The 144,179-nt window shown below is 35.0% G+C and overlaps 1 protein-coding gene across 1 annotated transcript; it reads left to right on the forward strand.

Annotated features, from left to right (window-relative positions):
• Window positions 1-28,695: 28,695 nt before the first annotated feature.
• Window positions 28,696-95,900, forward strand: LOC109097935 (GDNF family receptor alpha-2-like). The gene is made up of 9 exons (XM_042762559.1): window positions 28,696-28,738; window positions 30,480-30,785; window positions 49,337-49,423; window positions 59,615-60,020; window positions 83,082-83,191; window positions 84,729-84,869; window positions 86,847-87,010; window positions 93,933-93,977; window positions 94,475-95,900. Exons 1-9 carry the CDS (start codon window positions 28,702-28,704, stop codon window positions 94,595-94,597), a joined length of 1,419 nt encoding a protein of 472 aa, XP_042618493.1. The 5' UTR covers window positions 28,696-28,701; the 3' UTR covers window positions 94,598-95,900.
• The last annotated feature ends 48,279 nt before the right edge of the window (window positions 95,901-144,179 follow it).

Here is a 144,179-nt window from a genome sequence, read left to right on the forward strand (position 1 = left end):
ATAAATAGTAATGTAACTTTAATTTGTCAAGTCGATTTTTTCAGATGAAATGGAAGTTTTAGCTTTAAATGTAAAAATGTAAAAATAAATAAATAAATAAAAATAAAAACAAACAAACCAAAAAAAATAAAATAATCCTTTATGTTGCCATATTAAGCAAATATTTTAAGTTAAGGAACTTTTTTACAGTCTAGATGCACTTAAGTGCATTTTATTCAAATCAAACATATTATTTAACATTACTGAATAAATCTTAATACATTAGCTTACACCAACAAAACAAATTTAAGGTTGGAAAAAACTAACAAACATGTTTTACAGTACAGATGCATGAAAGAATTTTGCCAGACAACATTTAATATTTAAGATCAGGGCTGTTGTTGATCTTGGTTTATCATCTAGATACGTGCTGCAATGCAAGAAATTATGTTCCAGTTGTCAGAAATGATGGTGCAAGTGTTATGGTTTAGGTTTGCTTTTTTGCCTCAGGGTCTAGCCTGCCATCATGGAGGTAATCATGAATTTCACATCATACCACTTGAGGAGAATGTGAAGATAGCAGTCAGAAAGCTGAAGCTGAATTATAAGTGGATCCTCCAAAAACACAATCACTCAAAACACTGAAGGACATTATGCGTAATCAAAACATGTAATGAATCAATGCTGCAGGTTAATAAACATTTAGAAGAAATAGTATACAATGTCATTTCTCTCAGTAGGATGAACACCAACTGAAGCTTTAGGTTTGGAGTTATTTATTTATTTATTTGACATTGTAGACCTTTATTGTATTATTATTATTACTAATTATATTTAATTCTAAATGTAAAATAATCATAATATGTTTATCCATCAAAATCCTTCTACTATTAAAGGAATAGTTTACAATAAATAAATAAATAAAATTTGCTGAAAATTGCTGATAAATCTCACTCTCAGGTCATCCTCAGTCCATGAGTACATTACATTACATTTGCATTAAATCACCAATTTATTTCAATTCACTTTATATTGCTGTTTGTGTTGCTTAGTTGTTCACCAATGGATCATCTGGCCGGACAGAATCAGTAAACAGCTGGTGCCGTCCACAAGAAATACAGAGTCCAAACAGCGTGATGAAAAAATCCATCATTAAGACGGTTTTTAATTAAACACAGCCATAATACACAAAAGTAAAAAAGTCCACATGAACATCCAGTCCTATGCATATTTATTCCTGATCAATTAACATTTATAAAGAACTCTGCAGTTATGACGTTTAAAACTGCATGCTTATAAGAAACAAATCCATCATTAAGAGGTTTTTAACTTAAAACTGTTGCTTACAGCCAAAATACCAGTCAATAATCCGTAATAAAACCGAATTTAAAAACAAAAGAGATTCATATTGTGCAGCTTCCTCAAGTGAAAAAAAATCGGACAAGGCAACTATAGAAAAAATTTATGATATTGATTCCGAACTACTAATCATTTTAGCACAGGGACAACACTTGGAGCTGTGTGATTGTTGTGATCAAAATCCTATACAAAAAAAAACCCACATTCAAAAATATAACTCAACCAAAAAAACAATACTATAAACTGATTCAAACATATGACTTTTCCACAAAAGCAATATTATAAAGAACTCACATTGTGTACTTTATTTCAATTCACTTTATATTGCTGTTTGTGTTGCTTAGAGACAAATACAACTTTTAAAGCACTAGCTAACCGGGACAGTATTCTCACATTAAAAGAGAAATGAGAAAATCATCAGAAAAGGAGTGTTTAGGGGCCTTGAACATAAAAAGGCTTCTGTTTCTTATTGTCCTTCTTGGGGCTCAGAGTAACTATCTTGTTTCTCACTTTCATGTTTCCCCCAGACAGCTTCAGGATTTTCTGTCTCCAATTAAAAACATTCAGAATAAATAATGGTGTGGACTTACTCAGCCTGATGTTCAAACATTAAAGCAGGACTGATGGAAACATCTGTCAGCGGTAGTACAATGGCAATGTAATTATGATTGAATTTCTTGAGACTTTTGATGTTTTAATGAATTTGGGTATGGAAATGTTGTGGGAAATTCATATTGAATTTGATAAACAGGAGGATTTGAGGAGACTTCATTGTTAAAGCTGTGTGTGCTTGTATGTATCTGTGTGCTACAACTGCAGGAAACACTTTTAGACAAGACCTGGCAGCTGCATTGCATCTATCTATCTATCTATCTATCTATCTATCTATCTATCTATCTATCTATCTATCTATCTATCTATCTATCTATCTATCTATCTATCTATCTATCTATCTATCTATCTATCTATCTATCTATCTATCTATCTATCTATCTGTCTGTCTGTCTGTCTGCCTGTCCGTCCGTCCGTCCGTCCGTCGGTCTGTTTTCACTGCTAAAGGCTCCCAACAAAGTTCATGTTCAATTGGCTTTTCCACTATTCTTTTGTCTTCCTGCTCGTATGCTACTATTAATCGTTTAGAGAATTTTCCACTTTAGTGAGGTTTAATGCTTGATGGGTGCTGTGTCTTTTCTAAACATTTTCACCTGTGACTTTACCTTGTTTGGTGTCAGTGCAATGAAATGATCGCTGTGAAATGTCCCTTTATCTTGGTCAGAGTGTTTCTTTCCTCTGCGTTCATATGTTTAATTGCCAGCATTGAGAAGCGTGAGCTCTTGAGATTCTCTTGGTGATTTAATATGATCAATAGCGTCAAAGAGGATAAAGGGAAATCCAATGAAACAGTCATTACCTTTATTATTCATCCCTGCTCGGCCCATCGTTAGTCATTTAAGCTCATGCACAGAGGCGTCCTGACTTAATGAAAGCTGTGAATCTCTTCTTTTCCAGAAGCTGAAAAAGAAAACAGAAAATTACCCGGAGTGTGGGGGTTTATTTTCCCATCTGTGCACGTACTTCATGTTAAAAAAACTATGCAAGTGTATCCTTTAGGGTTTTACTGTCTTGAGGACATTATGTTTTTAAAACAAAATCAGTAACAGATGGACAAATATACAATCTTGACTTATCTTTGGAAGGCTAATAATCTTTTCTTTTTTTTTTTTTGGCGGGGGTGGGGGCTGTGTCACTTTTATATCTCAGAGGGGTTGATTTTTATTTTAATAATAATAATAATAATAATTATATATACAGTATATAACTTTTTGCTACCTTTAAATGACTTTTACATTTATAATTTAATGTTTACTCCTCTCTCAGAACTAGACATCCAATATTTGAATATCCAACATACAAATATAAATAATTTATGTTTCACAGTTATAACATTTTATATTTATATTTTAGATTTTAACTGTTATAATTTAAACAAGGAGTGAAACAAGTTTTGATTACATTAGAATAAATTCGATTTTAAAGTATATTCCTATAGAAAAGAGTTATTTTTAACCATTAAAATATTAAAATATTTTACTATATTTGATCAAATAAATTCAGCCTTGAACATATATGATTCTTATAACAAAAAAATCAAAAACCAACTGATCCCAAACTTTTGAATGCTAGTCTATATCCATTATTATTGTTCTAAATACACCTGTGAGAGACAGTGTGAAACAATGTGTTTTATGAGAAATCATTCTCATAAATCCTGGACAAAAGTGCCTACAGTCAGAGAAACACTTGTGTCCACCTTTAGATAATGGTAATATATAAAAAACACAAATGGCTGCTGAATAAATAAAGTGTGGATGATTTACAAGAAGGTCCTGGCTTCACTTGAAATCCATTACAATGGATCTGTACGTGATCTTATCATTGAACAGAAAGCACATATTCAGTAGAAACTGTTCAATATACCCTTTGCAGAGGGCCATGTCGTGGAGCTATTCGATTCCTGTCCTCTGATGCTCCGCTGATACTGCTGCTCGTCACAGTGCACTCGATACCTGCCAATCATCTGGTCGAATGGGTGCTGATTTGTGACATCAGACAATCAGATGAGCGGTACAGTATCTGGAGCATTACATGATGAAATATTCTTTCTGAAGTGACAGATGTAAAATGTATCTCATACCACCCTGTCTAAGAAACATTTAGAATTTTTCCAAAAGTCCAAATTGTTAAGAGTAAAGGTGACTTTTAGATAAACAAAAATGTTTAGCAAGCTACTGCTTTAAGTTTGACAGAAATGCAGAGCAGTGCTTTTTTGTTTTGATAATGTATCTTCATGTCATTTATGATGCTCTTATCCTACTTAGAAAAGCATAAAACACATATTATCATTTTTAATGCATGCCCTCATCAAGTTATGAGTCCAGTTTTGAACGAGCTTCAAAATATCATATATCATTTATAAGCTAAAAATGCAGCCCTTGTAAAAACTCTTCAAACAGCTTGTCCTTGTCTCCATCCAAGCAATCATTCATGGCCTGGATTCATAGCGTCAGATGTTCACACATTGTCTTTCTGTTGCCCAGCACTGTCCTTCAAATCAATGCCTCGCTGACAGTTTAATGGCCCTCTAGCCTGTATAGTCTCAATGGTGTTCTAGTGTTTCAGAATAAGATTTGATTATGCTGACCACAAGTGTGAGCATTAATGCCCTCACCTTCTCATAAGTGCTGCTCACAAGCTGCCCATCCTTTCACCATCCATTACTGTAGAGCTTTTTCTGAGAAGACCAGCAGATGCCACAGTGGCCGTGTTATTGCACACTATTGGATAAAAGTCATTTGAATGGAGCAAGGAATGATTTTGGGAAATGCAGTACACTTTGTGCACTAATGTGAGTAATTCAGAAGCAGGAATCGATCTGTAATGACAATGCAAATCATCATGCCTTTTTGTTTATCCCCCTTAGCAGCATCTCAGATTTAGCGTTTTGAAAGTCAGAAGGTAGGGATGTAGGGATGGTGATAAAGGAATAGTTCACCCAAAAATGAAAATTTGCTAAAAATTTACCCTCAGGCTATCCAAGATGTAGATGGGTTTTTCTTCATCAGAAGAGATTCTGAGGGATTTAGCATTACACACAGCATTCTGACGGCACCCATTCATTGCAGATCCTTTGATGAACAAGTCATGTAATGCTAAATTTCTCCAAATCCGTTCTGGTGGATGAGGAAAAAACATTTATTTCACAAGCTCTGAACTTTTCAGCATCTGCGGTCCATTTTAAATGAAAGCTTACATGTGAAAGCCATTTGAAGTGCATGTGAGGTAAACAGAATCTTAATATCCAAATTGAAAGCAAACGCCTGTAAGAAGAATTCAGCTTCATGGCAAACTACACTCTAACTAACTTACTCAGAGGAAAGAAAAACAGACTGTGATACACACACAGTGCTTGGGGGATACTATGCCCCATGGCTCTGTTTCTATTTCCCAGAATCATTTCTGTGTCTAGAAAGATCTCATGCTCTGTTTTTCACAACAGAATCAAAACCAGAGATGACTTATGATAGAATCATTCGGAACACTGACAGAATATAAATAGCATTCTGAGATGCTTCATTTCACCACCCGAAAAGGAAATTAGTACCGTAAAAAAGACCTGCAGTTAATTTTTCAGGTTTATCCCTGCTGAAAAATCCGGTTTAAGCTTCATATGGTTTCATCTGAGTAAATAATGATAGCAGGGTGTTATTCAACTCTGGGTACCTTTGGCCCTGTGGACTTTCAGAAATTAAGCTCTCTTAAAACACACTTTTCAAACTCTCATTGGCTTATTTAATTTGTGCACTAGAAATGTGTATAAATGATTTATTGTGTTTGATAGTATTCTGTGCTGGAAATTACATTTGTAACATTTTTGGACTAAAATGTCTAACTCCTGTATCTTGCGTATGCTAATTCAATAGCTAGCCATTTATGTATTCCTTTATGTAAACCTAATAAATAACATTTTCTCACTGTTTGCATAGTTTGATAATTAGTTTGATTAGAAATGACACATTATAAAAAATATTCTGTGTGCAAGTTTTTCCCTTCACACATCAGATATTTCACATCTCATTTTTCATCTCAAGCTCTTAATGGTTGTCTACTTTGTTAACAAGCACATTAACTTAAAAATGTGCTTAAAAATAAATAAATAAGGGCAGAATTGTTTGTTGTGGAGGACTTGATGTTACAGCTGTTGGACAGATGTGATTTTTGAAAAACAATATTGATATAATTTTACACTGAATGTTTATTTCACTCTTTGTCAAGATTGTCATAGGTTTTTAAATGTAATAATTCATATTTTTATGTTAGATTTTCATACAGTAGTTTAAGATTGAAAGTCTCAGGCAAGGAACAATGAAAACAATACATAAAAAGATCCATCCATTGCATGTGAAAGAAGGCCAAAATAAATAATAAAAGCATCATAGAATGTTTCCAATATTGTTTTATGTGACCTTAATAGAGAAAAAACAATAATGTTAGTAAATCTAAAGAATAGAATAAAACATACAGATTTAAAAACTAACCCCAAGGAAATGAAAGTGCCTAAAGTTAAAGAAACACCTATGTGATAATTAATTCAATTTAATTAAACATGTTAATCAGTTGACAGCCACAAAATAAACATGTGAACAACTGGAAACATTACATGACTCTTGCTGGAGATTGCAGATTCAACAGAAGAGGGATAATAATGGTTATTGTTGAAATGTCTCTTGTTGTTCAGCTAAAGTATCAATTACCACAGTATTGAAACCAGACTTTCGGTTGGCTAAAATGTTTTAAATTTGATTTATCCATTTGGACAAAACGATTTGTTTTGTTGACATCCAAAACCCATTAGCCTTCCTTCAAACAAAAACAAGCAATAACATGGCAAACTTTTCCATTTTTCTGCCTTTCCAAGGCCAGCAGTAAGTGGTGGGTGGATGAGTATGGAGTTTGTTGTGGCACATTTACTGTGTATTCATTCCCCTCAGACTTCAGAGTGTAGCAAAAACGCCCTATTTCAGCTGAGGGTGAATGTCTGTTCTTTCCATGTAGATTAGCAGTTCACAAGTTGCGGGTCGCTACTCAGAAATGTGACACAGATAAGGTCACACACACACACACACACACACACACACACACACACACACACACACACACACACACACACACACACACACATAAGACTGCTTTTAATGTTTAAATGTAGTAAACACTAACAACCTTCACACATTAAGTTACTAATGGAATAGCATGTCCGTAGTTATAAGCTGTAAGTGTGTGTGTGTGTGTGTGTGTGTGTGTGTGTGTGTGTGTGTATGTATATATGGTATATATATATATATATATATATATATATATATATATATATATATATATATATATATATATATATATATATATATAAAATTATTTTTCTGTTATATTTTGCAACTATTTTATGAAGTTACTAAATAGTTGCAAAATATAATATTGTCCCCTGATCGCACACGTACATCACGGAGATGTCTATTTGACATCTGCAAGACATATTTTTTAGAGTGTTTGCTCATCAGCAATACGTCTAGGACGTTTACTATCAGATGTCTTTAGTATGTTTATGATTTAGAATGAATGTTAAACTGACATCTAAAAGATGTCTATCAGATGTTTGTTCACAGCAGATACTTTCCAGATTAAGTGTTCTTTAACAGATATCTTGCAGACGTATGTGTGCTATCTGGGACGATGGCAAAACTTATACGAAACCCGAATTATGATGCAGATAAAAAGTACAAAGCATTAAAGTGACCTGTTGCTGATAGGGGCGCAATTGTAGTATACACTCTGATGTATTCAGGAATTTGAACAAACAACCTATATGGGCATATATATTGGTTGGAGGACATGTTGCATTGACCATATCCTAAATATCAAAACTCATATATGTCATTTCCATACCTAAAATAGATATTTTACAGTCACTGTTATGCACAGTGGCCTTCACAAAACTTAAAATCCAGCACAGTTTTATCATAGGTAGAATGCTAAATATTTCAATACAAGTATTTCAGTGAAATAATTTATGCAAAATTTTAAACTTTTAACCCATGAGGGAAAACTCAACCAAGGGCAACAGTTTAAAAGTAGCCCAATTCAGTGGAAAAAACAAACAAAACAAAAACAAAAACCAAACAAATGTGGACTTGACAATAGCACATTCAACACGAGATGCAGTCAGATTTGACTGATCACTGAGTATGGAGAGATGACAGACAAGTCTATGCTGGAGGATTTGCTGCTCAACAGATCCTGAACTCATGGACAAATCTGTAAAATGTGCTCCCTTTACACAGAGTAAGCGTGATCACAAACAATACAACAATATTAGCACATTTGCGGGTGCGGGTGGGTGTATAACATACACGTACATGGACCTTAATTGAATATTGCACTAATTATTTTGATTGGCTGTTATGTAATGTTTTATGTAGTGATATTGGCCCTACACATAACATAATATTTTCATTAAATACAGGTTCACCTGAAACAAGCATACATTTGTGCACACTAAAATTTGTTTTGTGTCGTGAAGTAGTGGCTACCAAGAGCATGAAACAATGAAATTAAAAAGTGAAAGAAATTCAAGAGACCCTTAAAAACCAAATAGGCCTAGTCAATTTTCCTATTTAGCCAACAGTGTAAAATATAGCTGTTAACTCATCTAACCTTTTCAAAAATAAAAATAAAAAATAACTTATGTTCATGTACTAATGCACTTTAGCTGATTTGGTGACATTAAATAATATTTGTTAAGGGTAATATTTTGAAAGTGCAATGTTTTGATGCCCAGTCTAAAATCTGGGTCCTGAAACAAAACTAGTTGAGAAACCATGTTATTTTTTCTCCTTTCAGTTGTCCTTGTTCTCTTTCCTACTTACTCTGCTTTTGTGCATCTCTCTCTTTTTACTTCTCTGATGAGTGGAAAATTACCTCACAGATACTTTACGTTCCTCTGTCCCCTCGGTTTGGAGGCTGGGGGGATGAAAGCGGAAGAGGGAAAAGAAGGTGTGAGATGAGAATTCATACTTTAGATCACAAGATCTGGCTGATAAACGGCAGCAGACATGTCATTTATCACCGGGCTCACTAGGGAATGGAGACTCTCTAACTATATGGGAAGAAACAGATACTTTTTCCACAAGGGCAGATAAAGAAAAAGAGAAGAGGAAAAAAATGCCAATCAGTTGAGCAAATTAGCTGCTGAAAATGTCTGGTGGAAAAGAAACATAAGTAATGTGATGTTGGTGTTACTATGTCACAGTGATTCATTGCCTGGACCTGTAGTCATGCATATGAAGTATGTGGTGTTTCACACTTCCTGATGCCTGACGACACCTGCAGCCTTTTGGCTTGTGGCCTGGTTGGATTGGGAAATCTTTTGTTATGGATAGGATCATAAGGAAGGTATCTGGACAGAAATGTCTATAGTGCTTAATCTGTCAGTTGAGACTGGGACTAGTTGTCATAAATTGTGCTAGTCAGTATTTTTTAGATTGTATTTCAGGGGATTAAACACCCTTTTATATGCTTTTCAGCAAAATTTGAACAATTAAAAAACACAAAATCAATTTCTAAAACAGCAAAAAAATTAAAAAATTTAAAAAAAAATATTATAAATAAAAAAATAATAATAATAAATAAATAAATACATTTTTGACCAACAAATATTGTATTGTAATTAATATGTTATACTGTATGTATAACTTACCCTGACTTGATTTAAGAAAATAAATAAATAAATAGACTTTTATTTTTTATTTTTTTGTCAGACAAAAAGTCTTACCGAAAGTTGCAATTATCTATTTTATTATTATTATTTTTATTATTATTATTTTTATTCCGTGGCGGAAACAAGGTAAATTTTTTATTGCATTGTGAGATATAATGATATAAACTCAGAATTGTGAGATGCTAACTAACTGTAAAACAAAGTCTGAATTGTGAGATATACAGTAAACTCCAAATTGTGAGAAAGCCAAATTACCTTTTTAATTGCTTTTTTCCTTTTTTAAATTCCAAGCTAGAAATAAGCTTCTACTGAAACTGAGACACAAAACCACTGCTAGAAAAACTTATGATAAGTAATTGAGTTCTGTCTCAATACCTCATACTGTATAATGCTTGTGACAACTAGCCCCTGTGTCCTCTGCATATTATAAATGTGAACCAGCTGTCTTTTGTGTAACATGGTTTACAAATTATTATTATTTTTTTAATTCTTAAATCAAGTGATGAAAGTAAAGGTAAGAGGGTTCAAATATAAAAACAAATGGCAGATTGTTCTTACTGATGAGTTTCTCATTATATAACCATTAGATGTTACTCTCGGAATCTGTTCAGCTGTCAGTTGTGGACAAGAAATGATGAAGCTTTTATTCTATTGAGTTTAGCTTGTACTGTGAACATTCAGATCAATCACTGGGTCGATGAGAGGCCTCTCTTGAGCAGAACAGATGCAATGATGTGTAATCATGAAGCTTTTGATATTTCAGTAGTTAAAATCAATACTGCTGTGTTATGGGCTATTTGGGGGGAAAAGCAAGATGACTAGAAGACAGCCATCAAAGATTCAGAAGAAAGTAAGCTTTGCATTTAGCTTGTGTGAGAGGTCCCTTGGTGCAATTTTTACTTCTTTGACTGTTAAATAAATAAGTTTTGTAAACAAACTAAAAGACTCTTAAGAGAAACATGGATTAAATGCATATATTGTCTGCATGCACTGTGTGCATCAAAAGGTAGATCTTTTCAATAATCAATGTAAAAAGATTTTTTTTGTCCAAATAATGCAGCTCTATACTGATAATAATCTTGGAATATTTTCTTTGTGTAAAGCTCAAAAGCTTTCTCTATATTGCTTTTAATATGTGAATTACTTGCCCTGTGGCTAGTACACTGCTGTGAAAATAAATAAATAAATAATAATAATATAATGAAGGAGAAAAAAAAATAGCCTGAAAATGTTGCAACAAGCCAAAATCAATTTTAAAGAATATATCCCATATTGTCAGTCTAACGCATATAAAAAGCATATCTACAAAAAAAAAAAAATTTGAAATCACTTGTCACAAGAGATGAAGGACAACATTTGCTGTCACTCTAAATGTGCTCAATGAAAAACAGACACAATGAAAAAAGAAACTATTAGCTTTCATATCCCATCATCTTGGATTCAGCTCATTTTCTCTTAGAATATTTCACCTGAGGCTTTTGGATTCATAATGTTCTTTCACTGTGTGTGTAAGGTTTTTTTTAATTAAATTTTTCTTGTGTATTTATGTGTTAAGAGCACTTATCTGATCACTGAATGTAAAGATGAACTGAACCCATGAATGTTGTGCAATGGATCTGATTACAGAAAGATATCTACAGTATTCATTACACTTCTTCCCATGCTTTAGGAGAGGTTTTAAGAAAGATTCTCTGTTGACTCTATCTATCAGTCTAATTGAAAATAAACACAATGATCATTTTAGCAGTTGCAAAACTGTCTTTGGAAAGGCAGAATATAAGTGAACATAGAGTGACAGAGATCTTTTCCTTCATGTGCTTATCTACTGATCCTTCATCTAAACACACCCGAATGATGACTGGTGCTCCAGTGCATGACAATAAAATGTAAAAATTATGATCATTCACCGAGAGCTACAAAAATTCTCCTAATAGCACTGCTTTTTCTGAATTTGTCAGGCTGTATAGTCTATCCATAGCCAGGTCATATGCCTCTCACATAATGGGGCCTAATTGCAAGCAATTACAGGCTCCATTATAGAAAATAATGGTCAGAATTTATCATCTTCGCAGAAAAAGAGGAGTAAAGGGAGTTTCATATGGTTAAAATGTTAGATCAGCAAGGCTTTTTTTTTTTTTTTTTTTTTTTTTTTTTTGAGTTGCGATGAAAGAGAAGAGATATTTACAAGAGCCAGCAATTAATGTGTTCATTTTGACATGAATGGATTTATGTGGAATTCATAGTTACATTGAAGTAACAATGCTCTGCTTTGTTGAACTGCTGACACTAATGGCACAGATAAATGTGAAAAATTACAAGGGTATGTGTAACAATAACTGTTTAGATTTTTAAAGCCTGTATCATAAGGTATTTATTAATTCTTGATGAGAATATAATGAATAAAATGAGCAATGATGATGTTCGTAACTACCCCGAAATTAATGTTATCACAGCATAATTGATTTATCGTTCACAATAAAACTATGAGTGCGCATTATCATAAACAGCATTCAAAAAAATCAAATATATTGAATAACTTTTTTTTGTCCATATACCATTCAAAAATTTAGCATCAGTAAGATTTTTTGATGTTTTTTGAAATATCCTGCGCTGCATTTATTTGATCAAAAATACAGTAAAACATCAATAATGTGAAATCATTTAAAATAGCTGTTTTCTTTTAAAATGTAATTTATTCCTGTTATGCAAAGCTGGATTTCCATCATCATCAATCAAGTCTTCAGTGTCACATGATCCTTCAGAAATCATTCTAAAATGCTGATTTGTTCCTTTTTTTATTAGAATTGTTAAAAACTGTTAAGCTGCTTCATATTTTTATGAAAAATGAAATTAAAAGAACTTAAGTAATTTGAAATAGAAATCTTCCACAGAACAAAGCAAGTAATTCAGGTTTGTGTGGTTTATTTATTTATCACTTTATCTATAGCATTCTGTATTTTTCCTGGTTGGGTACTATTGGTTGATTTCAGATTATGCTTGCGGGGACATTTCGTCCACACAATGTAAGCAAACCATGAAACACACATATTGAGATACACACACACACACACACAAACACACACACACACACACACACACACACACACACACACACACACACACACGCATTCCATCATTGGAAAAATTTCAGTAGAGCACATAATTAGCCAGAGCCCTGCAAAGTCCATTGATTTGTCTTTTGTTGTGATAAATTATCTCTCACACTTCTCTCCACGTGACGTACGGCGAACTGAAAGTCAATAGGACCCCGGAGGCAAACGTTCCCCCTCAGCTGCCATCATACTGTCATGTTTGTGTAAGCTGCATATGTGAGGAGTGGTGTGGAGTGAAATTCTCCGCTCCTAAACCCACTATAATCACAGTACTTTTGTTGATTTTCTGTTAACTGCTATCATGTCTTCATGTCCTGACATGATGAGTCTTGCTGCTCAGATCTGGCTGAGATCAGAGATGTGGGAACGAGTTGAAAAGTATTTTTATTTAAAAGTAATTGGCATGAGTATTGATTATCTCCTAAGAAAGATGTGGGTGTGTATGAGGAAAGCGGATCGTGTTTGGGTTAGTATGAGGTTACTACTGCCATTCAGTATGAGTTATTGGCTATTTAGTAGCAACTATTTGTCTTGTGTGACTCGAGCAATGAAAATTGCATACAGTATAATGCAACAATTCGATGATCATAAGGTAAGATTATATTTGTTTCTGTCTCATAGTAAAACAAAATAAAAATGTAAATGCGATATTTCACAGGGTCTCTTTTCAGTTTTGCAATTGTAACTGTTTCTAGTACCTGCGACTTTATATCTGACAATGTGATTTTATATCTTGCAATGTGACTTTAAATCTTGTATTTGCTACTTTTTTCTAGTAATTATGACTTTATATCTGACAATGTGACTGTATATCTCATGGTGTGTTTTTATATCTCATAATGTGACATCATTTATCATACACTTATCCTACACTTTTTGTCATACACTTAATCATCATACACTTTTTGAAAAAAATCTCTCATGCTTGCCAATGCTGTATTTATTTGATTAAAATTACAGTAAAAATAGTAATGTAGAGAAATATTATTACATTTTAAAATAACCATTGTAAATGTAATATATTTTAAAATGTAAATGGAACTTACTTTGATGGGGAAAGCTGAATTTTCAGCATCATTACTCCAGTCTTTAGTGCACAATCTTTCAGAAATCATTCTAATATTCTGATTTGCTGTTCAAGAAACATTTATTGCTATTTTTAATGTTGAAAACAGTTGTGCTGCTTAGTATTTTTGTTGGAAACTGCGATACGTTTTATCAGGATTCATTGATGAAAATACAGTTTAAATTAAAAGAATTATTGAAATATTCTTTTATTTGAAATAGAAATCTTTTGTAGGATTATAAACATCTCTACTTTCACTTCACTATTGATCAAATGAATACATAACTGCTGAATAAAGTGTTAATTAAACTATAACAAAATTCTTAATGACCCCAAACTTTTTAACAGTACTATAACATTCTAAAAAAGCAACTTTTTGAGTTAAAAGCAACTTACGCTGTCTCTCGCAACTTTTTATTTAAAAATGTTATTTTATATCATATTTACTATCAATCATAATTTTTAACTTTATATCATACAATTGCTACTTTAATGTGGCTTTCTTATTTTAAACTTTAGCACACTTATCTTTTTTATGTTTTACCATTTTTATGTTTTTACCCTGATTAATTTGTATCGTTGTTAGTTAAAGGTTATATAACATGCTATGTTAAAAAAAGGCTATTTAAAGGCTGATTATGTTTGAGCTTGAAAAGTGTGAATCTCATTCACACTGTGAGCAAAATGATATGCTATGCTTAGCACACATGTGCCCTAAACCATAAAGAATTTGACAGGTGCTTTTCTTTATCATCTTAAACATATGCTTGATGTGTAAAGAAAGAATCTTTATGAGATGAAAAGCCCCCTCCTGTGATCTAAAATACGTGTAACTCAAAAGAAATTGCACAGTCTACATTGTTTGGCCTTAAAGGAATAGTATATTCATAGTATCATATTTACACGCCCTCACATTGTTCCAAACTCATGTGCTATTACTTTTTTTTTTTTTTTTTTGAGGAACACAACATTAGAAAAGAAATTAAATATAAGTGATGGAATTAAAATATTGTGCTGAACTGTCCTTTAAAAAAGGTAAATGTTCTGTCTACTGTATGTCACAGAGGTCAAACAGCTGCCTTGCACAGCGGGTGGGAGGACTTTGGATTGAACATTCACTATCAAATCACGCAGCACCAACCTTTAGATCATTAATCAAATGGCTGTTGATTCTGATTCAGTGTTTTATTAATGGCTTATCTGAGTAATATAGATCCATGGGAGGTGGAGGGGGTGCTGGTTGCCTCTGCAGTGAGAGGTGCTTTGATCAGCTGTCTGATACAAGGCACTCAAATGCAACCTGGGACCGGGTCATTGTGTGGCATGACAGGCATGGGTGGGGGAGAGAGAGACCACCTGCTGCTGACCTCGCCATCACACTGATTCTGTACAACACCGGTTATATTAAAGAAACCATTATTACATTGACATGCAAATAAACACCCTGATTGTCCAATGGGAGAAGAGTGTTAAAATGCATATGCTGCGGAATTATGGATTTGACATGATACCGAAATGTTGGATTACACTTTCTGGAGATTCTATGTACCATGTATTGCTTATTTGTTCTTGGTCAACAGCTAGTAAGGCAAAAAACTGCCTTAACATTCTGATAAAAATGTCTTTGTTCAATGTAAGAAAAAGGGTGATTTCAGATATGAGGCCAAGTAGATTTCCTCTTCCAGTTGTTATTTATTCCTCTGCCTGGCTAGAGGTGTCCTCGAAAATGATCCTGTTTTTCACTTTGAATTCAAAACAACCTGCAAATGAAATAATATCTGTGACACAGAAGGTTGAACAGCAGTTTGATTTGATGAACAGTGGTGGTGGTTGCTCACTACTGAAAACTGGGCCAGTAGGGCATATACTTGCTAATAGTGTTATATTGTTATTTATTAGGTCTATTAGTTGCATTACAACTGTAAGTGCTCACAAATTGTACATACAGTCTTTAGAGTTCTTAAGTGTCTTCTAATGACTGTAAATTACAGTAGTATGACACAGTATAAAATGTCATTACAACACTACATTTTATAATGGTCCAAGTGGTTGACATCTGGTATTTGAGGTTTTTTTTTTTTTTTTTTATTCACACACTGTTAAGGGTTGATTTTGACAAAATAGAATTGTAAAATTTCTATTAAACCTGTTATTAGGTTAACGGTGAAGCATGCTGTTTCTACACTATAAGTGTCACTTAGCAGAATTACAAAAATAAAGCATCTTTTCAAACTACCTTTGCAAAATGCCCACTCGACACGTCCTTTCAATATCTAACTGTATAATATCTTGCTGTACAATATCTTACTAATTTATCTTGGGCTTGACAATGAAGAGCTAACGTGTGGCAAAAACTTAAGCTTAGTAAATATTTGTTGCATTATTTTAGTGTTGTGGGTTTCCCTAATGATGTTGCATAATATGTAGTAGAATAAAATTATTATGTGGAAAGTGAAGTATGTCTAAATTCATTTTATTCAGGAAAAAAAGCAAGTGAAAAGTACTTGGATGACCTTTTACTTCCTCAGAGATTCTGAAGTGCACATACGATTTCCATGCGGCCATGGGAATGGATAACTGCACAGGCCACTTGTGATTAACCTGAATTATCACATAGCTTTCTGTTGTGCCATCTATGTCATTATGGTGGTTATACTTACATTATAAAAGCAGGTTTTTGTATATTTTTTGGATGCTATATTGCTGGTTGACAAAATACCATCCTGTAATACCTGAAACATTGTCACCATTTTTTTTTCAGCTGCCAGTTTATATAATTATTTTATTTTTATTTTTTCACCGTAAATTGAGCAGGACATTTTTACAATACATGAAGAAATTTTAATGAGATATTGACCATTTAACTAGAAATGTCTGAAGTTCTCATTCCAGAAATACAGTCATATTACTCTACGTGACTGTGTTTCCTCATTACAAGACATTTCAGAGCTCATAAACAATAGAAGATGAACCGAGGCTTTGAAAATGCAGAATATCTACACTGACCATGTAAATTAATGCATTTAATATACATGTAGATAAAAAAGGCTGATATTAACACTTCAGACCAACAAATGATAAAACATGAATACATAAATAACCACAAATGTGTTTGACGGTTTTGCGCAGAGGAAAGAAGGTTACCCACTGCATTGTTCATGCATCTCATGATCTATAATAACACTCTATTCCCACTGCGCACATGCAAACACACATACCCACACAGCAAATGTCAGTTTATCTGGGAGTATAGCATCAGCTCAGACCTTCTGCTTGTGCCAGTAATATATGACATTATACACAGTCCCAGCCATCTGCTGGCGCTGCCTATTTCCCCCTAAACTTTCTCTTTCTCTCTCTCTCTCTGTCTTGCTCTCTTTCACCTGAGCCAACATCTCATCATCTCAGCCAAACAACCTATTTAAAGTGACATGTAATTCAGAGCAAGGATGCCTTGGAAAAAATGAAAGCGTTCTCTCCCACATGAGGGACATCATTGCTGTGGAGATGCACTCTCTGACTCATTTGGGAAGATAGATGACTTTTGTTTACTGTTGAGACTTTTCAGGTGAAAGTCCTCATGCCCGCAGAGCTGAATTTGCTGCAGTGCATTTTTTGGTCATAGATAATGGCAAACGTAACCCCTTTTAACACTCTCTTATACAGTTAGAAAGTGATCAATGTACTGCAATGGAGAACATGAAAGGCAAATTTCCAGCTTGAACTGAGCACTGCATTTCATGTCCTCACTCTTTAGTATTATGTGAATCATAGTGATGCTCTTGTAACAAACATATCAGGCTTTCTAACGGAGGCAAATCATCTGGCATAGAAAGGTAGGGTGCTTTTAGCACAAACATGCTGAAACATTTAAAAACAGTCACCACTCTGAATGATCAATAACACAGTGGGTCATTTGAGGTTCATCTGAACAAACACATAAATCTAAAGAGAAAATGAATGCAGCTGTCTGAGACGTTGCAAATGGAGTCAACAAAAGCCATGCAAACATTTTTAGAACTGAATTCATCCAGATAAAACTAGGAATGTCTACATCACCAAAACCTTTTTTTAATGAATAAAGTAGTGTTTGCAGTATGTATAAGTACTAATTTAGTTAGATTTATTTGGTGACATTGCAACCATTTAATAAAGTATCTGTAGTAGCCATTACAGGAATACTCATTTACAGTAAGGTCAAATGTAACTGACATTGGTTCTCTGTGGTTTGATATGATCTGGACAATCCTGAAGGAGACTCTTCTGGAGCAGCAGCTCTACATATTTTGACAAAAGTAAAAGGTTACACTTTATATTTATGGTCCCCTTTAGACATTGTGTTGACTATTACTAATTTTGCAACTTCATCTCATTACAGTATTAGTAGACTGCTAGGTTAGGGTAAGGGTTAGTAGAATAAGTTGATATATACTTGCAAAGTTTCTTTCCATCTGTAAAATGTGTCTTCAAGGTTTTTAAAGCAAGGTTTTTAAAGTCTTTCAAACAAATTTGCCTTGTAAATCTATACATTGCATTTAGTTAAAACATCCATTTATGTGACTTTCTTTGAATTTTACTTCTGGTTCCATCAAAGGCATTTCAATTCACTTCTGAATGATACACAACCCTGACATTCAAAACTATTACTAAAAGGATTTGAGACTCTTGACAAAAGACTTGACTTAGACTTGGCCCTTAAAGAGCTGAAACATTAACATGTCTGCTTTCTGCAGCGCAATAGGCTGTATTTGCTATTGGTTGTAAGTTCATAGACATTCACTACCTTATCATAACCTCCAAGTTAGAGATGCACCGACTGCAATTTTCTTGGCCGATTCCGATTTCCAATTTTTCGTAAGTGTGATCTGCCAATACCGAATTTTGCAGATTCCGATTTTCTTTCTAAGAACTGTAATTGACAGCATATACAAACAAAAATGTACTTTTCTTCAAAGCTAAATTTTATTTTCAAAATAAAATAAATGATTAAACATTACAGTTTCCCAAGTTACAGGATCTTCTCTCACTTAAACAACTCTCAAAAAATAAAAGTGCTCTGTGACTGGAAAGAAGTAGAAATAAGAATTAACTGAAAATGAGTTGCTTTATAAAACAAAACAACTTTAGAAATTGACCTTTTTCTCTTTTTTACTTGTCTTACAAAGGTCAAAAGATCTTATGAATGAACAAAACTGAAGTGTACAATACTCTTCCAGATAATAATAGTGCAGTAAGTGGGTAATAATTGTTGCCAGCATATGTACAGGCAAAATGCTACTTAGGCATTAATGGCAAATGGTTCCCCCGTGGTTTATATTGGCCTTACAAGTTTCACAAATAGCAAACTTAGTGTCTTCTTCACTCACAGTAAAAAACTTTCACGCCAACAACGTGTTTGCATTAGGGCTGGGTTTTGACACAAATTTTACAATTTGATTCTCATTCACAAGCTTTTGATTCAATTAGATTACCAATTTGATTCGATTCAATTCAATATCGATTATTTTGGATATATATCGAGTACAGTACTTGCCAAATTTTCTCAAGGAAAGAAATTGTCTCAATTAATGTTGTAAAATATACATAAATCATTTGGTACTACATTATTATAATATTAAAAAATTAAACAATGAAGTCTTTAAAATAATAAAGTTACACTTGCATAATAATATTTCTATTTCAATTCGTATTTTTTAAATATCAAAATTTAAATGGTGGCTGTCATAAAAAAATCATGGATTTATTCAAACATAAATTAAACATAAGAAGAGTAAAAATTGTAACGAATATGTTATATGGTGCATATATTTATCAAAATACCCCTCTCTACAGTTTATTTTTCAATATCGTTCCATAAAAAAGACAATCGATTAATATCTATATTTTGTACCCAGCCCTAGTTTGCGTCAACGTCGCGGCAGCTCAGGGCTGATCATGCAGAAAATCGGCCAATTCCGATCCCTGGCTGATCGATAGGTGCATCTTTACTCCAAGTGTATGTTGAAATGTGCTGTGACCCTGGTTAAAGTAATATCACTGTCATTATTCTTCCTGTACATGATACACCAATTGCACTTGTTTTATTTGTAAATTGGAGCTCTTACTCACCTTACTGTGGCTAGTTATTGTGTGTGTGTGTGTGTGTGTGTGTGTGTGTGTGTGTGTGTGTGTGTGTGTGTGTGTGTGTGTGTGTTGTGTGTGTGTGTGTGTAATGTGACCTGGGGTAGTGGACAGAATTAGACCCTGGCTGCTTTTTAACTTTAGATTTGGGGGCATTGGCACAGCGGCAGCTGGTCAGAGAACAAAGGCCGTGAGCTTAAGCATCCATCATACAAGCAAAGGAATTGTGTGGTTTTCTTCATGACACTGTATTTTCTCACAGTACAGTATTTATTTATGTTTTGCCCTATTTAACACATTATTAGGGAACGTACCATGACTATTTAAGAGGGTGGGTGCCTGCTCAGATTTTTGATCCAAATATGCAACTTTTATTTATTTATTTATTATTTTAATTTATGGTTGAAATATGTCCTATTTACCAAATTTATTTGCATCTCTGTGGTATGTGTGTTTAACTCAAATAACAGCAATGCTTTTTATTCTTTTAGTGTTCAGTGTTTAGATTACAGTATATATCAAATTTACAGACGTTGATTTAATTATTATAAATTAAGTGTAATATTGAAAAAAAGTGAAAGTCGTGACATTTGTCAAGTATGGTAACCCATACTCGAAATTTGGTGCTCTGCATTTAACCCATCCAAGTGCACACACACAGCAGTGAGAAGTGAAACATGTGAAACACACCCAATACAACAATAGACGTTGATTTAATTATTATAAATTAAGTGTAATATTAAATGGTATAAAATAAAGCAATACAAGTTTTTGACTGTGTAACATTTTCATTCAGCACCTGTGACGACTTCCCTGTTTTGATTTCCCTGTGATGCTTCTTGCAAGTTTCGCAACACTTTCAAAGTGAAATGTCCAATAGAGGCGTTAAAAGCACATTTTGTTTTATCTGAAAGAGATGAATGTGAATCTGATGTTTTATGACTGTATATGGTGGTAGTTCAGATATTAAATATCCGGCAAGTGGCACTAAAATATTAATGCTTTATCATATTTGATAACGCATCAACTACACTGAACTCTAAATATGCATACAACAAACATGCATGGTGATCACAAATTTTGGCATATTTTGGTTTAAGATTTGCATTGCAGCTAATTAAAAACTGTACCAGTAGACCAACATATATTACATGTATATAATTAATTACTTTGTTTACTGTCTTTGTTTGTCTGTTCTTGCCAAAGGCTGCTTTCAGTGGCCCCTCAAATAAGAAGTAGGTGCATGACGCACACATGTATGAGTCTGATTCAGTAACCTGTCATGCATGTTCTTCTGCTTGAGTGACGAACATCAAACCAACAAAAACACAGGTGCTGCTGAACAAATGAGAGCAACAACCACACTGGAATAGAGTCATATAATCAGGCAAAAACAGTTAGGTTTTCCCAAGGTGTCTACTTGAGGCTGTGTGGGTTTCTGCAGAGATTAAGCAAACTGACAGGGTCTGGATTGGGTGGTATGTGATGGGTCTTTGTGCAGGGGGACTCATGCTTGTCACAAACTATTTGGAACACTTGAACTGTGCTGATGTGGACTGAACTAAAGGCACAGTAGAAGATATCATTATCTGTGTAGGGAGCCGCTCAGAGTGCCTCAGATGGTCTATTCGGTTTATGCCATGATGTGGATTCAACCAGGGAAGAGGCTGTGAGTCACAGACAGACTGTGTAAACTGCAGCAGACAGAATATAGACAGCGAACACCTGTGAAGGTGTGATATGTGTAAAAATGTGTACTTAAAAATAATTAAATAAATAAGAGGCAAGACAGCAATTCTGCTCTTCTACATCCTGTCAGATGGTTTGACTACAGCTTGCATAGGTTTGACATTTTATTAACAAACATCTGAATGTGTTTATCCCTGTAGCTTCTGATCAGGAGGTTGTGTTTAGCCGAACACACCTGCTTCAATTTAGAGACATTGTTATACATGTGGTTGTTTTCCTCTTTCTTTTTTTATTTTTCGCTTCTCTTTGTTCTTCATTCAACATTTCACATGTTTTGTTTGTTAATCTCTGTATATTTAATATTTTTACTCTTCTTGACACATGTATAAAGGATTATTTAGATTCAAGGTCAGGGCGGTTGAGTGGATCAAAGTAACACAAGCTGCAAAACATCTTGTACCCTGTATTTGTGATCACTGATTTCTGTTGTACTGCTTTAGAGATCAAACCTTCTCTGCAGGTAAAACACAAACAACAACACCTGCCTTCCAGCCCAGTTTGAGTGTGATTTGTCAACGTGGAGATGGAATCATGGTTGTAGAACTGTACACAATTACACAGTAAAAGTGGTAACAGCTAACTATTTATACCAGATCTCTATGTTAAAAAATATTTTAATTCAGTGAATTTATATGAGATATAATTTAGATTTTTATGTTTTGAATAAAGTTCCTATAGAAACACATTCTCCCCCATAAATAAAAATTAAATTAAATTAATATAAACAACATTAACTACCTTCCTACAAATAATTAATATAAAAATAAGTTATTAAATCATTGCATGATTTGATTAAATAATAAAAACAAAAAAAATTAAAAATAAAAATACACCATTAAATTACTTAAAATAGACATTTTCATTTTTAACTTTTCATTTATTGAGTGGAACGATGGGAGATGTTGTTTTAACCATCCAGAAATGTCAGAATCATGTTCACGGATGTAATGAATTTATTTTTATTTATTACATGTACCTTCCAAAGGTATTCAGAAAAAAAATTCATGGTGCAACATTGAACAGATCTAAATTTAATGTTGCAACACTTTTCATTTCATTTTAATTTTATTCGCGGCTGCAGTAATAGATTTAGTTTAACTGCAGCAGCATTTTTGTCCACGTGTGTTGCCATAGATTCTAAAAGCTGTTGCTTGCCATTTCTTTGTGAAATAAGCAATTAATGAGAACCGGATTAGCTATCATTTAAAATTGGAACTTCTTTGGATTTACAAATCCTTGGGGACTTTTGGGATAACATAAGTGCACAGCTGCATGAAATATATAACAATGCGCAAGTTGTTTTTGGATATTTTATTATGAAAATCTTACATATTGTGCCTTTAACATTAAAATAGTAAATGTTTCAATTAATTAAATTACAGTTGTTTTCAATGCATAGAGGACAATCAATCAATCAATGAATCAATCACAATCACTTTGATTACTGGAGTACATTTTTTCAAGAAAATACTTAAATATTGTACTTCAAACTTTCAGTTCTTTTAAATTCAATGTGTTGCTTGCCATTTCTTTGTGAAATAAGCAATTAATGAGTGAAAATTGTTGCAATTCAGATCATATATAGTCAGTTACTACCCACTGATCTGCATAGCCTTTTAAACAGTGTGCTTTTTTTCAACAACAGAAACTATTTGGCTCGAGAAAATCTAAGATCAAACATCAATGTTTGTGACTCCATTTTCTCTATGGCTGTCAGATGAACTGTGCATTCATTTTACTCCCAGAGATAACAAGAAGGTCAGAGACTGTAAATTGGAATTCATCAGAGTCCTTTCACATACACAAAGAGAGATAGGCAGGCTCACAGAGGTCCTCCATGTAGGAACACAAGCAGCAGCAACTGTGTACCTGACATGACCTTGTCTGTATCGGCTCTGGCCATGTGCAGTCCTGCAGAGGAGGACAGTTCAAGAGAGGATTACAGTTCTTTATCCGTTGAGGAGAGAGGGTGGGTGTTACAGTAGTTTACATGGATATAACTCTAACAAGGAGTGTTAAGGTTTAAACCTCTGGAAAAACAAAAAGTGAGAGCAGCACTTCTAAATTAGGAAGAAGAGTGCAAGGTTATTACAGTTCAGAAAGAGTTGTAGAAGGAGAGTTTTCTCAGTTTCTCGTTTTGATATTGACTAATTCTATCCTTTGCTCGAGTAGAGCCGTGAGCATTAAACCCGGATCTTTCTCTGAACAAGCTAAGCACAGTTTGACGACATATGCTCTCTCTTCTCTAGTTACAATGCTGCCTGATGTTCACGTTAGATCATTTACAGTAGCAGAACCTGGTTTAAACCACCATCATGGTCTCCTGCCAAATCGAATTCCTCTTATTTAAGAGAACCTGATTGCATTTTGCCTTTATGAAATTACAAAATGATTATATTGTTCTGGTGCAGGACTGGTGAAGAGGGCTTCATTTTGGAGTCTGAAAGTTCTAGTTATGCATTGAAATAAAAGATTAACTTAAAATTTTATTTATTAGCTTAAAATGATATTTTTGAATTAATAATTCAGGACACAAGGATTTAAGGACACAATTTTAAAACATTTGGAAATAATGGTTAAGATGTGTATATTTACTTATATGTGTATATATAGCTCATCAAGTCTATATATATATCAAAACTATTAAAAACAGTAATATTGTGAATATATATTATATTTAAAATAGCTGTTTTCTATTTTCATATATTTTAAAATGCAACTTGTTTCTGTGATGCAAAGCTGAATTTTCAGCATCATTACTCCAGTCTTCAGTGTCACATGACCCTTCACAAATCAGTCTAATAGGCTTTTTTTTATTTTACTTTTTACTTGGCTATGTCACATGCTATATTTAGTCATTCAATTTAATATCTTCTTGAAAATAGTTTAAAAGTTTTTAAAAACCATGTGATACCAACATGTCTACTAATAGTAAATTTATAATAACTTGGAACTTGTTTTAAACTAGACTTACTCTCTCTCTCTCTCTCTCTCTCTCTCTCTCTCTCTCTCTCTCTCTCTCTACTGTATATGTCATTGACCCATATATGGATAGTCAACAAGGCCTCTATAAATGTCTTTGGGATGATGGCAAGCCTACAGCTTAGACATGATTATATTTCTAAGAAATATAATACACATAGGAATACGGGTGTCTGTTTACACACTCCCTATTTTTGTCTTCTTTCAAAAGCTTGTGTAACTCACAGATTTGATATCCAAACCAAAGGCATTTTGAAAACATTCCTACTTATATGCAGATTAAACTAACCCACTGACTGCGATGCCGATAGCCTCCCTAATGTTTCTGGCCTGCTAGCAGCTGTTCCAACATTAATATACAACAGATTATTCCCAGTGCACTGACTACATTTTGGGAAATTCTCACTGAGCCCGTAAACAAGCTTTGCCATTAAGCTGAAAGTCCATTCGCACCCAAAAACACACCATAGAAATATAATAAAACTAATTCCCCACAAATATTGCAATACAGCCAGAAGGTGTTTTCTACGTCATCAAAGAACATCTACTTTCCCTCTTGGTGGTGTGTTATCCCCTTGTGAGTCTGCTGGTGTGGTCTAAATTTGGGTCGGTGGCTCACTAGACCCAACAGAGGCTTAATGGAACCAAATCGGTGTGATTCTTACAATGCTGAAATTAAAGACACTGGCCTAACCAAGGACACTGCTAAACTGCCAGATTAGACAGCAGACGGATTAAAAGAGACATTAATTAACATAAAAAAACAACAACGGTTGAACGACGATGCAGCAGGTCCAAACCCAGAACCGGCCATGCAAGCTTTAGCTTCTCATTGCTAGAATCTGTGAAAAGAACTAAATCCCTGAGTGACAGCCGGCCCATTCTTCAGACTGAACCCATGGCACTTTTGCGACTGAATTCAGAAGACAACTCGAGCATTAGAAAAAAGGGCTTGACAGCAACATGTACATGTCTTCATCATCAACTTATAGTCGGGTCATTTTTCTCCAGTCCGTTGTCTTGTCTTTCAGTAGAGCTGCTCTGTGATTAATGAGCGGTCTGGAATGTGTTCAGGCAGTGACAGACAGTGAGACTATTATGCCAAGTGATCTATACAGCCTTTGATGAGTAGCCCTTCCTGCCACAACACTGGGAAATTCCATTTTATGAAATTTTAGTACATTAGGAGGGCATTTTAGCATTATTATCTAATCATCCAGCCAATGTTTGTTCTTGTAAACTATTCTCTTCTGTGATGGGTGCAACTGAGCAGGCCATGGGAGATAACTTTAACAGTATACTGCATATGAGGTTAATCTGAGTGACACACTTTCTTAAAGAAGCAGCACACTAGTGATTTTTACCCAGCACCACTAAAACATAACTCTAGCTCCCATTTCAAACTTATACAATTACTTTACAGTTGAATGTTCGAACTACGGCTCTAAAAATGACAAAAACACATCAAAAGTATCCTAAAACTTCTATATGTGCACTGTATTTTTAAGTTTATTTCTATTCCAAGGTTTATATGAGGATTAGACCCACATATTTATTCAATGATATCTCAAGAAGTGTTACAGCAGGTTTGATATTGTGTAAGAATGCTATCATGATGGAGTCAAACATTTTAAGTAACAAAAAAAAAAAAAAAAAAAAAACCTTTAATTGTATTAGTTTTAGTACAATATAACATATGATGAAGCTAAACACACTTTAGTCTCAGTCTCAGTCTCATTCAAACTTGTAATAGTATCTGAAGATTTGTGAGAGTTTAAGAGGAATCCTCTGAAGGGGAAAATGTCACAACATCGACATTTTGGAAGCTCAGGATAAAAGTTGCCAGTGACACTTGCCTTAGGAGAATGCACTGATCTGAGAGACAAAACATGGGCTTTTCACTTAAAATACTTAGAAGCCTGTATTTGTTATATCTAAACAAACATAAAATGCATTATAATATAACATTTAAAGACCTGAAATGATCTCCCAATGAAACCAAACTTCAGGAACTCACACAAAATAGATGCCTTGCAACAAAACAATAAAACTAATCTGGAGAAGAGATCTCCAGAAAGAACAAATGACACCACCTTGCCCAAACTTCTCTCTTTGCTCATTTATACTATCAACCCCCACCCCCCACTAGGCTTCACTGAAAACTCACTAAGAATATCTATATCCCACATATGATGTGTCTTGTTAATCTGATGTTTTTCCATTCATGTTTAGTATCATTGTAAAGGTCTCTGCCAGTACGCTGCAGGAGGAAAATACTACTTAGCATTACTTTTACTGGGAAAGTGAGCGAGTAACATTAAAATAATTCATACAAGACGAAGAAAAGTGTATACATGTGTTTTAATGTGTACCTGCCAATTTAACATCTGGCACTTCACCTGAACCTTAAGGAATGCTTGACAAATTCATCTAGAGATACTGAATAGTGCCGGCATGACAAATCTGATTGGTTGATGGCACCAAGAATGTTCCAAATAAAAGTCCATTTTAGATTATAAGTAAAATAAATAAAGAAAAGAGTTAAATGTCTTTATGTATTAGTTTTCTGTATAATTATGTTTTAGTTTTATATATTTTTGCATAAAGTTTCCAAAAAGGGAGTTTTGGAAGGACGAAGAAACAATTTTTCTTAGTTTGAAGAACATTTTCCGACAGTTTAAAGACCCTATTGTGCAATGAAAAGGAATGGATGTTAAAAGTTCTTCATGGAACCACAGATTCCAATAAAGAACCTTTATTTATTAAGAGTGTATGCAGTAGTAGAGCATCTACCAACAGGGCCATGTTGACCAGCAAAACTCCTTTGTACAACCAAACACTCCCGAGTCATCCAAAGAACAACAAATTATACACTTGTCTTTGGCCAGGGTTCATTGTTTTGTGAAAGCCATATAAGCATTACTCCAGCAAATTACCAGATCCAGTAAACACCATTATTTCAGCCACCTGTTTCTAGAAATGCAGACACATTTTACATGACGTCAGGTTCATGTCTCCCTGCAATATTTACATCAGACTTACAAATAGCCTAATTACAGTATGATGTTTTCACAAACTGTGTAGCTAATTATCAGAAGATAACATGAATTAAATCTGAATATTACAACTAAAACCATGATGAGGAGTTGAAAAATGCCCAAGACCCCTTTAAAACCAATAATTTAGCTGAATGAGCAATCCATTGAATGCTCACAGATAGCTGTCCTTCCATTTGTTTAGTAAATAAACAGCCTCAAGACAAAAAATTCACCTATAATTTTAGTAGTTAGATAGTTGCAAGAGCAATAAGTGGCCTCATGTCAAAAGTTGCATTTATCCTTTGTCCTAAAACTTATTAATTAGCCATAATGTGTTGAGTCAGCTTGACCCCCTGTTTGTTCGCACTTTGATTAACTCACCCGTCGCAGGATACTTTAACATGTGGACTGGGGCGCGTAACCGGGGCACGTGCGCTCGCTTATGCCTCGCTTCTCCAATAATCCCCAGCTGGAGCGCACTGCCTCCGCCAGAGCCAGAAGTCTGTCCGCAGAGCTCCGCCATCCGAAGTTTCTCACTTGCTTTGCTTGGGAATTTCATATTGGAGATAAACAGGAGTGGGAGTATCCTATAGAGAAGCGTTGCTTTAGTAAGACAGACGTTTAAATTTTGGGTCCTTTTTGCAATAGTAGAACATCAGCATTGGGAAATATGCGCCTGTCCACACGAAACCGCCACGAGTAAACGGTTCCTACGGAAACCTGGGGTTTAGTTACCCTGCTGAGCGGAATAGAGAACTTTTACCTCTTTATATGAGGCTTTGGAATATTTAGAAGGAAAAAAGAAGCATGGTCCGACAAACGCTGGATACAATTTGGGATTTTTAAGGTCACAGAGCGTTTAGAGCAGCATCGGTATTTTAGGAGGACTAAGCAGAAGACAGTCATTTGGAGGGAGCACGAACGGCACCCTTTAACGCACGCTGACTCTCTATTAGAAACAGAAACATGCATATCTATATCTACGGCTTTCTGCTCTTTTTAGGTAAGTTTATGTTTAGATTTACAGCTTTTTTCGAGATTTAGCCTTTTTTTTCTTTAGTCGAAGTGAAAGCAAAATCTCCTCTTTCTTTAGGTTTATTTTATTTAAATTTACTTTACTGAGTACGATAATGAAATGAGGGAATTATATTATATTTTTATACCATGATAGTTTATGAAGTTATGTGAAATTAAGGTGAGGTCAGGTTCGACAAGGAGCAGAAAAAAACGATATTTATTCATCACATGTCTGTGGGATTTAAAGCCATATGAATTTGTCACTTCATAGTACTTGCATATTTAAATTAATGTAATGTATGTAAAGTTACATGAGCTGCGTTTCAGTCCTTCTGAATACATGTAACTGATCACGTTATCTTACAGTTTTACATGACATCTAATTGCTGTCTAATTAATTATTACCCTATACTTCAAATCCCACTCATTAAGACTCGGTGTATAGAAAATGAATTACAGTGTAAAATGTGTTGCAATAAAGGTGAGATTTATCAAGGTCACTTTGTAGATTTATCACTATCCATTGAACACTGACATGACTTGATCCTTTCTGCGCACCATATGATGAAACTTAAGCTGAATATTTAAACAGTCTGCAGAACATTTCAACCATTCAGACATTTTGATATAGATATTCAGTAGTCAGTTACGCTTTAAATTAATGTTGCAGTGTAATTATATAGGTAGCCTACTGATGTGGAACAGCCTTATAATATTAATATCTATTATAAACTGTAATGCAAAATGATATCCAACTACTTTACAGATTTCCTCTTTTTACACATTTGCTTTCGTATAGCATCTTGATATATATATATATATATATATATATATATATATATATATATATATATATATATATATATATATATATATATATATGTATATATATATAAAAAAAAAAAAAAAAACTTCATCAGTGATTCTGTGTTTCTGCATATTTCATTCAGGTTATTCTCACTGATGTGTTCTGAACAGTTTTAAGAATAAATAAATAAATATAAATAAATAAAAATGAGATTATTAAGTATGCTGGTGTGTTTACACCTGTAGGTGTCACTGGTGGGTTGCACCTCCGTTATAATGACCCTATGACCAAAAAATAATGATAATTTGCATACACGTAAAAAATAAATAAATAAATAAAAATCTCTGTTGCTGTCAAACATACAGAAAATAAGTGTAAAGGCTAATGATTGTGAAAAATCAATACTGAAGCATTAATATGAGGAAAGTATAAAGAGAATTTGCCAGCAGCTAATTAAATCCATTTTTAACAAATACTAAAGACTGTTATTTACTGGTGAATCATGTCATGCTAATTATAATTATTTTGTGCGATGTATACATTTTACTCTTGGAGGCATGTTTTTCATACTTTGACACCATTCTGAGCTGTCAAGTGATCCTTATGAGTCATTAAAATGGTTTCACAATCATCTGGTCATTGCCACTGGCTTGATGGACTTTAAATTGCACTCTTTGGCTGGATTAGTCATTGACTAAAATAATATTTTATAACGACAAAATGAGCGGATGCAGTCACTGATGTCTTTATAGATTCATTTGTCATAGATAAAGACTTGTTAAACTTTTATACTGTTATCCTATTAAAGAGTAGTTTTATGGGCATTTCTCAGCCCATATGTAGTATGAATGAATGAATGAATGAATGAATGAATGAATTTATAACCTGAACCTCCATTCCTCTCCACCCTCATTCATAGATGAGCTTGTGTTCTCCATGTCGGGCTCTTCCTCTCTCTCTGAGTCTGGGAACCAAGACTTAATGGACTGTTTAAGAGCCACTGAGAATTGTAACCAGGACCAAAAGTGCAGCCATCGCTTCAGGATCATGAGGCAGTGTCTGGCAGGCAAGGACAGGAACACCATGTTGACCAATAAGGATTGCCATGTAGCCCAGGAGGTGTTGAAGGAGATGGCTCTGTTCGACTGCCGCTGCAAGAGGGGAATGAAGAAAGAAATGCAGTGTCTGCAGAGTTACTGGAGCATCAACAAAGGCCAGACTGAAGGTAAGGGCTCTGTGGGATTACAGATCCATGGATAAATAGTCAGGCAGATATACATGATTGATCCCAGGAAGGCATTAGGGGAGATTGAGGCTAGTAGTCATACATTTAACTTTAGTTAATATTTCTCAGATCATATTTTACCAAATCAGCATATTAGAATAATTTCTGAAGGATCATGTGACACTGGAGACTGGAGTAATGACTGCTGGCCTCACAGAAATTAAATTTTAAAACATATTTAAAAAGAAAAGTTATTTAAAACTACAATAATTTATCACACTTTTGTTGTTGTTACAAGCCTTGGTGAACATAAAAAGCATACCAACACAATTGTTTTAATGGCAGTGTATATACACACACAAATATAATGGTAACACTTTACAATAAGGTTCATTAGTTAAGCTTTGTTAACTACTTTAACATGAACTAAGCATGAACAATACTTCTACAGCATTTATTTATCTTAGTTACATTTACATTACATTTACATTTCTTCATTTAGCAGATGCGTTTATCCAAAGAGGGATAAAGAGGGTTCTAGAGGACACATAACTCTAAAGTAATGAATTTAGGTAAAGAGGTGCAGTGCCAGTGGTGGTTTTGTAGGCAAACATTAATGCCTTGAATTTTATGCAAGCAGCTACTGGTAGGCAGTGCAAATTGATGAACAGAGGTGTGACGTGCGTTCTTTCGGCTCATTAAAGATGAATCTTGCAGCGGCATTTTGGATTAATTGTAGAGGTTTGATAGAAGTGGCTGGAAGAGACCTGCCAAGAGAGCATTGCAATAGTTCAGCCTGGATAGAACGAGAACTTGAGTTGTGTTGTATGCTCTGAAAGAAAGGGACTCATCTTCCTAATGTTGTATAAAGCAAATCTGCAGGACTGGGCAGTTTTAGCAACATGATCTGAGAAATTCAGCTTATCATCAATCAGAACTCCAAGGTTTCTAGCTGTTTTTGAAGGAGTTATGGTTGGTGAGCCTAACTGGATGGTGAAATTTTGATAAAGTGGTGGGTTTGTTGAAACCACAAGCAGTTCTGTCTTGGCCAGCTTGAGCTGAAGGTGATGGTCTGTCATCCAACAAGAAATGTCTGTTAGACATGCTGAGATGCAAGCAGCTATTGTCAGATCATCAGGATGGAATGAGAGGTAGAGTTGAGTGTCATCGGCATAGGAGTGATATGAAAAGCTATGTTTCTGAATGACAGAACCTAGTGATGCCATGTAGACAGAGAAGAGAAGTGGTCCAAGAGCTGAGCCCTGAGGCACCCCAGTAGCTAAATGTTGGACACCGCACCTCTCCAAGATACCGTAAAGGACCTATCTGAGAGGTTAGATAAGTAGTTAATGTTAATTTCAACATTTATTAATTCATTATTAAAATCAAAAGTTGTGCTTGTTAACATTAGTTAATGCATTGTTAACATGAACTAACAATGAATGACTGTATTTTCATTAACTAACATTAAAAAAGATGAATAGATACTGTAATGAATCTACTGTTCATTGTTTGTTCATGTTAGTTAATACATTAACTAATGGAACAGTATTGTAAAGTGTTACCAATATAGTTGTATACTATTTAGAAACTATTTGAAAACATGTAAATATGATGATACTGCGATTGTTCAATTATTCTAATATACTCGTAAGAAGGTTTTAATATCCACTGCTAGAGAAAACACATTTGTGGAGTAACCAGTTAAGTTACCATAACATCCACACTTGACAACTAGCCCCAGTCTTTCCTCTGTCACAGAGTGTGCAAAGTACATCACTATTCATATATACAGTGCAATTTGGGAAAAGTAGAGTCCAGTAGCAGTGGATGGGATGCACATTAGCTGGTAGTGCTGTCAGGCCCATGAATGAGAGAAAACTATCCTTCTGTACTGACATTACTCCTCACTGGGGTAACAGCCAGAAGTAATGCAGTGCAGGCAGACACTGGAGGAGGGTGAGGTTGCAGCATTATGGTGTCATGTTGGCATGAGCTGAATATATATGACTTGATCAGCTTTGGCTAAACACCTCAATGTGATGCAGCTCGTTTTTCTGCTCTTAAGCAAACAAATCCAGTTTGCATCTTTTTTTTTTTTTTTAGTTTTGATATTCACTAAACATTATTTTTTCGTCTGGAATGTAATTTCTGATTTGTAGTCAAGCTAGATTTTGATGCTTGAGAGTGTTTCCAATATTCTCACTGATACGTTTTTTCATGAATATATTATGATTTCATATAATGGGGTTTTTTTTTTTTTCACTGTCAAACTATCCATACATTTGAAAGCACTGCAATATGACTGGTTGGAAATCATTTTGGGCCTGAACAGAGGAGTTATTCAATACCAGGATGTAGCAGTCTGACTCAACTCACAGTTAGCTGAGCACACATTCACTGTGATGAACGCACAATGTGTCATTCCCTCTGGTTATGTGAAATGCAATGTCACCAATTGATCTATTGCATCTGATCTAAAGCTGCATTGCAAGAAACACTGCTGTCCCATGCAGCCACTCTGTGTAGTTATACAGTAGTTACCAGTGCTTTTACAGATAAAGAGTCATTCTGTTTTGGTAGTATGGCTCATGTGCCCTGTGGTTATGGAATATTATTTATGTCTGCACTGATCAAGCAGATGCAAAGTGAACTGTGCAGAGTCAAACTGATTGATTGACCTCCTTTTGAGCAGTCATGCATACAGTACCAACCCCTATAAGAGCAGAGCATTCAGAGCTTATTGGCTCTACTCCCTCAATACTGTTAACAAGATGTTGTTATAGGTTGTTTATGAGACGAAGATGCATCCCTTATTGTCTTGTTGTGCACTGTTCTTGTCCTATTCCATTATATCAGAGATTGTATAACAATGCAAGCTTACAATACAAATCTAAGCAAACTCTTTTTGGTGGGGATTGTTTACAGTATGAAAATATTTAATCATTACAATGAGAAAAAAAATAAAAATAAAATAAAATAACCTAAAGGTGTTTGATAAACTAATAAAATAAAATAAATTATAAAATGTTTATGAAAAATATAAAATTATTAAATATTATAATAATATATTTTAGTTATCTTATGCTCTTATGCTCAACAAGACTGAATTTATTTGATAGAAAAAACAGTAACAATGTGAAATATTATTACAATTTAAAATAAAGTGTTTTCTCTTTTTCTATATTTTGATAAAAAAAAAGGCAAAGCTTATTTTCTTAATTTCTTATTATTATCAGTGTTGAAAACAGTTGTGTGTTGTGCTGCCAATTTTTTTTGTGGAAACAGTGATACATTTTTTTTTTATTTTTATTCAGGATAGTTTTATGAAAAGCAAGATTTAAAGAACAACATTTATTTGAAATAGAATGTTTTTGTAACAACATAACTGTGATTTTGATCAATTGAATCCATCATTGCTGAATAAAAGTAATACTTTCTTGAAATAATTATTGACTCCAAGCTTTTTGAACAGTAAAACACCACTGAAGGGTCATTTTAAGGTACAACAACTGCATGTTTTTATAGTAGTTCACATGAATCCAGTCTTATGTTTGGTGTGTTTATCTGCAGATTTCCCATGTCAGTTTGGAATTATTTACGTAAACAATTTTGTTGTCCCACTTAAGAACTTTGTAGCTGAGTGTTATCATTAGAGCAGCTGATTTTCTGCTGAATGTATTTAATAAATCTTATTTTTTGCCATGACTTTAAAGGCGCATTTCCCAGCAGAGCAAAGCATGCGAAACATGCTGAAATTGCAGTCAGGTGCAGTATTATGCACAGGGTGGATAAATGTACGTAGTTTAAATCAGAGACATTATAAAAGGGTAGAGATGGACCACTTGTAGAAAAAATAATGGGAGAACTATTATCACTGATTTCATGAATCAGTTTATGATACCATTGTTAACAGATCTGATTGCTGAATGTAAATATATTACCTGCATAATAGCTGCCCGGAGGTGTTGCTTTAACATAAATGACTTTATATGAACGTAGTGCTGAAAAGAATATGTGTATATTTGTCAAATTTAACTCATTATTTGTTTTTCTCACTCTCCATCTAGTCGTCTCTATAGCCATCAACCAACCATCCAACCAACCAACCAACATTATATCCTAAAACCAAAAATACACAACAAAACACACTCCATGCCAGTGCAAAAGGGAAGTGTGCTGTTTACCTTTGGGTTCTGAGAATCGAATTCATTCGATTCTCCACCAACATCATAACAATAGATTAGATAGTTGACAAAGAGTAATTGCTTTCTGCTGTATGTGTGCAACGGAGGTGGAAAAGCAGTACAGACGCATGACCTGATATGGGAATAGTGTTAGATTTCATTTAAAGGCTCCAGTGTTTCAAGGCTGCGTATCCTCTGTAGGATGAATATGTGTGAGCAGTTCAACAGTACTGGTGAAAAGCTCCCTGTTGCTATGTTAGGTTATGCATGCTCTGTTCTCTGTCTCTGTGGTTAATCGTGAATACCTTTCTTGTGTGAATACTCAAGGGAGAGTGATGTTTGCATACAGAGAAAGCTAGTCTAGCTATCTCCACATGACCTCACATAACTACTCAGTCGACATTTACTGAGATAACATTTTTTATTTATACCATTATACCATTATTTATATATAACATTTCATCATATTTTTATTTATACAGAGACAAAAGTTTGGACACATTACTATTTTTAATGTTTTTGAAAGAAGTATCTTATGCTCATCAAGCCTCCATTTTATTTGATCAAAAATAAAGAAAAAAATAACAAAAACAGTAATATTGTGAAATATTATTAAAATTTCTGGTCCTGAAATCACATATGCTGCTTTATTATCAATGCTAGAAACTGTTATGCTTCTTAATATTTATTTTATAACCTGTGATACTTTTTATGATTTTTTTGATGATTAAAAAGTTGTTTAAAAAAATAGGAATCTTTTAAAACATATATAAGTCTTTACTATCAATTTTAATTTAATTTTACTATCAACTTCTTTTTCTTCTTCTTCTTCTTCTTCTTCTTCTTCTTCTTCTTCTTCTTCTTATGCAGTAATTTGTTCAGTAATTTAATCACAGTTCCTGAATACCACTTCAGCAAATGAACATCAGTGCTTTTATCATTTTTTCCTAGCTGGGCATGGGCAGGATTTCCCTCTCTCATTTAATCAATATTGACTACAGATATTGTCATATTATTAATATATTATGTATTGCATTGTTTCCTTAAATATGCACTACACTAAATCCACAAGTCAAGTGGAAGTGAAAAAAGGATCACTACTAAGCTGAAAAAAAGTTAATTTACAGTTAGTTATAAACTGAAATTAAGTGTTAGAGCAGTAATATAATAATACACAGAATTTAGAAGATACAAACAATCTGAGATCCTTTTTTTAAACATTCAAAAATGTTCTAGTGTGTTTGCTTTTTGACTTTGAATGCAAACTTCTTTGCTTTTAGTTTTGTAGCTATTTTGCTAGTCAGCTCCCGATGCGACGTCATTCATTGTACATGCAAATTCAAAGCATCAAACAGTGCTCGCGCTCTTTTAAACTCACAATAAACCGGTGAACGATCTGTCCAGAAATGACGCTGATCGACAGAACAAGTTAGAATATATTGGAGTCACTCCAAAATAGATAATGACAACTCACACACATGTATCAGGATCTGTACTTCTTTGCGTGTCTATTTAGCCTTCTGCTACGGCAAACATTCATTCTGCTTTGAAACGGCAGCATTAATTGGTTTAATTGCAGGTGAGTGACAATTCAACTATTTCCAAAGAACAATGAGGCTAGTATTTTGCTGCCTATCTTGCAATTGCCTGCTCTGCCTATTGGTAGTGCTGGCCCTGTGTAAGACAAAAATGCACGGACAAAGGAGAATAATACAAAGTAGAAGACTATTGTGATCAACGTACTATAGATTATGTGGTGTTTTAATTAAGACTGAATGTTGATTGAGTACTCCCTGAACTGTAGTACGTTACTAACAGCATTAGTGAAGCTTTATCACCTGCCATTGCTTGAGCTGTGCACTTGTGGACACTGTCAGTATGGCACAGAATCAGCCGTAATTAATTTTGAACCACTGTGCAGTGAACCAGGTTTAACTTAACAGAAGGCTAATTGATTTTGACACAAGCTCCCTCGGTTGCCTTACCAAAGACAAACACTTTGTAAATAATTTTACCATAGGGAAAACTAAAGACACTGAGCGGTAAAGGCTTGTGATCTGAGTTTATACCTGAAGGAGATTCTGTCTTAAGATACAGACAAATAGGGTTAGGGGAGTTGCTGAGATCATAGTACTGTTCTTCAAAGTTGAGGACTTAAGAGAGACTGCTAAATGGTACATTAAATTATTATATAAGTGCTGCTAAACATGACAAACTTACAGATGGCAGAAACCTATAGAGAATTAAAGAAAGAAAATACATGTTATCTGGTTAGTACAAATGTGTTACAGCTTGTGCTCATAATGATTACAATATAATATTTTACAATCTTGATAGTGTCATTTGTGTGTAAATAGAATTGCAGAAATTATGATTGTTTTCTACCAAGTTTGCCTGGAAACTATTTATCTGTCTTTAACTGTTTGAAAAAAAAAAAAAAAAAAAAAAAAAAAATATATATATATATATATATATATATATATATACATATATATATATATATATAATATATAAGATATATAATAATTATATATATATAATATATATATATATATAAATATATATATATATATATATTAAATCAAGATAAAACAAATATGCATTTCAGTTTTAAGGGACTGATGGATGAAAAAATGATGCAAAAAATATAACATGCAAAACATGATTGCATAACATGATTCCAAAGGGCCTCAAAGGCTAAAATCTGCTTTATGATTATGATATGCTTAATTTGAATGATTGATTTGAACTTTTTATTTTATTTTATGGAAGTTGACTTCTGTTCAATTGAAATGTCAGCCTTAGACTTCATTTTTTCCTGGTTCCCATGGATACTCTGGATTCTCTATGTATGTAATAACTACCCGAGGAGACTGCATCACATCTTGTAAATTAAATGTCTTTAATTTACTATAACCCGCTGGTCTATAGTAATAGATCGCCACAGGGGATGTCCAAGACTAGATGCAATGACATCTCATGTCTTCTTAAATATTGTTTATGAGACTTATGCTCTAGTTCTTTTTAAAATTTAATTTGAAAGTGAAAGATGGATGACTTTTGCTTCAAGGTCACTATATTGTGAGGTTGACAGGTACCTGAGCAGGTGAATAAACTGTGTGAGTTTAGCAGCAAGGTCCAGCCACAAGCACTGAGCTCACCTTTAAGGTCAAGGTTACCAGATAGCAATGGAAATGTAATGGAATAGGGCTCCCATAGTCACATGCAATTTTATTTATTTATTTATTTATTTATTATCAACATACTTTATCTTATTTGAGTAAAAATATTTAAACATCATTAAAACAAAATCAAAATATTTCAAGATATTAAGATCTGCTTATAGAAAATTAAGGGGAGTGAAAATACAGTTTGTACAGTATAAAAACCTTTACACCTATGGAATGTCCCCATTACACATGGAAACCCAACGAGTTTACATCTTTTTTTTCTTCTACAATTTTTCTTTCTTTCTTTCTTTCTTTCTTTCTCTTTTTTTTTTTCCTTTGGTTTGTTTCTTTCTGTTTCAAAACCAACAATTTTTTTGAGGTTGAGTTTGTAAAAAAATTGAAGCAAAATTTTTTTGGGTTTATTTTTTTTTTTTTTTTTTTTTTTTTTTTTTTTTTTTTTTTTTTTTTTTTTTTTTGTTTTTTTTTTTTTAAATTGAAGCATTTTTAAATTTACATTTATTTTACATTTTAAATCTTATCTTGCACAATTTTGCTTCCTAAGTAAATAGCTTAAATTTACATTTATTTTACATTTTAAATCTTATCTTGCACAATTTTGCTTCCTAAGTAAATAGCTGTTATATTAAGGGCACTTAGAAAAATACTGGGTCCTATTTTCTGAATACATTATTGTTTCTCCTCTATGCCCCGCCTTCTGAAACGCATTGTTTTTTTACAAAGCTCAACGGTCTGTAAAGCGAGTTGTGCTCTGATTGGCCAGCTATCCAGTGCATTGTGATTGGTCAAATGTTTCAAGTGTCTGACGGAAATGTTACGCCCCTCAACATATACTGTTATGGCGTGTCCCGTTCAGAACACCGGCATGACAGGACAAAAACAATAAAACCCATTACAAACGAGGCAGTTGTTGCATCCAGTGGGGACATAATTTACTTATTATAATGTCTAATACTGTCTTTTTCACACGTTGTGTTGCATATCGTTCCACGTAAACATAAAACCATGTCTGCATTTGTGATCGGAGAAACAACAAACAACAATCCTACTCTACTGCTCAAAACTCGCATTTAAATCATCAGTGGCAAATCCTATACATAGGTAAACCTACTTACATAGCGTGAGTCAGAAGCACCAGACTGTCCTTGCAAAGAGTGAGGAATGGCCAGCGGCTTGAGTGAGGAACAGCTGGGGGCTTGAGTGAGGAACAGCCAGGGGCTTGAGTGAGGAACAGCCGGGGACTTAAGTGAGCGGCAGCCAGCGGCTATAACAAGGAAACGGCCGGCGGATTTGACGAAGGAGCGGACGGGGGTTGCTGCAACCACATGTTACGACCCAGGGCTGGACTCAGCTTCGTCCACGGTGAAAGCCAATCCAGTGATCCACAGTGCAAAGTTGATGTATTTCCTCAGCGACCAGCACAGATCAGCTCTAGGCATGATGAAGAGGATATCATCCTCTTTTGGAAGGCCAAACAAAGTAGTTTCACTTTCACAATGAAACACACAGTTTCTCCATGAAATGGCGCTGCCGGCAACAGCGAGAATAAAAGGTACGCCTTCTTTCTTTGCTTGAACATTTGGACGGCATTTTGCAAATCTTCCCACACAGTGAGTGTAGACGTGGGGGCGTGTTTAAACGAGCCGTTTCAGGGGGGCGTGGACAAGTCTTAACTTTTATAAAGAATATCTCTTTGGATTTGAGGCTTCAGTCTTTGCAACTTTACAGATTTTCTTTATGCATCAAGAGCTTGTAACACTCCAAAGAGAAAGGAAAAATTGAAATCGCATCATATGACCCCTTTAAGTGGCCTTAACTACTATGTACTTACATTTAAATTAATCATTTGGTACAATGCACTTATTGTGTACATACATATTTTTACATTGTACTTATATTTAAAAAATATACCTGCATGTAATTACATCTGTAATTAATTTCTGTAATTACATTTATAATTACACTGTTGACCCATCCTTGAACCTACCCATACCACCAAACCTGACCCTAACTTTACCCATATTCCACCTCAATAGCAGCAAAAATGTTATACAATATGAACACAATAAGTACATTGTACTTATTTTTTGATGTAGGTACATAGCAGTTAAGGCCACTTTATATAAAGTGGGACCAAATACTGGTACATATTACATATCAAAGAATTAGAAAATTTTAATTTCTGGGCTTGAAAATTAATAAAATCTTAAGTCAAGTGAAGGTTATGGAAATCTCTATAGCGAACACACATTTTTCTAGTTATAATGAGCTCTAAAGAATTTAATAGCCTAGAATTTGCTCTTTGTGAGTGCAGTCTCTATTAAATGATTTTTAAAAATCCTTTTCATCACAAACCGCTGAAAAAAATTCTAGAAATTCATTGATTAAAATGCATGGGAACCCTGACAGCTGGAGACTTGCGAGTTCAAACCCTAGAGGGTCTGTGGTTTTCCCAATGGAGCCATAGCAAGCAAAAGGGGGGCGGGGGGAAGAAAACATACAGTATTGCTTTCCGGCATTTTTTTCTCTCTGTACGCTGGCTCTCTGGAGCTATGATACCAACGCCAAGCGCAAAGTATCTTTCCCCAGAATCTAGCTATTAACTCTATGACCGATAGCAGCAGTCAAAGTCTATTACCTCAGTCATCCACTTTCATAAGGACAGGCTGGCCACAGGGAGGTGATAGGACGCCTCACCCCCACCTGCTCTATTTGTCCTCTGCTCCCTCCCTTCTGCTTCGACCACCAACCCCCCACCCCCTCGGCCACAGCCACTAAATCATCAGCACTGGCCCTAGGGCAGCTCAATAGCTCTACACTGGATCACAGACGGTTTCTAAAACTTCTAACCAGCCGGGTGGACCCACATCCACACACACACACACCGCATTTCCCCTAGAAACATTTTAGTGCGTATGTTTGTGTGTGTACAGCAGAAAAGAAATACGATGACAGGCACAGCACTTGTATCTTCTTGTGAATCTCTTTTTAATGATTTCCATTACTGTAAGTGGAGATGCAGTGAAACAGTACTGTAAGATTGATGAGGCTCTAGGTGTAATGTTAAAACAGTCTGGGCGCTGTGCTGGGACTCTGAGCAGCCAGAGTGAAAATGCCAGGGCTTAGACTGGGGAAATACCTTATGACTATACAGGACTGTGCATCCAAAACCAGCAGCCACTGCAAAACTACAGTCAAAGATAGGACAACACATTATATTCCCTGCTGAAAAGGCCAGCTTAGACCAGCATTATTATCCAGACTAGCTAATGCTGTTTAACTCTTATTAAATGCTGGTCAAGTTGGTGTTCATGAGTAAAAAAAATTAAAAGAACAGCCATCACTGCTAAATAGGTTATAAGGTTATAAGATGTCATGCAATCCCTGCTAAAATAAACACTAATTCTTTCCAAAAAATTAAATTTGTATTTTTTTTTTTTTGTATATCCCAAACCTTAGAATGGTAGAGGGGGTAGTGTTTAAGCTAAATATGTCATAATATTATAATATACCAACATATTCAACCTTAACAAATGCCTAAATAGGTTATAAGGTTATAAGATGTCATTATATTGGTCTTGACCAACTGCTGCAATCGTGATCATGGTTTCGATTATCAATAGTTGTTTCAATAAACACAGGAACGGGTCATTATCTCAGACATGTGTTACTCAATCCAGATTCTATAATCAAAACCTAATTATCCAGAGATGAATTAGCACAATTATATGATCTGCAGTATGTCATATTATCCTTGATGCATTACATAAAAAAGCAGCATACAAAGAAATGGCCCTTGGTCTTTTCAGCAGGCTGGACAGAGACAAATCTCACACACCGTTCATGAACATTTAGAGTAAAGCAGTTTTAAGGAATTACCTTAAAGCTAGCTGCAACACAAAAAGTCGGTAATGTACACTAGTGGTGTATTTAATGACTGAAACAATTGGAAGAACTTTATCTGTAGAATCACCAAGAGTCGGACATGACTGAATGAATAAAACAACAACAACACTGATATATATCCACCCATGCCCTCAACATAGAGATGAGATGGGAATGCTTCTTGTTTGCCACTTAAGATTTCCTATTTCAGTTATGCCTTTTGGCACTTTCCATTTCAGAGAGTCCCCCTCCTGCTGTTCAATAGTGCCACTCATCTGGAATGATGTAGTTTGAGGAACAAATGCCACCACAACACGAGTGAACATGGTTTCCAGGCAAAAAGGACAAGCAGTCTTGCTGGGAGGAATATAGGCTCACAGGTAGAGGATTGTTTTAGCTCCATTAAACTGGAAATGGATGTGCTCTTAGAAAATGTAATGAAAGAAAAAGGCAATTATTCTGCAATATGCTGAGGGTTATTCTTCACCTCACTATGCAACTCCCATTTGACCAAGCATGTTTCCTTTTTTCCCGAAAAAGAATGTTGAAAAAAAAAAATGTTTAGAAAACAAATGAGAAATCAGCATATTAACTTGCTCCTCTGAAAGATGCATTGAAACCCAACTGAATTATACCTGCTTGCCAAATGTAGATGTTAGTAGGTGGCCTAATTATGGTTTTGAATAGCTGAATTGTTTGTTTTTCTCTTTTTTATTTATATGGCCCCATTGCTCAAGTCTCAATCATGAGGTAATGCTGTTGTGGTGTTTTTATTTTGGCAGGTAAAATAATGTTGAACAAGCTGTCAATCATATCAAAGCTTCTAAAAGTATTTGGTCTCACGATACAACAACTGTTTTGAGTTTTTAAAAACAACAGCAAATGCAGCCAAATCCATTATTTACTCTTTCCAAAAGAACCATGTAAAATGGTACTTGTGTGAACTACCTACAACACTGTTGAAGTAAAACATTATTTATAAAAAAAAAGTTGTTTTGACATTTGTGAGCCTAGGTTTTTTTCCCCCACTAATAACTGATTGAGTGCTTTCACAATATTATTCATTTTTAATACACCATTGCATATAGAGCATGATTAAATATGCCCCAGAGCTGCATACTATAATGAAATGAAAATACCATGAATAAATAAAGCATGTTAATCAAGATGGTCTTGATTTTCCCCACCCTCAGTGTATATAATTGCGGTTAACTAAAATCAATAAATAAAATTAATAAATGTACTTGAAAAATGAAAATATCAAAATGAAATATCAAGCAAATTTAAACTTAATTTCAGATAGTTTTTCAGGTAAGTATAACTTAATGTATAACAATGAATCGGGGTGGAGTAAAAAATGATCACTGGGTCGAACAGGAGGAGCGGCCCTGTGAAATTAAATGAACTCAAACATGTCAGCCACACAGAGACTGATTATTGTCCACACCCCTCTCACGAATCTCATATTTGCCTCTGTTTGCTGTAAACAGCAAAGGGGACAATGTGGTGAGATTCCGATTTAATCCCCATCTCCCTGGAAGAATTTAAAGGCCCTGATGTTGTTGAGGTAATTCATAAATCTATAATTTATTACTGAATATGATGCAGTTACATCCTTAATGAGGTTTAGCTAATCAGAGGTTATGTATATTCATTTTCGATACAAACTTAAACAGTGCATAGTGTTTTCATGTACAACAAAACTCTCAAAACATTAAAAACCTGCTTATTTTACAAGACAATACCTGCTATGGATTGTTTTCTGTTTATAAATCTAATCTTGTTTGGTCACTTTAATAGAATTTCTATATTAAGGGTTTAACGGAACACTTTTCTGATTTGATTTTGGAATATGGGCCTTACTGAAGGCTCTGTGAAGACATTTAGGTTAGGAAGACAAACAAGATTGGGAAACACTATGCAATCCTTTGAAAAGATACAACAATACCTTACTCATAGTGAAGTATAAATCTGATTCATGACTACTTGTCTCATGAGGCACTACACGATATGGTTTTGATCTACTGAGTATGAATCAATCACAAAGATAGTTTAAAAGTATTTTCAGCTGTGTTTATTGATGCAGTTCTTTAGTGTCACCCTGCACTGTGTTGCAGTGGAAATGTTGCGGCTTCACTATTCCTCAAGAACTCTCTGATCTTTACCTCCTAATTACCATCTTGATTTCCCTAGAGGAGTCTTGGCTGAAGTGCCTAAATGCTCTTGATAAAGAGAGGTTTGCTTCTTTAATTAATGTACAGATTTAATGCAGCACACAATAGGCATTAATGCAGCTATGATACTGGTTATTTCAGTCTGACATTTGTATTAATATAAGCTTACAAGTTCCTTAAAAGTTTCTTACAAAATCCTCGCTTGTCTCATATGCTTAGTGCTCAGCTCAGTGGTTCTTCACTGGTTTTGCTTCAGATTTTACCTATCTAGTATATCTATATATATATATATATAGATACATATACATTATCAGAATTTTGTTCATGGTTCATGCAATCTGTACATCTTGAAATGTGGGTAAATTCTATGAATTTAGATGAATTTACACCATATATCTTTGATTGAAATTGTTTTTTGCTCTCCATAGATGTAATGGTTTTTATACTATACAAACCATATATATATTTTATCACCCTACACCAACCCTACACCTAAACCTAACCCTAACCGAAAACCTTATGCAATTTTGCATTTTCAAAAAAAAAAAAAATCATTTTGTATTATTTATAAGCTTGTTTCCTCATGGAAACCTCAATTTAGGTCCTCACAGTGACACGAGTCCCCATGAGTCAGTGTGCATTCAGATTAAGATCCCCACTGGGATAGAAACACACACACACACACACACACACACACGCACGCACGCACACACACACACACACACACACACACGCGCACGCACACACACACACACACACACAGGTTATGTAAATTCAGGAACTTTGTAAGTATCCCAACAGGATGTCTCTAAAATAAACTATTGGACATTGAGGATTGAATCTCAGTCTGTTTCTGTATCCTGTGTCTGTTTTGGAACTAGATCAAAGACCTTGTTCAGTCAAGCTGATATTGAATGTCTTGGCTGATGTTTTTTAGACATTAGTGCTTGCTTTGCTTGAATTACTTGTTTCCTGCTGACCTAATGGAGTATTAACAGGATAGCTGGGGCTTATTAGACACAGTTTGTGTTCCAAACATCAATGTTGTGAACAAAGGCAGCGGTGAAAGCACTGAAGAGATATGTCACTTAAGGATGGCAGTTGGAGTGTTAACTACATTCTTATGCCAGTGAAGTTGAAAAAAAAGAAATGGATTACAGCTAAACATACAAGGATGTACCAAGAAAATCTGTTGTTTTAGTATCAACTCATTACCGTATTTGTATGAAAAGGGTATGCAGAGTCTAATGGCATGGCATTATTTGAAAATGTTGTCAGGAGATGTCGTAGAGGTCACACATGTTTTGAATGTCTAAGGATAATGGTGTGGCTCCTCATTATCTAGTCCTTCACAAACAATTATACAAAAGCAATTATCCAGCATGCATCAGTGAAGCGTACCACACTGTGATTTAGCTGCAGATTGGGAGCTCTGCTGGTATCATCATTTTGTTCAGTGCTAAAAATTTCACTTTGTATTTTTACGACTAACTACACAGGCAAATCACCTCACATTTGAAGCTGACTTCAAATATTCCTTTTTCTTTCAACAGAGAGGCCGATTTTTAAGCGTACTTCCTCCATTATACTGTGCTCATTGATTATGTGTTTATTTTTCACAGCGAACAGACTAGGGAAGAAAGTAGACTGTGGCGGAATGATTCTTAACGGTTACGGTCTTCCAACAAACATCCATCAAAGTGGTTGCTCCCTGCACAGGAGAGATTTTATATATTCATCTTCATCACCTCAGGACTTGAGTTCTTTTTTTAATGGTTTACATATCCTGAAGCAAGGAATGACAAAACAGCACAGGGATCCCAAAGCACAGGATGAGCCTCACCTGTATGATGTTAAATCCATGTTTAGATGCAGTTTATTTTTGTACTAAATCACTCTCTCTATATTAAATACAGATTTTTCGCCAGAAAACAATTGCAAGAAACAACTGATCAAAAGTGACAGTTAAGACAGCAATCTAGAATGATTTCTAAAGGATTATGTGACCCTGAAAATTTGAGTTATTTTAAATATAACTTATTCAAGTAGTTAATGACATATTGGCATAACTAATATTTAACATCATTGAATTATTCTGCATGTTTAGAATGCTTGATGTTTTCAAATGTAAACAAATAGACAAGCAGGCCATATGTTTGTTGTGTGCTGTACTTTTCTGATTATCCGTGTCTTTAAACTTACTGGAAACACAGAAAACAGCTGTTCAATATGTTGAAAAAAAAAAAAAAATGAGAATGCACAAGAGACACTTTTTATCCAAATAGTGGCGTGGTATTCATATTCATTCTCTTTAATGTCCGCTCATTGTAAAACTCGCAGTTTTGAAGAAGAAATTCAAATCTGAGGTTGAATTCATGTTAAGACTCTTGCCAAGATTGCCCTCGTGCAGCTATGGAATCCGAAAGCGGTTTGGCATCTCTCAACTGACGCTACAGTGAGACGCAGAGTGTTCTCTAGTAGAAAACCTTCAGACAACGTTTGCCTGTTCAGCTGTCACCTCGGCACTCCTCAGCTGGGCTTACTGACAAAAAGAGACAGACACATAACAGAGACAAAGAGACAGAACACAAGAAAGATTGAGAGGGAGAAAGACACAAGGGGAAAAACAGAGACAGACTCCCTGTGGACTCAGGTAATAGGCTGTCTCTCCAAATGACCATCAGAGTTCACTTCACATTGCGATGATTGCAGGTGAAGGATCGGCAAAGGGAGAGCGATGGAGATGGAACTCTTATTCAGATTGAAATGTCACTCTGGAAAGGACATATGCTAATTTATATGTTCTGAGCATTTAGTAAGTGCTATTTAAAACAGCTTCACACTGTGCATTGTGTTGTCAAAGTTCAAACATAACTGTTCAGTCACAACAAAGAGGAAAAAATAAGAGTCCCTGAGGAAAAGCTGATCGCTCGGAGGTTGCTCTGTCACAGCACAGGATATATAATGGAGTTCTCATATAACACTGGAGTATCAACTTCTCCAATGCTTCTCGTAAAATTACTTACGGAGAAATAGAAATAGACACAAATGAGACCATAACTGACATGCTGAAAGAGTAATGGGATATGAAACGAATGTGGAAAGCATCTTTTATTAGAAATGTTTGAGTTCATGTTAAGTCTGACTTTTGGTTAAAGACTTGAAGTTTTCTTCAGAAATTCTAGTCTTTTTAATTTCGGTATTAAAATTATTATTTTCATATTTTGTTAAAATAATGATTAATATGTGTACACAAAATAACGACTAATATGTGGTTACATGACATGACATTTTTAGAGTCATTAAATTGAAAACAATCTTGACATGCTTTATTTGTCATCGACCATTTAATATTTCACATTTTTAGTTCATCAGCAGTATCTTTCATGTGCCTTTAAATTACTAACTGTAATGACAAATTTGAATAGCCTAGGTTTCCAGTCCTTTTCAATTGTTATTAAATGTATAACTAACTGCTTTTGCTTTTTGACTTAACTGTACCAGACATTTTATACTGTGGTCTGTTCATTTCAGTTAGGGTAATTCATGCCATGCTGTCTGTCTGTCTAACTGCAGAGTGAGTCCTTGACACTCGGTCAGCAGGTGGAGAGATATTTAATATGCACTGTTCCATGTTAGTGATCTAATGTGAGTTAGGGAATGTCTGAAGACATATGCCATCTTCCATCACATCTCTACATGTGCACATGTCCTCGCATTGGCCATCCGCCTCAGAAACCGCTCTGTGACAGTGGTGCTCACGGTATGATAAAATGAGACTGACACAGCTTAAATACTCCAATGATCTGCATTCCCCAACAGAAAAGAGGACCCCAGTGCCCCCTGCCACTATGCAGGTGTGTGAATCACATGGAATTATTTTGAATTTTAAATTCTGGATTAAAACTGCCAAGAGAGACAGTCAGAGGGGAGTATATATATAACTGAAAAACTGAACTTGCAGAAAATATAATATGAATAAAATAGAAGGACATTTCAGTACACGTAAAATACAATATATATTTAAATACATGACATAAGTTTTAATATAAATATAAAGTGTAAATAAAAACTAAATTAAAGTATATTCTAGTTTACCATAAATGTTCACATTCAGCAGTACACTTTGGGCATATTTCAAAAAGAAATCATTATGATCTCCTACTTCCTACTTTGTCCTACTGAAGTAGGTCAAAAAAGTTCAACTAATTGCATTTGATATAAATTTAAACTAATACATTTTTATTTAACTGTAATTAACATTTATGTAACATTTAACAATTAAGTATCTGAAAACATTATATTCATTTCACACATATGTAAGAATGAAAAATGTAGTTATTTTTCACAAGGGAAGTTTTATGAGCGTTCAAAAAAAGCATACAACTAACTTGTATTATTTCTACATAGTGTACTTGTATTTCTACAGTTTGCAGCATGTATTGTGCACAGTTTGCAGTTTTTTTTTGTTTGTTTGTTGTTGTTTTTGCATGGAATACCATAGGTGGGTCCTATTTCACATACTTTTGCACTATTGTATACCATTTGCATTATTGTACAGTACTTCATTATTGTACTTTCTTCAATGAGGGGAAAAGCGTGAAATGCTGGACAGCAGCTTTTCCTAAGTAGTGTGGCTAAAGCTAACAGCAAAACATGAGGTGTGTTTGAAACATCTTTTCCTTCCGATGGAAAAGGGCAAATGCTTTTGTGTAATAAAACATTAAGTTCTCCATTTGGTGTGACACTATCCTCTAAAATTAATCAACTCTAAGTACATAGTATGTAACCCACAATACAATGCATTCTACTTGGCCTTCCATTTCCAGTGTGATGAATGAAAGCAATACTAACTGAGAATTTAACATTGTTTTTGATTCAAATGCAAAACTCTCTCAGTTGATAATTAGATGTCAATCACTGCACTAAACATACGACATACAGTAATGAGATCATATGACAACGATGTAGCATTTGAAATGTATATTATTGCATAATGTGTACTGTTTTAAACACTATTTTACACTCTATTAAAAAAAAAAAAAAAAGTATGTACAATGCTAAACATGATTTTAATAGCCTTATGTTGTTGTTGTTTTTTTGTTTGTTTGTTTCAGGTGAGGACTTTTATGAGCCATCTCCTTACGAACCCATGACGCCTCACCGACATTCAGATGCATTTCGCCTGGCGTCAATCATCTCAGGTAAACATCATTATTTTCATTAAAATTTATGTTTGTGTTATATATACATTCTTGCAATGCACTGCCCTGTTTGTTGTTGATATTGGCTTCTTTTTCATTGCAATGTCTTATGATACTAAGAAAATCCATCACTAAGTGAATTATTATTATGTTCCAATGTAGACCGGTAAAAGAAGCTTCTTTTCCCTAACATTTGCTTTTAGCACATTCCAAACAATGTACAAAAAGAAATGAAGAGAAATTAGTCTTGTTTTCCCTTTCTAGGATAAAGAAATGGGAGCAAGTGATTATTCCAGTGAAATAAAAACCACTCTAGGCATTTTTCACCTTGGCATGAGTTAAGTTTAATGTTTAATTCAGTCATTACAGACAGTAGATGACAGAAAGATCACCTCCAATCTATTATCAGAGCCTCACAGAGCCTGGAACAACCAGAATAACTCAGTTTTATTCAGACTGGGGTGGGGGGGGGGGGGGGGGTGTATAGAGTTTGCATATTTTCCTTTTCCTTCTTCCTCTATACAAAATAAAAACATCACAGCTGGAAAATGTGGACACACAAACAGCCTCCATTAGCTGATGGTGTAAATATTAGGTGATTGTGTAATTCCACTAAGAAGTGAGTTAAGTAGCATTTAATGTCTCTGTTGCATAATTGTATGTATTGTAATTGTCATCACATCTTCAGTTGACTAAATATGACAACACAAAATGGGAAAATGAGTTTGGGATGAATTGGAGACTGATTTAAAGGGATAGTTCACCCAAAAGTGAACATTCTGTTAACATTTACTCACCGTCATGCTTTTCCAAACCTTTTTTGGATTAACTATTTCTTCAAATCAAATCAAATCAAGACAGTGATCCAAAGACTGTAGCATAATGAAAAAAGGAGGCCTGAGATAAGTCTCATTTGCATTTCACTCACAACCCTCACTGATTGAGATGGCACCTTTTGATTTGATGTGACAGCCCAAGTCATAATTCCAGACCGGCTGTGTCTGTTCTTTTACTACAGAGGGTGAGCACTAACCGCAGCACTAACACTGACATATTGAGGGTAAAGCTGGCGGAGACGCTGAGTCCATATCCTCTCCCTGGCGGGAATTTCTCACAATCTGGAAGTGGAACAGCCCTGTGTGCCATATTTTAGATCAGGCAACATTAATTTTGATCCCTTTGTGGTCCGGCTGCTGTGATACACAGCCTTGTATTCATATAACACTGGAAGTGCCATTGTGTTACTGATACACTATTTCACTACAGTTAGTGGATAGTATTCGCAAAGAAAAAAAAAACTGAAACACACATGGGGGAATTCGCTAAAAATTAATTGTCTATTATTTTGTTAGAATTCACATTCGGAGACATGAAGTGAAAGTACGAAAAACAAATTCACAATTGTGAAATATAAAGTCACATTAAGATATTTAGACTCAATTGGTAGAACAGAAATAGCAATTATTTAGGCTATTAATTTATTAGGCAGAATCAGGCTTCCATAAAAACTCAGATAATTCACGAGTTCACGCTTACATAGGATTAGCTGAGGTATGATAATGTGTATTTGGCGTGCTGTCCGGGGAAGGGCTCCGAGCTCGGGAATGGCCCGAACCTAGAGTACCTCCCCTTCCCTGTATAGTTGTAAAATGAACTCGAAGTGAGGAGATGGGGTGGAGAAGGATGCTGATGAACCGTCAATGGATAGTGGTAAGTCAGCTGTATTATACTGTGGTGTTGATTACTTGTGCTCCACCGGTATCTGACGCGCTCCTCCCGAACCTTGTTAATAAAACATAATTTAATTACTACTAAATGATTCAGATCAAAGGATTCATTTTCAGCTTTATGTCCCATAATGCTTTGCATTAGACATGGTTTTTGTTTTGAACAACCCTGTAAACATTGCCCTCACAAAGGTCAGTAGTTCAGGATATCAGAGCGCCTCTTCATGTTGTGGTTCACACTCTGTTCAATTTGATAAATATCTGGCCAGGGAGACAAATATTTGTCTGCCTGAAATACGACACAGACTTTTATGACATGACATAAGACTCTCTTCATGGGTCATTTCAGGTGGCAAAGAAGACTCTATTAACAGGAGAATCTTTTCTCCTGCTTGTTCACTTTCTTTTTCATTTCTTTTGACAAATCCCTCAAGCCTAGCAAGCCGAAACACTTTCCAACTGAATAAGCCACTAGAAAAAGAAAAGCAGATAAATAGAAGACTAGAAAAAGTAGAATATAAATTAGGTGAACCCTTTCAGGCACAGTGGTCTGTGAGAAATCGCCCATTATTTTTTTCACCTTTCAAATTGCTTTAGAGTTTAAAGTAGGAATCTTTACATTTTGTGAAATTGTGTTTCTCTACAAAGTTGGGTGCACATAGTCTCTTGGAGCTTCTGAAGAAAAACAAGCTACACTAGTTAAAACTATTTCTGTAAGTGTAAACAGGCTACACGATCAGAATTAATGTAGACAATGATAAAATATTGCAATTTTTATTAGAGAAATAAGGTGGTTTTGCATAACAGCCACTGTGCATATACAGGAAATACCAAATCATATGGCAAAATGTTGATAAGCATTCTGTGTTTGATCAAAATTGGCATTTTACATAGTCAAACTATTCTGATCTGTATGCCAAACACGTCTGGAAGTGCACAAAAATACAGCAAATGTAGTGCTTTGGACTAAGAAACCACCTCAAAAAAGTGCCTGCATAGTCAAATTCAACAACGTGGATGTTAGTTTGACCGTTTGCTACCCATTCAATCACATAAAATTGAATGTTTGAAAGAAATTCAGTGACTGTGTCTGAAAGGGTATTCGCAAAATAGCAGAAAGGAGATTATTGTGGCATGAGAGCATAATCTCTGCAGGTTCAGAATAACATAGTCATGCAGTTTTATTATACTGATAGTGGCTTCTAGATTTACACTAGCTCCCGATCAAATCTTCTCTGCCAGTAAAACAGCATTCGGACTGACAGGTTGAGTGATGGCGGTATCTTTCATAACCATTCCTTGTGTTTAGTATCTCCATGTTGTGTTTATTCAATGCTCTGTTTTATAATGGAGGTCCACTCTTATAGTCATTGCCAACCATTACTGTCACAACAGGCCGAAGAAGAAGATAATAATAGTGTGAGTAATAAAAGCAAGACTTTATGAGCTTTCTGCTCATATTCAGAACATGCAGTGCCTAAATAATGCACACAAATATACACACATATATGTGTGCAAAGGGAACTGGGGCAATATACATGAGTCAGATTGATGATTTTATGATAATTCAACTATACTTTATGCATAATGGAAAATGTAAACAAGAAATGTAAATATAGCGATTTGTCATTAAAGTTGTGTTGAGATTAGATAACTTATAGATAACTGTTAGATAACATATAGATTAGATAACTTATAGATATCTATAAAGATATAGATTAGATAACTTGGTGCAGTCATGGCCTAATGGTTAGAGAGTCTTACTTGTAACCCAAAGGTCTCTGGTCCGGCAGGAATTGTCAGTGGGGGGAGTGAATAACCAGCTTTCTCTTCCACCCTCAAAACCACGACTGAGGTGAGACCCCTGAGCAATGCACCAAAACCCCAACTGCTCCCTGGGCACCACAGCAATATGGCTCCCCACTGCTCCGGGTGTGTGTTCACGGTGTGTTCACTACTGTGTGTGTGCACTTGGATGGGTTAAATGCAGAGGACAAATTCCGAGTATGGGTCACCATACAGTACTTGGCCACAATTCACTTCACTTCTGCAATTTACATGTTAAATTGCCTTATAATGTTAAATGTTAAATTACACCTTATGCTATTCAGGATTTACTTTGTCCGTATTGCCTCAAGCATTTTTCTATTCAGAGTTCGGCAATGGAAATGATTGGGTGTATTTGCCAGGCTAAGTCTTTAGGGGAGATGAAGCGATAGCTACATGCAGCGATGCTCTGAGACGGCATGCAGAGCCAATCATAGCACTGAGTTCCTCACACCTGGCAGTGAAAACTTTCTGATTTCTGGCTGAAATTAGCAAAGATGACAGCAAAGTCTATATGTGTGTGTTTTTTTATTTTTTATATCTAATAAATATAGCCTTGGTGAGCATTTTGATAATTATCATTTTTTTATTAAAAAAAACTGAAGAAATATGAATTGCACTTCTAATTTTCAATATTGCAGCATGCATATATTGCTACAGAACATTACGTTTTATGAGAGCACAAGTGTTCTGACAAACTTGTGCAAAACTGTAAAAAATTTTACTACTTAGAGTGTAAAACATAACCTTCAGCCACTGAGACAAATTCCCTCTTTCTCGCCCCCTTCATTCCCTTTAAAGACAAAAACATTGTTAAACACACACAGCACAACCTTAGTTCAAGACATTGTTATCTTCTCTCTTCTTCCTATTACCTTACGCATATATTGTTTCTTTTCCCTTTACTGCTGGCTATATTAACTGTAAAAGCACATTTGAAATTCATACTACACTTTTGCCTTTGTGCCCTTTCAAGGGAGAAATGTAATGAGACTTTGTTTATCATGTGGCATCCCTGTCAGAAGGGAATGAGATATGGTCGGCGTTATACAAACAAGCCTGGGTCATAGCCACTGATTATTAAACCAACAACAAGACGGTGGTTTTGCAGTCCGTGCTGATGGCTAAAGTTTGAAAGTAAACAGGATCCACATAGAATCAGATGAGTCACATAATGAGGAATAAAACTGTCTTAGATGTTTTGGGATAAAATAGATCATTACTGTAACTTTCAGCAGTCAAAACCTCCTCCCCAGTAAAAAAAAAAAAAAAAAAAAAAAAAAGACTAGGGAGTTTACTGAAATTCACCACAAAAACAACTTGTTCTGTACTCCTGCAACACATGAATCCATTTGAAGGCACAACCGCCTACATTTGCCTTTCCCGGCAATGGAGGATAGATGTTATTATTGTTCTTGACTCTGTGTAGCACCTGCAGCTCTGCAGATTCTTTGGAAGGTACCCAGTATCCTATTACCAAGTATGAGTGGCTGAAATAGATTTTTAACAAGCTCCCTGATCATTTCTGTCCAATTTGGTGCCCTAAATCTGAGTGTTTGATTTTGTGAACTAGCACAGAGAATAGGGAATAGTTTGCCCTAAAATGAAAATTTGCTGTACATTTTCTCTCTCTCAAGCCAACCAAGATGAGTTGGTTTCTTGATCTGAACAGACTTGGAGAAATTTAGCACCGCTTGCTCATCAGCGGATCCTTTGCTGTGAACTTATATTTAGTCCGAAGAAATGGTTTGAAGTTAAAAACACCTTAATTATGGATTTGTACACAAACACGCAACATGTGGATTATTTACATTGCCTGTGGATTATTTTGACATTCTTATCAGCTGTTTGAACTCTCATTCTGACGGCACCCATTTAAAACATCAAGATAATGATGTAAGGCTAAATATATGCTATCTGTTCTGATGAAAAAACAAACTCATCTACATCTTGTTTGGTTCCAAAACGCAATAAATCCATTTTGATTAATTTGAGTAAAAATGTGTTTTCTTAACCAAGAAAGTGGCAAGATGAAAACCACTCTTTTCTGTTTCAAACTTTCACATAGCATATTTAGGTTATGATAACATTAAAAATTCAAATTCAGGTTTTGATATTCAAAGATTTATTATAAAATGTTATTATTTCTTTCCTCAAAATGCAATAAATCCATGATACCTTTTTTTTTTTCTCAAAATGCAATAAATCCATGATACCTTTTTTTTTTTCTCAAAATGCAATAAATCCATTGAATCAATATGGAAGTTATTTTTAATACTGAAACTGATGAAAATACACAACATAGTTGATGCACATATGACAGCCTCTGAACTTGGTCAATACTAATCTTATACTGTATACAGGCACTGGACTAAAAATACATTCATCAGTCATTGCTTCCAAAATGAATTCAATGGGTCATCTTGTTAATGCTATAAATTAATCATGAACAAGAACATGAACAGCATCACATTAGACCACAGAATTTCCAAAATTACATTTCCCTTACATTCAACTTCCAAAAGTGCATTCATCTTTGCCATATTACATTCAATTAGTTGACTAGTGCTATGTGCTGTATTAACAAAAACATAAATGGCATTAATAAAAACACTAACACTGACAAGCTCAGGTCAAAAAGATGGTAGAAAATGGTCATTAAAAAGCATATTATGAGGTTTCTGTTGTAGAATTGTTTAACTAATATTTGAAGTAAATCTCAGGAACCCATTCTGTATATCAGACTGAAAAAGTTTGGATCTCTCTTTCTATTGCTGCTTCTCTCTCTTCCTCTCTCTCCCAATAAGTGTTATAATAGAAGGAGATAATGAGTAATGAGAAGTAAAGAAAGGCTTCCCATTCTCCTTGCAGCAACAGCAGAAGCTAAAGACTTTCTAACGAGCTCACGCACCTCATAGGAGATTACATCTAAACTGTGGCACTTCTCCTAATTGCAATCAACACAGGCAGTGCCAAGAGCTGTGAATAACCCAGACTGAACCTGCTGTCCCTTCAGCCATACGTTACACAAATCGGCATATTATTCGCATTATGCCTGTGAGTGATTAGTATACAGTGTAAACATTTATTTTTAAAAGTTGTAAATAAAACAAAGATTATTAGAGATATTTGATGTGTCACTTGTCATTCCTTTATAGTTATTTGTAAAATTTACTATCAATTTTTGAGTGAAAATCCTACACCAGTTAAGTAGGTACTGTACAGTATGCTTAACATAATACAGACTGTGCTCAATTCAGCATTCTTGCTGAGAGGGGGAAAAAAAGAAAGGAAATAATTGTAAATCTTTTTTTATTTTTATTTCCTTTATTTTTGTGGTCCAAATAGTCTTCCGCAGATGTCCAGAACAGATTTATGGTTCTCTATTTCTCTCAAATAAAATTCAGTCTGTCGCCATGATTTGAATGTAAGAAACCTTTTATTTGAATTCATTGTACAGTTGCACCACTATTCTTGTGAACTTTTGGACAGCTGCAAACCTCTGTCTATAAAATTTTGCAGGATATTTGAACATCTCCCAATATTTTGTCCTGTTTGCTTCTGTTTGGTTCCTATCCCTTCTTTAACCAAGCAAATGCTTGTGCATGCAGAGCGCAGTCTGTGCTGCAGCTTCCTCTGACCTCCAGACGCTGGACGTATTTTATGTACATTCTCACCAACCAATTTCATACCTCATTTACGGCTTCTTCTTCCACTGTGAGACACAACTAAAATTGGTCTCTAGCAAACACACACACACACACACACACACACACACACACACACACACACACACAACAAGAGAGCTTGAGGACTACCGAATCAAATTTAGAAACACTCTAAAACCACATAGTATTTTTAGATCCATGTAACCTTTGCTTGCCATGCATTCAGATCATTGCAAATTGCTTTTGTCAACTGAGAGAAAGAACTTTTAGCGTGTTATTATTATTATTATGGAAACACAAGATTGCACCAATTACAAGATACGTTTATGACGTTATGTAATCTCAGTCTAAATAGCCATAGATTGCACTGCAAAATAATGTTCTTAGTTGATATTTTTAGTATCTTGTCTTCTGGGGGGGAAATACATCTAAACAAAACAATATTAATATGCATTATTAATTGCATTATTATTAATATATGCACTATTAATTATTAATTACTGTACAGTATGCACACACACACACACACACACACACACACACACACACACACACACACACAAATAGAATAAAAATAGCAATATCTTAAGAATTATTCATAAATATCACACACACACACACACACACACACACATAATATATATATATACTTTTATATTAGATAAATGTGTTACATTTATTTATTGAATATGAAATATTTGCTGTAGTTGTATTTTCAAAAGATTTGGTGCATTTTCAAATTTATTCCAAATTCAGAGAGAATCAGTAGATGTACATCTATGGTTTTTGGTCCTTGGGGAGTGAATCTTTTTAAGCTTAAAAAAGCTCAGGGAGTGAGGTTAACAGGAAGGGAGGCTTCATGCATTGATTTTACTTGCTCTGAATTGTATTGATAGCATGCAGGAGTCCCTCCTGTATTTAACTGTAGTGATACTTGAGCTCGGAGGCAATCTGTGTTGTTTCATGATAAAATATCTGACAGATCCTTTTATTTGCATCTAGCAGGCATGCTGAGGGTGAAATCACAAGTGCAGATCTCCATAAAGTATATAAATCTGTAACACAGTTGAGGTCTGTCTTTAATGAGGAAGGATGTGTTTGATGTAAACATTTCCATGTCTTATCAATGACTCTGAACATGCGTTATCAGTCATAACTTTAATGTTAAAGAACATGACCTCTGAGCAATGATGTCTTTTCTGAAACCAAGATGACTCCCTACAAACATCAAGATAGTTATTAATATCAATCAGTCTCAAAATATCTTCAAAGGACTTCATGAAAATCCCTGTTTCTCTAAGTCCTTTGCTGCCATAACACAAGGTAATTCATATGCCTACTGCATTTTATTTACATAAATATTATATTTCCACTCATTTAGAGTAAACAGTTTCGACATTTAGATCATTAGCACTTTATTCATAAGTAACAAAAACCCGTTCGGAATGAAATTCATCTTTTACTCCCCACAAGGGGTCTGATAAACCATCTGTTCTCAAAGTTATACCAACACCCACTGGGTTTTATTAGTTTCTCTCACTCCCTCTCTCTCTCCAATCACTAGAGCTGCAGTCAAGGCTGGAGATGCCATTAGGGCAACATATCAGTGCCGACCTTCATACACTTTTAGAGGTCCAGATCTTCCCCACAGTCTCCAGCTGATAGTTCCCCAATCCCCTGAACGCTTCATTCAGCTTCCTTCAACGCAACACTTAAAGTTGTCACACAGCTGGATACATGCCCTTGTTTCCCACTTTTTCTTTATCTTGAATATACTTATCAGTCGTTTGCACTGTACACTATTACAGTATATATACATACCACTTGAGGGATCAGTAATGCTTAGGTTTCAGTAGGGTTTTAGACAATACATTTAAACATGTTTCAGTTTTAGCAAGTGTACAGCTAATGATTCATTGCCATTCTTTTGTCAGGACCTCGTTCAGCAAAAGGTCGGGATTACATGGGATTATCCACAGCGAAAATTGCTGTGCCCATTCAAACGCAGAGTGAATTTGCACATTTTGATAGCAATATTATGTTTTTATACAAACAAAATTTTGGGGTTGAAAAATCAACACTTGACTTCTGAATTTATTTCATGAGAATACAGTAAAAAACTGTAATATTGAAAAATAATAATATTTTAAAAAAAAAGCTTTCTACTATTATAATATATTAAAAAATAAAAGATATATATATATTAATGTTTAAAAAACATTTTAATAATAAAAAAAATATTTTTGTGGAAATCATGATATATATACTTTCACAGCAAAAATGGGTTTCATCATTGAAAATAATAAGAACCATTAATAATTGAGCACTAATAATAATTGTTAACAACTGAGCAAAAATAATTATAAAATGATTTCTGAGGGATCATGTGACACTGAGGACTAGAGTAATGGCTGCTAAAAATTAAGCTTTGCTATCATAGGATTAAATCACATTTTCAAGTATATTAAAATAGAAAACAGCTAATTTAAATTGTAACAATATAAAATGACTATTTATTTTATTATTTTGATCAAATAAATGCAGTGGACATCCAGCTGTCCCTTAATTCAAATTGCAAAATATTTTTTTTTTTTTTTTTTTTTTTTTTTTTTTTTTAGGGTGGGGTTATGGTTTGAGGATAGAAAATATAATTCGCTCAGTATACAAAAAAAAAAAAAAAGTACTAAGGAAAGTTCCCATAATTATTATGTGTGTACCAACATCTCTGTGTGTGTGTATTCTGAAAGCATCCCAATTGGGACACTGACTTGGAAACAGATCTAAGAGTTCATTGTTGTGCTGGAGTTGTACTATTCATCTGACAAGGAATGTATGTGGGACAGTGCAACTCATGGTCTCTTTTTTCTTATGCACACCCACTCTCAATTCCCCTCTCGCTCTCTTTATATCATTCTCACAAACACCCTTGCGTTCAATTTCACTTATCTTTTCCTGCTCTCCTCTCATAGGCATACAGTCTGGGACAAGTAAAGGCCAGCCACACTGCTCAGATCCCACCCGCCCATGCAACCCCTGTCTGGACGCCACCAAAGCCTGCAACCTGAATGAAAACTGCAAGCGTCAGCGCTCCAACTACATTTCCACCTGCACCCGTGCGCAGACACAGGGCCAGCAACCCTCACAGCCTCAGTCACAGGACAGCTGCAACAGAAAGCGCTGCCATAAGGCCTTGCGTATGTTCTTTGAGCGTGTTGACACACAATACAGCTACGGGTTGCTCTTCTGCTCCTGTAAGGACCAGGCCTGTGCTGAGAGGAGGAGACAGACCATTGTACCCTCCTGCTCCTATCAGGACAAGACCAAACCCAACTGTCTTCAGCTGCGCAACACCTGCCGCCTGGATGTGCACTGCAGGTAGGCGAGTCACTGCGTTTCATGATAGTCCTGAATTAAATTGACATTTATTCATTTACCAGATGCTTTTTATCTAAAACCACTTACCATAGCTACAAAACAAGTGATTCACCCTAAGAGGACCGTGACATAATAAGGTACAGTTTTCATAAATCTGTAACTTTTGGATCTTTATTTATAACCACGGGTAGTTCATCCAAAAATGAATTTTCTGTCATCATTTCCTCTAAAAAAAGACATTCCAAACTTGGATCTGGGGTTATAAGGGTAGTTCATCCAAAAATGAATTTTCTGTCATCATTTCCTCTTCTTAATGTCATTCCAAATTTGAATGACTTTCTTTCTTCTGTAGAACACAAAAAGAGACATTTTTAATAATGTGCTTGTCGCTTTTTTACATGCAATTACAATGAATGGGGACAGATGCTTTTAAGCTTAAAAAAATACATAAAAGTGACAGAAACATCTTGCAAGTTTACATTTACATTTTTAATGTATTATAAAAGTACACTGAAAATGATACATTTTCTTTCAGTAGTCTCTCAGTAAATTACATGAACAATTACAAATACAATTACACATTGAATTAAGCATATTTTAAAGAAGAAATCCTGAAATAGTATTTTCTTGTCAAATGTTATCGAATGGTCTTTGTTTTATTTATGCCGAAAAATCATTTTACAGTGCAGTCCATTCAACTTGTGTGCCATATTTGATATTATTTATTATAAATCGTATATAAGTATCTTTTATAAGTGTTACCATGAAGTCATTATTCACTGAAAATCTTATTAAAAATAAATGATTTCATCATATGACTTCATAAAATGGATTATACAATTTGTAATCTTTTTATTTTTTATATTTGGTGCTTTTGTTTTCTTTTTGAAGCTTGAAAGCTCCAGTTCCCATTCTTTCAAGCTTCAAATGAACACAAAAGAACAATAAAAGTATTATTAAATATCAACCCCTGTTTTTCACATAAAACAGCTGTATTGACTTTAGAAGATTTGGAGTAAATATTCTTTAGAGACATTCACTTTCATGCTATCAAAAAAGACTGTCCAATATATTGTGCAAAAAAACTGCCCTCTTAGGATTTAAGGAAGAAAGAAAGCCATATGGGTTTGGAAGGTCTTGAAGGACTAACTGTATCAACAATTTCTTTGAACAGCTTTTCAAAGACATTGTTCAAGGGTACGGTGGTGTTGGCTCATGGCTCACTCTTTGCTGAACCAGCAACCTTCCAGTTAACTCCTCTGGACCTTAACCACTACAACACTCCAGAAAACACACACTACATTTGAAGTACTTGTTAAATTGAATGTAGAGTTTATATATGATGTTTGCTTAAGCATACCTTGCACTCATTTACCATTTAATTTTAAGGTTAAACACAATGCATTTAATGTTGGTTTGAAATGTAAGCCTGCTCTTTCCATCCACCATATTCTATTACTGCCTTGAACCTTTGCCAGGAAAGTAATTGCAGACATTTTAAGAACCTTCTATTAGAAACATAAGTGACTTTCTGCTAATTGACAAGACAGTGTTCAATTAGGCTGAACTGAACATTAGTACATCACTTTTACTGTTTCCCTGTGATTTAACAGCCAACCGTTTTATTAACACACGCTTATCCACTACCACTTACCAGTGGACCATTGCTGGATTACTCTGTCAATGCCTGTCAAGAAATCAGGCCTCTGTAGAATGAGAAGGTTTGGATTAAACACAGATTACGTGCTTACATCATCCGCCGGAACGGCTTCCGGTTTTGGCAGTCGGCAGAAGTAAGAGAAAAGTGTTTATAAAGCATATACATTATTTTTGTTTTTAAATGACCGATCGTTTTGCTAGATTAGACCCTTATTCATCGACTGGTATGGTTTATAGCCATTTAAAGCTGCACTGAAACTGTAATTTTGACCTTTAACCGTTTGGAGTCCATTGAAATACATTATATGACAAAAATCCTGGAATGTTTTCATCAAAAACCTTAATTTCTTTTCAACTGAAGAAAGAAATACATAAACATCTTGCATGATATGGGGGTGAGTAAATTATCAGGAAATTTTTATTTGAAAGTGAACTAATCCTTAAATAAAAATTAAAAAAAATATCACAAATAAATGAGTGATACAAATGTTAAAACACCTCAAGACATCGATCAGATGACACACTTCCAACGGCTGTTATTTTCATTTTAATTCAACAGATTGGAATCAATTATTCTGCTTATATAGGTTATCACACCTCAAGACATCGATCAGATGATATATTTCCAAGGCATTCATCCAGTTTTTGTCCTAAAACGCTCTTGTGTGTGGGATTAATTTCTTACGAATCTCATCCAGTGTTGCTAATTCCAAAAGGTAATTTTAGTCCTAGAAATGGAGGCTTGAGCCATCGATAGCAATTCAGTTAATAATGAAGTTATTAGAGAGAGAGAGAGAGAGAGAGAGAGAGAGATTAAGCATATGAATTACCTCTGTGAGTCTGTGCATGTCTCAACAGTGTACTGTAGCAGAGTCTCTACTAATAGTGAAACTTGAAGTTCATTTTCTACAAGAACAGCGCCGCTGTTACCTCACTTGTAAGAAATGTCAAGTTGCTAAAAAATTTCAAAAATAAAATCACCAAAAAAATCATAACAACAATACCAAATACAATATCACATGTGTGCTTCCAATAATGCGTCTATAAGGGAGAGAGAGTGGAAGAAATAGAGTATTGCTTTCTGTACATAATAAAATGTAATGTAGTTTTTATCATATTGTTAGTATATTTATTTGCTAGGTCAGTGTCATTGCAGGTGTTGGTTCTTTTGCTGTTTAAGGCTGTAAGGACCTTTGAAGTAACTGAAATCATTTGGTAAAGTGATATGAACATGTAATGCGGTCGAGCCTTGCCTGGAACTATTTTCACCGTGCATTTCCCTGAAAATAATTGCACACTGTAACAAAGTTCGTAGGTCGGGAAGAAGGAGGCGGGAACCAGCAAACATTCATATAAAACTTTAATAATAAAAAAACACAAAATAGTGTGACAGCCCCTCGCGGACGACTGTCGTGCACAAACACTACCAAAACACAAAATAAAATTCAGGCCTGTTCCTCTCTCGTCTTTCACTGTTGTCACTCCTCCTTTTATCCTTCCGGAGCTCCTCCATGGGACTGGAGACTGGTGAGTGGCCCAGGTGTTGTGCATTAACATTTACTCCACCGGTCTCGCTCCGTACACACAGCTCTCGGCCCCGCCCATCTTGTCACACACAACTTAGAACGTTCGCCAATCAGATTCAAGCATTCAACGGCCCCGTAGTATAAATAGTTCAAAATTTTCCCATTAGGGCTGCCAGTGTTTCAAAATCATTACATTGATTGTAAAGCTTTCACAATTTTTTTTTCAGACTTTTTTTCTTGTTATTCTGATTTTACGATTCCAATGTTACATGTCACAATTCTGAGTATATATTTCACAATTCTGACTTTTTTTAAGCTTATATCTCACAGTTTTTACTTTTTCTAAAAATGTAGTTTAAATAACAAGAAAATTCTAAGATATAAACAAAAATTGCAAGAAAAACAGTTCAGATTATGATACTCTTTTATCCTGCGTCAGAAACAGGCTTCCACAGGTTTCCACAGGTTTCTAATATACCAAGAGCATATATATATATATATATATATATATATATATATACCTATATAATTTGCCACTTTTAATGGCCATTTTAATTCATTTTATTTAGTTTTGGAGTTATAAAAATTTATTTTTATATTAAATGCATTCCGTTGAACATTTGGTGCAAATCTGAAAGGGTCATGCATATTATATGCAAATTACAGAAGTGGCATCGAACATGGATTTTCTTTTAGTCTTCAGATACCATGAAGCATCCCAATGCTTAATCCATGGCTATGCTGGAAGATGTGGGTAGATGAGCAGTTATCTGTAATTCTCAGTAATGTAGCAGAAATAGCCACACAGTGTGAACAGCTGATATGTTAGAATAGTGCATTTCAAAGAAAATTATTCATTCGATTTGATACACATTAATGTCTTTCAAATTCTAAGACAATTTGGTCTTGTTAACATGGCCTTTGGTGGTAATGTGCATTTAGCAATGATTGATAGGTTCATTGAACACATATGCATAACCAAATAATCGCTGGAGCATTAATGGATGCCAATTATACAAATACTCCCTCTAACTATTGAAAATAAACAATCATGCAAGGACACACATGGACAAATTAGTTATAGGACAGAAGACACTGTTCCTGTTGTTTCTTTAAATAAGTGGATGCGTAGTTCAAGTACTCAATCTCGGAATCATCTATACTGCATGTTTCCCTGCTGATTTTTGACTTTGAAGCGGTATGAAAGCACTTTGAAGGAGAGATCAGAGATATAAGTTAACTGGAGATATGAAGCAGAATTAATGAGTAATTTTAAGAGGACAGATTTGTTCTTGTGTGGCATAAATGAACTATGTTTAGCATTAGGTTATCTGGTAATAAAGCACTGCTGCATCCAATGTATGCAAGCAGTCATACAATCACTGTTTGTGTGATTGCAAAGGATGGACATAAATCTCTTATTTGCTCTGTGTGGAGGCACGTCTGTGGAGGTGTTTATGTGGGTGTGTGTTTATGTGAAATAGAAGGAAAGATAATGTAGGCGAAAAGGCATCTCTTCCTTCTGATGACTGCTTCGTGTTTAGGGTCGATGAATCGCAGGATTTACTGTTTCACAGTGCCACACAAACCAGTAGTGCTGCCAACTATATGTAGAAATCATTGCCTTGGAATTATAAGGTTCTATCTGACATTTTTGTCAAAATTGAGTTATTACTTATTTACATTATGTGTACATTATAGGACTTTTTATTTAGAAAACAAGAAGGTTCTATCTAAAAAGTCGAGCTCTTACTTTGTTCTATAAGGTTCTATCTGTGAACCAATCAGCACTTCAAATGCACACAAGAGGACCGCCGTGTCGTCGTGTCGCCGTACTTCTCCGTGACAGCAGGATATATTAAATGTTAAACTAATTACATGTCTGCTTACTCAATAAGTGCAATTCACCTTTATTCCTCAAAGTGGCACTGTTTAAAACATAATGATGACGTGATTTTTCACTCATAATTACCACAGTCTAAAAAGGTAATGGAATAAGCTATGCGGTGAATAGCATTTTATTGAAAACGAGAGTTTTAGATTAATTAAATATCAGGAGAGGGAAGTGGAAGATAAGCACTATTGCTTTTGAACCCTTCCCACTATTGCAGCAGTTACAGATTCATCGGTCTTAGATATAGCCCAGCAGTTACAGATTCATCGGTCTTAGATATAGCCTAAGTCTGGGTTGCTAAAGACCCGAATATGTAATGATTGGTGAAACATTCATGCAGTTTAATGTCTTAAAATGTCTTAAATTATACAATATTAAGCCTTAAAGATCAAATAGTCAACAATTTAACTGTTGGGGTCTTAATTACAACTATAAACTTCAGCCTGTTATCTCAGCCATACTGATCTAAAAAGAAAGCCATTTTCCCTTTCCTGCTTTTTGTGGCATAAAAGTCCTGGTCAAATGTATTAAAATAGCTGCCTCAACTGTTCCTGTGCTTCATTACCCACTATAATCCTACCTAAAATTATAATCTGCACTGGACAAAATATTTAGCACTGCTTTTTATGCTTAACTTAAACAAGAAAAAAAATATTTGTTCTAAAATATGAAATAAATTATAAGTAAACTTTTTGTATTTATTGAAAATTGCTTCATTGTTTTGCACGATAGAACCTTATAATTTCAAGCAGAAAATGACTTTTTAGAATTAGAAGGTTCTATCTGCATGTGACCTGTTTCCAAAATCCCCATTTACAATTTTGAGAGGATTTTGATATTGTATATTTGGAATATATTTAGGGTCTCTGTCATTTTTATGTATGAAAGAGACTTGCTCCCCATATCAGTTTTGCTATGTGGAATGCAAAAACTTTGAAGCTCAGTATCTCAAAACCACTCACAATGGAGATAGAACCTTATAATTCCAAGGTGGCGAAATATTAATTATAGTGTAAAAAATGGTCAGGATTTTATATATCATAAATGACTGTAAAATGTTGCTGGAAATTTTTTTGTTGTCACCATTGTGGTGATTAATGTTCCCTTGCAAAAATTGTTTTCAACATTGATTTTTCTTGAGCAGCAAATCATACGATAATGGAGACTGGATTAATTGCTCCTGAACATTCAGCTTTGCCATTACAGGAATAAATTACATTTTGAAATATATTCAAATAGATAATATTTATTTTAAACATAATAATATTCCATATTAATATTTCAATTATTGCATTCAAATAATATGCTTTATAAGTTCATGCATTCCCTGGAAATTTTACTGTTTGGGACAGAAACGCTCACTCATTTCCTGGTCTGTAAAAATATACTGTGAAAATACAGCAACTAGTGGCCAGGACTATTCTGGAAAACCACAATAATATTTTACAGTGTAGCCTATGTATGTGTGTGTGTGTGTATGTTCCTGTTCACACTAAATGTAACATTTTTCCATTTTTATCATTTTGCCCATCTTGAATGGGAGATTGCTGTTTGGATTGGCATTATTAAACATGAATGTCACAGTCAGCTTAATCCAGTGCTTTAACTGTACTGGGCCATCTAAGAATAAGCCTGCCTTCCCATCCGTCTCCACAATCCCCATCCATCCTCGCCTCATGGCTTGAATCCATTGCAGTGGAAATTGGCCTCACATCATCTCTCATTGGTCACGGCTGTGGTCGGAGCTGTGAGGGATGACATTGTCTAAGCAGAGGAATACATGATGAACTCGATAATGAATGACACTGCAGCCTCATACATGGCATGAGTATTTAAAGCCACAGGAGGCCCCACAACCTCACTGATTCAACACTCTTTGAGTCAATCACAATAGCCTCTTTCACTGTCAGTATCTCATCCCGTTCAAATGTCACTGGAGGTCAGTGGCTTTGGGCCTTGGCAAGGAGCATCAGAAATGTATGTGCATTGTGTTAGGGTGACATGAGTTCGAATCTTGTTTCTGGTTTCATTCTTCTTCCCCTCATTTTCTGTCTTCTCTCGGGGCATAATTTGTGTCGGAACAAGAAAGATCTGGATTTTAGTTTATTTCCCTCATCATATGCCTCTGAAAAAAAAAAACTTATAAATACTAATGCATATGTTTATTGAAAAAAACATTTATTTATGTTATTTTGTCAAGAACTTACAATATACAATCCAAAAAAGTTGTTTTTTTTTTTATAGTGATGCCATAGAAGAACAATTTCTGGTTCCCTAAAGAAACTTTCAGTAAGCACTTCTTAAAATAACCATTTTTATAGGGCTTATACAGTGGCAAAATATATATATAATAATAAAAAAATAAAAGAATCAGAATCAAACAAATCAGTTAAATGGCATTACATGTCTTCCCTCTCTTTTTGAGAGTCTATTCTCTTGCTTTCATAAAGCATGTTGAGCTTGAGTTGACTGCCCCTAACCATGCCCTATTTATGTCAATATGACACAACAAATTAATGCATTTGTTTTTTAGCCCAAATCCTAGACCTGGTATTATTCATCTTATGTAATAGTTTTCATTGGAGAATAACTGAGCTTTTTAGCAAAACTCGTTCTTTATTTGGAGTTTTATTCTGAGCAGTAGATGGCATATTTCATTTCCAGAGACTGAATAAGCAGCATGACTACTGATATGATTTGTAATGATTTTTAATGAGGTTTTAATGTTCACATACTGCCTCAGTGCCACTTATCTTATTTAGTGTTGGTCTCTGCAATATTCAATGCAAGTTATCATGGTTTTATACCTGACTTTAAACAGCTTTAGCATTTACACTAATAAAGAGATTGTTCTATGGCCTCTATTATATTTGTGAAGGTATACATGGAATTGCATATGGTAGATTCACTGAGATCATATTTTTCTTACTGTTTATACTGTCATATCTGTGATTAATGTTACCATTATTATCCTTAGGTATAATTTAAAGATGATAGCTTTTTAATGGATTTTTAAGTAGCAAAATGGTTGTACATTTTAGACCAAATTATCTGTAAAGTGGCCATACAGTCCTGCTAAAGAGAGAAAAAAACTGCTGGACTTAACTGGTTTGAACTGGTCTATCATCCTCATAACTTTGGCTAATATTCTGGCAAGGTTCTGAACATTCTTCCCCCTAAACATTTTAGTTTTATGTACAACTAACATTTTTTAAATGCTACTACTTGTCAGAATGTTTAAATGCAGAGCACCAATTCCGAGTATGGGTTACCATACTTGGCAAATGTCACGACTTTCTTTCACTTTCTTTCAAAGTCCCTTTAAGGCAAGTCATTTCACTTGGTGGCCATCTTTGATAGTACAGCTCCTATTTCGTTGAATGGGAAAACATCAAATTGTCCAAAACTGTTTGCCAAGCTTAAGATTAAATTTAATATTTAAAACCATAGATGAAATCTGACAACTGTCTCATTAATGTTGTTTCTTTTGCTCAAATAGCGTTAAAATAAAGCAATAAGCCCCAAGAAGCTGTGGTTTACAGTGAATTTATAACAGCTAAGGGGAAACAATGTAGTTCCTCAGAAACAGTTGTGGTTCCAACAAATTGGTTGCCGAGCAACACACAGAATTAAACAAAGTTGTATGTTTGTACTGTAATTTACAACAGCTTTGAACGCGGCTCAACCAATCAGAATCAAGGACCGGAACTATCCTTTTTATAAAAAGCTTATTTTTCAGGCTAGACCTGCCAGTGCATATGCGCACTCCTAAGTGTGCGTCTCAGAACGCTGACTGATTCTATAGCAACCAGGACTTACATTTACATTTAATAATTTAGCAGACACTTTTATCCAAAGCGACTTACAAATGAGGAGAACAATAGAAGCAATCAGACCAACAAGAGTGCAACAGTATACAAGTGTCTAGCACAGTACACATAACAATATTTATAAATAAAAAAAAACCCTGAATAGAATAGAATAGAATAGAATAGAATAGAATAGAATAGAATAGAATAGAATAGAATAGGTCAGGTGCTGATGAAAATGGCTAAAGTCTCAGCTGATCAAATTGAAATAGACAAGTCATTTCACCAGCTGGGAACAGTCCAGAAAAAGGTCAGTGAGGGTGACTTTGTGCCTCTTTGGGATAGCACCACAAAGCTTAGTTCACTTGCAGAACGCAAGCTTCCGGAGGGCGCAAAAGTCTGAACAAGTGAGTTTAGGTGTGTTGGTAAAGATCCAGTGGTTGTCTTGTAGGCAAACATCAGTACCTTGAATTTGATGCGAGCGGCTACTGATGAAGAGAGGTGTGACGTGGACTTTCTTTGGCTCACTGAACAGCACTCTCGCTGCTGCATTCTGGATCAGTTGCAGAGGCTTGATAGTACATGCTGGAAGAGAGCAAGACAATAGTCCAGTCCGGAGAGATCAAGAGTTTGGACAAGGAGGACAAAGTGGATGTTGAAGTCACCGAGTAGTACCAGAGGAGTACCGTCTTTAGTGAAGTTTGAGAGTAACATATCCAACTCCTCCATGAAGTTACCCAGTTGACCTGGGGGAATATAAACAACTACAAAGTGGATTTTAATAGGGTGGGTAATTCCAATTGCATATAATTCAAATTAACTGTTTTAAGAAATGGTAAAGGATCAAAGTTCCATTCATTTGAGATAAGTAAACCAGTACCTCCACCCCTCCCAATTGGGCAAGGGGTGTGGGAAAAGTAAAATTAGTGGAGAGGGCCACTAGGTTTAATCCAGGTCTCAGTTAGGGCTCATGAGGTTGAGACTTGAATGAGTAGCAATAGATGAAATAAAGTCTGCTTTGTTTACAGCAGACTGGCAGTTTCAGAGACCATTTGGAATAGAGAGTTAAGTAGTAGTGGACATAGGGACATAATGCAGATTGTTAGGATTGCGCTGCCTCTAACGTACAGAGTGCGATAGATGCTAGTAGTGACAGTAGAGATTTGAAAGCACATAGTGAGTAAAACTGACTTAAACAAGTAGATGAGAACAAGCTGTACAAAAAGCAAAGGAAGGGTAGAAATCAAAACTCATATGCCTTGTCGATGTCCTTGCTTGGTGGAGTCGCGCAGGTAGAGTCGCTGGTCTTTACACTCATTGGTCTTCACACAAGGGCTGCCGCAGCTGCTGCAGTGCATTAAGCAATTATATACTTGTCTTATACATCATTATTTAATTCAGCAGGCCATGCCTTACTACTTAGCAAACCGAAACTGAAAAGCCACGCGATACGCATGAGAAAAGAAACAAAACACTTACAAGCTGATGTCCTCTTCTATTGCTTGACTGCTTCTTCTAATAAGTACTTGCAAACAAGGTAAATAAGTACTTTACCTGGCTTTGGCCATGCCTTACTACTAAGCAAACAAAACAGAAAACCCACAGGATACACATAAGAACAAACGCAACTTCAGCACGTTTACCACAGTAAACACAGTAAGCAAAACAATGTTTCCTAGCATGACAACCATGCTAAAATCTAATGAGAAAAGAAATGAAACACTTACAAGCTGCTGTCCTCTTCTGTTGCTTGACTGCTTCTTCTGGGACTGCTAACGGCAGCTGCAGTTACGCAATGACTTTACTGATTAGCAATTGGCTCTTTTATTCAGAAGGCGGAGCTTCCTCCAATAGAGCGACCATATTGAGCATTGCATTTTTCCCCATTCTAAACTATAGCGACACGTCTTGGGTATTCTATAGTCTTTGATTTTTATAACCTGTGTTAGCAGATCTGTCTGTACCCTAACCCCATCTTAAACCTGCAAACCAGACCACTCTGACCAGTGTCAGATCAGATGTTTCAGTGTCTCCAGTTTTGATGGATTCAGAGGTCTGTTTTCAGGATGATTGTTGTTGTAGCTTCTGTTCTTTGATTGGGAGCATTTCAAGCCTGCTAAATTCATTTCACGTTTGAATCTCTGTCTATTGTGATACTACAATGATGATGGTAATGACAAGCCAAATCAGTCACCAACTATTTTTTTTTTCTTCAGAATGAAGAATGTAGTTTAAGGATATCTGTCTTGCACCATTTGCACTGAAGCACTTGCTTGAATCATTTTCCCCCAAAATACATGCAAAAATGTTTCACTCTGATTTATAGTAAAGAAATGTTGTTTATCTGTTATGATGGAGACTGGTGGGAGGCCAAATATAGGAGCAGTCAAGACTGGTTTGGAGCATACAGCCCAGGCAAATAAAGCACAGACTTATAGGGTTAGCTACCGATCCCTCGACAACAGGAGCCGGGTCAGGGTTTTGCTGGAGAAGTATATGGATCTGACAGGCTTTCGTGCAGCAGGATATGGTGTGTTTTCCAAATACGGGTAAAATGCCAAATGAGCAGTCTGTCCCACTGCTGAGTTTATTTATCTTTGCACAGCAATGCCAGATGTGAGAGAAAGGCTTAAATATGCATGTTGCAGCAAGAGGTAAATGAATAACAGAGTTATCAACAAATTTTCAAAGTCAGTTTTCTGTGTTGAACCTTGATACTCTAAAATGCCACAGTGACTCAGAAGAAACTCCACAAATGAGCTGTGCTCCAAAACATAGAGAGGTGACTTAATGCCGATTGTATACGTAAGTATAGTATATATATATATATATATATATATATATATATATATATATACTGTAAATAAAATATGTATTTATACTGTAGTTGCCAACTGAATATATTTTTTCAGACACAGAATTGCATGTTAATTGCAATTATAAAATAATATATATGTATTACAGTTTTAATTTACATTAATTCCAATTAGATCAACTTTAAAGTACTTTTTTGAACCACTTAGGTAAGACTCAAGTGCATCTTCATGTGTAATTTCATAATTACTTGTAGTGTCTTGAAATATATTTAAAGTGCACTGCTTAATGTGCTGACAAGGTATTTAGGTATTATGGTAAACTAAAATATACCTTAAAGGGATAGTTCACCCAAAAAATTTAATTTGATGTTTATCTGCTTACTCCCAGGGCATCCAAGATGTAGGTGACTTTGCTTCTTCAGTAGAACACAAACAAAGATTTCTAACTCAAACCGTTGCAATCTGTCAGTCATATAATGTAAGTGAATGGGAATCATGGCTTTGAGAGTCAAAAAACATACACAAACAAAGCCAAATTAAACCCTGCGGCACATGACGATACATTGATGTGTAAAGACATGAAAAGATTGGTCTATGCAAGAAACTGATGGACCATTGACACTCCTAACTGAGATTGTAGATAGAGTGTCAATGGTCCATTTGAGAGATAGGTGGCGGTAATGCACTTATAATTCTGCGATCTGCCATAAAGCAAGAAGAAGAAGAAGACTTGTCACGCGCCAGCTGAAGAAGACGCGAATGCGCTCAGGACAGTTCGGACATAGAGGTGAATCAGAGGTTAAAAAAAACAAACCCTATTTAAATACTATTCAGTTTCTTGCACAGACCGATCGTTTCATGACTTTACACATCAATGTATTGTCACAAGCGGTAAGCAGATAAACATCAAATTTGCAATTTTGTGTGAACTATCCCTTTAAAGTCATTTCTATTTAAACATCTGTTTTTAAACAAAGTGCATTATTTAATTGTATTAAAATTATATAAAGTGCACTCCCTTTAAGTACACTTAAGTGGCCTTGTATTTCATTAAATTATATTATGTGCAAGTTAGATCATATTTACAAACACACTACAACTGTATTTATATAATGCTACAAAACGTGTACATTCAATACAATTGAAGAGATAGTTCACCTAAAAATTTAAATTCTGTTATTTACTCACTAAAGTTGTTCCAAACATGTATGAAATTATTTCTTCTGCTAAACACAAAAGAAGATATTTTCTAACCAAAATCATCATATGTATAGAAAAAATAATTCAGTGGGGACCATTAACTGTTTGGTTACATTACATTAACATTCTTCAAAATATCTTTTATTTTCCACTGAAGAAAGAAATTTAGCAAGGTTTGGAACAGTTTGAGGGTGAGTAAATTATGACAGAATTTTCATGTTTGGGTAAATGCCTCTTTTTAAGGAGTAGTTCACTTCTAGAATAAAAAATTCCTGATGATTTACTCACCCCCATGTCATCCGAGATGTTCATGTTCATGTGAGTAAATTATCAGGAAATTTTTCTTCTGGAAGTGAACTAATCCTTTAAGCACACATATTTTTCACAAAGGGAGACTGAAACAATAAGATGTAGTGCAGTGGTCAAAGATGTCAGTCTAATGCATGTTTATGTAGAACAACAAAAAGCTGAACATATAAAACCATATAATCAACATTTATCTGGCTTTTTCTACTGATTTATATATGTACTAAGCACATCACATTGCATTCTGCTAAAGTATGGAAAGATTTCTTGACCTGGCCAAGTGAAATGGCTTTTATGTGGAGTGATAGGAAATTTAGATGACAAAATTGGATGTAGCCAGTCACATCAGTCTGAGTGCGTTGTACAGTTAGGTAATGGATTACAGGTAGAAGGGCGCCAAGCCAGTGACTGCATTGGCTGAAAACGGTGTCTTAAATATGATTCTGGCAGCAGCTGGCAGCGCAGAAACTTGAGTAAAGATGTAATGCGAAAATAACTGGAGGTTATTAAGTCAAACAAAGTCAAGGGTTTTGGATGCACTTGATGGATCATGTAGTAAATGCAGTTTTGTTGGCGAGAAGTGAGTTGCATTAAACCACTCACAGAATAATAAAAGCCTGGACCAGGAGCTGAATTAAAATGGTGTCATGAAGGACCTGGTTGTACTTCTGTTGTGTAAGCAACATGATTCAGCTGTTTTCACAATGTGCTCCACAAAACCAGGTCACCTGTAATAATGCAGGGATTTTACACACCTGGAGGCTGCTACTGCATACCTTTAACAAAGATGGAGAGACAGTAAGAAGGTAAGGCCTTGGGAGAAAGAGAAGCTTCCTTGTCAAGGTTTTTTTTTTTTTTTTTTTTTTTGGCATGCTTATCTGAAATTGCTTAAGTGGTTACAAATAAGATAAATGAAATGTTCATATGAGACAAAGGGACTGACATTGGTTAGCACTGTTATAAGTGTTAAAAGAGACACTATATATCTGTTCCATAACCTGCTTCTCTTAGAAGGCAGCATTGAACTTCCATCTGGGTACCTAATAAGTGAACAATTTGCTCTACATAGGCAACTCAACTCAAAATTTCAGTTGAGGTTGACATTAGCATGATGCTAAGGTAACAGTGTTATATTCTAATAAGCTTAAAAATATATAATAAACACAAATAACCATTTTTTAAATAAAAGCATTTTCATACTATTCAGTTTTGTGTGATGTATATATTAATTTATAATTCAACATTGCTCTCAAATTGTCAGCCATCTTGGAATCATTTTTTCATTGAGTTGAGGCTTGTTCACACCAAGAACACTAACTATAAAGATAATCATAACGATAACCATATTTGCATCCACACCAACAGATGATAGACATTCTGTTTATTACAAACACGCTTTAAATAATAATATCTATCAATATCTATTTTATATAACTTTTAATCATAGCTGATTTATTATGTTGTTGTTGGTAGTATTGCTGAATTTTTTATTTTATTTTTATTTTATTTACTATCTTTGGACATATTGTACAGCACATTGGTCAACTGTCGTTGTTATATAAATAAAGTTAAAGTAGTTGAAGTATGCAGTGAAGTTATGTCTGCTGCTTTAAATCCTCAAGTGTTTTAAAGTCGATGGATGGATTCTAAATGACTGTCAGTATTTTTATTATTCATCAGCTAGAAAAAATAAAATAAAACTTTCTAAAAGTGATTTTGCCTCTTTGTAGACTTTGATATTCTCCACAGAATTAGAACAAATGTTAAAACTTTATAGTTAGGAATTGTCCTTGGTGCGAACAGGCCTGTAAACACAATGCATTCTTCTACAAAAGATGTTTGTGATGATTCCCTAAAATTTTAAATTCTAAAATTCCAAAACTAAGCGTCTACCATAGGCTAGATGACTAGAACAGCCTTTGTGCTGGGAGCGTTCCAATAATGAAATGCCTCTGTAGGCAGCTCACTGGGTTTTGGAACAGAGCACATGTAATGACAGAAGCAAGTGATTTGGTATAAACATAGAATAATGGCGTAAGAATAGACAACCCATGAAAAAAATTCTTTGCCATCATGGAGATCAGCAGTGATTGACCAGAACAGACATGTCCAGAACTATGGCCCATTTATCATTCTTCATTACTTAAGAGGGGAATACTTGAATTATTTAACTAAAACCTCTGTCTGGGCACTACAGCTGTGTTAAAATATCACAACAGATGAGTAAGAAGACCCATAAAAGACACAAAATATATAGAAGGCACTTCACAAGGCATCAAATCATTTGGCTTGTTCAGCTCAGAAGCTCTTTCATGCATAGATTTGAAGCTGGATCAGTGCAACATATCAAAATGTTTGAAGTCTCCACTGTTGTTTTTCGTCCACCACATCTGATTTGTCTGAGAGATTTGGATAGGCTTTCACAGGGAGAAAGCAAAGAACAGATCGATTTTAACACAGGTACCTTGACCCACTTCTCTGCTCTATCATAACCCTGACTAGGATGAGCAAAATATTTGTAAGCGTCAGGACTTCATATGGAAAGAGAAAGGACTAAGTGAAGCAATGTGGTAGTAGTAAAAATCTAAATTTATATCTTTAACAATAAAAAAAAAAAAAAAAAAAAAAAAAAAAAAAAAAAAAAAAAAAAAAAAAATATATGATATGATATGATATGATATGATATGATATGATATGATATGATATGATATGATATGATATGATATGATTCTGCAGTGTGCATCCGATGGACATTTTGCTATCCCATGAGGCCACTGGAGGGGAATGTAAGTTCTTTTTTAACAGAAGCAAAATAATTACTTATTCAAAAGAAGTACCTACTCAGAGAGCATGCTATTTTGGACACAGCCACTGTCTTTATGAGTGAGTCGCTGAATTATTCACTCAACTGATTCGTTCAGAAACTCTGTGTTGCTTAGAGACGTGCAGTAGTTAATGTTGTTGTCGTGTTGAACTCTTTTCAAACTATTTCACTTATAATCATGCTATGGACAGAAACAGTTGAAACATCCTTCAAAATATCTTCTTTTGTGAAGGAGAAAATAACAATCAACCTTAAGTATTGTACTTCTATCCTCCATGGCCTCGTTTTAATTTGTGTTAAATTAAACATGCTGTCTGCTCTACAGTTTCTTAAGCCCACAATCATCTAGACTGAAAAAGCAGCACTGTCTCCTTTTAAGTTAAATATTTCAAATTTACTATATACAATATGAGGAGAAATGATTCTCTCTGGGGTGAATCAATACATCTGAATGGAAGATGAATCTAACATAAAGGCCCAGTAATGGCCCTCAACATCGATAAGTCTGAAATTCAATAGAGATTGGACCATTTCAATTGCTTTCTTGACATAAGGTGCAGGGCCCTTTTGTTTGTCAGTGTCAATCATTAGTCTCAAAGTGGCTCAGCTCTTTGTACTTCAAGCCAGCATCAGGAGAGCTCTTTCATTCTCAAGTACAGAGTAACTCCATCATTTGCCAATTGAGAGGCATAGTTTCAGGTACTCTATGTGCAATGAAAGCAGATTTTAATCTTTATTCAACTAACTTCAAAATGTGTAAAAAAAAAAAAAAACTGGCCTCTGTGCCATCAGATTACGGAATTTCACATAAACAAGTACCGTTTGACCCTATAAGGGTTACACATGCAGTATTTACAGTCTGTTCAATAGGTTGTACTGTTGCATACCTTGGTGTTGATGGTTTCCTTATTTTGAAACATTGACAAACATCTGTCCTTCATTCATGTTAAATATCCAACTAATTCTGATGATTACAAAATACTTGAACTAGAAATAATTAATTACAAACTACCACTCCATTAAATTCCTGTACACTGTGAATCCTAAGATAAACGTTAATGCTGCCTCTGTTTCAGTGCCGTCCATAGCAATGAGAAGCACTGTTTAAAAGATATTAATTACTCATTTGCCTAAAGAGCACTGAATCGAGATTCATTATCACAAAAAACTGACCAAATTACAGTATTTTAAGTATCTTTTTTTATTTTATTTTTTTAATTTTTTTATGAAGAACTAGTGGTGCTCAGTTTGGGGTTTTCTCAGAGAATAGAGAATCTAAAAGGACCTTTCTAACCCTTCGAAGGCAGACAGGCTGTAATTTGAGCAGTGAGTGGTCCGCTCAGGTATAATAGAGGAGTCCTAGCTAGAACTGAAATGTGCTTTATCTTGATGCCAGAGCACTTTCTGCTCAAACAATCCTAGACAGCCTTTTCTAAACTTCAAATGAACAGTAAATTATAGCAGTTATATTGTCCTCACCAGAAAGGCAAAACCTGCCACTACAACTTTTCTATCTTGGTCTATCCTGTCTTCTTTTGCCATGAAAAAGTAGGTTTGGTAGGTTCTTGCATCTTCTCTGCTGATAAGATACATTTCAGTTACCATAACAGCTTCCCCATGACATAAAAACACACTCCTCTTGTGGCTTAAACTCATAAGCAGGATGAGTACTCTATTTGATCAAGATGGAGAAAAGTCTGTCTAAAATTATAAAGAAAAAAAAACTCTCATTACACGGAAACAAAAAGGAAAAGCGCAATGTCCTCTGAGATTACAACTAACACCGTAAGATAGAGAGAACAAATAAGACGTAGAACAAATAAGACTAGCATTATTCGCTTCATTAGCTGGTTAATGCAGTAGAAACTAAAGGAGATCCGGTTTCAGAGTCTTTCGTCATCTGATAATGTCGCAGCTGTAGGTGAGGGAATAATAGATATAACTATTGACTGAGTCTAAGACAGGCAGCAATTTCAATTCCTGATAACATGTGGGGGAAACAGTGTCCATCACTTGTCACTATGTCTTTGAGCATCTCAAAAGATGAAGCTGAAGAACAGGAATGCTTTTTCTCGGAGGGATATAGAGGTAAAATAATCAACAATACAAAAATAAAACAAATATTGCAAAATAAAAGATCAAATAATGTATAAACCACTCATTTCTCTAAAATAACTCTCTTTTAGAGGGAAACTGCATCTCTTTTGTTTCCCTTGAGCTCATTTTTTTTCTCACTAAGAAATATAGACAAAAAGTCACATGAGAGGATATAGTGTCCACATTGCTGTGATTTGTTACACTGTTAAAAAAAAAAAAAACAGCTAGTAATTAAAATAAAATAAAAATTACTTGTACTGCATTGATTTAATTAAAAAAATATATGATTTTTTTTTTTTTTTTACATAAATATGAAATAATATTGCAATATTAATTGCTTGTTGTAGCCCCTGCTCTCCGGGAAATAAATAAATAAAATAAAATAAACAAATACAAATATAACAAAGCTGTCACTGGAGTGGTACCTTTCAAAACTTACTTTTATACAATTATTTAGGTACTAATATGTAGCTTTGTTGCATATAGGGGTAAATAAGGTACAATGATTAACTTTTAGCTTTTATGCTTTAGGGTACCACCCCAGTGACAGCTTTATACCATTTTTTCTGAGAGTGTAGTGTAAAGTAAATAGTGTCCTATATGCCGTGTACCTGGGAACTTTGTAAAATATCAAATGTAACTGGTAAATTAATTGACATTGGACTGAAGATAAAAGAACTTTGCCTCCTCAGAGGTTTATCACACACCACTGCCGATCAATGTGTTTTAACTTACAGGCTCATTCACAACAGACTGTAGCACTGTTTTTGTTTTGTATTTTCTCAGGGCAAAGAGTATTTATTAGTAATTGCAATGGAATAAACTTTGCTTTTGCCAAAAATTTGTCAAGTATATTTCATTGGACATTGTTGGTATTGCTTTGAAATACAAAAACATTGTAAATGTATAACAAGGATATAAAACATCTTGCCCGTTTGCCATATTGTGCAATAGTAAAAAAAAAAAAAAAAAAAAAAAAGTTAGAACGGAGCTCAGGAAGTTCTGTGAAGTTTTATGACTTCCAGCCCCTATTCTTTCAGGTATTTATATCATGTTGGGAACCCAACTGGTACATCAATATTTTTTGTACTTCTCCATTTGATTCCAGCAGCGTGAACAGATGTAATTAGACATGTAAATCACAGCGGGGTCTTTAGCTGTATGCTGATTAAAAGGTGTATTTACAGAGGAGGGAGGGTGTATGAGTTAAACCGTATCTGTGTTTAGTAGTACTACATTCCACAGAGACCTGCTTCTAACTGTACTTTCTGTCTGACTCAAACTTTAGAGTGCAACAAAGGGCACTGGAACAACAGTGTTTGCCAAGTGGTTTTTGAAGGAGAGGTTTCTAAGACCGGAGATAATGTCTGTAAATTACAATAATGAGAGTGTGATCCAAGCTAACTTTTGTAATCAGATTTTAATAGTAGGGTTGTTTCAGAACCCATTCTTCTTCATTGATGCAACTGTCTATTTGAACTTTTTTTTCATTGTAAAAAAAAAATAATAAAAATTGTTTCAACTAGTCGGACTAAAAGAAGCACTGCATGATGTGATTTTATAACTCACTAGTTCGGTCTCCTGTAAATCCTTAGTGGTAAAAATCATGCTCCATGTATCTGTATATTTAACTTAAATTATGTTCATGATTGGATATGATTTGTTGTTCCTGACTACAGGAAAATATACTACTGATACAGTGTATGAGGAGTAAAAAGATCTCTTTGGATATCTGTCATTGAGGAAAACTTTAATTTTAGCAGGGATGATGAAATGATTTCCTCAGTAACTTGTCAAAACCTGAATTTTAATAAAAAATATAGAACATACACACTGTTTGTTTGAAGAAAGTGAGTAATCTGAGAATCACATGGCCTACATCGGCTGCAGAATAGGATAGTTACATTTCAGTATAGACTATACAGGTGCATCTCAATAAATTAGAATGTCATAGAAAAGTTCATTTATTTCAGTAATTCAAATTGTGAAACTCGTGTATTAAATAAATTCAATGCACACAAACTGAAGTAGTTGAAGTCTTTGGTTCTTTTAATTGTGATGATTTTGGCTCACATTTAACAAAAACCCACCAATTTCAACAAATTAGAATACTTCACAAGACCAATTAAAAAAAAAACAATAAAAAAAAAAAAAAAACATTTTTTTGTGAATTGTTGGTCTTCTGGAAAGTATGTTCATTTACTTTTCATGTACTCAATACTTGGTAGGGGCTCCTTTTGCTTTAATTACTGCCTCAATTCGGCGTGGCATGGAGGTGATCCGTATGTGCCACTGCTGAGGTGGTATGGAAGCCCAGGTTTCTTTGACAGTGGCCTTCAGCTCATCTGCATTTTTTGGTCTCTTGTTTCTCATTTTCCTCTTGACATTACCCCATAGATTCTCTATAGGGTTCAGATCTGGTGTGTTTGCTGGCCAGTCAGAGCACACCAACACCATGGCCATTTAACCAACTTTTGGTGCTTTTGGCAGTGTGGGCAGGTGCCAAATCCTGCTGGAAAATGAAATCAGCATCTTCAAAAAGCTGGTCAGCAGAAGGAAGCATGAAGTGTTCCACAATTTCTTGGTAAACGGGTGCAGTGACTTTGGTTTTCAAAAAACACAATGGACCAACACCAGCAGATGACATTGCACCCCAAATCATCACAGACTGTGGAAACTTAACACTGGACTTCAAGCAACTTGGGCTATGAGCTTCTCCACCCTTCCTCCAGACTCTAGGACCTTGGTTTCCAAATGAAACGCAAAACTTGCTCTCATCTGAAAAGAGGACTTTGGACCACTGGGCAGCAGTTCAGTTCTTCATCTCCTTAGTCCAGGTAAGACGCCTCTGACGTTGTCAGTGGTTCAGGAGTGGCTTAACAAGAGGAATACGACAACTGTAGCCAAATTCCTTGGTGGCTGTTGATGCCTTGACCCTAGCCTCAGTCCATTCCTTGTGAAGTTCACTCAAATTCTTGAACTGATTTTGCTTGACAATCCTCATAAGGCTGCGGTTCTCTCGTTTGGTTGTGCATCTTTTTCTTCCACACTTTTTCCTTCCACTCAACTTTCTGTTAACCTGCTTGGATACAGCACTCTGTGAACAGCCAGCTTCTTTGGCAATGAATGTTTGTGGCTTACCCTCCTTGTGAAGGGTTTCAATGATTGTCGTCTGTACAACTGTCAGATCAGCAGTCTTCCCCATGATTGTGTAGCCTAGTGAACCAAATTGAGAGACCATTTTGAAGGCTCAGGAAACCTTTGCTGGTGTTTTGAGTTGATTAGCTGATTGGCATGTCACCATATTCTAATTTGTTGAGATGAATTGGTGGGTTTTGTTAAATGTGAGCCAAAATCATCCCAATTAAAAGAACCAAAGACTTAAACTACTTCAGTCTGTGTGCATTGAATTTATTTAATACACGAGTTTCACAATTTGAGTTGAATTACTGAATTAATTAAACTTTTCCATGACATTCTAATTTATTGAGACGCACATATTATTTTAGCTCCTAACCCCAATCCTACATAAACCTAACTACTTCTTTGGGGAATGATAATAATAATATATTTATTTATTTATTTCCAACAAGGAAAATCAAATTTAAAAGTGGCAGAAAAGACATTAATAATGGCACAAAAGATTTCTAATAAATGTTTTTCTTTAAACTTTCCATTCAAACAATTCTGAACAAATATATCATGGTTTCAAAAAAAATAAATACATAAATAAAAATTAAACAGCACTACTGTTTTTGACACTGATAATAAGAAGAAATATTTCTTGAGCACCAATAAGCATATGAGAATGATTTCTAAAGGATCATATGACTGGAGTATTGGCTTATTTCTGACATCATGGTTATAAAATGCATTTTAAAATAAATTAAAATACTTATTTTTAAATAAAAAAGTGTATATAGTTGCAATATACTATTATATAGATAATTTCTGAGCTAATTAATCTTATTGATGAAATACAATAAAATTAACCTTTTAATTCTATGAACATAAAATTATGAATTAACATTTGGACATCTCTAAAGTCACCCATACATAAAATGCTAATGTTTTAGAAGCTGTCTCTCTTTGCAGCATATGAAAATGTATGCATGCTGGAACTAACAATTCCTACCGTATAACTACTAATGAGATCATGCACAGTTCTGTTCTAAACCGTTCCAAGCTACAAAACAGCAAAGAAATGACCATAAATGTAAATGTGTATTGCGTAAAGGACCGATGACTATGGGTTGTGTGTGTGTGGTTGGACTGGTGATGTCTGTGGGTGCTGAGAAACGTCCGCTGTGTCTGTTCAATTGTTGGCCCACACAGCAGTGTTCCCAGATCTCCTGCAGGAGGAGGACAGAAATACTGCACGTCAATGGCATCTGTAAACTTGTCTGACAATGTTTAAAATTCTCTGCAACAACAAATTGCCAGTGGTTTATTTATTGCCTTATACAGACAGAGATTGGAAGGCCAAGCTATAAGAAGACAGTTCAAGTATTTGTGGAAGTTCTTGTTCCCTCTTATGCTTCACAGAGGACGTCCTGTCTTCTGTCTGACCCTCAGGATGCCTCTGAACCACAGACATGCTGCGGTCACGGTCAGCAACGATGATTAACTAATGGATGGAGGAAAAAAGAGAGAGAGAAAGAATGAAAGACAGTAAAAGAGAGAGAAATGGTCATGATTTCCCCTTATCTTGAAGAAAAAGCAGTGATGTGTGAAGCTGAAGATGCCTCTGAACATGCATAGACTCAAACACTGTCCTTTGTGTATTGCAGCTGGTCTCTTCAGGCATAAACACATACGCACAAACTTTCCCCAAAGTTTCACCCTAGAGAAAACTATAGACTGACCGCACTTTGTTTTTTATGGAAAGTAGTCTCATGTTGACATGTTGCTGCTGTGTTTTTGTGCCAAGGTCACGACTGGCTGATTTCCACACAAACTGTCAGATGACCCCTCACTCCATCAGCGGCTGCCTCAACGATGACTATCAGGCCTGCCTTACATCTTACACCAGACTCATTGGTGAGTCATATATATATATATATATATATAGTATATATATATATATATATATATATCTATATATATGGGTATATTATATATCTACATTCACTGCATTTATATATGGGTATATCTATATCCCAAATAGAATTATACATATATATATATATATATATATATATATATATATATATTATATATATATATCTATCTATTATATATATATATAGTAGTCAACATTTGAAGTGGATCAAAACCTTTCATCAAAGTTGTCCTAAAACCTAAAAACCAAAAGTGTTCTTGTCTTAGGACAAATTTGATGAACTTTTTTGATCCACTTGAAATGTTGACTACTATATATATATATATATATATATATATATATACTATGATATATATATATATATATATATGTATAATTCTATTTGGGATATAGATATACAACATATATAAATGCAGTGAATTTTTGTAAGCTATTTTTTCTTAGAATATGTTTACTCCGTTTAAATATGTGCTACTGGATAACAATTGCTTTTCTGAAAAGAGCATGACTGGATAATAATAAAGCTAAATGATTATGATGAATGATTCATCAACGTGTGGATATATGAAGATACTTATAAGCACATAATACAATTAATTAAAAAGTGGTAAATTTCCATAAAAAAATTGGGGGTTTACAATAATTTATTTTATTTATTTATTTATTTGTTTTAATTATTTTAAGGAATTAATGCTTTTATTCAGCAAGTATGCATAAAATTGATCACAAGTGACCTTTGCATGTAAATAAATTCTGTACTTTTGAACTTTCTATTCATCAAAGAAATTTGAAAGAAATATATAATACTTTCCAAAAAAAAAAAAAATCAAGAAGCACAACTGTATTTAACATCGATAATTGTTAATTCCAAAAAAAATTTTCTCCACAAGCAAAAAATAATAATATACTATAATAAATATCTCAAAAATCATCATACAACAAAGAAAGACTTAATGATGCTGAAAATAAATCATCTTTGTCATCACAGAAATAAATTACATTTTAAAATATATTAAAATGTAAAACAGTTATTTCAGATTGTAAAAATGCCTCACAATATTACAGTACTTCTGATCAAACAAATGCAGCCTTGTTGAGTATGAGAGACTTCTTTCAAAAGAAAAAAAATTCTTAATGGCTTTTGAATGGTAGTGTATAGTAATCGATATATCTAATAATATCTCTATATATAATATATTATATAGATAAATATATATATATATATATATAAACATCTAAACAGATCAGGAGAAATGTACTATTAATATTAAATCAACCCTCTTTGCACCATCTTCAGTAAACATTAAAAGCACATCAAATATAATTAAACTGAACAAATATTTGGTTTTTGACTCATTGATTGATCAAGAAGATAAATGACAAGAAGACAAATAAAATAAAAATTTTACCTATGAAAAGTAATGCTCATGCTCGAGTTCATTTAATAGTTCACTATTATACACATTATTCAGTAACCTAGAATGACATATTTAATTTTATTTGTTTTCCCTATAGGTACAGATATGACTCCTAACTACATGGACTCGGGTCACTCAAACTTCACCATCTCCCCCTGGTGTACCTGCAGAGGCAGCGGGAATCAGGAGGAGGAGTGTGAGAAATTTCTACAGGACTTCAGAGAAAACAACTGTCTCCGTAAGTCTTTCTTCTTTTGTTATGAAAGCTTTTCGTCTGCAAAGTCTGTCCCTTCTAGCTTCACTCGCCACTTAGCTTTCAGCATTTACATTCAATTCAGAATTTATACTCCACTTTTTAAAAAGCAACTGAGGCTGTGGTACTTATATGAGCATGCGTCTGTTTAGAAATAGCTTTCTTTACTACTTTTTAAACCTGAATGCTGCAGCCAAGGTGACAATGTTTGAAACCTGCCATGTTTTGTGTTTACTTTCATTAGAAAATTCATTCCATGTGTGGAAGCTCTACCCACCTCCAGAATCATAAATGTCTGATTGTTTTGTAACTAATGTCATGCTTGTTGGCAGAAAGTAAACATGTAGGCTGAGGCTTAATAAGGCTTGCAGCCTGACTTGTTTTCATGTGCCGCTACAGGACGCCTTTTTTGGTATTTCATAGTGATAATGTGTCCGTTCAGTAATTTAAACTGAGCTTTATGGCTTATTTTATAAAGATCATCTAATTTAATTTATTCATTCAATCATTCATCATCTAGAATAGCAATAGCATGTAGCAAATCATGGTTCATAGCTGTGCAAAATCATCTTGTTTCTATGCAGTTAGGTATATGATTATTTGTCTGCGTTATGCTCAAGGAAAATACCAATAGATTACACTGAAGCGGTTTCCTGCTAAGTTGACAAGGAAAGGTCAGTTTTGGGGAAATAGTGTTAATATTATTTTGATGATCCATCTATTTGGGGACATTTGTATTTGAGAGCTGAGAAGAGAGAGGACCGACAGAAACAGACAGACAGATTATTTGTGTCTGACAAATGTTGAACAAGTGCTGGTTCTGTGAGAGAGGAAAAATTGGAAAGAACACCTTTACTATCCCTCAACAGACTTTCTGTATCAATGGTTATAAAAAATGCATAATTAGAAACAGGCAAATAAAATAATTATAGGAAGCAAATAAAAGACAATCAAAGATGAATAGATTCCACCAAAAAAAGTTTGATTGCTTGTCAGGAATATCTTCCAGAGAGTGAAATAAATAACAGAGCGGAAAACGAAAACATAAGATAATAAGCTACAGAGCTTAAGGCATTAGCTCAGGAGACATTTCATCCGATATCCCACTGAGAGATAGGCTGAAAAAGATTTCTCAAGTCAAAACAAGCATGGATACGGTATAATTTGCATGGATTTCATGTAAATCATGACACTGTTACAAAACCTAGTGTGATGCTTTCGTAGACTGAATTTTAAGGAATTGTAGGCAAACTTTCAAGTGACAGTTAACCAAAAGTTAACAATACCTTGTTATATGGGTGAATTGCAATGTACCATTACATATGTCATTTTTGCAAACAAGATTGCATAATAAGTTGCAATATACATCCAAGATTGGCAGACAAAATTTATGCAATGTGATAAATGTATGTCATTACATAGCGGAACGCAATAATCAAATTTGTGTCCTGAGGTTTGATGTAAGCAACATGCTAATATGAAAGTCTTTTTAATTTAGTAGTCATATCTCCTGTCTGCTTCATATTAGCAGCATTATTCTTATGCTGTTGGTAAATGTGGTTAGGGAAATTGTTGCCTATTAAGAGTGTTTTATATAGTAGACACAAGCTCCTGGAGGCAGTAGATAGCAAGCCAGCTCACGTAACTGTAAGACAGCCTGTGTGTGTGTGTGTGTGTGTGTGTGTGTGTGTGTGTGTGTGTGTGTGTGTGTGTGTGTTTGTGTGTCTTTTGTTTTTCGAACAATTAACAGATTCAAAATATGCAAGTGTTGCAGAATAAGCATTTAACTGAAATGCTGACCCTCAGATACAGATAACTATCCCTCGCTCCTAACAAACTTGGAGAAGAAGACATCACTTTTCTCCTCAAGGGATCTGGCGAGTTAAAGTCTCTCTGACATTCTCTTATGAAAATGTGCTTTGAATTTAGTTTTTTTTTTTTTTTCCTTTTCTCTTCCCACAGGAAATGCTATCCAGGCCTTTGGCTATGGGTCGCTACCCAAGCCTGATCCTCAGCCTACTACAGGCTCAGTGAAACCTGATCTTGAGATCACTGCCAGCATCCCTAAAACAACTATGGAACTTGGGGAGGAGCCCTGCATCATATCATCCTGTGGGAATTTAAATGTAAGTCAGATTTTATGCGGTCGAGTAGTTTTAGCATTGTATATTGCATTGTGAATTTGAATAATAATGTGGATTTGAGTCAGTAATACCATGGCGGAAAAAAAAGTGCCCTTAATTGTTATGAATGCGCACTTGTACCTTCAAAGACTATAGAGATAATTATGAAATTAAATATAAATCTGTACCTAAATTCTACTGCTGTTGCATTTAAATGTAATCTGATACATTTTAATTTAACTGCAGTTAATGCAAGTGAGTGTTGAAAACATTACAATATGTCCACACTTTTATATATTCTATTTTAAATGTTCTATATAAAAAGAACAGTTTTTCCACAAGGATAAGCTTAGTAAGAATCTGAGGTGTTGTAATCACTGATGCAGAAAGTAAAAGAAGCAGCTATGTGAATGAATTAAAATGCTGAACATGTTGAGGTTAGTAAATATTCAGATCTCACCGCTTACAAAGCTGCATTTACAGAACATCAACACACTTTACTCATTTATTTTAGTCATACATACTGTACTGTAGTGAAAAAACAGCAACATATTTGCATATAGGAATATTGTATGCTAACTGTCACTTTGCATTTAATTAGCTTTTGATTGGACTAGTTGACAAAAGTCAAGCTATGAACAACTCTAGAATAAACAAACAACAAGAAATAAATTAGTTGACATTTGTACCTTTGTTTGGTTAATTGCACACACACACACACACTGCTTTGCAGAGTTTTTCACCTGAGTGCAGAATACTCTCCAGGGATGTTGATGGGCTCATAATTAACATATTAAAGTTGAAAATGTAAAATGATTGAATGTGCACCTGAAAACAGCACAAATAGACCAGACAGAAAAACGTGTCCTCACGATTTCCCTAAGGAGCCACAAAACTGCATGTCACTATTTACACTGTATGATGTGTTCATGTGTGTGCATGTGTCTATACATGCAGAGCCAGTAGAGAAATGCTTAATTTATTGTAAAAATTATAATTAGTGCATTACCCAAGCAGGAAGTTTATAATTAGAGACTGCCTGAGGGGAAACATTGTCAAACTTCACCATTCTCCAACAATTCAGAAACGTGTCAGATGCACATCACAGATTAACCCCACTGCTGTAACTCAGATTTTTCTTCTGGTCCCACTCAAATGAAAGATGAATAGTTTGCCATGGGCCATTTTTCTCATTCTGACAGGTAGAGAGAAAATGGGCAAAGTCTCGCTCTGTTTACCATTTTTTAATTCCAGGCAGAGTTCAACATCACAGTGATTTTTGGAGGTGAAATTCAAAGGGGGCGCTTTGCTCTGTCTAGCAAGTCCAATAGCACTTAAAGTGTGCCTGAGGCAGGAAGGATGTTCCCTCACAGAATCTACATGTAGAAGTGGCATGTCTTGCTTATGGGCACAACCGAGGCCACATTCTATTCACACAACATTATAAATCGTCTCCAGTGATATATTGGTATGAATTATCAGATATTCATCTGATTATTCCTATTGTGTCTCCCACCATAAATAAAATAAAATAATTAAATTCAATTAATAATACATAATAAAATGTAATTTCATTAGAAAAACATAGAAATGGACATTTTTATCCTATTGTTAGTCATATTTATTTGCTTGGTCAACATCTTAGTAGGTTATGGTTAAGTGATATGGAAATGTAATGCAGTCAACTTTATTTTGATAGTCCACTATAGACAACCTACTAAATTTAAGTAACTTTGCAACTACATCTCAACTAGCAGTCATTAGAGAAATAGCAGACTGTCTGCTTAATATCTGCCAACACTTTATTTTGATGGCTATAACTTTACAAGCATCCGTCAAATTATTCTACTAACCCTAACCTAACAGTCTAGTAATATTCTAATGAAGCGTAGATGCAAATTAATGACAGTTAGTCGACATGTAGATTCAAAGTTACTTGTGGTTATTAGAATGTCTAATGCCATAGACTCACATACATATATTCCACTATATGTAAGCCATAGTAGAACTGTCAAAGCTAGTTCATGAACACTCAAGAGCAAGTTGACTGTTCGTCTGCAACTGTAGTTATACTGTACACCAGAGGCTGCGCAAATGTCTGGAATCTGGAAAAGTCATTCATTTTTTACTGTGAGTGACGACAGATTGACCGTTCTAAGATGACGGGCATGTTGACGTGCCTGGAGTGGTTGAATGTTTAATCTACATATGCATATCTATGTTTAAAGTGGACTATCGAAAGAAAGTGTAACCATAAGAGCAAATCTTCAAATGTTCGTCAACCATTCAAGCATTCAACAGCCCTGTGGTATAAACAGAAATATTTACCTTTTTTTTTTTTGCCAAACAACTTGTAAAAATGTCACATGGGCCAACAACACAAAGAAATGTACGAATTTGAATTAACTTGAAACATGCCGTTTGAACCGATTCACATGAATACATTTCTTCCACAATGTACAGCAGGTAATTTCCCTAAAGTTTATGGAATAATCAACCCCTGGGCCCACTATGACTGACAAATATGGCAGTTATGCTTTCTCCAATGATACAGTCATGGACATAGCCATGTGCTTCTTTAATAAGAGAATTTATGATTTAAATCAGAAATGCTGTTTAAAAAAAAAACAAAAATGATTTAATGCTGAAAAATTGATAACAAAGAATCAAAATTATGCTGCCTTCAAATGCACCTGGGAAATTTTTACCTTTGAGTTGGGCAATCATTATTATGACATGTCCCACATTGAGTCAAGAACATAATATGGAGGTAGCCTAAGCAAAGCAAAGCAAAATATACCATGTGAACAAAACAAAACAAACAAAAAATATACCATGTGAACAATAAAGCCAAATAACTACATCTGAATTCAAAAATTACTACTTTTTTTTTTTTACAAAATCATTTATTATAATTCACTCATTCACCAGTCTTACATTAAAAATAAGGTTGATATGAAGCATGGTTTGCCGTCACAAAGTGTACAAGGATGAATGATTTTGCGAGTATTTGTGTGTTGGTTTGTTTTGAACAGAGTTGTATGTAGCGGTGCAAGGTTTACACATCAGTGTCTTTCTGTGCGTTTCTGTGTAAACAATCAGGACAAGTGTGAGAGTTCTAAAGCAAAGAGCTGAGATGCAAATGAGTGGAAGAGAAATGGAGGAAGATGTTGAGAAGCGAAGGGAAGAGAGGAGGGCATTAGCAGAGCTGTGAACAGAGATCTGGGCTAATGTCAACAGGCAGCTGACACACATCACCGCTCTCGCTAATTAATTGGCTTTTAGTCACTGTCCTCTGGTTCTCCACCACCACCAACATCCCCGCCTGTCAACACACAATTTCGGTCCCTTCCTCCGTCTCTCGCTTTGTCTGTCTGTCTCTCTCTTTCACACTCTCTCTCCTTGCCAGCTGCAGTTCTGGCAGTTATTGCTTTTGCCTAAGCCTGCATCTAATTATGCATGTTTACATAGGAAACGCTGAAAGTTCACTGCATGAGCTAATGCTAATTCAACACAATCACTACATTCATAGATCAGGTGAAATGACACATAAAACAAAATAAAGAGACGTACCATACACAAACACTGATAAATAATAAGATATTGGTACTGTAACTGCAGTAGTATTTCTTTCACTTGAACTTAGTATTACGTGAATAGTGCATTTGTAGTTATGGCATGAACAGGAAGATATAAACACAATGGAGTAAATTTACTAAGATTGAATCGCACCTATTGATAGTGTTGTTTATTTGCACGGTTAGTTTTAGCACCCAGTTCGCTAAAGAATCAGGCAGTGGTGCAAAAACACATTTGGGCTGAACACAATTAGCAAATAAAATGTTGAAATAAACCAAAACATGTTCCCCACACTATAATTATAAATGAACTAAACTAAAATAACATTAAAATCCAAATAAATCCAAAAACCTAAATAAAAAAAAATTATAAAATAAATGTAAAAAAATCAAATAAAATTAATTTAAATATATAATTTTCCACACTGTTCCAAAATTTAATCAAGGAAGATGGCTACCATGAAATAATCTATGCATAGACAAAAAAAAAAAAAAAAAAAAAATATATATATATATATATATATATATTATATATATATATATAGCAATATTTATCTGCATATGTTTGTATTACAACATTTAAATAAATTACTTAAATTAATACATTTAAATATATAATTTTCCACACTGTTCCAAAATTTAATCAAGGAACCTAGCTACCATGTAACAATATGCATAGTAAATATATATATATATATATATATATATATATATATATATATATATATATATAGCAATAGCAATATTTATCTGCATATGTTTTTATTACAACATTTTAATAAATTACTTAAGTGAACATTTTAATTGATGACACAAAGGAATCAGTGTTTTGAATGAATTCAATAACATTATAATAACACTCGAATCAGCTCTTTAAAATGAAAAAGTGCACTCAATATACCAAGTGTCTGCACATATGTGTGGTTATAACTCCATCATTTGATTTTCATTTAATGAACACACAAATAAAATGGATCAAAATGGCACATTATTTTTTTAAGAATATGCAACAAATTGTCTAATTTACATAGAAGGAGCCATGCCTGTATATAAAATCAATTTTATAAAAGACTTAATTACAATGATCACGCATCACTTTGTGCTTGCTCAAACTAGTTTGTGGATGGTTCATGAAAAAGACACAGGGGTTTGCAGTGAAATCCCTCACACTCTTAAACAGCTCATATAATGCACTTACTTTTACAACATCTTGAAATCACTCATTCTAATAGTTCTTCATGCTTTACCTTTTAATCAGAGGAGGAGAGATTAAGATCGATTGAGTCTCGGATAAATAGCATTGTGTGGAGAGAAGGCTGAATAAGGGAGGGGCACACAGCGGACACAAATTGAAGCACTAAATCCCAGTGGGATACAGTCTCTGCCTCCCGGCATTGTATGTGTTATGTGGCCTTTGGGTTTTCTGGACTACAGCACCTGATTAAACCAACAGCTTTGTGAGAGGCAAACAGATACAGGGTGTTGCTGCAAGAATGCGATTTTAATTATAAAACACTGAGAGGTGTTCTTGATATCTTTAGAAACAATTCAGCACCAAAACCAGGCATCGGCATTGTCCACATGCTATACTTCTGTCCTATCTTGAAGGTGTCTGGAGATGATTACATCTCCTCTAAGCCTCAGTGGTCTTATTGCAAATGCCAACCTGGCTGCGTGGATGTACTCCAGGCCTGGCTGAAAGGTCTCAGTCTTTATTCTAACATAATTGAAAACAGATTTATTGGATTAGGGCGAGTCTGCATCTGTGTGAGTGCGCTAGTTCAGTCCCACCCTTCTTTGTCATAAACAATACCACAGCGACGTCTTGACAAACAAGCTTTGATGACCTTGTTTGGGAGAGCAGAATTTTACAGCGTGCGATGCAGGAATAAATGTATAGTTATATGAGTCGAAAGGAATGGAATGATTTGCACATCCTTGTAAAGACCTTCAAAAGTATGAGGCCTTATGAGAATTGAGCCAATTAAAAGAAGATGGCCAAAAGCGATGGCTCAAAATAAAACAAGATGTAGAATGGGACAATATGTACGGACACGCCGTGCGGATGTCTGACTGTATCATACTTATTTGCTTATTTACCACAATTGCAGGAAACGTAAATGGTAAATTTCTGGGTTTAAGTGAAAAGCTGATGCCATTTTTTTATTATTATTTCTCTGTTGTTGTTTTGTTTTTGTTTTTTGTTTGTTTGTTTTTTTTTTAGATAATTTCACAGATTTTGAACCAACTTTGTATTGCTACTATGTCGGTTGTACAATGTGTACTCTTTTTCATGCACCAAGATATTCCAGTATTTTTGTCAGCAAGTTTTTTTTTTTTTTTTTTCTAACACATTTTTACCTCACTGTATGATAAAAATCTATCATAAATAAAACTATAAAAAAGATAAATTATTACTTTTTATCCTTATTTGTATTTTTAAAATAATAATAAAAAAAAAAAAAAAAAAAAAAAAAAAAAAGCATCTTTTGACAGCTCCAGGGCTTTTGCAAAATCTAGAGATATATATAATAAAAAATAAAAAAATAAATAAAAAAATATTTTTATGGTCATCCTATATTTTTTTTAAAACTCTCCTTTAAAATTGTGCAAAAATTGCAATATACTAGTTTGACATTAAATAAAGTTGAGTAAGTTACAAAATTTTCACTTGGGGGTATACTATCCCTTTAAGCGTATGAACAAAAGAAGTTTTATAAATCTGTGATTCTCAAACTTTTCAACCACCATTGAGCAAATCAAAACATTAAAGTACCAGCTAGCTGTAACAAAGATCCCTCTGACTTTTCAGCTCTGCACAAAAACACATCTCTTTGAGCACGAGCTTAAGAACTGAGTGAAATAATGACATATTTTGATTGATATTCCAGTAGTTCAGATAAATCATTCTGCTGCAAGAGCCTCATCAGTCCGTTCATTACCCTTCACAGATCTGTGGTAGAGCACTATCAGAGCAGAAACTAGCACACTCACACATTTAGATGATTACAATGTATTTGCATGCATTAATATGCACATTTTGGAATTATATTTTGGATTTTTTTTTTTTTAACTTCTACTTTCTGTCTAGAAACACTTAGAACTCTTATGTCAGACAGGTTACATTATTGAATTGGATCGCTATATTCTGGAGGTTCTGAACCCCAAGAAATCTATATAAAAAAAGAGACATATCAGTGAGCCTGATAGCGCTTCACATAAGACTTATTGTCAGATGATAGATAAGATAGACATGCATTACTGAGGGATACTGTAGATCTCTCAAACAAGACAGTATCATATTATACTTAATTCCATATCTAAAGGATAACCTTATTTCCTTGCAGGAACTTGATTGCTATCCATCAAAAGACTACATCTGCGGAAGTGAGGTAAGAAGTGCATAGATGAAACTTTCCAAGCCAGTGAGTTCAAGCTTTATCTATGAGCATCTCCTTCTTGTGCATGAGGAAAAACACTTGATGACTATCGCGTCCAGAGGCAAAGCACAACTGCACAGCTTTATTGTAAATGTGTTTTATTACACATATCCCTTGTACAGTCACTTGCTCAACATATACTGCAAAAGCTTTAGAGGGTTTAGGTATGATTTTTAATAGTAATAATAATAATAAATTTGATTTACTGTAATAAAAGAAAAGGTATATTCATGGAATTGTAATGAGAATGAAATGACAAACACCACAGAAATTAATGTGAAATACAAAAAACAAAAAAAAAAGGTCAAAGTGAATGTAATACAATAATGTTTTACATTATTTATTTTTATTTTATTTATATGACCTAGACTTATTTCCATGAGGTTTGCATAGTATCTGGTGTTCCGTATAATATTATTATTATTATTATGTTTGTTTGTTCCTGGCAGGTTCCTGGCAGTCCGCCTAACACAAGAGTAGAGGACCCCAGAAATTCAAGTCCAGGCACAAAAGCCCTAACTGATGTTTTGATGCTTGGTCTATTGTTTGCTCTTGGAAACCTCGCTATATAGAACTACCTGAGCTTCATAAGCCAGCGCAGTGAGGATAAGGCTGACTTAAACCCCTCATGATCATCTTCAGACCAAACTAATGCCTCTCTCCTCTACTGCAGCTTTCTTTCTTTCAAATAAACACCAAACAGAAAGAACACAGAGACACATATCGAAAAGACTGCTGCATCCTTGCCATGGCCGAAAAGAGAACGTTGCATACCGAATGAGCAAATGGCCAAGAAACAAATATTGCGTACTTGGGTCTAAAGTCTGGTGCCTGATTGGTGGACCTGCAACTTAAGACCCAGGCACAGAGCTTTCCAGTCTAGTGTACTACTTCCTGCCGCCCACACCACCCATAAAAAGGGGCGTCTCGCAGCGCCCATCAGGCCTGAATTACCCGTTGTCTGGCACTGGATTACACCATCTCTGAGAGGCATTCTCCATCCCGGCCCACTGCCCATTTATTGGATTTGCTGCGCTCTTCTTTGACGGCTGCTTTAGCTTTCTCATTGCGATTATTCCTTTTTGGTTCCGTCTTTTTTCCTTCTTTTGTCCACCAGTTGAACAGGAGTAATTACTTTCCTGTGGTTCTTTTAAACGTGAAGTGTTTGAAGTTTAAATCTGTACCCTGTTGACACAGTGCGAGGTGGATGTCAAGGGCGACAGCTCTCTTAGTCACGTTCTATACTTAGTTTGACAGATTTGAAAAAGAAAAGAATGTCGAGATGATGAAAATGTACCAGTGGATCAACAGGAGAAGTAGATCTTTACAAATGGCTTTCATGTGGGTTCACAATGTCAATGGGCTGCCCACACATGTATAATTTTGTCTGTGAATATGAATGTTTTTTTTTTCCAAAAGTACAGCTGTTGATTATTATGTGTTGTCTTTAATTGAATTGAATGATGATGAGACTCTAGAGAAAGCAGTGGGAGTGACAAGAACTGCATGACTGAGGAAGACCTGGAGGTGCTCATTCCACTAACCATTATTACTCATGCCATAATCAATCTCTGGTTAAATGGAGTCCTATACAAGAAAAACCCTGACAAGGATGGCTAGCATTTTGGGACGTTCATTGTCATGTGAATCATTGTGTGCAATTTATGATGTGGCCTTACTCTTTGTTTTTCCTCATTATTTTTTAGTTGCTGTGTGGAGAAGGTCATGTTTTGATGTTCATAATGTTTCTAAAAATGGATTCACCCCATCACATGTTCAGTAAATGCACTATGACTCTTATCAACATTCCAAATACTGAAGTTATGAATAAAAAAGACATTGATATAGGAATATATACATATATACATGTGTTTATATATATATATATATATATATATATAGATATACCACACATATATGCATACATATAAATACATATAGTGTATATATATATATACATATATATATATATATATATATATATATATATATATATAATATATATATATATATATATATCGATGTCTATATTCACTGTAAAGTTCAAAACAATAGAGATTGATATATTGTTTCCTAGGCTTGTTACATACATACCATGATGATAAATATGAACATTCTTTGTGTAAATATGGCACTAATGGGAAATGGAAACACATTCAAGTTATGTTGTATCAGTGGGAATCTGTCTGTGAAAACATTAAAACGTCAACAGGCAAACCTTTTTTTTTCCATTAAAAGATGATTAAATACTTTAAAGTACAAAAAGATTTATGAGTACTCTGAGATTGTTTCTAAAAGGCTCCAATGATGTAATAATCAGCTCTATTTTACCAGATGCTCAAAAAATAATTTCTTCTCATTTGGTGTGAATGTCCCTAGAATTATACTTTTGTTGAAACATCTGGAATATATAGATATATAAATGTTATATTTTTGAAGTATGCTGCCTTTTTGAGGAATATATATGTATGTGTGTATACATACATATATATATATATATATATATATATATATATATATATATATATATATATATATATATATATATATATATATATATATGTATATATATACACACACACACACACACACACGTATTTACCGTAATCAACATTTGAAGTGGATCAAAAAGGTTCATCAAAGCTGCCCAAGACAAGAACGGGTATTGTTTTGGGTTTAGGACAACTTTGATGAAAGGTTTTGATCCACTTCAAAATATAAATAGTGTATACACACACACACACACACACACACACACACACACACACACACACACACATATATATATATATATAATATATATATATATATAATATATTTTTTTTTTTTTTTTTTTAAAGGGGCTATTATGTCAAAAGGCAGGTTTGTCATTGTTAAGTGAGAACAAGTGCAAATTAAAATGGTAAGAAAAATTATCCTGACATTGCGATTCTTGCTTTGAAGTGATTTTCAAAAATGTGCTGTCATATTCAGTGGGAACAGAAGTAGTGGTTAAAAAAAAAGTGTGAATTCTCTGAAGGGTGTCAGTTTACATTCAGTCTTGCAACCTTTTATCAAAAAGACAGTGAATTTGAATCTCAGTGTACCTGAGCTGGAAGCATCCACCATATGCTCCCCAAAAACAGCACTGATACTGTACATCAAAAAGGCCCACTGGGGTTTGGATAATGTTGTGACAGAAGTGTGACTGTTGAGTTTGTGTGTAGCTTACATGTACAGTATGTATGTGTATGTGATTTTTAGCTATGGTTGGGCGGGAAGGGGATTTGGTATCAGGGAGAGACCATTTGAATGACAAATGTAAGCTTCAGATGCAAAGAAATGAACTATGAAAAAGAGTAGCACTTCACAGAGACATTCATTGATGCTTTTGCTGTGTCACATGACTTTGATAAATCATCGCGATTTGATCACCTCTGGAATTAGCAGAGCTCAACATCATCTCATCACTGCTTTGATGTAAGGGTCACCTCCCTTTGTAGACTGCTGTGAGGTCCAGATATGCTAATGCTGTGCTTGTTTCCTGATCAATAAAGCCACTTCAATTTTTACTGCTTTCCACATTTGTTTTCTCACTGTGTTAAAGACATCCACTATGGTTAAAAAATAAAAGGCATGTTGCAAATGTGATCCTTAGGATGATAGTTAAATGGGTCATGAACTGCCCTTTTTTATGATTTTGTACTGTTCCATGAGGTCCACTTATAAAGTAATCAAGATTTTTACATCAAAAAACATGTAATAGGCTATTTTCTGTCCTGTTTTGACCCCCCTCATCAGAACGCTCTGTTTGAATAGGCATGACACATTGTAGACAGTCTTGTCTGACAGCCTACATCCTTCATAGATGGACGCAGCTCTGATTTAGGTTAAAACCACATAAATACAAACAATCTGTAATAACAGACAAAGCAATAGTGATCACGTAATAAAAACAGTTACTCACACTTGTGTAGTGCGACATTACTGTTGAATCCAATATGTTGGTACAACATTGTCCTTTAGTTTCAATCTTTCTGAAAATCCTGCATCGAATTGTGTCTTGTACCTGTATGTAAATGAATCTGTGATAAAATGAAGTGAAAAAAGGACCAAGTTCTTCCTGGCACTAAAAGGTAATGCTCTATTGTGTTTGAAAATACCGTAGAAATACACTAAACCCTAAACATTAATGTTAACTAAAGTAAACAAGAGATAAAAACACATTTTCTGAAGCAACCATGTCATTTTAGCTTACTTATTAAAGTCTTTGAGCTATTTAATCAAGCCTTGTACCCAAATGCTTCACATCTCAAGCACAATATGTACCAGGTGCGCTACCAAGCAAGTTTACTATATCAGAGAAGCGATACATGGTTATGTGATGCATTTATGTGGTGGTTAGGTTATGTGATGCATAATGATCCTATCTTTCTTTCAAATTTACATTTATAATCAGACATGTATAATAATACATTAACATGTATAATTTCTGCAACACTGTTGTCACCAAAAAGAACAGCGAAAATATACAGGTTATTTTTATCATTATAATTATTTCAAACAGGCTTCCTAAACATTTCCCCTCTATTGCATTGGTTAGTCAAACAGAAAGCCCTGCCCCAGACTCACACTATTGGTTGAGCTGTTGCTGTTGTTGGTCAGGTCAGGATAATCAAACAAACAGTAAATTGAAAATACCACAATATAGAAACACTTTCTGTTTCTGCATATTAAGCTGGAATAAGGGGAAGTATTTTAATCTTAACATCAGAGTTAACCTCTAATACAGAATAATAACCCTATTGGTTAAACATTCTGAATACATTTTTGTCATCAATATTCTGGTTTTCAGAAAAATCATTGGAATTGCCTGATAGGATGTGCAGAACTGTTCATGATGGATTCTAGCTTTGTCAGCGTCGAGCACCAGTTCTGAATTATGCTTTATGACTGCTGGTCTCATCTTTTTATATTGTACTGATATAGAATAATGTATGCCTTTGAGACATTCCCATCGAGTTAAACAAAGAACAGATTGCATCCCACTTTCTTTTATATTCGCCAGCTCAATAAGCTTTATCGCACCATGTTAAGATGTTATCAGGTCATTTTGTCCAAACCTCTTCTCAAGAGACATTTTCATTTGTGAGCAATTTCTTCACTGGCCATTTTTTTCTTTGCACACACATTGTTAAAACAAGATTTGACATAGCTTTGAGGATCCATTTAGGATCCACCTTCATTATGCAGAACTCGGTCCGAGAAGGGTCTATATTTGAAGCTGCCTTTCCGTAATTAAGTCTAAAGATGGATAGATTGTGCTGAAGGTTATGTATATAGATCCTTTGTCATTTCATTTCACCATTTTATCCCCAAAATGAAATACATCTGCAAGCAAAAAACACCCAGACTGAGGCTCATACACTTCTCGAAAATCAACAAAGCACGTTTTGATTTCCAGCAGAATTTTCATAAATGAGAGGCTAATTAGTTTCTACAGCATACAAAGTGTATTCATACACTCTGTTTGCTCACTATACGTGACGCCCCTGTAAAGCAGCCTGTTAATGCTCCAGACAGCAATACCGAGGAAGTGATAACCCTCTTTTATCTAGACTTTTGTTTATTTTATCAATCAAATCCAAATATGTCTTGGAGAGTGGAGATGAGAGGCGTGTGATGTAAAACTTCCAATCTGAATATGAGTTGAGATTTTGCCTGTACTTGAGTTTAATGGCATTGTCAAAAGTGATAAAACAAGAGACAAAGCAATCCAGAACCCCCTGCTGTTCAGGCTGTGTTTGGTTCAGCGTGTGACAGCTGCATTTTTCACTTTGAGTTTAACTCAATTTCAATTTATCCAACATGTCTGTGCATTCGCCACGTCTGATCTTAAAGCACAGAGAATATGTTTAGAGACATTTCAGTCATCTGAAAACATTCCAGCACTGCCAGTTACTAATTCTTATTGAGGAAGTGAATGGTTAAATGCTTTCCAGTCACCTTCGACTCTGATATTGATGAGCGGTGGTGATAAGCTTTAAGACTTTCCTAAGATGTCTTACCATCTAAGCCAAGCTCTGCATGTCTCTACTTTTGCTCTTTGCCAGCTTATAGACTTGACAAACTCTGTAATTTCCATGTCTATTTCATCTGCTCTCCAACCTGCCAGAATGAAGCTCTGGAGCAAGAGCAATTCATTTTGAAATGACTGTGTAAATTTACTTGGATGTGAATTTCTATGTTAATTAATATTTATTAATTTTGCACTACTTTACCTGATTGAAGCAGATACACACATCTTTATTGTTGTGATGCTGAATCACAGATGAAAATGGTGCTGATTGGCTGAGCTGAAGTGAAATCACGTCTCTGTTCAAGTGTAATTGCTTGGAAAGTGTTTTAGAATCCAGGTTTTGTTCCTCCTAGAATAATTTGATGGTCCGACTCTGGGTTTAGAACATTGCTAGTCAATATATTACCTTCCAAATAGACTTTGTGTTGTTGTTGTATTGTTCATTTTTTTTTAACAATCTCCTGAAAAGTCTGGGGTTCAATCTTTGAGGTAATGTGTTCCACTCGCAATGCCACATAACAACCTTCAACATGCTTTTATTAATATTATTTATAAAAATGCTATTTTCAGGTAAACGTGAAAGAAAGAAAGAAAGAAAGAAAGAAAGAAAGAAAGAAGGAAGTAATATATATATATATATATATATATATATATATATATATATATATATATATATATATATATATATATATATATATATATCCCAAATCAGGTTTGTCATTTGTATATAATGATTTATATATTCCAAAATCTGTCTGTTATGTTTAAGACTGATTATCATGACTATAAATACATACCTTCCTATTTGAGTTCATTGGGATATATAATGATTTATTTTCAGAAAACAAGACTGTGTCTAACATTGACAGGGAGCAGTGTTGTGTGAGGAAGTGCAATGTTGTGGCTTTAATGAATGTTTATGAATATGTGCTGACACACGTGATTAATGCAGTTGTATTCTGGGTAGTGAATGTTGCGGACTAGGCATGTTTTATCCAGTATATATCTGAACTAATTAGCACTTCATCCGCCCTCTGAAACCACTGAGCTGAGTCAGACAGATACACACACACAAGCTACATTGATACACATATGCAAAAATCAGCAATTCTCCATCAGGCCAATCCACTATCTAAAATACTGACCCATCAAAAGTGCTGAAGCCCATTTCAACTACATTACAAGTCACATAGTAGTCTGGAGAGGGTGGTTAAATAATGACCAAATTTTTCATATTTGGGTGAACTATCCCTTTAATACGTTATGTTCTGCGCTGAAAATCCTTCATCTAACTTGGTGTTCCTGTGACCGACAAGAACCACAATGGACCACCCTTTTAAAATGTCTTGTAAATCTCTCGTTATGCAATATTATCGCCAAATTTTAAATTCAGTTTTCTTTTTTTTTTTTTTTTTTTTTTGTCATCTTGTCAATTAGCACAAGTTTTGTATTTCATTTTGGAACAGATTGGTAGCCTGATCTGAGCCCCTAGTTTACATCTGATATTAAGATGCTTTTTTATCAATACAGTCACAATTGGACAATGCTAAATACAGATGTCTGAAATGTTTTGAGCTTATCCACTTTTGACCTCTTCCAGAGGTACTTGAAAACGCATTCCGCCAAATTGCTTTTGTAGTGAAAATGCTCATGTGGTCGAATGTGTTCAAACAGCCACATAATACCACCTCCTCTCTGCCAACTGACTTAATTCTTAAACATTACGGGATGTGTTGTTGAAGCACATTAGATGGGATATAAACTTGAAATTGTTAGTTTGGAATGATGGAGAAAAAATATAAAAAGCACAAACAAACAAAAACCAACAGCACTCAGCACAGTTTTGCAGCTATCAGAGCAGAAACGAAAGCTGCTGCTCTCAGTATCATTTTCCATTAGTCCTTTCACATGCATAAATTGTGTGAGCTTATTTCATAATATTAGATCTAAAGATTGGAAAAAGCCCATATATACATCCACCCATAGACTCTCCCCTCAAAGAATTTAGAAAAGTGGTGGAAAATGGACAAATTACAACACCCAATCGACCAAAACACATCTAAATACCAAGTGTAAACAGGGCCTAAGCTTATGCACCTCTATTTTCTAGTGAAAATAGCATTATTTGTGGATAATTTTGGCAATGTTTACTCAAAAGTGGTACATAAGCTCAGATCAATGAGGCCTATGACTAATAAATTCCAAAAAGAATTAGAAAACCTCCTAAGTGAAGGAAAACAAGTTAAAAAGATTGCATCAAATATTTGGTAATAAAATAGTTTAACAAAATGTATACACTATGTTTTGTAGGCTGGTCATTTTTAACCTGAAACACTACAATATTGTTATTTCCTGTGTGAGCAAAGTCAGTAAGTTTTAATCCAATGCAATAACATTAACTTTACTGCCAAATGAAAATCCTCTCTGGGTCAAAATGGCTGGAGCTCATTTATGCATGTTTCCTGTAAGGTCCCGCACAGCTTCATCTCCTGACCTACACTGCTGATACCAGCTGACAAGGATGACATGTATCTCGGTATCAGCCATTTTTGTCTATAACAACCAGAGGAAGGAAGGAAAAGATCCTCTTGGTTCTCCACCTGTAATGTCACATAAATGTCTGATGACATCTGCAAAACAATAGTCCTCTTACCGAGGGTGTTCCGGTCTCAGTTGTGAATAATTGATTTGCGTTTAACCCTCATGGGAGGAGTGTGTGTCATGATTTCTTTTAGCTCTGTGAGCTAGAAGAATGTACGAGGCATCAGTGTGTAACTAGAGTCAGCCATTTAGTGCAGAAACAAGGAGATAAGCCCTATCATGTCCCGCTTACTAAACACATTTTCTCTTATTTACTTTATCTTTGTCTCCTTTGTAGCCCCATACCTCTGATCTGCAACATACCACATCAGTTTTTTTTATTTATTTATTTTTTGGAGGGGGGACAAGTTACCCTGAAAACATGTTCAATATTGTTCTTTTTAACTGTGGTTTTAAACTGTGAAACACAAATCTGAGTTTTATATCTTTTTATAAAATAACTATAACTGCTGCTGGACATTTTCCCACTTGATTTCACCTGTGACTTACTTTGGCCATTTTGTGTCCACAGCTGCCCATTATGTGAACTGGATACTGGCATTTTGGCGTGGGCGTCATGCCAGAACGTTTAGTGTGTGTGTGTCAGCACTGAGCTGAATGGGGCAGACGTACAAATTTTTGTGTCGATGCACAGGAAGGATTTGTAAAGCCTGTAAGCTGGCACAGAGCAGAGGCAGGGAAAGGCAGAGCCTGGCTGAGATGGTAATGAATCTCAGTGAAGTCAGATTCGTAAGAGCTGCCACCCACTGCTTGTCAGTATCAGAGATGCAGGTGACAGCACAGCACTAGTCAATAATACACCTCTGCAATAAGAATTAGCAACTTGCAAAGACAAAGACTCTCACCTCTCTCACAGCAGCCACATCACCCTGCAGCCCAAGACTGGTTGCCCACTGAAGCTAAGCAGGGCTGAGCCTGGTCAGTACCTGAATGGGAGACCTCCTGGGAAAACTAGGTTGCTGCTGGAAGAGGTGTTAGTGAGACCAGCAGAGGGTGGTCACACTCTGGTCTGTGTGGGTCCTAACGCCCCAGTATAGTGACAGGGACACTATACTGTCAAAAAGCACCGTGCTTTGGATAAACGTTAAACCGAGGTCCTGACTCTCTGTGGTCAATAAGAATCCCAGGATATCTTTCGAAAAGAGTAGTGGTGTGACCTTGGTATCCTGGTCAAATTTGCCCATTGGCCTCTGACCATCATGCCCTGTCTGTGTTTGATCTCGCGAGCCAGATTTGAGGATCACTGTTTTAAAAGAATTGATTTGAGGATCACTGTTTTAAAAGAATGTCTTCCTTCCAGATTTGAGGATCACTGTTTTAAAAGAATGTCTTCCTTTAAAGGAATAGTTCACCCAAAAATGAAAATTTTACCTCCCTCAGGCCTTCCAAGATTTAGATGAGTTTGTTTCTTCATCAGAACAGATTTGGAGAAATGTAGCATTATATCACTTGCTCACCAATGGATCCTCTGCAGTGAATGGGTGCCGTCAGAATGAGAGTCCAATTAATCCACAAAACTCAAGTCCATCAATTAACATTTTGTGAAGCAAAAAAGCAGCATGTCTGAAATAAACAAATCCATCATCAGTTAATAACCATTAACAATTCTACTTCCTCCAGTGAAAAGTCACCTTGTCTGAATCAGGAGAGAAATATGCACAGACCAAGAACTGTTTACAAGTGAAAACAGCTCTAAACAGTTCTGTCAGTGGATTTGGATTTGAGAGGAGAACAAGGGATGGACTTTTTCACTGGAGGAAGGGTTATTATAGATTTTGGGCTAGTATTTTGGCAAGAAGCAACAGTTTAAATTTAAAACATCTTGATGAATTTGTTAATTACAGACATGCATGCATTTTTTTTACTTCACTACACATTAATTGATGGACTGGAGTCGTGTGGATTACTTGGAGATTATTGTAATGTTTTTGGATTCTCATTCTGACGGCACCCATTCACTGCAGATGATCCATTGGTGAGCAAGTCATGTAATGCTACATTTTTCCAAAATGTTATGATGAAGAAACAAACTCATCTGCATTTTGGAATGCCTGAGAGTGAGTAGATTTTTGGGTGAACTATTAATTTAAAGGAAGAGTTCATAAAAAAATTAATATTCTCTCATTATTTAAAAAAAAATCCTCCCCAGCAAGTTTTTTTTATTTTGGGCTGAACTATTCCTTTAAGATGAGTGTAGTGATGCTGAGAAAAAAAAAGAGAGAGAGAAAAAAAAAAAGATGCTTGAATGCAAAGTTGAGTGTAAGCCGGAGTGAAAAATGCAGTCATCAAACAGCCTAAACAGCAGTCGGTCTGAGGTTGCACTGATTTGTTTTATCAGTTTTGACAGCACCATTAAACTGCTTCAAAATCAAAATCAAAATCACAACCCATATTCAGATTTGATATGTATGTGTTTGTGTTAGTATGTGTCAGGCAGGTGAAGTGCTTAGTGTTCATTTCAGAAATATACTGGACAAAACATGCCTAGTCCGCAGCATTCACTATCCAGAATACCTCTGCATTAATCACACGTCAGCACATTTCCATAAACACTGATTATATTCATAATATTGCACTTCCTCACGCAACACTGTTCCTTGTCTTGCTGTGAAGAGCTTTTTTTTTTTTTTTTTTTTTTTTTAAAGCTTTGCTTGATTTGCATGATGAAAAATGAAGATGATACTTAAATCAAACATATGACATTATATTGGATATTGCATGGATATTTACATAATCACAGATGACTTACTTGTTCCTGCAAAATGGATGCAAATCAAACTCTGTCATTTGAAACAATAACAACAATAAAACTCTATTAGTAAGTGGCATATGCCTTAACCAATGAGGAAACGTTTTTATATATGATGTGCTACTGAGGAATATTAAATATCAGGATGTTTTAATGCTATTGTGGAACTCTGCTTTGCTGGGGGGAGGGGGAGGGGGTGCTTCTTAATCAAGTCAGACAGTGTCTTACAGGCCTTTCTGAAGAATTGGACATAAAATGAATAATTTATTTGGAGGGGCAAAAATAAAACCACTCATCCCTGTGTTCAGTCAAAGGGAAGAAGGAAAATCTAATTATTTTACACAATGTACACAAATCAGTTCTGTTGCCTTTACTTTTCTTTGCTCTCTTCCACCAAAGTTTTTTTTTTTTTTCCCCTCATGTAGGCGATGCAGCATAAACAATGTGCTGCTCTTTTGTGTAATTAAGTCTTTCAAAAAGACGTCTGCTTTTGACTTGGCAGACCTCTCAATGCAACAGAAGGCTATGGAAGGACCAATTAATGAGACCCATTTGATCTGAAGTCACTAACTCCATCTATCACTTACCCATCCCTCAATTAAATATGTTTAGGTAATTAGGCTAAATTAATTAGCAAAGCTGGGGCACAGTCTACCAGGAGTAATTGCCTGAACTAATCCACTGCACACTGGGATGGCATAGAGTGTTAATATTTGCTTTACATTCATACATGTATTTTTCATTTTCAAACAAAACAGAAAACATATTATTTCTTGTTACTTTTTAAATTGTATCCAATTTAAAAAAAATAAAAAATAGCTTCCATGGCCATTCTTACCATTTTTTTTTCTCACTCTTATTTTGTATTGGAATCATATTTTTTTCTTTTCTATTATTCTAATATTAACAAGCATCTGTTTATATTCTCACCAACCGGATCAACATGCCCTGCACAGTAATGACCTCATGAACCATGCAAGAATATAAAACCTACTTTACACTCTAGCACTTCCTCCCTCTGGGTAAGATGGAGTTGTTCCTCAGTGTTTTTCAGAGAAACTTCCCTTCACACCAATGAAGGGAAAAGCCCAGAGGGTCCTCATTAACTCTGGGTTAGAGGTACGCTACACCCAAATCCACTCCCCCACACTTAGTGTCAAGACCCGCAAGACTTTTTCTACATGCTCAGCATGCATGGAATAGCTTTAAGGCAGGACAGCACTAAAGGCCAAATTCAAACGAATGTTACTTTGTGACTTTGTAGGTAATCTAAGCTCACAGAAATGGCAGATAATGGCGTAAATTAAAAGTGTTAATAGTTGTAAGATGCTGCTGGGACACTGGGCTTTCAAGGAGGAAAGATATTATCTGTTTGTGGGCTGAGAATCACAGCAATTTGCTTGTCTTCGAAAAGCTCTAGCATTTGAATGTGTCGATTTATAACATTTGAACATGCCTCATTAAATGTCATTATTATGCAAATAATTAAGGTCAACATCGTATGGTGTACTGGCATATGTTGTGAGGCCTAATTGTTTTGAACTGTAATAGACATTCATTCATTCACTCATTCACTCACTTACTCACTCACATTCACACACTTATTTATTTAGTTATTTATTTGAAGACAGAGTTCTCTATGGGGTTCTCTAAGCTTGTTTCCGCCACAGGATTTTAAAAATAAAAATATAAAAAAAGTTTATATCTCACAATTCAAACTTTATTTTTCACAATTCTGAGAAAAATTCTGAAGAATTTTGTCCTTTTTTTCCCCTCGCAATTCTGACTTTAGATCTCACAACATTTTTTTGCCATGGAATAAAAAAAATAATAAAATGTATTTGCAACTTTATACCTCACAATTCTGATTTTTTCTTTTCTTTTTTTTTTTCTCTCAGAATTGTGAGAAACAAAGTTAAAATTTTGAGATATAAATTTAAAATTGCAAGAAAAAATACAGAATTCTGAGATAAAAAGTCACAATTACCTTATTCATTCATTCATTCATTCATTCATTCATCCATCATTCAAATTCCAGCAGAAACACATTTCAGCTTCCATATTTCTCTGTGTAAAAAGTAAAAGTCTAATGAGTCTAATGCAACAGTTTAAGATTTCATTTTTAATTATTCATTATTATTATTATTTTTTATTGTGTTTAAACAATTTGTATTTAAACAACCACAATCAATCTTGGCTTAAAAAAATTACCTACATCCTGCAGCAGCCAATTTCAATCAAAAATATATTTGGTCTTTTTCACTGCAATGATTCGCCAGCAGGTCAGCACCCTAAATGTCTCAATATAAGTATGCTCAAATACATGTGAAAATAATCACTAGAAAAATAAATAAATAAAAGAAGCAGGAAGACAGAACACAGGGATAAATTGAAGAATTAATGAGACTATATATTTATTTATTTTCATTTTCACTCTCTGGACTTCATTTTCAAAATGTTCTGGTGGTCATTATGGAGGGCAGAAAGGAGCAATATATTTCATAGAAAACTTTAATTTTCTTTACAACAAGTTCTGCTGGGAAATGTAAGATGATTCAACTTTTTCATGAGCACATTTAAGGTAAATGATTTCTGCTGTGAAGTCTGAGGTGCCTAGAGCTTTCATTATCAGCCAGTTGACATCGTGATAATGTTTTGGTGGACTCAGTCCCATCAGTTTCTTTAAGTCCTCGAATTTACTTCAAGTATGTGAAGCTGTCTTTAATACATGCAATGATTTTGTGTCGATTGTAAAAAGGCAAGTCCACCTATAAAAAGTACCATGGAAATACCAAAGCATATACAGTACATAAGGTAATCATTCAGTACCATGGTAAAGATACCATCAAAATACCATCTGATATCATCACTCTACCACAGTAACACCAGAGTACTTTTTCTAAATGTGTGTTGAAGCAGTTGCAATAATGAATGATAAAAGAATAATGATAAATGAACAAGAAAAAAATTATACACTATAATCTTAATTAAATTAATATACTAATTTAATTCAATGAGCCTTTAGGAAGTCTGATAAACGTGTCTGTCCTGTGAGGATTAAAAAATCCACAATCATCAATGGCTCTGAGGAATGAATGACAGAGGGGAGGGGGAAAGGCTGGCATAAAACGTTCTTGTCAACCCATTTGCAGGTGACAGCAAAATACGCGGTAATAACTACCCGAATGTGACAAAACATTCACCACCCCGTGAACAAGGCTCTGTATTTGCTCTTACAGAACAAGAAAGGCAGAAAAGAGGGTGGAATACATTATCTGTGCTATGTTTGTGCAGTAGATAGGAAGAAATTCACTAGAACCATGTCAGACTGGTGCTATACAAGAAAAAAACATCGGTGGTGATGAAATAGTACTTGAGGTGCCAAATAAATTTTAAACCTCTTGGGAATTAAAATGAATCGGAGTCATATTAGACCAAATCTAATTGATGGAGACAAGTGTTCTTCAGAATATATATATTGTAGTGTCTGTGGTTGTTGTAGAGAATGGTTTCCTAAGCATGTTTTAGTGTTGCTGAAGTGTGGAAACACAATTGCGCGTGATTATCACGGACGAGTTCAATATCTAGTAATTAAGCAGTCAATGTATGCATTCAGATTGGACAGCATTCTGTTAATGATTTTCTGTTCAAAGGACAGATTCCCAATGAAAGAAAAATTAAACACAACCTTTAATTGTGTTTGAGAGGACCTGACACTTGATGTTTGCGGTTCGAGGGCTCTGTAATAAAAAATGGTACACCTGATGTAGAAGACTGTCAGAAAATCTCACACACCCAACAAATTAAAGTGTATAAAAGTGTATCACAATCACACCCAAGGGGATAAAAAAATGAAGATATAACATCAGAAAATTACTCGAGAATCAGGTCATTCGTATGTTCTAAAGGGAAAGGGAAGTATGTTTAAAGCAATAGTTCAGCCCAAATTGAAACTTCTGTCATGCCGTTCCAAACCCGTGTGACTTCCATGCTTCTGTGGAGCAATGTTTATGGACAAATTAAAGACTATAATCTTTTGAAGCCACATGATTACTTTTAGATCTGTTCCTTACATAAAGCAAAGTAATTATTCACTGATAATCTAGCCCTCAAAAGACCTTAGCAAATAAGCTGAACTTGAGAGCTGTATCAGACCATATGTGAATGAATCATTTAGACTGATTTATTGAAAAGTTCTGACTCAACAATTTCCAACTAATCAGACATTGTTACTTCTCTCATTCATTTTCATAAATAAGGGTGACAAATGACAAGATTTTCAGTGAAAAACAATACAAATTCTAGTCCATTTCACACTCAAAGCTATTCTCACTTCAGAATAATTATATAATTATATATACAGTACATAGTTTTATTCAGCAAGGACACATTCAGTTGATCAAAGGTAAAAGTAAAGACATTTATAATGTTACAAAAGATTTCCATTTCAAATTTTGATTGACATTTCTGATTCATTTCTGAAGGATGTCTAAAATAATGATTGCTAAAGACTAAAAGACTAAAATAATGATTGCTGAAACTAACTTTCTAACTTTGCCATTACAGAAATAAATTACATTTTAAAGTATATTAAAATATAATGTATTTATAATACATTATAAGGGTATTCTTAAGGCATTATAATGAATGCATAATGCATTATATATAAAAAAAAAATTATAATATGTTGTATCATCCCATAAATAATCATAAAAACAATTATAATACATTGTAATACTTAAACATTTGTGGTTAAAACTTTTAAGAGTATGATTATTAATAACACACAAATAATACCATATTAAATCCACTTAATTTATAATGGATTATCTCATATCATTTAAATTTGATGGTCCCATTAGTCTAATGACTATAAGCAACTTTGCAACTACGTTTTTTTAATTATTATTATTATTATTATTGTAATAATATTTCACAATATTAGCATATTTAAAAACAAATGCATTAAAAGAGACATAAAAACAAATCTTACTAACCGTGCATGTACAATTCTGAGCCTATTCTTTAAGCTTGTTTTTTCATGGACATAAATAATAACAGAATCTTAACTGTTAACTGTCTAGTACCTACATATGTAGTAGTCTTCGAAGGAAGCATCCTAAAGGTCATAGAGCCCTACTGTATATATAAAGTGATCTATCTGTACTTAGGCAGCAATTCTGCCCATTTGTTTTCAGCTGAGATGATGTTAGTATGGTGCTTTTACTGCTTGTCTGCAATGCTTTCTGTGATTTCCTTCCCCATGAAGGAAATATGTGGCTAAATACAACTTTGGCCAAAAGTGGCATCTTAGAAAGCAGCATGATTAAGTTGTCTAGCTTTTCAGACAGGCTTTATGTTGGTAGTGCCACAATAATGGATTAAAATGCGGGTCGCTGGTTATAGAGCAGGACACCACCCCTCCTCTGTCTCCTGGTACCAGAGTACAGCATTAGCACCTCCAGAGGCTGGAGATTTTATGGAATCCTGCTGTCAGGCCAATCACTTATGGTCTGTGTGACCATAATTACTTCCTGTGGCTTAATAATAAACGTTGAGACTCTAGCCATGATCCTGGTTCATTTGCCCCCCTGCTGTTAGACTAAAGTGCACTTTAAATGACTTTGTGTTACACAACGTCGCACTTACTAAACACATGTCAGTGTATACAGTACAGTTTCTCACTGCAGCTACATTCGCTGCATAAGGCTCCTATTCCTAGTGCATGCAGCTGTACTCAGATAATTTCTTATATGTGCTATGTATAATAGGTTTATACTTATTATAGGTTTAAGATTTGAACAGCCTGTACAGATGTACAGGTAACTTAAGGTAACTTAAGTCTGGAATACACTACTTTTGCCCAGATTTTTACCACAATTTACAGTTTCCTTTGCAGTCTGCCGATTTGAGTTGACAGATTTCACAGAAAATCATGTATGATGGGCGCAGACTCTCTCTTTTTTTTAAGCTTCAGACTATGATTCTATTCAGGCAGAAGAAATCAAACATTTTTTATATTTTGAGATGATTTTAGAGTACATATTCAGAATGACACAAACTCCTGTATGATACTGTGTGTGACTCTCTGTGTTTAGTGTATGATGCCCTGATTTTCCTCTGTAAGTATTTACAAAGTTGCCTAGCGTTTTAAAATCTGCTCAGATCTCAAACCGACTCGTTCTAGGAATGAAACAAGTGACTGACTTTGCAAGTGAGTCATTGAATCATTCGTTCAGCTGATTCACTGAACAAACAAACGGGGAATGTTGCATCTAAAAAGTAAGTTATTTTGTATTATTACTATTATTAATTATTATCATGTGAATTGAACTGTTTTATAAAATCATTGTCATATACTCGCAACATGCTTTTTCTCTGTATACGGCTGATTATGTGATTATGATGGCAGCCTGTGAGTGGACTTGTCAGAGAGTCTGATATATACTGTAAGTTAATATCAATAATACTCAACTTCTACAACCCCTTTGATATCTTAAAATAGTCCTGACAATAAATGATGCATAGGTCAATAATATCCCTGACAAGGGATAAACAACACAAATGGATCATGACAGAACAAATTGTGCAGAGCCATATATAACACTATGGACATTATAGATGTTCAAACATGAATGGACATTTATTCAGCTTATGATGAGAAACACCATCCTCGACTCCTTCATTACGACAAATTCACATGGCTCTGTCATTCAATCTCACTTATTTTAAGATCCTTCAATAATATTTATTTACTACATACAGGTGAATCTGACAGCTGATTGGCTGGTTACCACTGGTAATAATTACTGATTCAACGAATGCATCTTTTTTGTTAGGTTTTTTATTTTTTTTATTTTTATTTTTTAGTCATGCTGATATTTTAAAAATACAGCACTTATGCTCATATGATATTGCTTAATTACAACACAATGACATTCATACATTTTTAAGTACAAATGACTTTTGGAGACACTGTACAGTGCTGTCAAAAAAAGCTTATTTGGAGGCAAGACAAGCAACATGTGCTCTGAATACTTGACACTTCTCCAGGTCTTAGTTCACTCTCCTGCCTGACCCTCCAGTGGCCCTTTAAGAAAGACTTCACCAACTACAAGCTCCTCTGGCCTGACCTGGTGACTGCTACCCAGTGCTTCCATTTTCTGGCCTCTTTCCCAGGAAGAAGTTGGCCTCTTGTGGTGAATGAAACAGAAGTACACACTGCATTCTCAGTACTGTTACTCTCTCTGATCAGCAAAAAAAAGTAAAACACTCACCACCTAATAACGACACAAAAAAGAAAATGCATTTTTGAAGGCAGCTGTTTCATGATTCTGCCACATACTCAAATTACAAACAATTGTATATGCTAATGATCCTCTTTGTTTATGGAAAAAAGCATATTGCCAACTGTAGAATACAACCCTGGAAGAAGCATGCATGCAGTAAATGTTACTGTTCATCATGATGAACACTAGCAAATAATTTCAAAATAAAAGTCTTTGTTAAAGTGGTAATACTCTTTTTTTATTATTATTGTTTTCACTGATGGCAAGGTCAATTACAAATTTCTCTTTTTTCCTTCTTTCTTAACAATGACAATCAGAAACCAAGCACTTTCTCAATGATATGCTAGGTATTTAATGGTCTAAGGAGTCATAATCATTATTAATGATAAAATGCTGCAGTCAACTGGCCTCATTTTTAAATTGTAGTTTTTTTTTTAGTTTGCATTACTTTTTAATTTCGCCATTGTCACTCTGTAGGCATTTTCAAACAGCAGAGTATAAAGGAAGATTAAAAGGAAAAGGAACATGAAGATCACCTCTAGAAGAAAAATAGAAAAAGAAAAATCTTATCTAAATAAATGTAGCTTAAAGTTCTCCTCAAATGGAACTGAATAAAGGTAAAGTCCATCACCCTAAAGCAAGTTAATGTGCTCTGAGCAGAATGTTTTTAGACAGCTTCTCTTTTCAAAGAATAGCCTGAGAAGACAAGCCATTAAAAAGAACAAACCTTTTTTCATTTACTTGTTACTTTCTTTTTCTGCATATCTCAGCTGAGGAGTACAAGAAATGTTACATAAAGCACTCGCTTTAATGATTTTGCAGATCATTTCCTGTAATATGTCTCGAAAGGTCAGCGTCAAATAAGCATGAAAAAGATGACAGGATAAGGGATCATGCTAATGAAAATTTCTCTGTCACTGATCATTTTCAAAATCCAGAGAGACTGTGTTTAAGAGCCTAAATGAGAAAACTGAGAGATTTCAGGTGATGATGCAGATGATTTAAATATTAGTCATAAACATTCAGTGCAAAAATAATTGTTTTAATAAGCATTTTCTAGTTTTCCTGTTAAAAATCTCAACACAATTAAATAATTAAAACTAGATGCATTCATTTGAGACTTGTTTTTTTAGGGAATATATCTTGAATACATAAACTGATTTATGCTTACAGTAAAACAAAAATAAATCCAAATGCTGTGAGAAAAAATAAACTTAGCTGAGGGTACATTCTCACCCTCTGGCCATCCAAGATGTAGATGAGTTTGTTTCTTCATTGAACAGATTTTAATTAATTTAGCATTACATCTCTTGCTCACCAATGGATCCTCAGCAGTGAATGGGTGCCGTCAGAATGAGAGTCCAAACAGCTGATGTAAACATCACAATATTCCACAAGTTATCCACACGACTCCAGTCCATCAGTCAATGTCTTGTGAAGTGAAAAGCTGTGTGTTTATGAAAAACAAATTCAACATAAAGATGTTTTTGACCTCAAACCATTATTTCCAGCTAAAATACAAGTCCTCGATCCATAATATTTCATTCTCCAGTAAAAGAAATAAAAAATAAATAAAAAAAAAACTCACTCGAATCAGGAGAGAAATATGCCTTTTACAAGCAAAACAGTCCAAAACAATTATACACAAATATGTTGGTGGATTTTGATGTGACAGGACAAGAGGAGATGGACTTTTTCACTGGAAGAAGAGTTATTATGAATATTGAAGTGAGAGTTTAAAGTTAAAACACCATAATGAAGGATTTTTTTCCTACAAACACACAGATTTTCATTTCACAAGATGTTAATTGTTGGACAGGAGTCATGTGGATCACTTGTGGACTATTGTGATGTTTTTATTAGCTGTTTGGACTCTCATTCTGACGGCACCCATTCACTGCAGAGGATCCATTGGTGAGTAAAAGATGAAATGCTACATTTCTCCAAGTCTGTACATCATCTACAGCTTGGATGGTCAGAGGGTGAGTACATTTTCATTTATGGTTGAACTATTCGTTTTAAATTTTATAGTATATTTCAGTATATTTACACATTTTTTTCCAGAAAGGGAAAAAATACTGATTAAAAGCACAGTCACATTAGCAACATTTCAGAGCAAATTTTACAGGCAAAAATATCCAATGTCAATATAGTAGCAATGCTCACACAGTCAATTTTAAACCATGCAGCTTTCTCTTGGTCAAAGCGGAAAATATGAATGATCAACTTGAACATGAGCAAAATCTGTGTGAGGAACTTTATTGCCCTAACGCGAAACTCACGATAGAACAGATTCACATTAAAATGACTAGATTTCACCCGCAAAATTTCACTGAGCAATCAAATGAGACTGCACATTTAGAAAATTATTTTTGCAGTTATGTACTTTTCATATATATATATATATATATATATATATATATATATATTATATATATATATATATATATATATATATATATATTTTTTTTTTTTATTGCAGAATGTTATATTAATATGATATTATATAGTACACACATGGCATGTAACAGATCCCAATTGTGACCCTGGACCACAAAACCAGTCTTAAATGTTCATTTTTCGAAATTGCGATTTATACATAATCAAAAATCTGAATAAATAAGCTTTGCATTGATGTATGGTTTATTAGGATCGGACAAAATTTGGCCGAGATACAACTATTTGAATATCTGGAATCTGAGGGTGCAAAAAAATCTAAATACTAAGAAAATCGCCTTTGAAGTTGTCCAAATGAATTCTTAACAATGCATATTACGAAATCAAATTAAGTTTTAATATATTTACGGTAGGAAATTTACAAAATATTTTCCTGGAACACGATATTTACTTAATATCCTAAAGATTTTTGGCATAAAAGAAAAATCGATAATTTTGACCCATACAATGTTTTTTTTTTTTTTTTTTTTTTTTTTTTTTGGCTATTGCTAAAAATATACCCCAGCGACTTAAGACTAGTTTTGTGGTCCAGGTTCACAATTATCAGACAATTAGAGTCCATATGTAGCACTACCATGATTATTTTTATTGAGCTCTATAATTATAAAAAGGCCAAATCTCTGTTCTCATAAAAATGTATTTAGATATGTTCTACCTAAACTGGGACCAAAGGCTCTTAGACCATTTCCCAAATGGGATCAGAAAGATTAAATGGCGGGATGCCCTTTCTGGTGATTTAGACAAGGAAGACAATAGAGCCTGGAAGAATGGTTCACTCAAGGGTTCAATTCACATTTTAATTACTCTTAATTAATCACAAATGTACTGTAGAATATTAGCTATCAAAAGTGCAGTACTGCTTTTCAATTGACACTTTTGATACTAAATATTCAGAATGTGATCACGCAGACTGGAAAAGAGATGAAAGAAGAAAATTAGCTCAAAAATGTATCATACAGCACGCATGAATAAACTGCATACGATGACGAATAACATGTGCAATCATCGGAGCATGAAATCTTCTCTTTAAAATTCCACATAATTAGGAGTGCTGACAAGGTGCACTTTTGTCCATGCAATGAAATTCAATTAAAATAACGGAAAGAATGGTGTAGGAGATGTGCAGACACTTCAAAACCTCGGTCTGAGGATGAAATAGAATGTTTTTAAAGGTGTCTGTTATCATACGGATGCACCTGGCTTGGAGTACTGGCAGCATTTCGCAATTTGTCACAGAAATAGTGGAAAAGCAAAACTCTCAACTTTTATAGGCAAAGTGGACAAAATGCTTTCAAAGTGAATAAAGAGAAAGAGAGAGAGATAGAGAGGGAGAAAAAAGGAATAGTCTCTGATTGTGTGACCCTGAAAGGACTGAATTTGTTTGTGGCCAGTCTGTGCCAAACAACAGACAGATATTCTGTGTCAGCAGATGCATAAGACTGACAGAGAAACTGGTCAGAATGTTTTCATTTAAATCCAAAAGAGCCTTTGAGGTGTCCGCTGATACACAATGGAGCTGTAGTGTGTCAGATACTGACCTGCAATATTAAATATTCATCTAGTCTTCATTCCAGCGAGCTTCATTTCCAGTGCTGTCTGGTTAGTAATCTGGAATAGAGTTGTGCAGTAATAAATCATGTAGAGTATTGGTTGCTGCTGTGATTGCCTGAGGAAATCAACACACTAATATGTTATAAGAAGGCAATTGTTTAAACCCGATGCTAAAATAAAGAACAGCAGGTGCTTTACAAAAGTTCATGAATGCTAAACTCACTGATATGCGGTTGCTTCTGTCTTCTGTATAGACTCTCTTTAGCATTCATCAAGGGCTTCTGATGACAAACTGTCCGGCTTTCCTCTCCATCAAACAAGTAGATTAATGACTTCAGTTTAAATGCATGACTGTTCTGAGCTAATTGCTCTTCACCAGACAGCCATCAATAAAATGTGTGTGTCAGTAAGTGGGTAGTTACCAAACACAGAGAATATAGTACGTAAAAACACATTATTGTGATCTCAGATTAAGAACATATTTTGTCTTGGCTGGTGGGATCTGTTTATTATAGCTATAGGCTGTGGAGGATTCCTGTAGAGATACTGCAGAAACATCAGTGCCTTACACAGACCTAGTGATGTTTGTGTGCACTTCAATGCTTAACATTAGAGAATAAAAACAAACTTGTTGCTCTTTTAATAAGGCTACATAAATATTTAGCATTCATGTTTGGAAAGGCACATAACTGCATATTCTGCAAACAGAAACTTTCTTAATTAAAACACGACCTCACAAGTGTTATAAAAGTACATTTTATATAGTATGAAAGTGTGTGTGAAAGTAATTCACATACTGTACTACATCTTTTGTCATGGTCATGTGACCTATCAGTTGTGTCAACCTCTCTTTACCGCCATTTACAACTCTTCTCCTGTGGTCTCATGGGATAGTAAAATGTCATCTGGATGTGCACTTCAAAAAAACAGTACAAAACTACAAAACATGTTGTCTTTGTATGATTCACATTTTATGAATACATAAAAAATTATCACCTCATAAAAAAAAATAGTTAAATATTTCTATGAGTCCATTTTTAATCATTCACAGAACTGATTAACTCAATTCTTTTGTAGATTTGTTTGGATAAATTTTGACAAAAATAGGTAAAGTAATTAGTAATACGGTCTAAAACGTAAGTTACGTAATATTGATATAAAAATATTATCACTGATATACTGATATTAAGAATAACAGTGTTCTTGCTTGTGTAATATTGCTAAATGTATCGATTTATGAAGCCATTTGCAATGCCTGTTTAATACTTTCATCTGCTACATTAATTACATTTTTTGGGAGGGGGGGTCATCTCAGTAAATGACGATATATGCAATTAAATAAATAGTGAATATGTAATAAAGTAGGTTTAAATTTTTATTGATAACACATTAAAAGGTACTAATATCTACACTTTAGCTACTGATATGCACTTCAAAGTACTAATATGTACCATTTAGGGGTAAATAAGGTACAAAGATGTAATTTTTAACTATAATACTGCCCCAGTGACAGCTTTGTGCCTTGAAAATTGTGTCATTGTGATGTTTATTTACTGTTAAATGTGGTCTGTAGTTCCAAGTATTCCTAATCGATCCAGTTCAGTGACCTTTCTAGAACATGTTCTATCAAAGCGAAAGCTGAAGAATGTGTGCTATCATATACTTGAATTAAATGGGACACAGTATACCGTTAGATTTATTCTGGCACAAGTCTTCTCACTCTGTATCAGCAGGAGTTCATGTGTTATTCAGTTTAATTCAGAGTTCAATACATCTAGATGTCTCCTTCCCCCTGACCCCTAGCCCACCCGAGTTTGTGCAAGTGTTAGTGTGTGTGTGGAGATGATGTTATAGCTGTGCATTGAATTGATGATTTATGTGCAGGCTACAACCTCTCCTGCAAAAACACAGGCAGACAACAGCTTTAGAAAACCTTTCTATAGGGGAATGTTTATATTTGTGTGTGTGTGTGTGTGTGTGTGTGTGTGTGTGTGTGTGTGTGTGTGTGTGTGTGTGTGTGTGTGTGTGTGTGTGTGTGTGTGTGTGTGTGTGTGTGTGTGTGTGTGTGTGTGTGTGCATGTACATGCAAGCAGAAACAAAAGTCTGTTTGGATGGAATTACATTTGACTGGACTGTGTACATGCATGAAGTAATCTCTGAATTATGCTGACAGACATAATGGCTGAAAAAATAAATGTGCAATGCGAATACAGCCAATATATGCACTGCGAAAACATGTATTTTCTGACGTTTTTTTAATAGTGACTTGATATCTAAAATATCTACAGTATGCATTCCTAAAACAAGATACATTTATAAAACAGTGTTTGTGTGAGTATAGCTTTTTCTGTAGATCTCCATACTGTTTGTTAGATTTATGCTTAAAAAAATTAAAGAAGAAAAAAGAAAAACTAGATATTATATATTGGGGTTAGTTTTATGGATACTGAGATATTTTTCTTGGAAAATATTTTGCAATATATTTTTATTGCTTCTTTATGACTTTAACCATGTGCCTTAAGAAATGTACACTATAGATTTGGCAAGGTGCGATTATAAACCAAAAAGATCACAAAATGTCAGGGCATTATTATTCTGTGGACTCTGTTTTCTCTGATCAAATGTGCTCTCCTGGATTAAGTCAACAGCTTTATCTTCTTCACACAGCAGGTGTCATGAAGTTGCGTCACTACATCAACCAAGCACATCTACAACGTCTACAGCACTGGTAATAAGGTGTGTGTGTGTACAGGTTCCCTTTAAAAGTGCAACTTTATGCAACTTTCTCCAAATTCATTTTGCATACATCAGCTATGCTGAATAATTTTATGCCCACTATTTATTATTGTGGATGCAAGCCATGACCAGAGGTTTATCATCTTTTTAACTATACAGGTTTCATGAAGTACTATTTAGTTACCAACATTTTGCTTATGTAGTTTATGTTTATGTTCCACAAAAGAAAGTATGTCATACAGCTTTGGAGTGATAGGGGGGTGAGTAAATGATGACAATTTTCATTTTGGGGTTGACTATCCTTTTAAAAATAAATACAAAATGAATACATAACAAACATTAAAGGGATAGTTCATCCAGTGGATGACGTAGGTGTATCGTTAGCTCCACTGGAACAACACTCTCTCATGAACGTGCGTACGACAGTTAGCAGAAGCTACATACAAAATTCAACAAAACTCTAAATAAGTACAATATTCTTACACAATGCATCGCTTCACTTCAGAAGTCCTATATTAACCCCCTGGAGCCATGTGGAACACTTTTTATGATGGAAGGATGCACCTTATTGGACTTCAAAATCTTGACCACCATTCACTGCCATTATAAAACTTGGAACATTTTTAATATATCTCTGATTGTTTTCATCTGAAAGCCATATACACCTAGGATGGCTTGAGGGTGAGTAAATCATGGGGTAATTTCATTTTTTGGAGACCTATCCCTTTAATGTCATATGCATTTTTGCATGGATTTTTTTACTGGAAAAACACAAGATGTGCTTAACAATGAGTGATGCCCCATTTAGTTCTATCGATGTTTATAGTTCATTTGCTATCGTCTTTTATTACTGAAGGAGATTATTGGTGCTTATCAGAGGTTCATACTACACCATGGTAAGGTCTATCATATCAAAATTCCTTACAGTTGAATCAAGACATAGGACAGCTTTCTGGGCCTTTAAGAACTGGTCAGTTGACCAGCTGTCCTTCAGTTTGGAGTCCTCTCCAAGCTGCACTATTTTATTTCCACAGTTATCATGTGTCCCTGCCGTCTGCATGCCAAATTATGTCTTATTGTTTCTCATGGTCACACAGCTGGTTTTATTTACTTATGAGCTGGATGGGAAACCAAACATTACACCTGAACTATTCACATGATTCACAATGCCATTTCTGCACGTGTCGGTGAGGTACACTATCGTTCAAAAGTTCAGGGACGGGAAGATATTCAGTGTTTTGTCTATTATGTCCACCAAGGATGCATTTATTTGATCAAAAATACAGTAAAATGGTAATATTGTGAAATGTTATTACAATTTAAAAGAACTGTTATCTATTTTACTATATTTTAAAATTAAATTTATTCCTGTGTTGGCAAAGTTGGATTTTCAGCAGACATTACTCCAGTCTCCAGTGTCCCGTGATCCTTCAAAAATCATTGTAATATGATTTGCTGCTCAAGAAACATTTCTTATTATCAGCATTGAAAACAGTGTGCTGCTTAATATCATACCGACCTCAAACCTTTGAACGGTAGTGTAGTTTAACACTTTTTTCAGTGTTAATTAGCAAAATTTACATAAAAGAACAAAACTTACAGTAAATGAGCAAAATGTACAGGTACCTAAAGTGTCTAACACTGTGTGCAGTGGTAACAGTTAAGGTCAAGTGAATTAAGGGTAACGATGGGTAAACTAGGCCATTGCTACTGGTCCACAAACACTCTACTTTTCCACAAAGTGAACCTCAATGGCATTATAATACAATTAATAAATAATAAAACTTCAAAAGAAAAAATTGTTAACCAATAATAAATAATCTCAAATATTAAACAGAAAACGAATAATCAAGGAATGCTATACAGTATGTAGCAAAGTATAACAACATTTTACCATAAAATTCAATCATTGTCTAAATACTGCTGTTTGACGTCCTCAAATCCAACATTCAGTGCTTTCTTGGGTGAAATATGTTTCATTGTAACCAATTGAGAGTTTTAATCGTGGTGGGCAGTGTTTCGGAGCACAGTTTTGTCAAAATTTACTCCTCCTCTTGTTGTTCCAAATCTTTATGACTTCCTGTCTTCTGTGGAACACACATAAAAAATGAAATGGACATTTTGAAACCCATTGACTGGGTGAACTATAAGAGCTCTTTAAGAGTCATTGCCAACTCTTTAAAATACATCCAAGGCTAAATGACACATCTCCACATAAGTTCATCACTCAGTTTCTCACTCCTCAACACACACACACACAAACACTCAGTGCCTGAATCAATCATGCATAAAGGTCAGATACAGTATGATCATCACCTTTACTCACCTAATGGAGTCCTAATGGAGAATAGCTCATGAAACATGAGACCTTTCCACAAAGGAAGTAGATGCATACTTCAAAACATTTTAACCTTGGACAAACTGTGCAATCAATACTGTATATATCCCTGTGCTCTCATTCATCTATCAATCCATCCATACTGCAGAGATATCAGAGCATTGCCGCAGAATTAAAACAGACAGATTAAAGGGGAAACAAAAAACCAAGCTACTGTATGTTATTGTACAGTAGAGTTAACAACATCTCCTTTACAAAAGTGCAATAGATTTGATGTTAAGGATGCTTGGTAATGAGAGATGCAAGGACCAACAATGTTTTTCTTGTTAAAAATAAAAAATAAATAAATTGTATTGAATGTGTACACTTCAAAATTAAAAGTACTTGCAAGTACAAATGCCACTTAAGTGTAGAGAATACACTTTTTAATTGTCAAATGAATAGTTTTACTTTAAAAGTACATTTAAAACCTTTGTTTTAATAATCTTTTTTCATGCTTTAAAGGAGCAGTTCACTTCCAGAACAAAAATTTACAGATAAAGTACTCACCCCCTTGTCATCCAAGATGTTCAGGCCTTTTTTTTTTTCACTCGTAAAGAAACTATGTTTTTTGAGGAAAACATTTCAGGATTTCTCTCCATATAATGGACTTCTATGGTGCCCCCAAGTTTGAACTTCCAAATTGCAATTTAAATGCAGCTTCAAAGGGTCTTATCTAGCGAAACGATCAGTTGTTTTCTAAAAAAAAAAAAAAAAAAAAAAAAAATTACACTTTTTAACCTCAAACGCTCGTCTTGTTAGCTCTGCGTGAACTCAGTTTTTTCCGGTTCAAGACAGGATAGGTCTAAAAACTCCCATCTCATTTTCTCCTCCAACTTCAAAATCATCCTACATTGCTGCATAAGTACCGACCCTGTGTTTACAAAGTGAAAATGCAAAGAAGATCAAACGCCCTTTACAAAATACAAATGGTAAAACAGCGATGTAGGATGATTCCCACATGCTGTGGGACCTGCGGCAGAATGGTCGGCATTTGGAGAGGTATGTGGAGGACTTCCTGGATCTTTCTCATCGGGTGAGTTGGCAAGATGCCTCGCTCGGTGCGTGCTTTCAGTTGGGACTGGATGAGGAAACTATTCGATGCATGTATCCTGTGTGTGATTTGCCTTTGGTCGAGGTGATTAATCTCATCCTCCATCTAAATGGTTTAAATCGTGTCGCAAAAAAGAAAATAGGAGTTGTCCTCATCCAGCCCCCTCTTAGAAAGGCTTGGCCTCTCCAACTCACCTCACATCGGTACCCTCCACATGCCTTACCAATGGTTCCATCCATTCTTATCCTCCCGAGATTCCCCGAGCCCGTAAGTGGAGTTCCAACACCGCTGACATCAGCATTAACATCTGTCCGGTCAGCGTTGAAATCCGCCTCCCTTCCTCTGTGTCCAGCTCATCCTGAGGGGGTGGCTTGCGCTGCAGAACCTCCTTAAGCAGCGGCGTCCGCTCCAGAATGGTCTCCGGAGTCTGCTTCAGGATGCTTTATGGAGTCTGCTCCAGAATGCTCCATCAAGCTCAACTGGGAACCCATTCATGTCACAGCACTCAACCAGGAGCCCACTCACGTCACAGAGTTCAACCAGGAGCCCACTCACATCACAGATCTCAACCGTGAGCCCACTCACGCCACAGAGCTCAACCGGGAGCCAAGCCCTCCTAAGTCTTCTGAATCTCAGCTGGTTCTGTCCAGCTCTCCTGAGTCCCTTGAATCTCAGCAGGTCCCGTCCAGCTCTCCTATGTCTCCAGAGTCTCCAAAGGTCCCAGCCAGCTCACCGGTGTATCCAGAGTCCCAGAAAGGTCCGCCCAAACCTCCTTTGTCAGCCAGCTCTGCTCCTCCAGAGCTCAGTCCAGAACCCATCTTGGCCTGGAGGTGTCTAGCTCCCCCAAAAAACTCAGTTGCAACCACCCTCCCACCCCTCTGGATGGTGTTTAGCATGAGATGGCGCTGTCTGTGAGGGTGGGGGTTTTGTCAACCTTTTAGTTGTTATGGACACATTGGTTCTGTATTTTCTCATCTTCTGTTTTGTTTTAGTTCCTACAGTATGTGCCCTTATTTGCAGGGGTGCATATAAGTGGTCCGCAGGTCCGCATGCGCGATCACAATAAAATATGCGCTATATAAAAAAGTTCTGACAGCGCATTTGCGTACCGACATGGTTGACAGCTGTTAATACACAATATTTAATACTAGGCCTACCTTTTATTTTTAATAATATTATCACACATTATTATTTAGTTTATTATTTTATTTAAAAAAAAAAAAAATAAATAAACTGCAATAATATTAAAACTATTATTAATTAATTTTTTATAGTTATATTTAATGGGTCACGCTATATGCAGTGTGAGGACCAAACCAAATCTCCAGGTTCTCCTATGAGAACCAGGCTGAAAAAAAATGATGTGCACCCCTGCTTATTTGGTTATATTCCTGATCTTGTTTAGCCACATTAGTTTACCTCAAATCACCTCCATTTAGTTAATTATCCTGATATGTCTTTGTATTTAAGTTGCTCCCTTTCTGTCACTCGTTGTTCGGTCACCGTTATACTAAGTTGTGTTTTCCCTTGCTTATCTGCCTGAGTTTGTAGTCCACTATTAAATTGAGAGTTTACAAAACCCACTACACCAACAGAACCCATGACACAACACAACCCGTGACAATGTGGCAGTATACTTTAACCATATTTCAAAGACAACAGAACTAAATATTAATTACATTTAAATGTGTAAGATGTAAGACCTAAGATGAATAAAAATTAATAAATGAATAAAAAACACCCAGCTAATTGTTCAGCTAATTGAATTTAATATAATCTGTAACACATTTTCAATTAATTGAAACTAAAATGCAATTACTGTAAGTCTGAAAACATTACAATAATTCCACACTTAAGTATATTATTTCTGTAATAAACATTCTTTTTTCTTTTTTTTTAAGTATGCACTTTAAAACTTCTTTTTTAAAGGACTGATATCACTGATGTTGTATAGAAAAGAACTTTGTCAAGATACATCAAAAATTCCCCTTTTCTGTTCCACTGAAAAAATTACAGCATGTGGGTTTGTAAAAGCATTAAGTTGAGTAAATAATGACAGGGTATTTGTTTAATAATTGCTATTAAATCTTAGGTGAAATATTCTTTAAAGGGACAGCATTGGTCAGATGATGGTTTAAGTACATGAGGGGAAAAGTTCAAGGAATCGGTTACAAATACAGATCAGATTTTCTCTCTCTGTCTACTTCTTTTTTAACTCCAGAGAATGCTGAGCTGCAGAGATAACGGGAGCTGCAGGAGTAGAAAATCAGCTTCAAAGAGCTCAGCCTCTTTTCATCTCCCACAAACACTTCAGATGAGCAGCTCAGAGATACAAAACCATATCAAAATGATGCATGTTCAACCGGTGCAATTTTGTTTGTGTGTGTGGCTTGTTTGTGTGTGTACTACATTGCAACATGAGATTAATTTTAAACATTCAGTTACACTTTAATGTGTTTGATGAAAAATGACAGTTATGGTGATGCTGATGTTTATTATAATTCAAAATATATTTTGGCCTCTTATGTCAAAAAGTATTATGCCCCCTCAGATTTTGTGTCAAGCAATTTTTAAATGCTTCGAGGGGGGGAAATGCATGTTTAGTGGTCAATCTAAAGGCTAAATGCTATTGCTTAACATGTCAAGAGGAGAATCTTTGAGCAACAGTTGTTACCTGTTGTTACCCGACCAAACACAATGTCACTCCTGCTGAAAATAAAGAGCACAAAACCTCTAAGTACGGCACCAGACGATTGTTCTACAGATCAGCATCAGATGTCCACTCTTGACAGGAGTAGATATGTCAGCAGCGAAGTAATCAGAGTTGACATTTAATCAAGCTCCTAAAAGCCTTCTCTTCTCTATCTAAAACAGCCATAATTGATTCACCATTGTGGATTGACTAAGCTAGATGTTGTGAGAATACCAGATGTTAAACTCTCATTCACTCTCAGCCTGTGACTGACAACTGGACCTGAAATGCTGAATGCCCGTTTGAACCCTTTTATATTTAAATGCAGTACTGTGAACTCATTTCTTCATATTTTGTTTACAATTCTTTATAGTAAGTCTTCACAGACTTGAGCGATGCTACAATCTAGGGTTCTTGAATCTCTTATATCTGCCATGTGCTTTGCTCGATAAATCCTCAAAAGCCATGTAGGCCCTACAAATCCAATCACAGTGTTGAATAAAAGAGATTGGTTCTGACTCCCGTTGTTAGTCCTCTGAACGCGATTGCTTTATCAATAATCATTTGAGCAGGGAAGCCAACAAAGTAAGACATAGAAGTGGACATATATCCACAGCTGAAGGATGAAAAAAAGAGAAGCCATCTGTATTATTGTTTCAGTGCAGTGAGCTTTCATTCTTCAAATCCAATGACCAGTCTGTCTTCGGTGGAGCAGAGAATTACACAATGCAGAGCACCAGCCCCATTTCACTTTTTTTTTGGCTGTAGGCCTCACTGCCACCGTGACAGAAACAGAGTCAGATGCTGCTTGACCTGTTTACGATTTTCACTATTTCAGTAAACAAACATCTTCAATCAACATTCAGCTACTGCACAATTGGTTTGATTTATATTTACAGTTTAGAGTCTCGTTAGAGTAAAGTTTAGTTTATTTATATTTAGAGTTTTTTAAATAAATTAATGATTTTATCATTTAATAAAATGCATTTTAATGTATTGACAGCAAAGCAAAGACATGTATGTTATTGTTTCAAATAAGTTGTTCTTTTGTTCTTTCTCTTAACCAAAGAATCCTTAAAAACTGTTTGTTTTTTTTTGTTTTTTTTACACAAAAAAATATGAAGCAGCATAACTGTTTTAAACATTGATCATAATAAAAAAAAATGTTTCTTGAGGAGCGTGACACGGAAGAAGGAAGACTGGAGTAATGGCATGAAAATTAAAATTCAGCTTTGCAGTCACAGGAATAAACAATTTTAAAAAATATATAATAAAACAGAAAAAAAAAATCAATTTTTACTGTATTTTTGATCAAATAAATGCAGGCTTGGTAAGCACAAAAGACTTTTGAACAGCATGTCGAAGTAAAATTAATTTACTTAATGTTAGTAAATGTTACCTTTCAAAATGCATAATTTTGCTTCCTTAAAGTGACCATCATAGAATGTGCCCAATTTCATTTGGAATGATGTTTCCAGTTGTGCCTCCTCACTCAAGTTTGTTCTTTTTAAAATAACTTTTTAGTTTTTTTAGTTATTTTATATATATATATATATATAAGAGAGATAGATGTGAGAGTCTCTCATCATACTTTTAATTTCAAGTGTAATAAAAATATAAAAACTGCAAAAAAGTAAAAAAAAAAAAAAAAAAAAAAAATTATCTACAAATAAAAACAAAAAAAATAAACAAGAAAGTCTATACGTTTAATGTTTTAGGCTGAATTCACTGCAGAAATCATGTTAGAGGTTTAGAACAAACCTCATTCCAGAATGCTGGAGGAATATCAATATATCATGCCTCACAAGCACTGAGAGCAAACAAGCACTCTTCAAGCTGATTCCCATTGGTCCATTCTGCAAGCCTTGTTATGGTGAGCACTAAGTGGGAGGAGATGAAAAACAGAGGGGGGCTGGTTGGATGCAAATGTATCGCCTCACGCATACAGTACCAGAAGAAATGAAGAGAACAAGAAAAAAGAGAGGCAGAAAGAGAAGGAGTGCCTTCTTTTGCATTAATTTAGAAACATGTGCAGTGCAATGATAAGGAACGTCATTCCTTTAGCTCATTAATCTAGTGTAAACGCCAACCTGCCAACCTTGTAACCCCCCACCCACTCTTTACCTCCATCCTCTGCTCCACCCCACTAAACTGTTTATACAGGCGCATACAGTACCTGACTTCCTCCATTAGATCAAGAGACATGCATTTTTTCCTGCCTCTATTCTATTTCTAGCAACTTGAAACTGAAGCCATCCAATGAAAGCCAATGAGATGCAAGCTGTATTCTACGGTTAAATCTGTCCCATAATGATATAGCACTCAGTCGAGAGGAGAGGAGTGTACTTCCTCAACAAATATACCAGACTAGTGTGATTATGGCAGAAAAAGATTAGAAGGGTACAGACTCTCACATCTATCTCTCTGAAACTATCAGTGGACACTTTCATTAAAACCTAGTTGTAGGCAACCAACAAGGTGGCAAACACAAACAAGGTGCTGTGGCCTTTGCACAAGATGGGAATGGGATTCGAGAAACCATATCTGCATTTTTAGGTTTATAAAATACAGATTTCACGAGGATAAAATACTAAAGGTTAAAAAGGCAGCATAATCCAACAAAAGAAGTCAACTGTTTGAAAGGCAAAAAAAATACATATTATATTAAATTTACTGACATTAAGATAGACAAGCAAAAATGGTTTGAATTTAGCAGTAACAGTCTCTGCAACTACAAAACCCAGTATGTCATTTTATCAAGACAAACCTTTACTGAAATTGGTTGAACTTTGTAAACTGAAAGATGGCCTGGGAAGATTTTCATATTTAAATAACATCAATAAAATAACTCCCACGTACTAAAGTTGGCCCTAAAAATGACAGAAAGGCTGGTTTGTGTTTTAATATCACTTACTGCTGCAATATCAAATGTTATTTTGGCCATAACACAAATGTTGCCCTCTAAAACCCAAAGCAATTACCTTTATTACAGATTTTCTATGTGTCAAAAGCAATTTTAACACTTTTTCAACTGAGGAAATTCTCAAAATAAGGCCATGACCGCGAAATGCAGTTTGCAACTCCATTTTGCTTGGAATATTTCTGAGTGAAACAACTATGAGAAATATAGAGTGGTACTTGATTCAGAAATGCAATGGATTGTGAAAAGTGGGTGATACATTGAATGGGAGAGCTAAAATAATGTATAAATAGCTATTTCACAATTGGTTAACAGTATCCGGTACTGATGTACATGTACTGATGACACCAGTCGATAGGGAAAAATTAAAACTTTTTTTCTTTCTTTCGTGGAATAACGTGACCTGGATATGACCAGGAATATGCATTCAGCAAAGCAACTACGCTACATCACAATTTATATTATACATTGTGAAATATTACAACAATTTAAAATCATTTCTGTTTTCATTTATTTTAAAATATAATTTATTAATTTAAAAAAATATATTTTATTATATTATTTAAATTATTGAAATGTTTCAATCCTCCTGTCTTCAATTTCACACGATCCTTCTGAAATCATTCTTATATGCTGATTTGGTGCTCAGGAATATTAAGCAGCAAAAACTGTTTTCAACACCATTATTCAACACCAATATATATATATATATATATATATATACATAAATAAATTATATATATATATATATATATATATATATATATATATATATATTATATATATATATATATATAATGTAAGAATGGGAATGTAAGAAGGGCTTTTTTCTAAGCAAATATTGATATATTCCACTCATATATCATTTTTATACAGATAAATATGTATTTTTATATAGAATATGACAGAATTTATGTTCACACATTAGCCTCTAAAATGTGTGTATATATATACACACAGACACACACACACACAAATAACAGCTGCGGTCTCTTTCATTGTTTGTCTAGTTAAATTTCTCCATCTATATTTTTCATTGTAATTATGCATTTTGTATTATTTATATTAAAGGCAAATTTTATTGCTATATGACAAACCGGCAATAAAATGCCACTGAATTATGGTCATTAAAATCGTGTTAATCCCTTTAGCACCAAATCTCCCCATTTTTTTCTCATAATTTTTCTCCAGAGGAAGGAATGTAATTCAATTAAGGATTTATTAACATCTCTGCTCTTTGTCCTGTGTTAATGAGAGGCTAATGAGGGCACTTTGTACTCTGCGAAGCCTAAATGGGCCAGTCATAAATACTGCATTAATATGCTTTTGGACTCCTGTTGAGGGTTATCTAAATGGGGATGAATTTGGGCAGTGTGAGGGAAAGCTGAGGCTAAATGGCCTCTTATTTCCACTGGGCCTGAGTGATGCATCTACGAATTCATTCCTATTACAGAGACGGGTAGCTGAGACAGTTTTGCTTTTGTGCTTGCGACCACACTGATTTTGTTTCATATAATCCGATTGAGGGTCTTCTGAACGAGAGGGAAGGAGGACAATGAATCTTTTCCCAATGTTCATCCAGCTTACATTTTGACAGACGCAACAGCGTCGCCCCTCTGCGCTCTCACTTCCTCGCTGGATTCCTGACAGCTTATAAAAATCATCTTTTACATGGCACTAATATCTTTATGAATAATAGAGTATGTGGAAATGAGACGCACAAGTGGAAAGAAGCGTTTAAAAAACAGAGAACAAAATGAGATGATAAATCCCAGCATCCTTTAATGTTAGTACAGTGAAATATGAAAAATGACAACTGTGTCCAGCCTTAGCCATTAGTTTTAAGCATCCACCTGTCAAAGAACAGCCAGCCTTGTTGCCATAGCGATCAACTTCATGGTATTGTGCAATTCACTTACAGTAACATAAAGCTAAATGAGTGAATTGTGAACCTTAAACTTCTCTGCAAACCGTGAACATTCCTGTCAGTATTGTTCATTATGCTATGCGCTGGGGTTGAAAGTAAGCCGCAATCAAAGTAACAACATTATGTGGTGTACAATGACAGCGAATACAATGGAGTGGTTGTGAAGAGCCCTAGAGAGGAATTATTTAATCTTAAAAATAAGGATTGATGGAGTGAAGAGGAAGGTGTGCTATATGAATGAGAAAAGCGTATGCATGGAGAGGTTTTCAGATGTGTCAAGCCTCCTCTTGTGTTTTCACGCATCTTTGCTGGATGCAAGGCGGGCGGAACAATAACGGTCGCCAGTTTCCACCATCACGTATGGTAATAAAGCATGCTGAGATAAAAACCATGAAGAAGTAGAGAAGAAAACGAAGGGGTTTCTGAGGGCCATACCTTTATGGTGACGGAATTGAAACAAATAAATGAAAAATTTAATCTGCCCACATCCTCTGGGTGACTAAGAATCCTCTTATTTGTTGAAACATCAGTGCCAAATAACAGATAATAAAGGTTGCTTTTGATGGGGAATATCAAAGCTAATTTACAATTGTAATTTTCTTGGCTGAATCTACCCCTAACCTCTCGGGGTAATTTTCTTTTCACTCGCTTTGACCTTTTTGTTGTGTTGCTAATGAGTCCATAATACAAAGAGATATCAGAAGAGAAGCAGCTTGCGCTGGTACAACCAAACTTTAATGAATTTGGATTGACATTCAGTTATATGAACTGCTGAGCTTAAGCAAAGTGTGTAATTTGTGTGGCACTAGCATCACCAACAGTTTTTCTTATTTAAGTACTGGCAACAGGAAGCGTAAGCGTAAGTTCTACTAGGAAGACTAAATGTCACGTCACATTACAATTAAGGTCTAGCCAATCGGCTTTCAACACGATGGATATAAAAGCGCACTACTCACATCCAATTTGTGTTTGCTGATACCGCCGCTGTCATTTTTGCGCAAACTGTCGTTTAGGCTATTGCCTGATTTTCACTGGGTTACTTGCAGTTAAGTTCGTCTCCTGCAAGCTTTTGCGAGTTTGACATTCCTCTCAAGATGCACATTAGATAGTTGGCTTTGCTCTGGTGTCGTGAATGTTTTTGGTCGTTAGTAGCGTTGGATGATACACAGGCTTCGGAGTTTTCTCGGCAGAGGAAGTGAAACATTGACGGAGTTCCGAGTGCTTTCCAGTGTTGCCAGGTTTTTTCAAAACCGCCAATTGCTACTCAAAACTATCCCAATCGCGTTTCGAGAAGGGAAAAACGCGTTTCCCTGACGGGGAAAAAAAAAAAAAAAAAATTCACATTCCAGGCGCTAACTAGCACATTATTGGGGTCGCTTCAACTCGTGGACATGTAAAGCAACCCACAGCAACAGTGTTACAATATCCCAATTGCTCAGAAAAATCGAGGACATGGCAACACCGGTGCTTTCCCGAGCTGTCGTGTCGGCGCTGCTTGTGTCTCTATCAACAAAATATTTCATCTGTACGCTCACGTGAACCTGCACGCATGAAATCTCTCTGGGCCTGCTGACGGTCTTCCATGGCTGCAGATGCAGAGAACTTTTGCTCTCACCTCATCTTTACACAGGTCACTCTCTTGACTGGCGCTATTATGAAGCAGGCTCTATCAAGCTGATGTATATGGTCATCTTTCATTTGAATTCTAGGTAAGAGTCGGCTCATCTTTAAAGTCCACATGAACTGGAGGTCGCTGCTGACTTTATTTCAGTGTGGTGACGTATTTCCAGCTGAAACGGAATATTGAATAGAGGGCATGGTTTTTGTTTGCACTTCTAGTCTGTCTTTCACTTATCGCAAACTAATGGCTGGAGGGGTGTGTTTAAGGATATTCTGCCCATGCCGTCAAACTGACGTCATTAGAAAAGGAATGCATTCCACAGCGGAAGTAAATGTTCAGATTTTGATTAAGGATTACAAAGAAGATTTTTTTTTTTTTCTTTTTCAGTGGATTAACTTGCACAGATCATTTACATCAATACTAGCCATGTGTGCTAGTAAAGTCATTTTGATTTCACGCAGACTAAGTTATAATCGAGGCTTGTTTGGTCTTACCCGGCTGTTGCTGCCCTTCACCTTACACAGACTGCTGAGGCACTTTGCATAACTCTGCTATGATGGTCATCAGGGACGGTGTCCATTACAGTTATGAAGTTGGCCTATTGTGGCCTTCACATGTCACAACGACTTTGCTTAAATTTAGTATCTCTTTTTATGGTCATGCTGATCTGGCTCATTTTCTATTTTTCTTTTGGGGGGGGGGAGGATAGGTTGCTCTGCAGTTTCTGGCAGTTAGATGGAGTTTTATCAAGAGTGCGCAGGAGTCTAGCCTAAAGAATTGTATCTGTGTATATGCTCTTATGTCTGCTAGAACCCTAATTCTACCTCTTATCAATTAACATAATCACCTTTTTTACTCCGTGAGGTGGTTTAGAATTCCTGTAATTTGCCTTCAGGCTGTTATGTTCATGATCCTCCTCATCGGATGTCCGTCAAGATCAGACTTTATTTCACGTAATGCTTCAAGGTACAGTATAATACTCTTAGCAAACTACTGGCGGTGACTACTTCTCACATGCTCCCCATGTCCAGTTTATCATGGTTTTTCACACACAATGGTCTATCGTTGTCATCTACACACAAGGCTTTCACATCACATAGCTTAAAGAAAAGTACATTGCCTATCAACGTAATGTAATGCGTGTGTTTAAGGTAAATTAAGCAAATACTGGTGGTGGTGGTGTTACATCTATTTCATTAAATTTACTCTTCCACAGCCTCTCGCAGGCTTCCGTCATGGCCTTAGCAGCTATACTCTCTACGGCCTCTTGTAGCGTTCTTTCACGGCCTATCGGGGCCTTTGTCTCTGCAGCTGGTTCAGCTCAATGTAGTCACGTTTAGAAGCTGCGGTCTGTCACCGCTTCTATACACTGGTCACTAATGCTGTTGAATTCGGAGTACAAACATCAGATATGAAGCTACTGGGAAGATGGTCATCCTCCACATTGGAATTCCACATTAGACCTGAAATACTAAACATCTTAAGGTATATCAAGCTGTCCTCAAAGGAATCTATATGCAAATAATGGTGGTGGTACAATTCCTCTTCATATTACTCCCAACAACCCCTGATTACTGTGGCTTAACTTGTCCTTTCTTTTTTGTGGCCCGTCTTTCGTGGCCTTCCCCTCTGTTTACCCATCTCGTGGTGTTCCCACCGTGGTCTAATTACATGGCCTTCCTCTCTGTGCATACTGCATTTCACTTCATTCTACGGCCTCTTGGCTTTCTCACTATGGTCAATTTGGACATCCTCCTCTGCGGGCTAGCTAGGCCTTTTCTCTGCGGCCTTCGTGGCTTTCTTTTTGTGGCCCGCCGGGGCCGTTCCCACTGTGGCCCGCCGGGGCCTGGCCTATCGGGGCCTGCCTCTCTGCCTCACTGTCCGGCCTATCGGGGCCTGCCTCTCTCCCTCACTGTCCGGCCTATCGTGGCCTGCCTCACTGTCCGGCCTATCGTGGCCTGCCTCTCTGCCTCACTGTCCGGCCTATCGTGGCCTGCCTCACTGTCCGGCCTATCGTGGCCTCCCCCACTGCCCTCCATATCCATTCCCACATAAGCTAATAACTGTCCGGCCTATCGTGGCCTCTCTCAAAGGCTCTGTGGTCTATCTTCATTGCCATATAAGCTAATACTTTAGCTATAATCTGATGTTGGTATTCTTATGTTTGGCTAATTATCTCAATTTATCTCTTTCGTTCATGTTCCAGGATCCTCTAAGAAATACTTCATCTGGTGCGTATTACATTATTCTTCTTTCTTTTGGGGTAGGCTCCGCCCTGTCTTCGGCAGGATTAGCTGGTATCTACAAACTTCAGATCCACGCTACGGATGGGGCCTACGCCAAAATAATTATATTTTTTTTTTTTTTGTGTTGTTGTAAATAAATACTTCAGTCTTATCTATACCTCCTGAGTCTTTCTGGTAGAAATGGAAGCGTAAGTTCTACTAGGAAGACTAAATAACACGTCACATTACAATTAAGGTCTATCCAATCGGCTTTCAACACGATGGATATAAAAGCGCACTACTCACATCCTATTTGTGTTTGCAGATACCGCCGCTGTCATTTCCCTCCATCCTCCCCACCACCACCAGGTTGGCCCTGTCCATGCGGGGGGTAGACTCCGCCCTGCCTTCGTCTTCGGCAGGAATAGCTGGAATCTACAAACTTCAGATCCATGCTACGGATGGGGCCTAAAGTGTTTTTGGTGATTATTGTTATAAATGTTAAATAAAACTTGTTATTTAAGTACTGGCAACACCTGAAATATAATTAAAACATTTATTTAAAATTATTTAAGTACTGGCAACACCTGAAATATAAGTATTTAATGAATGAAAAACTTTAGAGATGCTTACAAATTCTTCTAAAATTAATTTAGGTTCAAAACATTTATTAAATTAAAATGTTGATTTTATTGTCAGTCATTAAGAATAAATTAAATATATTTAATCCTATTGCATTTATTTAACACATTCACCTAGTTTGACATTATAATGGTTTAATACTATCCTGTGTGGTTTTTGTTGCCATACTCAACTTAATTGTGAGCCATAACTTTACATGCAATTAAAAATAGTAATTACAATTCTAAATAGTAGTGTATTTTAATTAAAATTATTGTCACTGTACTATCTATTATGTTTTTGACAACACTTTACAATAAGGTCCCATTAGTTAACATTAGTTAAACCATTAACTAATATTTTAACAACAGGCAATACATTTGTTACCATATTTATACATTTTTGTTAGCATTAGTTAATAAAAAGACAAATGTTCATTATTAGTTTGTGTTAGCTCAGGTCCATTAAAAACTTTTGATTTTAATAACAATAATAATAATTTAAATAATGATTAATAAATGCTTTAGAAGTAATCTTCGTTGTTATTTCAAGTTAACTAATGTAGTTAATAAATTGAACCTCACTGTACTACCTGTTTTTCATATTTTTGGAGTAGTGGTTTGGTTATAGGCTCAAAAGTATCTATTTAATAGTAAAAAGTAACTTATACAAATGTATTTTTTTTTAAACAATATACGATTTTAAGTAACTTTCTGAAGCTGTGTACAGTATATATAAATTATTCCATGTTATGTGGAGAATATTCACATTTTGTTCATATCGCAGTATCTAAATGTAACAAACTGAATGTGTTACGCACAAATACTAATGATATCAGTCTGTGCCATGAGTTTTTAAACCACACTGCTTTAAAATTCCTGAAACTCACTACATAAGTACTATAACTGGTTTGTCAAGCATGTAGACTCAAATTATTATGGTTGTTGACATACATACACTCAAAGATCCTCAAAAAATGCTCTTTTTTCAGGTTTACAAACTACAAACTGAATGTCTCAATGCTCAAAAATCCATATCAGCTGTACTATGTAAAAACATGTGAAAAAAAAAAAATCTGAAAGATATAGCTGATATGGGTCAGAAATTGTGTGGTGTGAGATTTATACTGTTCTTCCCTCAGTTGAATGATCTTTTTCAGAGCTATATATATTTTAAGCATCCAGGTCAGATGGGTAAACCTGAGAGAACAATACCATTGGTAGCAGATAAGGTTGAGATTAGGTACAAAGTTATCTGAAATGTCATCCTGGATTAAAATTTCACCACTCCTGTTGACATGTTAGACATAAAGGCTTTCAGAAGTGTGTGATGGTGAGCATGGGATTCCTGAGAGGTTTAAATGCCTTTTTCATTTTACTTTTATTGCATCAGAATAAAACGTAGACTGTAGACTGACCCAGGGCTTTCGCTTCCTTCACCACCACCATTTCTGAAATATAGGACAGGAGCTAAAGTTTCATAAAGTGGAACACAAAGTTAGCTCAAGTTCAATTTTCATGTTCATAATATCACTTTGGCTGAATCTGTTTGTTCTCTGTGTACACAGAAAAAAAATGTAGATGGCCAGTTAATTACACACTAAGCAAAAGGAAATTGACATCAATTGTCTCTAATTATCACAGAATGAAGGCTTCATAAGTTACATTCAAAGAGATCTTTACATTTTGTGTCTGTTTATTTCCTGGAGAAAGACTACAAGGATGTTACTACTCAAATAAACAAATCCATCATCATACAAGTTTACGGAAACTGACACCTACCAAAAATAGCACATACTGAAAGTCAACGTAAAAATTGCAATACTTCCATAATACGATGCATTTCTGAGTGTAACAGAACACTGAATGAAAAAAAAAAGAAGAAAAAAATACGACTGGATTTTGGCCATCTGGAATTGACTCTAATATGCATTCCCAAAACAGAGCACATGGACCTAAGTTGGCCTGATATGATCTCTGATTTGGTCCACGAGGGTGGAAAGAATAGAAGAACATGGAAAAGAAAAGGAAAACCTTTTTTTTCCCCCAGCATCATTACTTCAGTGTCACATCATCCTTCAGAAATCATTCTATGCTGATGATTTGGTGCTCAAGAAAATTGTCTTATCACTTTTGCAAACAATTTTTGCTGCTTCTTACATTTATGGAAACTGTAATACACTAAAAAAGTTTTTTTTTTTTTTTATCTAAGTGTAGATAGAAGAAAGAAAGAAAGAAAGAAAGAAAGAAAGAAAGAAAGAAAGAAAGAAAGAAAAAGAATGACCAAATTTAGTCATGAATGGGTAATTTCTGTCATGTTTGCAGTAATGTTTCTAAATAAATAAATAAATATAATTTAAAACGAAACACACATACAAAAAAAAAAAAATTATAATTTTAAAAACCATTTGGAATAACAGTCACAAAAATTAAAAACGTAAATGAAATACTTTTTCATGTTGATTTTAACATCTTCAACATTGCAGACAGCACCATATTCTCTCCACCATCACTGATTCTTCCCTCTTGATGCAAATTTCACATGGAAAGGGATTTATTCCACTGCAGTATTTCTCAGGCTGGCCTAAAATACTAAAGGGAAATAGAGCATCCAGAGCATCAGGTTGTTTGGTTAGGCCCTTCAAATGGAGAGAGAGAATGAAGAAACGACAAGCGAGGAAGAAAGTACGATGGTTAAATATGGGCTACGTTGGCTCTCTTCTGTGGAAGTGACAGGTAGATTGAGACGTGCCCTCACCATCTCAGGCATTTTAACATTGATAAATACCCGCCACAATGGCACATTCTGACACTTCAAAAAAAGGCGAAGAGCTTTAAACGCAGCTGTGAAATCGTGAGCCCAGCTGAAAGCCAGGGATGGCCACAGGCAATTTGTGCCAGAATACTGACAGCTATGCCACGCAAATCACTGACGCCGCTTGTTTTATTTCATTTATTTGATCCCAGCAAACAATACTGCCCCCTTTCAACTGTCCATCGTTATCCTCAACACAAACAAAAGTGGTAAATGAAAGGATGAAGCTTTATATAGAACAGTTTTGTCAAGAAGAGCAAAATGATGTCAGATTGCTTTTACAACAATCCTTTATGTGACATGAAATCAAAGGGGAAAAATTGCTCATTATTCCAGTGCATGATCTTGTACAAAGCCGAAAACAACTGTCAACACACCCAGAACTGAATGTAGACTACTATGATTGATACAAGATAAATGGAGATCTAGGGTTCTTTTAGTTAACTGAAACAAGAACTAAAAGCATTAAAAACATTTTTGTTACTCAGTTCACCCAGACATTAAAATATGCCGAAATAAATGTATTTACCCTCAGGCCATCTAGGTTAGATGAGTTTGTTTCCTCCTTGGAAGAGTTTTGGAGAAATGTAGCATTCCATCACTTGCTCATCAATGGATCCTCTGCAGTGAATGGGTGCCATCAAGGTCCAAACAGCTGACCAAAACATCACAATAATCCACAACTAATCCACATGACTCCAATCCACCAATTAATGTCTTGTGAAGTAAAAAGCTGTTTGTTTGTAAGAAACAAATCCATCATTAAGGTGTTTAGCTTCTGTCCCAAATCTGGTCGATAACAATGCTTCCTCCAATCAAAAAGTTCATCCCCCATTGTTTGCTTATATCAAAATCCTCTGACATATTTATTTAGAACTGTTTTGGACTGTTTTTTTCTTGTAAACAGTGCTTGATCTGTGCATATTTCCCTCCTGACTCAGATGAGAGGATTTTTAGAGAAAACAATATTATGGACCCAGTTTAAAGTTAAAAATGTCTTAATGATGCATGTTTATTATATAGTAAATATGCAACTTTTGGAATCAAGCAACATTAACTGATGTACTTTGAGTTGTGTCGATTTCTTGTGAATTATATGTTTTTATCAGCTGTTTGTACTCTCATTCTGACGGCACCCATTTACTGCAGAGTATCCATTGGTGAGCAAGTAATGTAATGCTAAATTTCTCCAAATCTGTTCTGATGAAGAAAAAAACTCATCTACATCTTGGAGGCCTGAGAGTGAGTGCATTTTCAGCTTTTTTTTTCTGAGTGAACTATTCCTTTAACTAAAAATAAATAAAAAAAAATACATAAATTACCATGACAAAAATAAAAACCAATTCAAAAAATTAAGAAAAAGCATAATAGCATGTCAATTGTACTAAAACAACACTGCAGAGAGCACAACTCTTAGGATCTCCGTAACTTAGTAATATATGTAATTCAAAAGCACCTTAATGGATTTTTAGTTAGGAAAAAAAATGTAAGGCCAATAATATGTTGGCAGGGACAACCAGAATAGTATTATTAACAGATAATCTATTATCCACACATCGTGTGGTAAAGTAAAAGTACATTTTAAATATGAATTTATTCAAATTAATGCTTCAAAGTTCATTAGGACCTTAACAGCTTTCTTAACTTACATTTTAGCAACAATTATATAATGCAAATAAAAGGCACCAATGTATAAGACTTTTTATACTCCAGCAGTTAACATACTCCATCAAGGATAGGCATTACGGATGTTAAGAACAACTATTCATATGTACATAATGTGAAGGAATGCATTCATGAAGCTAAACCTTGAGTTCAGATTTTATTTTCATCATCTTCCACCTCAGATAGGCCTTATTACTTGCATCAGTAATATTTGAATAGGTTTTTCCCCTCATTGCGAGCCATCAGAGCATAGAGTATAAAAACATCCACCCATCCATGTCATGCATTTCTGCTAATGAGGAAACATATGTAAATCTATTAGAAACAGCATAAGTGAACTATGATTTCATTCTAACAGAGAGGGAAATATATTTTGAATGGCTCATTTGAATATTACTGATGGGAAATGCCAGATCCATGGACTGGCTTCAAATGAATGGATTAAAACGAATGTGTTCAGGGGAAATCAAACAAAACTGGAACAAGCCAAGATGTAGTTTAGCCATACAGCCCAGATGGTAAATATTTTCTTTTAATCTGTATGAAAAAGGAGTGCACAGCATCCTACAATTTCAAATCTGGATTTTTCACATTCTACACTCTTAAAAATAAAGGTTCCAAAAGGTTTTTTTCTATGCAGAATGTTTTTAAATCCACACTGAATAAAAGAGCATTACATTTTCATTCATCTAAATCAGTGAAGCACACTTTAACAGCATATTCTTGAAGCCTGAATACTTGAAGCCTTTATGCAATGCATTATAAAATTATTTTAATGCATTAACTGTGCCTTGTAATGCACCTTAATGCATTTTATGATAGTTATTATAATTGTAACCACAGTTATAATACATTATAATACTTTTCTATTCATTGCTACACCTTTACAAAGTTCAGTGTATTAAAATGCATGACATACAACCAATTTCAGATGTAACAAGGAATCTGCATATACAGTACTACAGTATAATGCATTTTAACTTTGCTTACAATTATTTATGGAGATATATAATGCATTAAAATATGCATTATGTATACCTATTTAAAGTATTATAGAGTAGAAAGGATTAAAAAAAAATTGATGGGGGGTAATTGTGAATTTTTACCTTACAATTATGACCTTTTACCTTGCAATTTTGACTTTACATCATATATTTTTATCAGAACTGCAAGTCAAAAGGACAGATTTGTGAGATAAATAAAAAGTTGCAATTACTTTTATTTTTTATTTTGTGGCAAATTCAGGGGAAAAACTCATAATTGTGAGATATAAAAGAAAATGAGAAAAATATGAGTTTTTATCTCACAATTCAGACTTTTTCTCTCACAGATATATAAACTCGCAATTCTGGGAATTAACATTAGAATACTTTTTTTGTTTCTGTGATAAAAAAGACAAAAAAAAAAAGAATTGTGAGATAAAAAATCCTTTTAGAGTCTTTTTGGTATTTTAAATTGCCTTTTTTATCATTTTTTTTTTCATCCCTTGGCCACTTCCATCGAACAGAGATAACTGTAATGCTTAATAAATGAATCATCAGTAAAAACATTTATCCATTTAAAATATGTATCTGAATTGTACTGATTATTATAAAAAAAATATTAATTCACATTATGTTTCTCATTTTCTGTTATGAATGTAAATTCCATTAACCTGGGTATAATGACTGCTAAAACACTTTACGCTAAACATTTTCTGAATAAATAAGCAAAAACCAAAAGTGTCACAGTGATCCCTCCATGCTGTGATGCTGTGATCTTCTGCAGCAACACATGCAGTTACATATTAGCATCAGTCAGAGTTTCTACTCATCTGCTTAAAGAGTCAACATAAACAGAATAATTTATCCCATGATAGAACAGACCTCATCCTTCTTAGTCATACTCTGGTTTGTTTGCAATTTGTATGGTGAAAGAACTGCTCCCAGCCACGTTGCATTACCCCACAAGAGACACTGCCCTGTCTAAGGCAACAAGCAACTTATAGTCTTGTGAATGAAAAATCTGACATGCAAATGTGGGTAGGCTGCTATAGCTGACAGTTGTTTGCAAGCACTTTGTAGTCAAGGGAGGAAGTTAAAGAAGTGTAGAAGTTGCAAAGAACACAAAGAAACTGACGCATTGTTGCATTTTAAGAATTATGTAACAGAAACAGTTGCAGACAGACAGATGGATTCTTCTTAACTACCAAATTGTTTATAGATAGATAGATAGATGCATGTTCGTATCTTGTTTTGTTCAAGCACATGGCTTGTGATTGTTTTGCTGGCCATTTGCTTGTGTTTTTTTACCCTCCACAACATCTCTTTTGTTTTTGTTTCCTGTGTGCCATGTACTCTCATGTCAATTGTCTTGACCCCACCCATCTTGTTACCTGATTATTGGTTTATTTTCCCCGCGTGTCTTCCCTTATTACCCTCCTCATTTGCTCCCTATTTACCTGTCCAGCCTTTCCAAACCAAAACAACACCGTTATTTTACATCTGTTATAGTTTTACTTTATCAAATAAAAACCCTATCCAATAAATGGGTTAGTTTTGGTTTGTTATTGTTTTATTTTAGCCAATAAAAAGCCCTTTCTCCTGCATCAGTGAGTCCTCGGCTCATCCCTTCATCCCCAACCCTGACAACCATTACCTAGATTTACCCCACATTTTCCTGGCATATTTATTTAAAGATGCACATTTAAAGGTGTGTGCTCTGTCTGCTACAACTCCCACACAGACCGAGGGAAGATTTCCTTAGAGGTGTACCTTAGAGAAAAGTCTAATTACACTGTTTTGAGGGTCTTCTTTGATTCCCAAGCATTGCAAATCCTTTGGGTAGCCTCTAAGGCTTTCTTATGTAAAGTTGTGAAGCAATAATGAAGAGTGGTAAACTGGTGGATTTGTCTATGTAGGTACTGCAGTGTTTTAATCCAGCTAAGGAATTGGAGACTTCTTGTGACTTTTTTGTGTCTTTTTCCTGAATATTTACCATTTTATCACATTTTCACACAGAGTTGGTTTCAAAGGAGACTTTCATGCATCATATTGGCAAAAGGTTGCATAAGAATTTGCCCTTCATTTAAGCAAAGCCATTTATTTCCCTAGCATGTGTATAATCTGAATGTGTTCTTCCTGCATACATAGCAGTGAATTTATAACAAAACAAAAAGCACAATAATGACTCATTCTTGCAGTCTGAACTGAAGATGTAAATTATAAACTCTTCAAAGAAACCAAGTTCAAAACTGCAGAGCTTCATACAGATAGCAAGTAATTACTCCTAAAACACTGTGTAAACATAAACTGAGATGGTTGGAGCTAAAAGAGCACAAAATACATTTTTACTGTATGAGTCATTTTATTAATAATTAATACTTTTTACACTCTACAGTTTCTTGCACTTCTCAATTGACATTTATTAACTGTCAGCATAAAGACTGCAATGTAATTTGAATTACAGTACATTCAAAGTCAAAATAAAAGTTCAAAATATTTAATAAATCAGAAAATAAATATTTACTAGAAAAAGGGTCATAACTATATTTTCTGTGTTAAATAAATGATCAATTAAATTTCATATTTCATTTTCATATTTCAATTCTATACAGCCTAAATATATCACAGTGCGCTCATGTATTATTATTATTATTATTATAAAATGCAATAAAATATCAGTTATTACAATGTAATTGTATATGATTTTATACTGTGTATAAAACTGTAAAAATGATGCAATTAATATGTCATGATACCATCCTTTTCATTAGTTTAACTCATCAAAATAACTAAACCAGACTAAACCAATTTCCCTTCTTGCAAAAATGTACATTTCTCAATTTTGCATATCACAGATGCAGTTTTGCAGCCTAAACTTTCAGTAGCATAACCTTTCAGGCATTTTCACACCTTGAATACTGTACGTTTAACCCACCCTCAAATATGCTCACTCACACTCTGAACACATTGTGCTTGTGAACCTATACTCTGACATTTCAGCCTTGGCATGCCTGGCATTTACCAAAGTATGTTCAGATGTAATTCAGTGCGAGTGTGCGGTATCTAACAGATGAAAGACAGAGAGATTTTGGCTCAAAGGAGACAGTGAGTCAAAGGCTGCTGACATACAGACTTCATTTGGCCTTACTGTGTTTATCAGATGAATGCCATCTGTATTTTGAGAAATTATTAGGCCGCAGTGCAGCAGCGGTCAGTGCGGGTCAGCTGAGGTAGTGAAGCGTGAGCGTTGTGAAAAGGCAACAGAGAATTAGGTTCAAGAGTACAACTGCGGGGCAGGTTAGTTTTGTCAGAAACAACAGCAATATGACTGCAGTCTTAAAGCAGATTTACAGAAGGTAGTTATTCTGTTGTTTAGAGGGAGGGACAATATACATTCATTCATAACCCAAATTTAGGTGTATTAATATAGAGTCAGTCCCCTTATGCTGCTGTAGCAGTGTTTCCCTCTTCCCTGCTTCCAGATACTGGAGCATTTCCACAAATACAGGAGCAGAGGGGAGGTTGACGATGTTGGGTGATCTGCAGTAGAGTTAAAATGTGTCTCAAATTTGTCTGTTCATTGGGTTTGAGGTCTGTTTTAACTTTTCCTTACTAACCTAAAAGCAGCATTTCAGAAAGGAATGTTTATTTGTGCTCCTTGTGAACTATCCAATGGGATTTTAACTCGGCTGACAAATGCATAAAGAAAACCAGTTGGCCAATGCTTTAAAAAAAAACAAACAAAAAAATGTTAATTTAAACGTCAATTTAAAATGTTATGATGATAAAAAAAAATATATATTATTATTGTTGT

This window comes from Cyprinus carpio, chromosome A8 (genome assembly GCF_018340385.1).
Source record: "Cyprinus carpio isolate SPL01 chromosome A8, ASM1834038v1, whole genome shotgun sequence".
NCBI classification, from domain to species: Eukaryota; Metazoa; Chordata; class Actinopteri; order Cypriniformes; family Cyprinidae; genus Cyprinus; species Cyprinus carpio.

Bases quoted from the DNA above. Each gene is read 5' to 3' on its own strand.
- LOC109097935 (XM_042762559.1), top strand. From the start codon at position 28,702: ATGCATATCTATATCTACGGCTTTCTGCTCTTTTTAG. The intron at 30,786-49,336 runs GTAAGGGCTCTG...TGTTTGTTTCAG, and splicing joins CAACAAAGGCCAGACTGAAG to GTGAGGACTTTTATGAGCCA. The intron at 60,021-83,081 runs GTAGGCGAGTCA...TTTTGTGCCAAG, and splicing joins CGCCTGGATGTGCACTGCAG to GTCACGACTGGCTGATTTCC.